Raw genomic sequence first — 144179 nt, 5'->3', positions numbered from 1 at the left:
GGGAATACTTCCAAATTCATTTTATGAGGCCAGCATTACCTTGATACCAAAAGCATATAAGGACACTTCAAGAAAATTATAGGCCAATAAGCCTGATGAACATAGATGCCAAAAAATACTCAACAAAATATTATCAAACCAAAATCAGCAATACATTAACAGGATTATACACCACAGTCTAGTGGTATTTATTCCATGGATGTAAGGATGGTTTGACATCCACAAATTAATCAATATGATACACCACTTTAACAAAATGAAGGTTAAAAATTTTATGATCATCTCCTTAGATAAAGAAAATGCATTTGATAAAATTCAACATTGATTCATGATAAAAACTCTCAATGAAGTGAGTATAGAAGGAATGTACCTCAACATAATATAGGCCATATATGACAAACCCATAGCTTGTACTCATACTCAATATCATATTCAATGGTGAAAATGGAAAGCTTTTTTTCTAAGATCAGGAACAAGACAAGGATGTCCACTATCACCATTTTTATTTAACATACTACTGGAACTCCTGGCCATAGCAATCAGACAAGAGAAAGAAATGAAAGGCATCCAAATTGGAAAGGAAGAAGTAAAACTGTCTCTATTGAAGAAAACACAAATAAATGGAAAGATATTTAGCAATCACGGATTGGAAAAATTAATATTGCTAAAATGTCCAACTATCCAAAGCAATCTACAGATCCAATGCCATCCCTACAATGGCATTTTTCATGGAAATAGAACAAACAATCCTAACATTTGTATGGAAGAGAATTATATGGAATACAATAGCCAAAGCAATTTTGAGCAAGAAGAACAAACTGGAGGCATTACACTTCCTCATTTCAAACTATATTACAAAACTATAGTCATCAAAACAGTATAGTACTGGCATAAAAACAGGCACATAGATGAGTGGAACAGAATACAGAGCTCTCCAAAAAAACCCACCCATATGTGGTCAATTAATTTATGACACAAGAGCTAAGCATATGCAACAGGAAAAGGACCATTTCTTCAATAAATGGTGTTAGGAAAACAACAGCCACATGCAAAAGAATGAAATTGGACCCCTTTCTTATGCCATACACAAAAATGAACTCAAAATGGACTGAATATTTGTATGTGTGACCTGAAACCATAAAACTCCTAAAAGAAAACATAGGGGGTAAGCTCCTTGACATTAGGGTTAGCAATGATATTTTTATTTGACACCAAAAGCAAAAGCAACGAAAGCAAAAACTAAATAAGTGGGACAACATCAAAGTAAAAAGCTTTGTACAGCAAAGGAAACCATCAACAAAATGAAAAGGCAACCTGCCAAATGGTAGAAAATATTTGCAAATTATATAAATGATTAAGAGGTTACTACCCAAAATAAAGAAGTCATACAATTCAATAGAAAAAAAAAATCTAATTAAAAAATGGGCAGAGAATACAAATAGACATTTTTCCAAAGACATACAAATAGCCAACAGATATATGAAAAGGTATTCAGCATCACTAATCACCAGGGAAATACGAATCAAAACACAATGAAATATCACCTCGCAACTGTTAGAATGGCTATTATCAAAAAGATAAGAAATCAGTATTACTGAAGACATAGAGAAAATGAAACCCATATGTACTGCTGGTGGGAATGTAAATTGGGGCAGCCACTATAGAAAACAATATGGAGGTTTCTCAAAAAATTAAAAATAGTACTACCATGTGATCCAGCAATTTCAAAATACCCATTTCTGGATATTTAACCAAAGGAAATGAAATACATTATACATATATGCACCCCCATGTTCATTGTAGCATTTCCAAAACATGGAAATCACCTGAGGGTCCACTGATGGATGAATAAAGACAATGTGACATATAGATATAGACAATGTGATATATATAGATACACAATGTGATACATATATTTCCAAAATATTTTATATATGATATATATAATACATGGAATATTCCATATATTATTCATATAATATTCCATATAATATATGGAATAATGGAATATTATTAAGCCATAAAAAAGAAGGAAATCTTGCCATTTGGGACAACATGGATGGACCTCAAGGATATGCTAAGTGAAATAAGTCAGAGAAAGATAATATTGTAATGATTGATCTTATATACCAAATCAGAAAGCAAAAACCAAACTCATAGAGAACCAATTGCAGTTACCCAATGGCAAGGGGTAAAGGGGTTGGTGAAATGGGTGAAGGTCATCAAAAACAACAAACTGCCAGTTATAAGATAAATAAGTCCTGGGGATGTAATGAGAACATGGTGACTCCAGGTCACAATACTGTATCATCTATATGAAAGTTGCTGAGAGCGTAGATCTTAAAAATTCTCATCACAAGAAAAAAACTTTTGAAACTATGTGTGGTGATCACAGTCAGATCATTACGTGGCACAGCTAAAAAGAACACAATGTTATGGACCACTTATATCTCAATACAATATATATTATTTAAAAAAAAAAAAAAAAGAGCAACAATGTCTTATGGTCACCACTCACATACAATTCATGGTTCCTTGACCTCAGGTGCCCTGGAGTTGGAACCACTTGGGAAGACATTTCAGAAAATGGACCTTAATGGAAATGTTTGGAAAAACAAAACCTTTTCCCCAAAGGAGAAAAGCAAAAAGGAGCTGAAGTGTCTAATCCTACCGAGAAGTGCCCATCCGCCAATGTGAAGTAATAAGGAGAATGTGGGAAACAGATTGCCTTGGGGAATAGAGGTGTCACTATGAATCCTGCTTTATCCCTCTTTGGAACTATGGACATCCATGAATTTAGCAGTATTTCCAAAACATAAAAAAAAATCCATAAAATAAAATATATAGATTTTAAATTTCAGGTAAACCATACCCAACTTTGCAAACAGAAACCTCTTTCCCAAAGGCCTTACATAGTTCTAAAAAACTATGCTCTCTCTAAGCTAGACAGAAGGTAAAAGCCTTACATATGTTGAGTACCTTTATCACACAACTAATGTCCATATTTTTATATAAGATATTTAATGTTTTCTGTGTTAAATTATTTTGATAAAAATTTCCAAATGTACCCCAAATAGAACAAAAAGCCCAGCTACCAGTTATCCAGCTTCAATAATCATCAACATTTTGCCATACTTTTTTATCAATAATAACTTTTTTTTAAAGCTTGATAGATTAAAGCAAGACCAAGTTTTCAAGTCATTTTGCTTCAGTAGGCATGTAAAAAGAAACGAATATTCTGGCACATAACTGTATGCCATTAGCACACCCAACAAATCAATCATCTGATACTCAATTTCATAAAAGTTCCTCAAATGTCTAAAACAATCTTTTTTTACCATAAATTTGGTTGAAACACTGTATAAGGTATTATGTATCTTAAGTCTCTTTTACATTTCTTTCACACTAAAACATTGCCCTCCCTCTTCCCTTTTTTACCCCATGCCATTGGGTAGTTGAAGAAACTGGATCCGTAGTCTTGAAGAAATTGCCACACTCCGAATTTGGTTGCAAAGCCATTTCTTAAGCTCTGAACACTCTGCTTAGCTGAGATTTCCCAGAGGAATGCCCTTTGGTCTGGTGGGCACTCTGTGTTGCCTCGTTTAGTAAAACTGGCAGGTGTATAACCTGAGTGTCCACTACCCTGTTCGCCTAGATCCAGGTGGAGGGATGAAACTGATCACTGAGAACCCTAAGACACAGCTTTTCCAGAGAGGTCTCTAATAGATTGAGAGCTGGAGGACCACAGTAGTGTCCCCACAATTCAGTTACAAGAAAGAGGAGCCCAGAGCTGTGTAGGAGCTCTGCTGCGAAGGAACAAAAGTTAACTGTTGAAGGGGAAAAAAAAATAGTATTTATTTCCAGAAGAGGAAGCTCATATCACAGACAAATATATAGGACTTGCTAAGGCTTAGAAGTAGGAGCTTAACTTCTCTTGTTGGAAAGGCACGTGGCAAGCAGCAGCCTGGGGTGCTCAGATGTATTTGTTTCTGTCCACCCAGCCCCATTTCTTTCTTTATCTTTGCAGACACAGAGCCCAGGATCTGCAGATTAGAAACAATCAGGATGATGTTTGTACAGCACCTTGTTCCCCTCAGTTCAGAGCACTTGGCGGGCAGCATCTTGCTCAAGCTGCGAGAACTCCCGGGTGGGAGGGATTTATGGGCTGGCCAGGAGGCCTGCTCTGTGCACCCCGCCCAGCAACCCCAGTGGCTTTGTCTTGGCCACCTCCTGCACACCTGCTCTCCAGATGACTCCTTTAGTTCCCACTCAATCTGGACTTCTTTTCAGGGTCCCATTTCCTTACCACAATCCAAGCAAGCCCAAACCAGAGCCCCTGGAGTAATCAGAAATGAAACCTCAAAGAGATACCTTTTGATAAACTTCAAGAACAGCTCAAGTGCCTTTGCCTCAGGTCCAATGAACAAACATTGGCCAGCCGGCCGCTTCATGCCACGCTTAGCACCTAGCCCAGGGGTGTAAAGAGCATGTTCCAGACCTGTCCTCTGGCAGCTGTCACTCTGGGCACAGCTGTGTTCTTCTACCCATCTCTGATCTGTTTCTAAAAAGTACTTCCCTAAAGGATTACAATGTAAATTTTTCTTCTGTAATGTATACTCTTGTTCATAGGGCCTTGTGCTACAAATAGATAAAAAGAAATAATTGGGGATAGTTATTTTGTATCTTTTGCCTAGGACTTTTTTTTTTTTTAAAGATTTTATTTATTTGACAGAGAGAGATACAGCGAGAGCAGGAACACAAGCAGCGGGAGTGGGAGGGAGAGAAGCAGGCTCCCCGCCGAGCAGGGAGCCCGATGCGGGGCTCGATCCCAGGACCCCGGGATCATGACCTGAGCCGAAGGCAGACGCTTAACGACTGAGCCACCCAGGCGCCCTTGCCTAGGACTTTAAAGCATTTCACAAACACTGCCCACAAATAGTAAATTAACTAGCATGTTCCCTCCCTGTTTTACAGATGAATAGTAGCAATAGGGGCATGAAAGTCAACAGATGTCAGAGTAAAAATCTGACTCCACTACTAATTTGCATCATGACCTGAGGCAAGCCACTCCCCCGCCCTGAACCCTGGCGTCCTCCCTGTACACAGCATTGTCACCTGACCCTCTTATGACCCTCTCCTCCTCTCCCCCGGGATTTGGAAATGCTATCACAGTAACTGTGGCAGAGGCGTTATTAATATGTGCTGTTTCTCCTGCACAAGGATGTTTGGCAGAAAAACATTTTCCTGCCCCAAATGCCAATAGCCCCAAATGACCCTGGGTGGTCACTGACGCCCAGGTAAATGACCTCTAACCTCCTTCCCGGTGTGACAGACTGTGTACAGCTGTCTCTGAAAGTTCAGCCCCAAAGGGATTCAGCTCTCCGTTCAAGTAGTCTGTGCCATGCTCAGGGACATTTCAGAGGGCCGATCGGAACCAGAGGTGAGCACAGAGAACCAGCAAGGTGACTACCAACGGCAAGTTTTTCGGGTCCCCCAGATTTTGCTTCGGGAAAGGCCCCACCCACTGTTTCACCCAGATTTGCTTTTAAGTTCCGTGTAGGAATTTAATATTTGTGACCCTTAACTTGTGTTAACACGTTCACCAGCCCTAGATCAACTCTGACAAAAGCAAGCAGGTCCCAGCCATCAAAGGAAGGCTGAGTAACTATCATGTGAAACTGCACTCAGAAGTAAACAGCAGGAGCCAACCAGTGAGAATGGGTTTAATAAGTTCCAGGTGGCTAACCTCCTACTCATCCGCACACTGGCACTTCCAGGTGGTCTTTGAGGCTGATCCCCGACTGTTTACAATGCTGAAGTCCTTTCGTTAGTAAATTATTTCTGTGTGTGCTAAGAGGCCGTTAATTATTTACCATATATCTTGACAACATATTTACTCCTTTACGACCTAGAGAATCCATCACTTTCAGAAATCCCAATTATAATGTTCTTGAAGGGTCAGCTTCAAGAAACACCTCACACTGAGGGATCAAAAATCAAGGCCCAAAAATGGAGTAATTATTTTTCTAAGCTATATGTCCAGCAGTCTGAATGCACTTTAAAAAGTTCTCCTCAAAAGTTTGCAAAATAACACGTAAAGCATAGAGCAAGTCAACTTATTCAGCCAGATATACCTATTAACTTGGGCTTTTTGAGGTAAGTTGAAACAGATTTAGCACTTCTCTTGGTTTCTAAAAGTCTTTTGTCTTCAATTAAAAAATAAAAACTGAAGCTAGGTGATTGGTATTTTGACATCCAACCAAGTGTTATTTCTGGTACAACTATACAGACTAAAATACCGCTCGCGGCAAATCTGGTGCATTTTTATGTGAATGTTTGTTTATACTCATCTCGTCTTGGCTCCGCACCATCATATCTCGTTCCACATCAAGCATGCATATGTCTTGATTTCCCTTCTCGCTGTCTGCAAGTCTATTCCAAGTTTCTGGCAAAGAATCTCGATGGAGACCACAGGGAGGAGCCGGCAGACAAGGACACTGTGCTAACACCCCCCACCATCTCCAGTGGGTGGGCCACTCCAGATCGGGGAGATCCCAATTGGTTTGCTTTGACCTCGGACTGAAAAACCCCCCCCGGTGGCAGTGAGACATTGTGGATAAAGCATGGATTTCAAAGACAGATGACCCAGATCCAAATGTGAACTCCACCGTTTCTTGCAAATCACTTAAATCCTCTGAGCCCCAACTTCTTCATCTAATGCAGCAGGTTGTGGTAAAGAGTAAATGAGAGAATATAAAAAGGGAAACACTTTGAAGACCTACACGTTAAGGCTAATTGTTGAGATGGTGATGGGTGGACCAAGGCTCAGGGGCCAGGACCAGCTGTGGGCTTCCTACCCTCTGAGGGTTTCTGGGATAGGGGCAAGAATGAGGTGGGGAGTGTGAGGCAGTGGACCAGGAAGTGTCCGGAGGCCAAGTTAACATGGTTAGTTATCAAGCCTAAAGGGAAAGAGTGCTGGGTCCTGGGGGAGGAGGAGGAGGAGGCTAGGGGTAAAGTGGGACATTAGCTTGGGAGGTGAAGGACCCAGAGCTGGATGGATGGATGGATGTAGATGCCAGACCAGAGCAAGGGCTCCTTAGAGGGAGGAAGTATGAAATGGGCACGGGGCAGGAGGGACAACCCGAAGCTGACTCAGGCCAAACATTGCCATCTTTGGACCCATACCTTCTCCTTCTCCTTATGTGCTATTGGACACAGAGCCTTCAACTTCCTGCTCAGTTACCCCTGAAAATAATTTTTAAAAACAACACATCTTCTCACACCCTTTGAGGTTAACATCTAAAATATATCTTTATCGGTTTAAATAGTTAGAGAGGATATAACTCCTAGTGAATGGATATACTGGACATTAAAAGAAAAAACGCCTATGACATTCAAAAAATGTTTCCAGTGCAATCTAATACCATAGCAATTTGATATCCACCATAATTCATTTTAAATATACACCAACAAGCAAAAAATTATTTCATCCACTTCCCCCACATAAATGTATGATGTGATATTTTCTGCCTGAAACCCTTTTATTGATCACCCAGAGTTATCTGCAGCAAAAATATGCATATAATTTGAAATTAATCTTGTACATTTTAATTAATTTGAAATTAATGTTTAAAATTTCCTGTGACCATATAGGTCTAGGTATCAAAGAAATATTTCTGGACTGAATTGTCATTATAGGTATTATTAACATACAATTTATGAAAATAAATACAATTTTTATAAATAATTATTCAACGTAAGTCATAAAATTTTATTGGAAAAACTACTCTTCATCAGACTTTTTAGTAAAATAGATGGGGTTTCTTATTAACATTATTCCCATCTTGCAATTACGGTTGTTACAGTTATTGTAAGCACTATGAGGCCATTTTCATAAAAATAAGTTTAGAATGGAAGGGTTTTATCATAGCTATGTCAATTACCGAGCCCCTTCTGATATGGTGATCTATCATCAAAATTATGATGATGATCTAATTCTCTGACAACTCAATTAGGTCTTCCCTCAGTTTGCATGAAAGCAAAGAATTAGAAATCATCTGAGTTGCAAAAAGATGACTCAGTCAATAGACACATTCACTTTTGTGCATTTGTCAGGCACCCCAGGGATTTGCCTACCCTGAGGCAATGCAGCATTGCAAGAAGGGCTGCCAGTGTGCAAGAAGAACAGAAAGGGGGCGCTGCATCCTGCAGGCGTGGCTCCCTGCCATTCAGCTCTCTGAAGAGCCAGTGGAGGAGAGTGTGCCCATGGAAGTGACGGACCTAGAATTTTTTTTTTAAATCCATGCATATTTATGTACTCTTAGCAAGCCTTTGTGTGCCCCCATAATGTAGGTACCCAAATGCGAAGCTCACTGGGCTACGACCTGAGTGTTAGTGGAGCTGGTGACCCTGGGCAGCTGGGGCTTCCCTGACTTCTCCAAACTGGGCATTCTCCAAACTGGGTTTTGTGGAATTTTAGTGCCCTTCAGAATGTTAGAGATTCCCAAGGAAGAGGAATTCCCAGGTCCAAAGAGTTTGGGAAAAGCTTCCTATTATTTCCCCCTCTTAAGAGATTCACAATGAAATCTGAACATTAAAGGCTGAATAAACCTGTTTCACTTTCTTTAATGCAGAATTTCCCAAACGAACTTGATCAAGTCCCATTTGTCCCCCAAAGAATATCTAGTTATATATAAAGGCACCTTAGTAGTCTGCTCTGGTCCTGACAGCTCCGAGCTGAATCTCCTGTGTCTTGCCTACGTGGCCTGACTTACCCATAACAACTACAGATCTCTTTAAAACACTCCAGAGGGACCAAGACCCCAGACTGCTTTGTTCCATGGAACTCCAGTACCTGGTAAGGAAATAATACCTTTTGCTGTAGCTTTCCTATTGAGTTCATCCATTTTTATCTTTTTAATTTTTTTTAAAGATTTACTTATTTATTTATTTATTTATTTATTGCGATCACAGGTGGGAGGGGGAGAGAGAGAGAGAGAGAGAGAATCCTCAAGCAGACTCCCCACTGAGCACAGAGCCTGGCACGGGGCTCAGTCCTGAGACCCTGAGATCATGAACCGAGCTGAAACCAAGAGTCGAACGCTTAACCGACTGAGCCACCCAGGTGCCCCGAGTTCATCTATTTTTAGATAGAGGCCCTGATATAACAGGAAGGTTTCTGTGCTGTTGACTTTGGGTGGCAGCCAATGGGGCCATGAACTTGAAAGTGCTTCCCAAAGAGCCACACGTGGATGGTCAGCTTGGTGCTTTCCCAGCTGTCCTTCTGGGTCCCCTGGTCATTGGCAGTATGGAACAAGCCAAAAGAAGATTATAATTAGATGCAAAGTAAAAACCCAAACATACATAAGTGGGATGTGTGTGTGTGAGTGAGACATTGTGTCTCCGTATAGGACTGTTTTTCATTACATCCACAGCCACGTGGGTTTTAACCATCTAATTTGAATTTTCCATCTTTTCATTGCAAAACATGAAGAGTCGGCTATATAATAATGATGATTATGAGTAAACCAAGTTCATGCATCACAGCTGGAGAGAGCAGCCCAGGAATGAGGGCCAGGTCATCTGACCTGGCTCCTGGTTTGGGACATCTTGGGCATTTGACCTCTGTAAGACATCACTACTGAAGAGAAACAAAACTAAACCCCTGCCACCCTTTCCCTTTATTCACCAGAAAGACTACATACAAGACTACAAGTTAGAAATTACTCAGTATTCTGTACACAGGCCCTGAACATTTTGGTTAGCATGGAGATCCAATTAGACTCTCCATTCTTGACTGGAGCTCAAAACTCAAACAAATCAGTCAGGGACCTGTGGAAAAGGAGGTTGGAGAGTGAGCCTCCAGAGCCCTTTTCTTCTTGGAATATGGGAACCATGAAGCATTTCCGTGTGTCTCCATTCATGCTACACACCTCCTGAGAGCAAGCAAGGTGGACAGAGCCAAAGGTCAACAAAGCTGATTACTGACTCAGCCTCAGCCAGAACCCACTTTGCTCTTTGGAAACCTCTGCCCTCACCTGTGAAGCTGGAAACTAATGCATTTTTATAAGCTTCTGCAAACCAAGGAGAACAAAACTCAAAATAGCTGCAAGAAAAGAGATGAAGAATCAAAACTAGTTTTTGATTGAAACCACTTGAGATTTCTTGGAGAATTATCCCCCAAAATCCCTTTTATGGGAAGACAAAGGCAGCAGAAACCAAATGATTGGCCTGCCATTGAAAAGAAAGTGAGCAGTGGAAATAGGATTGAAATAAGAGCCCTCCACCCTCCAGGTCTCGGGTTCTAGGAGCTAAGGTTCAGAGAAAGCCGCCCCTGAAGGGCCTGGAAATAAACAACAGCAGCAGGACCATCCGCTGGATACTCACTTGAGGGAAAGAATGTTTTCTTTTTTTTTTTTATTTGACAGCGAGATACAGCGAGAGAGGAAACACAAGCAGGGGGAGTGGGAGAGGGAGAGGCAGGCCTCCCGCGGAGCAGGGAGCCCGATGCGGGGCTCGATCCCAGGACCCCGGGATCATGACCTGAGCCGAAGGCAGATGCTTAACGACTGAGCCACCCAGGTGCCATTCCCATCTGTGTGCGGGAAATGTCCAGGCAGTCAGGGGCTGTTACCTTTCCTTTGGCAAGGAAGGGACTCCCACCCTGTTTCGGGACAGCTGAAGGTCCTGATTAGATGTATCCCAGGTGTGGAGAACAGCTGTAGCAGGTTTTCAGCACGCCTTTGCCTATTTCCCAAGAAACGATGTTCACCTCCCCATCAGCCCAGCTCTTCGGGTATTAGCTAAGGGTGGGGGGAAGCATGGAAGAAATGTGTTGCTCAAGGACACTGTCTAGTCCAAACCCACAGCGTTGCATAAATCTGTGATTTTGATTCCACAGGAGGGAGAACCGAAAACCTGAAAGGTAGAAAAGTGAACCAGGGTGTGAGGCGGAGTGGAAGGAAACATTGTGTTATAGCCCCCCAGATGCGCGTGGTGGGGAGGGTCTGTTTTCAGCCCGTGGACTTGGCTGTGGCTGAGCCACCGGCGGGGGCAGCAGGGCTGGGCTGAGCTGCTGAGCCCACTATCTGGAGGAGGGAAGAACCCAGGCATCCTGTGGACTACCAAAAGCTCTAAACGTCGGAATTCCTTTGAATTATTATTCTGACTCTGCTCCAGATGAACCTCAAGTATTTCCAACCAACATAATTTATCTATTTTGATCTCAGCCTGCAAATTAGATTGTTTGCTTAGAGAGGAAAGGGATACTTCTCTTTCAACACTGATTTGACATAACTAATCCCCACTAGGCTGGGTACTGGTGAGAAAAGCCCTGGGGTGTGGCAGAAAGATCCAGACTTTGGTAGCAGACAGGTCCTTTGTGTACAAATCCCAGCTCAGGTATTTCGGTCTCAGCCTCATTTGTGTCATCCCGAAAATGGGAATGACAGCCCTCCCCTTAAAGAGTTGTTGTCAGCATTGGAGATTATCATAAAGCACAGGGCATTGGTGGCATACAGATGGCAGTCGTCACTACTGTTATTGTATTCTTACTATTGTTTCAAAATCAGGGAAACAGTAGGAGGGGCACTAGTCCCTTAAGGACAGAGTGTAGATCTTACCAAGGCAGGGCTGGGGTAGAAGCCTACAGCCGGCTGCTGGAGATGGTGGGCAGGAGGTCCGGAGGTGGTGTGCCTAAAACAGGTAAGGATCGGTGCCACTCCCCAGGGGAAAGGGAGAGTTGGGGAGGGTAGTAGAAAGGTAAAGATAAAGTCACCAGACAGGAGGAAAAGTACTTGACTGGGCAGGAGCAGACTTCAGAACCAAAAGGTCTGCCAGAACAAGATAAGCAGACATGGACCGGAGCCAAGGAATGGGCTGCAGGGGAGGAGACAGGAGGGCCTCACTTCTCTAGGTTCCTCCTGCAGAAGGTGAGCAGCTGCTCATCTGAGGGTAAGGAGAGGACGGCCCCTCCTGCGGGACTTTAGGAGGAACCTGGAACATGCAGACGACTAGGGTGTATGTTCTCCAAACTTTGTTGATTGCTTACCTAGATTGATGAAATCAGGTACCTTCCATATACATATTTTTATTTGCACATTTTTCATCTGCATTGATTATATATTAAGTATGGCTTAGATTAAAAAAACACACAAAGATGGGGCACCTAGGTGGCTTAGTCGGTTGAATGGCCAGCTCTTGATTTCGGCTGCAGTCATTGTCTCAGGGTCCTGGAACTGAGCCCTGAGTCAGGCTCCATGCGGAGCGGGAAGTCTGCTCCAGCAGTCTCTGTCTCCCTCTTCTTCTGCCCCTCCCCCCACTTGCTCATTCTGTACAACACTCTATCATAGCTAACAATACCGTATTGTGCACTTCAAAATTTGTCAAGAGGAGAAATCTCATGTTAACTCTTCTTACATAAATTTTTTTTAAAAAAATGGAAGTTTCAGTGTTGTTTTTTTTTTGTCCTGCCCCTCAGTGGATCTTTTTTTTTTTTTAAGATTTTTTATTTATTTATTTGACAGAGAGACACAACAAGAGAGGGAACACAAGCAAGGGGAGTGGAAGAAGCAGGCTTCCTGCCGAGCAGGGAGCCCCCTGTGGGACTCGATCTCAGGACCCTGGGACTATGACCTGAGCCGAAGGCAGATGCTTAACAACTGAGCCAATCAGGTGCCCTCAGTGGATCTTCTTGCACACCGAATTTTGGATACTCCTCGCCCCCAAAACAGGAGGTGGAGTCAGAGGAAAGGGCATTCACCTCCATTCTCAGAAAGATAACTCATTTTTCTTTCTCCAATACCAGTGGTCTGAAAGTGTAGTTACTTGTTGGCATTTTTGTTTCTGTTTCTGTAGGTTGGAGGGTTAAAATCAGGCAGAGAAAACATTTGACTTGTGTAATAAAGGCACACGGAGCCCATATTAATACTCTTTAGAAAAACACGAGGTGGTAGAAACAGAAAGATCACCACTTTCTACAGGTGAAGGATGTTGACTCATTATTCTTGTGTCACTCACAAACCTGAGGCTGATACTTCATTTGTACACCACTCAGACCAAAACAGGAGCTGCCTTGTTTGCTCCTAGTAAGGTGTACAGGCAGGCTCTAAATCACACAACTCACAATGTCATCTGGCACAGTATGGCGCCCAGCACAGCCAGGTAGCCATGTTAAGAACAAGGGGACTCAGCAAAGATGAGCTTCACCTAGTTTGCTGGCTCTCAGCCCAGCTATGGCAGAGTACTTGCGTTCCTCTTATTTACAGCCCTGATTCACCCCTCCTTGTCTTTGTACTCTCCCCCTGCCTAGAATGCTTTGGTTCCTCCCCTGCAATCCCCTCCAGCTACTCATTAAAACTCCTTGGCTTATAAACTCAGTTTAAGCTTTTAAAAATGGATTGCTTCCACTGTTTTGCCCCCCACTCAATATCAATTCCAATAACTAGTTGTGTGCATTTCTGTCTCTCTCTGCTGTGAGCTCCGGGAGGGCAGGGAGTGGGTCCTCCTGGCCTAACAGACTCAAGTATAGGGGACTTCAGTAATTCATACTCGTGTAACACCCCAATGTGGGTCCAAGTTGGGGAGGGTCCTCAGCTCCATGCAGTCATTCAGGGACCCAGGGTGGTGCCAACACTGCCACCTTCATTCTATGATTTCCAAGGTCATCCTGGGCATTGATACCCAGCTAGAGGAGTGGGGGGAAAGCCCAGGAGACTTTCATCGGCCAAGTCTGGAAATGGGGAAGATCACTTTCTCCCACACGACACTGGCACAGCTCCGTCACTACAACAGAAACTAAGAAATATAGTCAGTCGTGTGCCCAGGAGGTGAGGAAGCAAGCTCAGTGATGAACAGGCAGCCTCTGTCACACCGTCCTGGACCAGCTCACACTCGCTGTGAGCCCTTGAAACCCAGAAGAGGAGGGTGAGTCGGCCTGTGCAATCAAGGCAGGGTTTTGCAGGGAGCTTGAGCGCATTTTTTCTCAGTATCTTCCCAGACTTGTGCACAGTGCCATCTGCTGCTCAGAATTAGAAGCCGGAAGGGAGGTGACACCGGGTTTGGGGATCTAAGGAACCGCGTTAAGAAGAGCTGGAATTTAGTGCTCTGGAACCTTCACTGGCTTGGTAACCAGAGGAGATTAGAGGACATTCATAACACCGTCATTTTCATCTAACAGACACCAGCCAATGACTATGAGGCCAAGGGAGAGGAGTTGCCTGGGTGGTTTTGCTGACTTAATTTTTCTGTGACATTACTAGGAGGTAAACAGGATGAGAATCAAGAGAAATATATGAACATTCTTATGTTTGGAAGGAGCTAAGTCCAATGGAGCAGTTGATTGGAGTCAAAAGACCTAGATTTGAATGCCAAATTTGTCATTAGCAGGCTATAGTTTCCTTAGTTTTAAAATGAGGGAACAAGAAGACTTTTGTAGATCCCTTCCAGCTGGGAGTTCTAATCCAGTCATATAAGACCCCTTTTTTAAAGTTTTTATTTAAATTCCAGTTAGTTAACACACAATGTAATATTAGTTTCAAATGGAAAACATAGTGATTCAATACCTCCATACATCACCCGGTGCTCATCACAACAAGCATGCTCCTTAATCCCCATCACCTGTTTCACCCATACCCCCCCCCCCCCCCCACTTTCCATCTGGTAACTATCCGTTTATTCTTTATAGTTAAGTCTGTTTCTTTGTTTCTCTCTTTTTTCCCCTTTTTTGCTCATTTGTTTTGTTTCTTAAATTCCACATATGTGTGAATTTATATGGTATTTCTCTTTCTCTGACTTATTTCACTTAGTATTATAATCCCTAGCTCCATGTTGTTGCAAATGGCAAGATTTCATTTTTTGTGTGTGTGTGGCTGAATAAATATTCCATTGTGTATATATACCACTTTTTCTTTATCCATTCATCAATGGATGGACACTTGAGCTGTTTCCATAATTTGGCTATTATAGATAATGCTGCTGTAAACATAGGGGTACATCTATCCTTTTGAATTTGTATTTTTGTATTCTTTGGCTAAATACCTGGTGGAGTGGTTGATAGGTCATAGGGTAGTTCTATGTTTAACTTTTTGAGAACTGCCATATTGTTTTCTACAGTGGCTGCCCCAGTTTGCATTCCCACCAACAGTGCACAAGGGTTCCCCTTTTTCCACATCCTCGCCAACACTTGTTGTTTCTTGTGTTATTAATTTTAGCCATTCTGACAGGCATGAAGTGATATCTCATTGTAGTTTTGATTTGCATTTCCCTGATGATAAGTGATGTTGAGTGTCTTTTCATGTGTCTGATAGCCATTTGGATGTCTTCTTTGGAAAAAGATCTATTCATGTCTTCTGCCCACTTTTTAATTGGATTATTTGTTTTTGGGGTGTTGAGTTTGATAAGTTCTTTACATAGTTTGTATACTAACCCTTTATCAGATATGCCATTTGCAAATATCTTCTCCCATTCTATAGGTGGCCTTTAAGTTTTGTTTTTTCCTTTGCTGTGCAGAAGCTTTTTATCTTGATGAAGTCCCAATAGTTTATTTTTGCTTTTGTTTCCCTTGTCTCAGGAGACATATCTAGGAAAAAATTGCTATGGTCAATGTCAAGGAATCTGTGTTCTCTTCTAGGATTTTTATGGTTTCAGGTCTCAGATTTAAGTCTTTATTCCATTTTGAATTTATTTTTGAGTATGGTATAAGAAAGTGGTCCAGTTCTCCCAATACCATTTGTTGAAGAGACTGTCTTTTTCCCATTGGATATCCTTTCCTGCTTTGTCGATGATTAGTTGACCATATAATTGTGGGTTCATTTCTGGGTTTTCTATTCTGTTCATTGATCTATGCATCTACTTTTGTGCCAGTGCCATCCTGTCTTGATTACCATAGCTTTGTAATAGAACTTGAAGTTTGAACTGTGATGCCTCCAGCTTTGCTTCTCTTTTTCAGGATTGGTTTGGCTATTCGGGGTCTTCTGGGCATTTTAGGATTGTTGTGCTAGCTCTTTGAAAAATGCTGTTGGTATTTCAATAGCGATTATAGTAAAAGTGTAGATTGCTTTGGATAATATAAACATTTTAACAATATTTGTTCTTCCAATCCATGAGCATGGAAGGTCTTTCCATTTCTTTGCGTTATCTTCAATTTCTTTCATTAGTGTTTTGTAGTTTTCAGAGTACAGGTCTTTCACCTCTTTGGTTAAGGTTTATTCCTAGGTTTCTTATGGATTTTGGTGCAATCATAAATGGGATCGATTCCTTAATTTCTCTTTCTGCTGCCTCATTATTGGTGTATAGAAGTGCAACAGATTTATGCATATTGATTTTGTATCCTGTGACTTTACTGATTTCGTGTACCAGTTCTAGCAGTTTTTTGGTGGAGTTTTTTGGGTTTTCTATATGTAGTATCATGTTATCTGCAAATAGTTAAAGTTTTACTTCTTCCTTGCTAATTGGATGCCTTTGATTTCTTTTTGTTGTCTGATTGCTGAGACTAGGCCAGTAATTATGTTGAATAAAAGTGGTGAGAGTGGACATCCCTGTCTTGTTTCTAAGCTCTCAGTTTTTCCCCATTTAGAATGATATTAGCTGTGGGTTTCTCATATATGGGCTTTAAAATCTTGAGGTATGTTCCCTTTAAACCTACTTTGTTAAGGGTTTTTATCACAAATGGATGTTGTACTTTGTGAAATGCTTTTTTTGCATCTATTGAAATAATCATATGGTTCTTATCCTTTCTTTTATTAATGTGATGTATTGCATTGATTGATTTGCAAATATTGAACCACCTTTGCAAGCCAGGAATGAACCCCACTAGATTGTGGTGAATGATTTTTTTTTATTATGTTATGTTAGTCACCATACAGCACATCATTAGTCTTTGATGTAGTGTTCCATGATTCATTGTTTGCGTATAACACCCAGTTCTCCATGCACTATGTGCCCTCCTTAATACCCATCACCAGGCTAAGCCATCTCCCTACGCCCACCCTTCTAAAACTCTCAGTTCGATTTCTGGAGTCCAGAGTCTCTCATGGTTCATCTCTCCCTCCGATTCCCGCCCCCGCTTCATTTTCCCCTTCCTTCTCCTAATGTCCTCCATGGTATTCCTTATGTTCCACAAGTAAGTGAAACCATATGATAATTGTCTTTCTCTGCTTGACTTATTTCACTTAGCCTAATCTCCTCCAGTTCCATCCATGTTGATGTAAATGTTGGGTATTCATCCTTCCTGATGGCTGAGTAATATTCCAGTGTATATATGGACCACATCTTCTTTATCCATTCATCTGTTGAAGGGCATCTTGGCTCTTTTCACAGTTTGGTTATTGCGGACATTGCTGCTATGAACATTGGGGTGCATATGGCCCTTCTTTTCACCACATCTGTATCTTTGGGGTAAATACCCAGTAGTACAATTGCTGGGTCATAGGGTAGCTCTATTTTTAACTTTTTTGAGACCTCCACACTGTTTTCCAAAGTGGCTGTACCAACTTGCATTCCCACCAACAGTGTAAAAGGATTCCCCTTTCTCCACAATCTCTCCAACATTTGTTGTTTCTTGCCTTGTCAATTTTTGCCATTCTAACTGGTGTAAGGTGGTATCTCAATGTGGTTTTGATTTGAATTTCCCTGATGGCTAATGATGATGAACATCGTTTCATGTGTCTGTTAGCCATTTGTATGTCTTCTTTGGAGAAGTGTCTGTTCATGTCTTCTGCCCATTTTTTGACTTGCTTATTTGTTTTTTGGGTGTTGAGTTTGAGAAGTTCTTTATAGATCTTGGATACCAGCCCTTTATCTGTAGTGTCATTTGCAAATACCTTCTCCCTTTCCGTGGGTTGCCTCATTGTTGGATTCAGTTTGCTAGTATTTTGTTGAGAATTTTTGCATCTATGTTCATCAGGGATATTGACCTCTAGTTCTCTTTTTGAGTGGTGTCTTTCTCTGGTTTTGGTATCAGGGTAATGCTGGCCTCACATAGAATGAATTTGGAAGTTTTCCTTCATTTTTTGAAATAGTTTGAGAAGAATAGATATTAACTCTTCTTTAAATGTTTGGTAGAATTTGCTTGTGAAACCATGTGATCCTGGACTTTCGTTTGTTGGGAGTTTTTTGATTACTGATTCTATTTCTTTGCTGGTTATCAGTCTGTTCAAATTTTCTATTTCTTCCTGCTTCACTTTTGGTAGTTTATGTTTCTAGGAATTTATGTATTTCTTCCAGATTGTCCAGTTTGTTGGCTTATAATTTTTCATAATATTTGTATAACTGTTTGTATTTCTGTGGTGTTGGTTGTTATTTCTCCTCATTTGTAACTTTATTTCTTCAGGTCTTTTTTCTTTTGAATTAGGTCTGGCTAGAGGTTTATCAATTTTACTGATTTTTTCAAAGAACCAACTCCTGGTTTCATTGATCTGTTCTACTGATTTTTAGTTTCTATATCATTTATTTCTGCTCTAATCATTATTATTTCCTTCCTTCTGCTGGCCTGACGCTCCATTTGTTGTTCTTCTAGCTCCTTTAGGTATAAGGTTCAGTTGTTTATTTGTGATTGTTCTTGCTTCTTGAGGTACATCTGTATTGTTATAAACTTCCCTCTTAGCACAGCTTTTGCTGCATCCCTAAGGTTTTGGACTGTTTTCATTTTCATTTGTTTCCATGTATTTTTTAAATTTCTTCTTTTATTTCCTGGCTGACCCATTCATTGTTTAGTAGCATGTTATATAACCTCCATGTATTTGTGCTATCTCAAGATTTTTTGTTTCAAGTTTCATAGCACTGTGGTCAGAAAAGGTACATGGTATGGCTTCAATCTTCTTGAATTTGCTGAGGGCTGTTTTGTGGCCTAATATGTGATCCAGTCTGGAGAATGTTCCGTATACACCTGAAAAGAATGTTTTAGGATGAAATGTTCTGAATATATCTGTTAAGTCCATCTGGCATATAGGACCCATTTTAAAGATGACAGTTGAAGGCATATAAATACATTGGATCCCCCAGGGAGTGTGGCTTTTGTTTCCTTTTTAAAAAAAGGTATCCAAATCCATGTTTTGATTTTCATACCACAAACATCTGTTTCTTTCATTTAAAGACACATAAATATGTATTTTTTTTAACTAGGTAAGTAGGACTCACTGACTGATTGGCAGTTGTTAATGAGGTTAAGAGAGTTTCTAGGTTGGGATAACAGGGCAGGTGATGAAGTCCTGCAACTAACTAATAACAATAATAGTTAACCTACTCATGAACATCAATGGTAAGTCAGGCACATTCTAATTGCTCTACACAGGTTTTCTCACTTTTCACAACAACCCCTGCACAATTGTTGGCCCTTTTTACAAAAGAGAAAATTGAGACTCAGAATCGGGGTGCCTGGGTGGCTCAGTCATTAAGCGTCTGCCTTCGGCTCAGGTCATGATCCCAGGGAGCCCCGCATCGAGCCCCGCATCAGGCTCCCTGCTCAGCGGGAAGCCTGCTTCTCCCTCTCCCACTCCCCCTGCTTGTGTTTCCTCTCTCGCTGTGTCTCTCTCTCTCAGATAAATAAAATCTTAAAAAAAAAAAAAAAGAGACTCAGAAAATACTGGTGGAAGAACAAATTAGGAACGGGAAGGGAAGAGAATGACAGATGGCGACCTCTCCATGGAAATGCGGTGCCATGCTCCCTCGTATGGTGCAGACTTACTGCTGGGATGGCAACTCTTCCCCTGGCATCTAGGTGGTCCAGTGAGGTGGGAATGGAAGTGGTGTGATGCTAACACATAGACGTGCCCTTGCCATGTTCTCCTCTGCCCCCTCTCCTGACTGCACGTTGACACCAAGGCAACCTTGGAAGCTACCTATGGAAGATCTTAGAACCTTCTTGAGTCTGGATCCCTGAATGACCTTGTAGAGTGGGCCTCCTGTGTCACATTGCTCCCTCCACCTCCTGGCCTACCTTGCAATGTGACACAAATGAGAAATACATTTTTATTGTTTAAGCCACTGAAATTTGGGAGTATCTTTATAACAGCAATAATAGAGAGTGGTTATCTTGCTATAGCCCAGTAAAACTGAGGGGAAGTAAAGATGAGAAATAGTGGGCATGTTAAGTTTGAAATCTTGTGGGAAAACCAAATGAAAATGTCCAGGGGAAAGACAGCAGAGACTCAGGGAGTCATGGTTAATGCACGCAAATTCACCTGTGTGCTTGGTCTTAAATAAATAACAGAGGACAAGAATTTTCTCTTTTTTCCATTTCATCCCATAGCGGTAGGCTCTAAGCAGGCAGTGAAATGGGGGGTATGAACCTGCTCCTCCTCCAAATGGTCTCACTTCCCTCATATGTCCTCACGATATGAACACCTCACCCTTCCAAGTATAATTCCAGTCTGTAACAAAAGTTTTTTTCTACATAATGGCTCCAAATTTGAGCCAGCTGTTTCATCTTACTCAACTGAAAAAAAAACAACGAACAAATCTCATGTTGAAGAAATGTTGTTTTTCCTCAGACCCTGATCTTAGAACTCAACCTCATACAGGATGTGACTCTACTCTGTAAGTTTGGGAATTACTGTTTTCAGGACAGCAGCTGATTTGTGTGAGAGGATTGGCTCTGTTGGGGAGTATGAAGAGAGGGCCAAAGATGGGACCCTGGGGACCCCAACATTTAGGAGGCAGGTGAAGGAGCTGCTCATAAGGGCTAATGAGCAGAAGTGGTAGGGAAAGTAGGAGGAGGACCCGAAGTATTTAGTGCTCCCCAAACCAAAGGAGAACAGAATGCCACAGAGTGAATAACTGATTGTTTCAAATTAAAAAAAAAAAAAGGCAAGTTGAGGAAACGGTCACTGGATTTGATAATAAAATAGGATTTGTGACTTTTGCCAGAGCAATTTCAATGGGGCTGCAGACATAACAGTCAGATGTTGATGGATAAAAGAGTGACTGAGCAGTGAGATGGAGGGAGCATAGCTCAGAGGCGTCTTGTACTGGGTCATGGCCAAAGGTCCAGGTGAGGTCTGGGAGCCAGCCCCTCAATCCTCCCCCACCATTTTCTCACTGTCCAAGGACTTTTGGACTCAGTTTCTTTATCTGTAAAATGGGTTTAATGATCCCTGTCTCGGAGATTTCTGAGGATTAAATGAGAAAACAGTTGTGATTGGCTTTTAAGAAACCAAACTACTTGGAATGAGAGAGAAGTTCTGGGCATCCCAGGCATTGTAAAATCTTCCTCTCGATGAGGCAAGATGGCCAGGCAGCCAAGCACGTGTCCACAGGTGCCACAAATCCATCTCCTCCTAGAACTGTGTTGCTGAAGTGCCCTGGGGTGATGGTTTGAGGAAGGTTATCAGAGCAGCCTCGTGAAACCCTGGAGTTCCATTGCTGAAAAGATGCTGAAGATGTTTTGTATTGTATTACAAATTCTCAGCCTAAGCTGAGCTGGTGAGTTATCCCTCGGGCCACAACAGTGCAAGTAATTGTGTAAGTAATTGTGTTTCTCCTGAACAACTCATGTCTTTTTATCTTGCAACTGATCATGTTCCCCTTTTCTGCAGTGATTACCAGAAAGCTTAGAGACAAATGTGCGGTCCCCCCATTGCGTGTACATAAGACACCACATATGCGTTTTTGTACTAGACTCCTCTCCACTACTTTTATGTCCCTATTTTTGTTATTCTCGTATTTAAAATGTGTGTTATATGATTTTATATAATGCATTCTTAAAGTCTAAATGGTTTCTTTTACAAGAGAAGATACAATGTTCTTGGGGGGCTTGAATAATTTTTAGCCCCATATTATAGCTGATTTTCAAAATATAATACCTCTCCAGTCTACCTATATATCCTATGAAACTTATCCTTCTGTATCTTCCTTCATACCAGAACTCATGACAATAGCTGACAATGAGCCCTTGCTATGGGCTGTTCAAAGTGCTTTTATATGTATGGATTCATTAATCATCATAAGAACCCTATTTATGTCTGCTTTACAGATAAGGAAACTGAGGCCCATAAAAGTTAAATAACTTCACCAAAGCTAGGATACTGGCAAAACGGGCTGGGGCAGGGGAACAAAGTAGCTGGATTAAAATTTCTTTCATGTAATGAAATAGGCAAAATACAGCTAAGAAAAATACCAAGTCTAAACATTAGTGTTAGGAATGCAGATCTCTTTGTTAAATAAGTGATGTTTGATTTAACTAATCTCCCTCCCCTGGCTTCGAACAGTCCTAATCCTCTTCTTAGGTGCTAATTGCCCATACCTGTCATGTGTCTTATAATTTTAACTTTTTGAAGGCAGCTGGATGAAACAAATATCGGTCTATGAGAAAAACAGGTTATACATAATAAGCATGTCACGTCCAGTGTTTCTACTCTTTATCAACTTAGTAGAGAATGGTCCAACTGACATCAGAATATTGAAAAAACAAGGAGACGATGCTGCTGATTCAGGAACTTTTGGCTTCTCATCCTTTATTTTTCCTCTGAAGGCAGTTAATGAGATTATACTTTTAATCCCTGGCCGTGCTTTGCCACTCTGCTATCTTTATACTAAAGATAGGTTTATGGATGATAATAATATTCTTGCTTAATAAATAGGATATTTGAGACGTTCCTGCAACTCAAATATCCTACTCACTTCTCATCATTCAGGCCCCAGGCAATGGCCCACCCCTTCCACAGAGGGGTTCTTCCTTTCCTGAGCACGCTAGCTCACATAGATAGACAAGACTTCCTTCTCAATCCCTCAGATACTCTTGACACCTACATCATTTCTACAAATGCAATACTTAACACCTGGCATTGTCATTCATATACATATGAATATCTGTAACAGGCATTAGATAGAAGTTCCTTCAAGCAGGAACTGAATCTCCTTGTATTAACTATGTCCCACAGCACCAAGTTCAAAGATAGGGCTGTGTCTCTCTCTCTCAAATAAATAAAATCTTTAAAAACAAAAAAAGAGGGCGCCTGGGTGGCTCAGTCGTTAAGCGTCTGCCTTCGGCTCAGGTCATGATCCCAGGGTCCTGGGATCGAGTCCCACATCGGACTTCCCGCTCTGCGGGAAGCCTGCTTCTCCCTCTCCCACTCCCCCTGCTTGTGTTCCTGCTCTTGCTATGTCTCTCTCTGTTAAATAAATAAAATCTTTAAAAAAAGAGTTTTTTAACTTCCATAATCCCCGAGAGAAGCCATATTCCCCTGGGCAAACTGTGGTAGGGTCAGTGTGGTCCTCAGTGGTCGTCTGTGTAAGATCATTGGAATATCTCACGGATGCTCTCTTTGTGTCTTCCCTTTTGAAATGTCTCCAGGTAGAGGCCCCAGGACACAGACAGAGAACCCTTTTCCAAACTAGGGTCCTGCTCTGGAAGCAGCTTCTAACCTAAGCAGCAGATGCCCCAACAATAGCAGGAATAAACCCCTTCTTCATATCCTCCACCTTATCCAATGCAGACTTTTTATTTCAATGGGAGATTTTTTTTTAATTTAAGTTATTTATTTCAGAGATAGAAAGAGAGAGAGAGGCACAGGGGGAGGAGCAGAGGGAGAGGGACAAGCAGACTCTGCACTGAGCCCAGAGTCCAACACGGGGCTCAATCCCAAGACCCTGAGATCATGACCTGAGCCAAAATCAAGAGTTGAATGCCCAACCAACTGAGCCACCCAGGTGCCCATTAAATGGGAGATTTTTAAAGCCTACAGAGAAAGTGAACCCAATAGGTCTACCATGACCATTCAACTCTGCTTTTTGTTGTTTTCCTTTTCTGCAGTAGAGAATGTCCTCTTTCAGAACCCAAAGCTTTGACTTCCCCTTCCCTAACAGGCACTGTGTGTGGTTTGGGTCCTTCCTAGTCTCTGAGAGCGCAGGAAGAGTCCCTTGAAATGAATCTCATTAAATTGGTTCTAGACGATTAGGTGTCTTTTTTCCTAATCCTCTACTTACATGATAGTCCTTGAAATCCGAGTCACCTGTTAGGACTGCAAGGAATAGAGGAATAAGACCCTTTCGTCTGGACTTTCCGTATTAATACTTTCAAAACGAAGTTCCCTACTATGCTCACTTGAGGACACTCTCATCTTCTCCAGCTTTTTGTTCTCCTTATAGGCTTTAATACTTTCTAATCACCTCTTTTTTGAGGTATTTTTCATCACAAGTACACATACACACACACACACACGTGTCCACTCCATATTTGGATGCCACTTTACCAGGTTATCTCTTATGTTTCACCTACCTTTCCATTATTCCACAGTATTACCACATTCCAGGACAGGTAACCATTTTCTTGCCCACCTCTTATCTTGATCCACAGGTCACACTGAAAGAGAGCAAAGGGGTGCCTGCCTGGCTCAGTGGGTAGCGCATAGGACTCTTGATCTCTGGGTTGTAAGTTTGAGCCCCATGTTGGGTGTGTAGAGATTACTTAAAAATAAAATATTAAAAAAAAAAAGACAAAGAAAGGGTCTGAGACAGACAATTTGAGCGCCCAAAGATGCTGGCTTTATCAAAATACATTTCATGTTTTCCAGAGGGGCCTGTGGTTCCCAGCTATAACCAGTCGTTTGGGGCCATCTGCTGGACACAAACAGTCACAGGTTGGGGAAAATCAGATCCCGGCTTAAAGAGCATCAGGTGCCCACTTCATACCGGGAGCTGTTCCTGCTGGAACGAGGCTCTCCATTCCTTTATGACAAATCTCTCCAACTTTTAATAAATATATCAGAAGCTAAGGGTCTTTCCTACTACTTCCTATTTCATCTGCAGTTTCATAAAGCCCCTCTGTTTTATTTAGTTGGGCAAGTCCTAAGAACTAAGGAGACCCATGACAACCAACAACAATTAGAGAGTGGAAGTCACATTTCCTTTGTCACTGTATCCCCAGGATCCAGCCTAGCAACTGGCACATGGTAGCAGCTTGGAGCCTTGATTTTGTTTTTGTTTTTGTGGCTTTCTGAATGCAACAGTAAGCAAGTATTATCTGAGGTGGGTGAAAATGACACACGGAGGTCTTTATTTGAAGAGAGTTTTCTAGACTTCTCTGCCTGGGTGGGTCCTCAAAAGCTCCTAACCAGGAACCCTCTTCCCATCTCTTATGTACTGAATCTTTATTAAGGGAAGAAACACCAAAAATTTTTTAAAAATCAGTAACATACTCCTGGGTGGGGAGGAGGAGGGACTAGGATTTTACATTCTAGGTACTCAATGAGACCTAGCCTAAAACTGGAGAAATATTAAACGCTCAACATATTTTTTTAAACTGGTAATTAAAATATTTGCTCAATATGATAATTTTGTGTGTCAACTTGGCTAGGCCTTCAGTTCCAATTGTTTGATCAAATACCAGTCTAGATGATTCTGTGAAATTATATTTTGGTTGTCATTAATATTTAAATCAGTAACTTTGAGTAAAGCTGATTACCCTCCATAATGTGGGTGGGCCTCGTCCAATCAGTTGAGGGCCTTAAGAGCAAAGACTAAAGTTCCCCAAAGTGGGAAAGGCTTCCGGCCAAGGCTGCAGCATAGAAACCCTTCCTGAATTTCCAGCCTGTTGGCCCACCCTGTGGATCCTAGACTTCTTTCATCTCGCTCTTTCTCTCCATATATATAAAAAAATTTTTTTTTCATCTGGAGAACCCTAATACACCCATATACTTCAATGTATATTCTACATCACTGGTTCTCAAACTGATAGGCATCAGGATACATACCATTTGGATCACTGTCTCTGGGAGTCCAGCCCAGGCGCCTATATATGTAGTAAGTTCTACAGTTGGTACACTAAGTTTAGCAATGTGTATTACACCAGATTTGATTGACCTTTTTGATGCACATTATGTGCTTATTCTTTATAGCCCACGTATGTTCTTTATGTGCTTAAAGGATATATTCCTTATAACCTGTATAGCTTATTCTTTTATTCATTATAGGAATGGTAACTACCATTATGTACGTACTATGTGCCAGGTCCTGGACTAGGCTCTTCTCCATGTATTATCTCAAATCTCACCCAATTCTCTTGTTACAGAGTAGACCGAGTTATCTCAAGGTTAGTAACCTGCTCAGGACACACATTCGTCAGATAATTGCTGAGCAGCTGCTATGGGTCAGGCACTTTGCATGGCCCTGGGGCTAGAAAGGTGAACGAGAGCCATGGTCACCTCATGGAGCTCATTTTCTAGAAAGGATAACCAATAACAGTCAAATGAACAAGAAAGGAGTACTGCCATAGGGCGTGTGGACCATGCTACAGGGGAAGTGAGTAGAGGGGAGGTGAGAGTTAAGTTAGTCACAGATGGTGAACTTCAAGCTCACAGAGATGTGGAGGAGGCCACATGAAGAACGCAGGTGGGGGGGCTGGATTGGGGGTCGCATCCCGGGCATGCTGGATAGGATGAAATCAGAACTGCTTCCGTCCAGTTATTCTGGAGCTGCGTGTGTGGCTCCTCAGTGGGGGCATCTCCTGGAGGCAGGTGGACAGACCATCGTGGAATGCAAAGAAGAGGTCTGACAGGGGGATATAAACTTGGGAGTCACCACGGAGAGATGGGATTTAAGGACATGGCAATGATGAGGTCCCCTGGAAAGAGCTCACACACAGAGGATAGAGCCCAGGAGCAAGACCTGAGGATTTCAGCCATCAGACATCAACGGGAGGAGTACCTCCAAACAGACACAGGAGAACCAGGAGAGAGGAGTGTCACAGAAGTCCACCTAGTGCACAACAGGGTCCAGAATTCAGATCTGAGGTCTGCGTCCATTGCCCTTGCTCTGCTCACTGCATTCACCTGGTGCATTTGGAGATTGGAGCATTGCATGTGTATCCCGCTCTGGCGTATATCAGCACAGCTGATCCTTACAGCTTTAGAAGGCAAGCAAGGCAGGTGTTACCGTTTACAGATGAGGACACTGATGTTCAGAGAGGTAACTATTGAATGGTGGAGCCAGGCTCTAGCCTGAGTCTTCAGATGGCTGGCCGAGCATCTTGCCTGCTTAGTTCACAACCTCGAAGAACATTTTTATGGCTTCTTTATCATCGTCAAAAAGCTTGCCTTTTTAAGAAAGTATCTGTTGCATGAAATAGGGTGCAAAAAGTATTCAATTGTTGTAAATTGCTGGTGAAGAGGTTATCTGTGTCAAATGGAGGGAAGGGGAAAGTACCCATTCCAGGGGCAGAGATCAGGACCTAGAGGGACGCAGAAGGAAAATATGGAATTACGGGTTTTAAAAATAAAAACATGTATTTTTTGGACCTAAAATCTGCCAGTCAGAGCTCCCAGAGCTTTCTCTCAACAACTTGGCTTCCAATGTCACCATTTTAGTGACGTTCGGGAGACAAATGGTTAGCTGCTGAAAGACCCAGGAGAGTTTTCAGCCAGGAACTGAAGGAAAAACATGGAGCTTCTGACCTGAAACTTAGTCCGTCATCAGTGAGAGTGAGAAAAGCACATCTCAAAGCCATCTTGTAGTGTTGGGGACCGTACCCTCCGAACATGGGAATAGGCAGATGGCAGTCATCACGACAGGACAGGTGGGAGCGGGGGCCCAGGAAGACCACTTTCAACCACCTGGAAGAAGTCCAGCCACTGAGGCAGCCATGTGCGGGACGGAGTCCTGAGGACCCCCGACCGTTTGAGTCGTCCCAGACATGGAGGTAAAGACGTCTTTGAGAGGTTCCCGCTCCAGCTCCATCCGACCGCAGCTGCATCTGCAGAAGGAACCAGGGCCAGGGCTGCCCCGCAGACCCCACTAAACCCTGGGTCCCTGAGCAAAACAACTGCTACTGTTTTAAGCCACAATTGAGGGAGGGGCAGTTGTTATACAGCAACAGGTAAATAGACGATTGTTACACTCCCACCTCATCCCCAATACACACACACGCACACACGCACGCATGCATACGCATGCACGTGCAGAACTTTGATAATCTTACTTCAGTAATTAAGAAGTGTTCATTGATTAACTTCAGGGGCACCTGGATGTCTCAGTTGGTTCAGCATCTGCCTTCCACTCAGGTCATGACCCCAGGGTCCTAGGATCCAACGGAGCCCCGAGTCGAGTCGGGCTCCCTGCTCAGCAGGAAGTCTGCTTCTCCCACTCCCACTGCCCCCCCACCTCATACTCTCTCATGCGCATGCACTCTCTCTCTCATATATAAATAAATTTTTTTAAAGAAAAATTCCTTATTTTTTAAAAGTGTTTATTGATCAATTTCAATGAGAAAGCCACTGTTCCATATATACAAAGCTAGGGGGAAAAAACACATGATTTCTCCTTCAAGAAGCTTATAGACTCATAAGAAAGAAAGACCACAAACAAAACCCCACAAATACAAGGTTGTAAGTGCCGTAATCAAAGCCTGCTGAGATGGGGCAGCTGACCCAACCCGAAAAATGGTGGGAGGGGGTTTCAGCTGACCCGAGCCTCAAAGAAAAAAAAAAGATAGGAGCCAAGAAATGACACTGGAGAGGCAGACAGGGTTGTGTGTCCAAGAGCTCGGTGCACTGGTCAGTGGGGTGGATTGAATCACCCAAGAAGCCATCAGCATCGTTTCTGCAGGGGCGCTGGCATGGTCAGAACTGAGTGTAGACGCTGGATACAGAATGGCTTAAGGGGAGAGGAGTTTGAAGAGGGACAGGCTGAGAAGCACCAAGGAGAGTTGGGGCCAATGTGCACTGGACCTGGCTTGTACCATCTTGCAAAACCCAATGCAGTTTCTAGAAATTTGGAGGAGACACTGTTAAACCTTGGATGGCTTGAATCAGCTATGGTGGGAGTATTTATGCCATGGATCGGGCAAATACTACAAAGCAAGGCTCCCCCTCAGAGCTGTTTGTTAATCACTTACCAACACACCACTGATGGGAGCAGAGATGCTAATAGATTCCAGAAAAGCTTAAGTTTTTTTTTTTTGAGGGTCAGGTCTTGATGACTAACTCAATGTGGGGGGAAGAGTCAGAGGTGCCCCTAAATTTCTAACTCATTCAATTGTCTGAACATCATGACATGAATCGAGATGGAGAGTAGAGTGAGAAAGCCAATTTGGCCAAGATTATGAATTCGGGATTGTAACATGTTGATTTTGAGATGCTTCAAGGGTTGCAGGGAGTGATTGGTTACAGAAGGTCTGATGATTGGAGGAGAGCAGGTGCAGGACCAGAAGAGGGAGAGAGACTTTCCAGGGCGAGGAGGGAGAGAATTGAGCATTAAGCATTGAGGCGCGCTGAGGAGGAATATCAGGAAAACATTTCAGCGGTGAGGGAGGCCAGACGGAGCACTCAGGGCAGCGTGAAGAGAACCCAGGAGCTACGTGTATGATCAGGTGTTAAATGCAGCGGAGGCATCAATAAAATAACACAAGGGAAGGAGCTAGAAATCATGCATCCATCGCACCATCCTGAGGTACAAAAAGCGGCATTTCTTTGATATTCAAACCACAAGGACAGTAAGCTCCCAGCTGTAAGTGCCAACAGCCTATTCTAACATTCCCATGAAAGCTATCCATCCCAAGAAGTGTCACTTTACCGAGAAGGGGCAGGAGATGTGGCCAGTCCAGTGGTGTCTCTGCTAAAAGCCACCAGGTCTACGTCAGAGACTTGAAGCCAAGGATTTGAGGCTGCTGCCAGCCCAACGATGTGGGACACGATTGCCTGTGTCCTCAGTATTACCTTGAGCCAAGGTACCACTCCATGTAACACACACACCACGCAGCCATTTTCCCCAAGAACCCTATGATTCTGGTGTGTTTGGGAACAGAAGCAGTGACCGCATCAGTTACCCGCTGTGCATGGAAATCCCCGCCCCCCCAGTCAGGTACCCCAGGATACCTTCCCACCAGCTGACTTTGTTTTAGTTCTCTCTGTTCCATTAGTCATGCTAATACATGTCAAGGGGACACGTCTTCCCTATTCCAGGGGTTTCCTCCAGGAAGGGAGGTAGGAAGGAGCTCACTGGGGCCACCCTTCTGGATCTTTCTGCCCATTTATTTACTTCAACCCAGGGGAGGCAAAGTGACTTATCTGAGTGGTAAATTTGGGAGGAATCACCATGCATATTTATTCCTTCCCCTTCAGAGGGAGTTGCCCACAAGAACATGAGTTCTGCTTTGCTTCTCCAGGGCCCCCAGGGTGTGGTAGCTGGGGCTGGCCTGGGTGGATGTGTCTGTAAAAACTTAGCAAGCCAAGTTCCCCAGTAGATAAGCCATGCCCTCCAGCCAAGCCTTAATTAGTTGTAAAGGAAAATGTTAATTTTCCCATCTGCCCTTCTCTCTTATGTCTCAATTCAGAAGCCAGGCAAGGAGGAAGATCTTAGACACCCCAAAAGGGTTCTCAGTCAAAAGCATTCAGGAGGGACACATGCACCCCGATGTTCATAGCAGCAACGTCCACAATAGCCAAACTGGAAGGAGCCGAGATGCCCTTCAACAGATGAATGGATAAAGAAGATGTGGTTCATATGTACAATGGGATATTACTCAGCCATCAGAAAGGATGAATACCCACCATTTGCATCGACATGGATGGAACTGGAGGAGATTATGCTAAGTGAAATAAGTCAAGCAGAGAAAGACAATTATCATATGGTTTCACTCATATATGGAACATAAGGAATAGCACAGAGGATATTAGGGGAAGGAGGGGAAAACTGAAGGGGGGGAAATCAGAGGGGGAGATGAACCATGAGAGACTATGGACTCCAGGAAACAATCTGAGGGTTTCAGAGGGGAGGGGGTGGGGAGATGGGGTAGCCCGGTGATGGGTATTAAGGAGGGCACGTGTTGTAAGGAGCACTGGGTGTTATATGCAATTAATGAATCATTGAACACTACATCAAAAATTAATGATGTACCCTGACAAAACAACAAAGAGAAAAGTTTCTAGTGTCAGCAGCCTTCCCCCTGAAAGCTCTTTCCCCCTGAAACCTTTAGCTATGGTCAAGGCGTGGGGTCTACCTCAAGCCAGGGACCCAGCCCCTGCCTAAGGAAAAATTAAGTAAGCATGCTAGTGTACACTCCCCCTGAAAACGTTGCAGCTCAGGAACTAAAAGGGGCAACTCCCATGACTCTTTCCAGAACAAAGAAGGTCTGCTCCAAGATGACCCGGGTGTCCCAAGCCAGAAATAGAAAGGGCTGACCATTTTGAAATGTCACCTTCTGTTAAAAACAATTCTTCATCCCGTTACACATCCATTGAATTTAGCGACTGGAGGTCTTCGGTGATCTTGGATGGAGCAAAAGGGCTCTCAGTCAGGAGCATTAAGGAAATACTGAATTCTGTGTGAATAACGCATGCCACCATATTAAAGGCCATTGAAAGAAGAGTGTCCTAAATTTTGCTTAACAGAGGCTTTTTGACCCACAATCTCCCCTTTCAGGCCATAAACCTTATGAATATCCCCAAAAAACAATGGAAATTCAGGGAGTCCCATATCACTTAAGACATCTGGGTACAGAAAATTAATTAGAAAGGATAAAGAGAAAAGGCCTTACTTATTTAGTGATGAAGTTATTTGGGGAATGGGAGGGATTGCCATAGGTTGCTAGGCCAAGAGAAGAAGGCCCAAGAAAGGGAAAGATGGCAAATAGGATAAACAGAATAATCTCGATCCCTCGAGGAGTTTATAATTAGGTAGATTTTACTTGGTAAATATGTTCCATGCCAATGATAAATGAAAGGAAGCCCCAAACTTATAAGTTGTAAATGCAAAACACACAGGTTATTATCCTTTTCAGATATTTCCAAAGATGTTGGCCCCACTGTTTCAAGTCACTCTTTTTTTTTAAAATTCAATTAGCCAACATATAGCACATCATTAGTTTAAGAGGTAGAGTTCAGTGATTCATCAGTTGCATACGACACCCAGGGCTCATCACAACACGTGCCCTCCTTAATGCCCATCACCCGGTTACCCCATCCCCCCACCCACCTCCCCTCCAGCAACCCTGTTTGTTTCCTAGAGTTAAGAATCTCTCATGGTTTGTCTCCCTCTCCGATTTCTTCTCATTCAGTTTTCCCACCCTTCCCCTATGATCCTCTGCACCGCTTCTTATGTTCCACATTTAAGTGAAACCATATGATAATTGTCTTTCTCTAATTGACTTATTTCACCTAGCATAATACCCTCTAGTTCCATCCACGTTGTTGCAAATGGCAAGATTTCATTTTTGTGATGGCTGCATAATATTCCATTGTATATATATATACCACAGCCATTCTTCTGTTGAAGGACATCTGGTCTTTTTCCATAGTTTGGCTATTGTGGACATTGCTGCTATAAACATTGGGGTGCAGGTGCCCCTTCAGATCACTACATTTGTATCTTTGGGGTAAATACCTAGTAGTGGAATTGCTGGGTCATAGGGCAGCTCTATTTTTAACTTCTTGAGGAACCTGTTTTACAGATTGGCTGCACCAGCTTGCATTCCCACCAACAGTGTAGGAGGGTTCCCCTTTCTCCACATCCTTGCCAACATTTGTCATTTCCTGACTTGTAAATTTTAGCCATTCTGACTGGTGTGAGTGGTATCTCACTGAGGTTTTGATTTGGATTTCCCTGATACCAAGTGATGTGGAGCATGTTTTCTTGTGCCTGTTGGCCATTTATATGTCTTCTTTGGAGAAATGTCTGTTCATGTCTTCTGCCCATTTCTTGACTGGATTATTTATTTTTTGGGTGCTGAGTTTGATAAGTTCTTTATAGATCTTGGATACTAGCCCTTTATCCGATATGTCATTTGCAAAGTCACTCTTACCGATATTTAAAATGTAAGGCAGTTGTTCTTAATATTTGGGAGTTATGGATAAAACTCTAATTCCCTACAAAGTCTCCTACAATGAGCATTAGGGGTTCACCCCTCATTTCCAGGTTTGTCCCCAGAGCTGTGAGTCAGGAAGTTGCAGCTGCCCCCCCAGAGGTCAGCAAAATGCAGAAAACTACTGTCAGTGGTCACCGATGTCCACAACCTGGGGACTGAGAACCATCAAAGGAATGTGGAAGGGACTGCAAATCCATCTGTTGAAGCCCCTGCATTTGGTGCAGCCACAACTTTCCCAGCCCGACACAGATGCACCTTCTAAGCCCCCTCCTGAAGCCTCGTGACAAGGGAGTCTCAGAAATAGAGTTCCCAGACCTCTAGCCTCTCTGACACAGGGGAGAGCGTAAGAGACAATTGGGACACTGCTGCCCCCATCCCTTCTCTGTGCTCACCCCTGCTCCTCTCCCCGTGAGGAATCAACAAGAGGGCACACAGTGACAAGACCAGATGGAATCCCTGCAAACCAACACGAGGGGAGTCAGAACCCTGGAAGTGGGGTAGGTGAGAGAAAAGGACAGAAGGGTTATGGGTGACGGAAGGAGAAAATAGGAGGTCTGACGGAGAAGGAGCTTTCCTCCTGACCATAAGACGTTGGCCATATTGGAGCAAGTATGGTCTGGCACCAGGGGAGAATGGGAGCAGGGTGCTAATTGCATAGCAGAGTCGCCGTGGTTGCACACGCCCTGTGAACTCTATAATGGCTGGAATGTATAGCTGGAAACTGAAGGCAAGATTTATTTATTCTTCCAGACTTTCTGTGTGTGCTCGCATGAAGACAAGGTCTGTACTACTCCCTCCGCTTTGATGATAGTATCATAGGCTGAGAAGTTATAGAAAATGATCAAGTTCAATCCAGGACTTCACTAATCAATGCGGGTCCTTTGTGTAAATTAGAAAAAGGAATTGCTTCCCCGGGGAGACGCATGCCTTGGAGCTTATGGTACCAGCTGCCCAGCAGCCTGCATTCATCCCCGCCGCCAAGTGCCACTGTGCCATGAGTAGCCTGCACAATCATGCAGAGCAGCTTCAATCAAATCCTAGCAAGACTAAACCACAGTAGATTCATGTTAGCAAATTTATATACAGAAAGTGTGGGCAGGCTTACTCACCATTTAGTCTTTTATTTAAAGATTGATTGATTGATTGATTTCAGAGAGAGAGCTGTGGGGGAAGAGCAGAGGGAGAGGGAGAGAGAAACTCAAGCAGACTCCACGCTGAGTGCAGAGCCTGACGTGGGGCTGGATCTCAAGACCCATGAGATCATGCCCTGAGCCAAAACCAAAAGTCGGGCACTTACCCGACAGAACCACCCAGGCGCCCCACCATTTAGTCATATTTTATTGGCATTTTTTAATTGGTTCTTAGTTATCATAAAAAGATTCGACAGTTTAGAAATAGTGTTGAGAAGGATCAAAAGGATTTACATGCCATTCCAAAGAGAGAAGGATTCTAGTTCCATAGCAGAGATATAAATCTGGGAATAAATGAAGGGGAAATATGAAATGAGCAAACCAGTGTTTACAAATATAAGAAAGGAACATGATGAGAAGACATCCCTTAAAATGCAATGAAGTCAATATCGACTATAATTAGCACAAGCCACTAAGTAGGATGAATCATGTTGAAAAATAAGTTTTTGATCCTGAAAGGTAACATGAGCACCAGGGATGGAAGCTAAGCTGCAGATCTCCCATGGATGACATTCTAGAAATAACCAAAGCCACCAAGCAAATACAATAAGACAGGTTGTCTCCCACCTGCCTGATCTTGTCTCCAAAAAATTAGGCAAAAGAAGTAAATGAGGCATTAAGCAACATCAAGGAGACAGGATGAGAAGGAGGAAAGCATTTTTTTATTAACTGAATATTGAGATACATGTAGAATTAGCTTTAGAATAAATTTTCTCCTCAAATTCTCTAGGGTCTAAGATCCAAGAAATACATAGCCAACCACATAAACTATATCTTGCAGCTTACATATAATGGCCAAATCTGTAGGGAGTCATTTTTACATAATGAGTATTATTTAGCATGTATGAGCATATTTAATCAAATAAAGAACACAACCAGTTTAGAATTATTGCTTTATTCTTTTGAACTCAATGGGAATTGATTGACTAAAGTCTCCAAGTTCCAAACTTACTTCTCTGCTCCCATCCTTCTGATGGCTCTACAGCTTTTGACACTAATCTCTCTCCTGAGGTTCAATTTCCCAGATGGTTGTGGACATCACTCACCTGTCCCACAGGTACTTCACACACCTGTCTACAGGTACTTCACTTACCTGTCCCGCAGGTTCTTCAGATTCCACAGACAGGACTAATCAACTTCCCACTAATGCTGCTGCCCATCTATCTGGTCACCCAGGGCAGAAATTCTTAATTGTCTTCAACTGCTCTCTTCTCACCCATCACATCTCATCACCCTGAAATTCTGTCCACTCCACCTGTATAAAAACTTCCAAATGTACCCCCCTTTTAGTGACAGAGTCAAATATGTGACGTTTTTGTAGCTGAGATGGAGATGGAGGTCCCCAGTATGTCCAATTTCAAGCTTACTGGGAAGGGCCCAACCCTAAAAAAAAAATCTCCCCTCCCCCCACTGGTGGATCTCTGGAACTCCTCTAAGAGACAAAGTTTTTATCACAATGTTAGAAATGATCTTAAATGCAAAAGGCTCTAGAAAGGTAGCAACCTGCATTGAAAGCACACCCAGCTGTCACTGCTATTTCACACAGCCTTCCAGGGGGAAAGGGTGATGGCACGAACAGAGAGTGAGGGTGGGAAATCAGAGGGTGGGAGACAAGAGCAGGAAGAAAGTGTGCTCGGGGCAGAGAGGAGTCACTGAGTGACATTTCATGAACACGTAGACAAACAAGGTACGCTTGAGCCAACCAAGCCAGAATCAACTAAAATATACTTTTGCACTGAAGGTGAATACAAAAAATTCATAAGGATGTGAGCCAAGGTAGACAGGAAATTGTTTTATAAAAAGATCCACAGAGACTCTTCCCTTTTTTCTAGAATAAACAGAATGAAGCAGTTTCCCAGAATTTCAATAAGACCCAGTGAATGGGAAAGCTCTACATTTTTGTAAGATCTCTGAAATCATGGCAATGGGAAATAATACCTTAGCACTTCCAAGCTCACAAATAGACCTTCCTCTTAGAGTTTTCACAGCCAGCTTTGCAAAGCTTGGCCACCACTGCCATATTATTCCATGAATATCCAATTGTCTCTGCAAGAAGTGTATTTTGGCTAGGACTTTCTCCTGCCTCCCTGGGGTTGGATCACATTAACTTGGGGAGAATGGTTTATGTGAATTGCTTGATGTGACTTCCACATTGGAACGACTCCTGTGTAATCCAAGTCATTTTTTCCCTTAGTTTCCAATGGAACCAGAAAGAGGAAGGGATGAGGGCTGGAATATCAATGGAGTAATTGTTTGCAAAATTTAAAGGTCTATTAGCTGGAGAATCGACCCGTGGAGCTTAGGAAAGAAATGTGCTCCTGGCATCCAGTTTGAAGATCTGAGGAGACCAACCCCAGAAAAAGCTGATTTCCTGTTCAGCAGGCTATCATGTCTATGAATTTAATAACTGTCTATTGACCTATGACAAGGGGAACAGGACCTCTGTCCACAAAACCAGAAAGGGGTTAATGTAGTCTGCTGAGGGGGAACAGTGAGGTTTTATGGGTACAAAAGGTCATGGGCAAACCAGGTAAGATTTTGTGTCCAGGTTTATCATAGTCTATTTGGAATCCATGCATGAATACATTTTCTCAGGGGACTTATGACTTTTCAAATTGCAGCATCATTTATGATCATTTAACTAACCAAGCACTGAGCCAGTCTCTATAGAAATATGACAGTTAATTTTATGTGTCAACCTGACTGGGCAGTGGGGTACCCAGATATTTGGAAAAACACTATTCTGGATATTTCCATAAGGGAATTTGGGAATGAGTTTAGCATTTAGATGGATAAGACAGAATAAAGCAGATAGCTCTCCCCAGTGTGGGTGGGTCTCATCCAATCAGTTGAAGGCCTGAATAGACCTGGATGCTGACACTCCCCCAAATAAGAAGGAATTCTTCCTGCTTGACTGCCTTGAGCTGAGACATCAGTTTTTTCCTGCCTTCAGGCTCTAACTGAAACGACAACTTCATGGGTCTCAAGCCTGCCAGCCTTTGGATTAGAATTATACCAACAGTTCTCCTGGGCCTCAGCTTGCCGAACGCAGATCTAGAAACCTGTCAGCTTCTATTGGCATGAGCCAATTCCTTATAATAAACGTTTTATCATATATATACAGTTCAAATTGCAAAATCAAAATAAAATTATATAGACACATACACACATATATCCTATTGGTTGTTTCTCTAGAGAACAGCGATTAACATAGGAAAAAAGAAGTCTGAACTGAAATTAGGTTAATTTGGCATGTTAAAACAGGATACCAAATATAATGAACCAAAAGGAATGCCGCTTTCTAAGAGTTGGAGGGAAGCTACGAGATCACCTGTCCCGGCCTCTCTACCTCACTGACACAGAGGCCAAGGTCCGAGGAACTCTGCCCCTTCGTGTGTTCTCAGGTCAGACCCAAGTAGCCTGATACCCAGGACTGTGTTCCCAATGCCACCCTGCACTCTGAGAAGTGAGAAATTTCATTCTGGGAAAGAATAAGCGAGATGGAAAAAAGACAAATCACATGGGCTTCAACAGTGACAGATGAATTATTTAATCAGAAGCAAGGAACGAGACACCCAGGCCATTTCCCACTCGCCAGGCATACAAGGAAGACAATGGCAGTGCTTTTCAGACCATGACGGAGAACTGTGGTGTTTTGGAGTAATTAAGCTCCCGAATCACTGGCTCTGACTCATAAGTACTTCAATAGAACATTTTGCTCCAGGAATTTTGAACAGTTCTATAACAAAACAAGGAAAGAATTTAACGTGTAAATCTACGCTCTGCTTTGATTCGTGCAGGAGTCTAGGACAGCTTCTGTGTGTACGTAATGGACAGGAGCAGGAAGTAATTGATAAGCCGTCGTATTACTAGGCTGTTCTTTTTTAATATTCACAGAGGACTGATGATCACCTAAAAGATAAACACTGAGTCCTCCCCAACAAGTTTACTGTTTCAAGATTTACAGACGTGAGGCAAAGGAGAGGAATTACACACAGAGCACACACACAGTGCTCTGGCTTTTCATAAAGCAGGGTCATTGTTCCTGGCACTCAAGATACTTGGCATGCAAACTGGTGGCAGGTTAGACTCTCATCCCAGAGCCTCATTCTGATGGAAGCCGCGACTACACACCCCACTCCTCCTACGGGCAGATGCTACAGTGCCAGATATCGCTAAGAGGAAATACACTCGTTTGAGTCCCTGTTTTTAATCCATTGGGGTGTATGCCTAGGAGAGGAATTGCAGGGTCATGGGGTAATGCCGTTGAACTTTTCTGAGGAACCCTTCATCAGATGTTCCCTTCATCAGACCTCATGATTATTGACGTCAGTCTCCAGGGTGCTTTTTGGTGTTGTTTTTGCAACTCTATTGAGGTATCATTAACACCCTATATATTTCACCCATTGTAAGCTTGATGATTCTAATTATGCCAATAAGAGTTTACAATGATCATGACAACCCCGTTTTAGAATATTTTCATCACCCGCCCCCGCCATAATTCCCTTGAACTCGCTTGCAGTCAAAGCCACTCCCAACCCCAGGTAACCACAGGTCTGCTGTCTCTCTGTTTCCCTTTTCCAGACATCTCATATATATGGAATCATACTACAGATAGATTTATTATATAATTTTTTTCATAGACTTTTCTTTATTGTTAAGCTGCAACATACATGGTTTAATACAACAAAAAAGCATTTAATCAAGTAAAAAATAATAAACTGAACAATAAACAAATAAACACTCAAAACAAAATATTTTCCACTGGAAACATATTAAGATTGTACAGGGTTTTGGGACCACCTTACCGCAATTTTCTTATGGGTTACTAGTCTACATACTCCCTTGTTTTCCACAATCATGCAGACGTGAATGGAAGTGTGAATGATTAAATAAATAAAAAGTTTGTTTACTGCAGAGAATCATTTCACAAGGAAGCCAAAGTCGGTTTAAGGAACAAAATTATTTAAGAAATTCTTCGTGTAGTTAGGTTCACTTTAGAATCCATGAACTTTAAGCTGTTCCTCCTTGTCAATACCAACCTCCAAGAGACACTGACAAATGTTTTTTCTTTGGTCACCGTGACGCTCAATCACAGTATCATTATAGGCAAAGGGGCTGAGGCCCAACTCTTTGACGCTCATGAGACCACCAACCTCTACCCCTCTCCCACTTTGTAGGTGTCACGCTTCCTTCCCTCCTACTGCTGTGAAAGCCCTCCACCTAATAAAATGTCAACTTTTAATGCTGTGGGCTCTGCTCCGGGGATCTCAGGAAAGCTATTATTTTTAACTTTTACCAAGGTCAGAATGATTTAACCAAACTTCAGAGCATGGGCACTATTTCTGCCATGAGCACACTTTTTACATCTGCTTCATTAGCAAATACCCCAAAAGAAACATTCCTAGAGATAAGAGTAAGAATCTCCCTAAGCTCCCATACCTCTGAAGCCCGCAACCTTGTACATACTAAAACCTAAGATAAAGTTTGTAATTTTCTTTTCTTTTTTTTTTTTAAAGACTTATATTTATTTATTTGACAGAGAGAGAGACACAGCGAGAGAGGGAACACAAGCAGAGGGAGTGGGAGAGGGAGAAGCAGGCTCCTGCTGAGCAGGGAGCCCGATGGAGGGCTTGATCCCAGGACCCTGAGATCATGACCTGAGCCGAAGGCAGACACTTAACGACTGAGCCACCCAGGCGCCCCAAGTTTGTAATTTTCTGAAATGTCTTATGTCATGGTGAACTGTAACCTTTGATGTAAAAACAAAAAACAAAAAACAAAAAAACATATATAACCCTGTATCAAACCTTCTTTCTCCAGAGCGCTCTCCTCTTTGTGAAGATTGTGTATCCAGGGAAGTCGTCCTCATTTGGACTCGAATAAAACTTTCTTCCTTTTTTTTTTTTTTTTTAAGAAACTAAAAGTCTTGTTCATTTTGCTTTGACACACACCCCCTGGCCTCTCTCCCCTTCCCTCCAGGACACCTGGGGTAGATTGCCTTTAGAAAGGTTGTTTGTCCAAGACTCCTGGGCAAATGCCCTTGAGGTAGGAACCACAAAGGGATGAACTGCCTTCTCCACGCAGAGGGGGTGAGGGGAGTAGGGAGGAGCACAGGAAGCATGAAATAAATGACTATCTCACTGAATATGCTGCCACGCTGCTTTGCAGTCACCTACCACAAAACCGCATCAGTGAACAGCTAAAAGCACGTTATAATTTTAGTCTTTTTATCTACACGTAGATTCCATCTACTTACGGAAGTATGAGAGGAAAAGGCACCACCCCACCAGTCAGGCTAAGAAGCAGAGCGACAACAATGACACAGTGCCCCCGGGTTACTTTTACTAATCTTAGCCCTGCATCCTCACAATGGCCTTAGGCAGTAGGGGCTGAAGAGCCAGATCCCTTATTTAAAGCCTGTGGAGCAAGCTCCCGTTTCAGAATTCAGAATTTTTTTGGATTTTAGAAAGGTGAGACAGTAATGTATTACAAAGTATGTAATTTATATAACATAACTCCCCAAGAGTGTCCGAAGCGGATCTCATATAAACTAAGTAATGTGTCTTCAATGAAATAAATAATCCCATGAAGTGGTCTAAAGAGTGTCCATACCTCTTCATCAGCTGAGGTCGGGTTTTGCCGCCAGCTGAACTAAGAAAGGCTTTTGGTTCTCAGAACGTTTTGGATTTTGCAGGTAAAGAGAACGAGGCAAGGCAAGACCAGGTAAGTCGCCCAAGGTCTCGGAGCTAAGAAGTGGCAGGGTTGCGCAATGCTTCAGGGCCCCTCCCAAGAGGGCTGAGAAAACTCCCTCCACCACTTTCTCTACCAGAAGCTCACCTCCAACCTTACTACTCCCAGGCTGAGAGCAGCTTCCGTACGACCTTCTTCCCGCACCTCCCCGCCCCAAATCCTCTTATACTCATTTTATCTTACCTTAATATGGTTTAAAATAGAAGGAAACCCAGTGGGAGTGGGACTCTACCTAGGCACCCCGGACAGGCTCAGGAGGGACCCTCGGGAGTTGGGTGTGGGGCCAGGGACTGACTTGCTACCCCTCTGCCCAATTTTAGAGATTAATTCAACGGTGGTGTAAAAGACCAGGCAGGGGGAACCTGACTGGAGCAGGCGGTCTTGAAAGTGAAACTAAATCCTTCCGAGATGCCAGGAGAGGGCGCCTTCGCCTTTTCCCATTTAGATTTCGGATTTTTTTTTTCCCCCTTGCCTTCCAACCACTGGGCAGTTTGGACGCACAACCACGTGCTGCGTATTCCTGCTGAGCAGCGTCAGCGTCTTCATTACTAAATCAAGTTCTTCCCGCGCATGAAGTCCTTTTTCTTTTTTTCCCCCTTGGTTAGGGGTTAGAGTTTGGGTATTTTGCAGTTCAGAGACTCCAGAGAGTAAAACCCCAGATTTCTGCTGGGTTTGGGGTTAGGGATTAGGGTCAGGGTTAGGGTATATGCCTGGTATTGAAAGTCCTTTTTGATCTTTGGCACAAACTTACTCTCAGACCCTATCCTTTTTCAACTCTCCCCTCCGCCCCCTCTCCGTCTCCCATTTCTGTTTTCTTGTCTTGCATTGGGTCCTGGTGCCAGGCACAGGCTGCACCACCTTGGTCGAGACCCTGCCCAGATCTTGACCTCACTATCAGTTCCCTTCTGTGTCCTATGTCTGCGTCCTTGCTCAACCCTTCTCGCTGTGCTTAGGACGCAAATTATTGTGCTTCTTCGTCGTCTTGTTTCCTCCCTTTTAATTCTATCTAATCCGGAAGCATCTTCCCTCCTCCGGTTACAAGTAGATCAGTACTTCTGCTTCCCAAAACAATCCAAATCAATCCAGTAATCCCACGGGCCTGGGGCACTTGAACTATCCAGGCGTCCACCATTGGCCTCTTCCGTGGAAACAAAGAGCCCAAGAAGCATCCTGCAGGCTTTATGTTTTTAATTAAAGGTCTATTTTAAGGGCAAAGTCGGATGGAAAGCCAGGCATGCTCAGTTAACCATATCTAGATGTAAGACTTAACAGAGATCGAGGGCGCAGCGAGCCCCTGCGACTCCGGCCTTCTAAAGAGACCCCCGCAGAGGAGACCGACTCCGCACACTCCTTTAATTAAGAATGTATTTAAGTGAGCGCCGCGAGTCACGGCCGTTCACAGACCCACGTAGCCCTCATTTTCCAGGCTGGGGCCTCTGCGGGCACTAGCTACGCGGTGGGACTGCGGGCTGGAGGCGCGCGCCCGGGGGAGGGGGCGGGGCCTGTGGGGGCGCGGCTGCGGGGCGGGGCCTCGGGGGCGGGGCCCGGGAAATTCCCGGCGGGGGCGGGGAGGACGGCGCAGCGGTCAGCTGAGCGGCGCTGGGCGGGGTCGCGAGGCCGCAAGTCAGCCAGAGGCTCCCCGAGCCCGCGCCGCTGCCCCCGGCTGGTCCCCTGGTCGGCGCCCGCATCCGGGTCCGGAGCCCTCCCCCAGCGGGCACGATGCGGAGGAAGCAGTGATCCCGAGAGCGGCCGGAGCGCGGGCGCGGGGTAAGGGGGGGCAGGGGGTGGGCAGGGGCTCGGCGAGGCGGCGGCTCCCTTTCCGCCTTGGAAGCTGTTCCCGCGGCCGCCTTCCCTGCGACCCGGAGCCTGTCGCGGTGTGGGTGGCGAGGGATGGGGCGTCCTCTCCTCCGGGAGGGTTTCCAGGCCTGGGCAGAGCCTGACCTGGTGGGAAAGGGGAGCGGGGCGGCCATCCCAAAGCGACCTCCCCCCTTTTTTTTACCGGCCCGGCTGGCCGCAGGTGACTTCCCCTGTAGGTCACGGAGGTGGTTTGAGGGTGACATCTTCCTGCAGGTTGGGAATGATTATACAGCCAGTTCCTCATTATATGGGAAGTGGTTACAGGTATACCTTTGAGAAACAAAAACTACTCCATCTTTATGAGGTGGCCCAGGAACACTGAGGAACAGGTGACCTCTCTCTAAGGCGCTGGGACTCCTGAACAGCTGAAAGGAATCCTCATAAACCGTTGGGTCCGGGAAAGCATGTGTGTATGTGTTTGTGTGTATATACATATATAGATCGTGAATACTCGATGAGGCTGAGAACCCCAGAGGAGTTGTTTTTACTGTCGGAAATGTGGAAGCTGGATGCAGAGTCAGCATCTCTAAGAGAAAACGAAACCCAGATTCTGGTCTAGCCTCCTCCTCCAGGTAAACTGTTGTATGGAAATGTATGCCCCAGAACTGTTGAAGGATGAAATGGAAAACAGAACCCGTAGACCAGTAAGGTGGTGGTAGGACCTCAAAAGCCTCAGATCTGATTAAGCAGAGCAGCACTATTAACACAAGAACCAGCCCCTCCCCCTGCTCTTTGCCTGGGGAGAAAAGAGCTAGGGAACCCTGGCTACCTCCCAGGATGTGCCCAATTTGTACTGGGCTGGAGAGATCCTGGAACAGAGGGTAAGGCCAGGATCTGCCCTGGAATGGACAAGGTAAGTGAAATTTAAATGTGGCCTGGAGAGAGAGGACAGGGACTGGAATCTTCCAAGGGACTGAAATCTTCCCAGGGACTGATCTGTTTTTCTACTGGGCCACTTCTAGTGGTTCTTTGTATATTGTGTACAATGTTATAAAAATAGTGTCTTTTTTTTGTAACTGAGCTCAGGTTGCATATTATGCTATGGAATCCAACTAAACCCTCCAAAAAACAAAAACTTTATTCTTGAAAGGAATTGGCCATGGTATTACCTTCCTACAGAACCCTCTCCCGCTCTCCCTTACATGAGGTTGTACAGGCATTTTCTTCTCCAAGCCCTGCTTTTTCTGAATTTTATAGAGACTTGGACTATTTGATATGTTCTTTGGAATCAGTGGGATTAGTAAATCCAAATGAAAAGGAAGAAATTAAACTCTGTTCTTGAGAAGTAAAGTCTGTTTCATTCAGAGGAAAGTATTGTTTTGAAAGTTTTCATTTTGACATGTATATGAGGATGAAATAATAGAATGTGTGTTATGAAATGACACCCAGATACCTTTGGGGATCATAAAAGAAATGGTACTAATTTTCAAAACAAGTTTTAAAAGTTGAGCTCAAGAATCTGGGAATGAGTGCGATAGAGCTGTAGAAAAACTCATAATACTAGCATGCTGGGTTTGTCACTACAGAGCAGAAAGTGTTTTACAAGTGCTAGACCTTAAAATACCTTGTTACACTGTATTTTCATTTCATTTCAGTGAACATTTACTGCGAGCCTGCTGTGTGCCGCTTACAAGAATAAAATAGAGACCTTCACTGACGTTTGACGGAAGATAGACTGGAATGGGATGATTATAGGACTTTGCAGAGAGAGCCTAGTGCTACTGGGTACTGAGAGGAAAGAACAGTTTGTTTTACACAGGCCATCTATCTCAGCCGGACGTGGAACTGTCTGGTGGGTATTTGCCAGGGCAAACGTGGGGCCAGACATTTTGTGCAGAGGGGAGAACAGAGATAAGAGCAGAGAAGCAGAAGAAGGTGGGGAACTGTGAGCTCTTTGATGTGCCTTGCGAGCGAGTGGCGTGGCGAGAGGAGGTGATACGGGTGGGTAAGTGGGGGCCAGACTGTGAAAGGCCACGTTTTTCTCATTTGGGAGCTGGAATTCTGCCTTGTATGGGAAGGGTTTTCAGCAGGAGGGTGACCTCATGCCAGGAAAGAAACTGTAGTGGTAGGGGGACTGCAGTAGAAAGAGGCGAGCCAGACCGCGTAGGAGACTATTCAGCAAGCATTCTCGGTGCCGGGGACACAGTGGTGCACAGAATAGACAAAAATCCTGTACTCTGTGGAGTGCATCACTGTTGTAATTGAGACAAGACAAGGAGGGTCTGACCTAAGCTGGCAGGGATGGGGAGGAGGTAGAAGTACCAGCCACTTAGTGACTTTTCAGACTCAATAGAGAGAATCCAAACACTCCCAGGCTCTTGCCTTCCATTTTCTGTAGGTTAGCAAATTACAAAATCAGAATACCATTTCTGGCATAAAAAGCAAAGCTTCTTTTTCCCCCTTCATAGGATACAGACTGAGTTCTTTTTCTAGGATGATGATGGTTTTAGTTGATGTAATCTTGGATTCATACTCAACCCCCCATCGTGATCCCAAACCAGAATTTGCCAATAGCCACACCTATGGGCTCTGATCAAGAAATAGGTTTTTACTGTTTAAAATTAATTTATTCATGTGGGGATTGAACCTGTGAATGCTTATTAAGCCAGTTTGGAACATACCAGGACAAGGGCCTGGACTTACTCTGCCTGATGCTCATTGGTCCAATGTCCAGTGGGTGGAAGTCAGTATAAGGCAAATTTCTGTTCCATACAGAATAACTTTCTAATGATGGGACTGGCCCCAGAACAGAATGGGCTGTGTTGCCTGCTAAAGTTAATTGCTCATATTTTCTGTCATTGAAGCCTTTCAAGCTTGGTGGGGATGACCATCTTCCATGGAAACCAGATAAGATATTCTTGCATTGAATAAGAAGTTGGACTGGATCATTTGTAAGGCCAATTCAGGAATGAGATTTAAGCTCATGCCCACACCCACAAAGTCAAGTCATTGCTATAATTACTTGACCTCTGGAATTAAAAATGATAATATATTTAAGAATTCAAATAGATCTGGGAATAAAATCGAGGAGATTCTTCCAGGTAGTTTGCCTTCTTCCTCACTGGTGAAATCTTGATAAATCCTGTGCTAAATTAATTCACCCTCTGTAGTTAAATATCACCTTTGCTTAGAAGTGACATGTTTCAAGGGTGCCTGGCTGGCTCAGTTGGTAGAGTATGTGACTCTTGATCTTGGGGCGATGAGTTCAAGCCCCATGTTGGACATAGAGCTTACATTAAAAAAAAAAAAAGAAAAAAAATGACATGTTTCAGATCCAGGTTATGAGAAATTCTGTTATTAAAAAAAAAAAAGGAAAAAAGAAATTATGTTACCAGATAGAACCTTGGAATAAATGGCTTAGTTCCAATTTCTATAACCTTTGAAGATGTGTGCAAGAATTTATAATGCATCTCTGTATTTGTTCAATTGAAAGTAGCTTAAGGTGATGTTAAAGATTTAGAAAATTCAGCTTTCCCTAATGGGTACTCTACCAATAGACATTTTACATAAGCACTGTACTCATTACTCCTACTGATGCCCCCAAAATACCTAAAATCATAGGGTGCTCTTTGGGTCACCAAAAATCAATTAAATTGCTTTTGGTAAAAATTGGTAATAAGTATTTACATTACATTACATTATGTTTGGCATATACACTAACTTCTTATTTCCTATGACATTTGAATTACCAAATAATTTTTCCTAACAATGCTAGATAATGAAGTGTTTGCTATGATTAGGACAAGCATATAATACATATGGTGGTATGGCCATGATGGTGCTGGGCTGTATGTGTTGGATGGTGGGGTTGGATCTTCCTACAAACTCAAGAATACTTTTCATGGGTTTTTGAGCCGAAAGCAAATGTAATGATCATCATTTGCTAGACAAGTCAGTAAATTATCATAAGAGTCACACATCTGGTTAAGGCACCCAATGTTTTGTCTACTGTCCCCCTTAGCATAACCTTGCTTTTCCCCCTCATGTCCTCCTAAAATCTGGGCAACCCGAAAAAGTTAGAAGCTCTGATATAACAGCTAGAAGCAGTTTTAACTTTAGTGTGGCTGTGTCTAAAGGAGGTGTAAAGGAAAGTTGAAGAGGAAAAATACCTGAGTAATTTTCAAGAGAAAATGTTTCTTTTCTCCCCTTCCCCCCCTTCTCCTTGCCTGCCCTCCCCTGCCCTTTCCCCTTCTCTCCCCTTTCCTCTCTCTTGGAAAAACCAGTAAGGAGAAATGTGTATATAATAAAATGAAACTAAGCACATCTCTAGAGAACTGCTTGGGAACTTTTTTAAAAAAACATCTGTTGAATGTTTCCATTTACTTTTGCAAAGTGTATTATAATCATTGAATACCTAAGCAAATTGAACGTTGACAAGTAAATGATACATATTGCAAGGATTTTTTAAATTTTTTATTTAAATTCAATTTAGTTAACATATAGTGTATTATTAGTTTCAGGGATAGAATTTAGTGATTCATCAGTTGCATAGAACACCCAGTGCTGGGGCGCCTGGGTGGCTCAGTCGTTAAGCGTCTGCCTTCGGCTCAGGTCATGCTCTCAGGGTCCTGGGATCGAGCCCCATGTCGGACTCCCTGCTCAGCGGGGAGCCTGCTTCTCCTTTTGCCTCTGCCCCTCCACTTGTGCTCTATCTCAAATAAATAAAATTTTTTAAAAAGAACACCCAGTGCTCATTCTATCAAGTGCCCTCCTTGATGCCCATCACCCAGTTACCCTATCCCCCCACCCACCTCCCCTCCAGTAACCCTCAGTTTGTTCCCTAGAGTTAAGAGTCTCTTATGGTTTGCCTCCCTTTCTGTTTTGATTTTATTTTTTCTTCCCTTCCCCTATGTTCTTCTGTTTTGTTTCTTAAATTCCATGTATGAGTGAAATCATGTGTATTTGTCTTTCTGTGACTGATTTGTTTCGCTTAGCTTAATACCCTCTAGTTATATCCACATCATTGCAAATGGCAAGATTTCTCTTTTTTCATGGCTGAGTAATATTCCATCGCATATAAACCACATCTTCTTTACCTATTCATCTGTCGATGGACATCTGGGCTCTTTCCATATTTTGGTTATTGTGGACATTGCTGCTATAAACTTTGGGGCACATTGCAAGGATTTTATCTTTGGGTCTCTTTAGTATTCCTGTTATTTGGTAAAAACCCATTTTTATGAAATGTTAACTCCAACGTCATACTGTGTGAAAATGAGTGTTATGGAAAACCAGAACCTGGATTTCTCCAAATTGTTCTTGTCTAAATTATTTTATCCAGATTATTTTATTGGGGAAAGCAAAAGCAGTCTCTTCTAGTCACCGAATACTAAGAGCATTATACCTCTTTTCTAAATGCATTAGGATATGTAAAACATAGATACCTTCCAAAGGCTCCCAGTTGGATGGTATGCCTCGTCAGTGTTTTTCACTTCATAAATTGCCATCCTCATTAAAGCGTTCCATGAGACTGTCTCTACTTGAGGTGGCTGCTCAGGGGAGAAGCCGGAGCCTGCTGTCCTGTCGTGGTACTATCTCTTGTGGCCTCCAGGTTCCTTGAGACCAAAAGCAGGTCACCAGGCTCTTGGGTCCAGGGGACCTCCACAGAACCCCCAAGCTTTGCTTCCAGTTGGGGGTGGGGAAGAAGCATTGCACCACACCCTGTGTGTTTGGTCGCATTTTAATATATGGTCACCAAGAGCACTCCTAGGTGTTAATGATACAGTGATGTATAAGAGAGAGTGCACTTATCCTTCTTCATCTTCCATGACAAGGCTTGTCATCATCTTCACGAAGCACAAAAAAGAAAATGTTTGCCTGTAGCATGTTGCCAGTTGTTACAAGAGATTCCTGTGTTTGCCCAGGTGGTAGGGCATATATAAATGGATTTGGGATACACTTGTCTATCTTACTTATGTCCACATTGACCCCTCTACAAAATAAAGTGGTGGTATGCTTAAAATATTCTCAGAATATGCAAAAAGTGAGCAAGATCTCTTGGTCTTTTTAGGATGCCTTACAGAATTATTGGATATTGAAGCCTAAATATTCGGTAGCATCTTTATTGTATTACAGGGCTGGGTTTTGGTGTTGTTAATACTCGGTTGCACCTCTTATGAAGTGACCTTGGCCGAGCTGTAACACTGCTGTGAACTCAGCTCCGTCTCCTGTAAAGTAGCCATCCATTTGGGTTTTAGCGAGGATTAGAAACTGACATTCTGGTGCGGTGATTCAGCACGTAGTAAGCATCCAAAATATGTTCGTTCTCCCTTTCCTCTTAGCCAAAAATTCAAGAGATAAAATATGGAGATTTTTTTAACAGCTTTATGTGCAATTCACCCAAAACAAAAAGATTTGAGCTTGAAAGATTTGCATAGGAAAACCAATTTAATGATACTTTACCCATGTCTACAAATATATTTTTGGAAACCTTGAATTCCTGTTAGGATTCCCGATTCTCATGATCTCATACTCTTCTCTTCCTCCTCCATTCCGCAGGTCCTCACCGCACCCACATACACAGACGCACGTGCACACACATACACACTGAAGCTAGCATATACCTCTTTTGTTTAAAGGGAAGAACCAAAAATGTCCAAAATAGAATTGGAGAGGAAGGAGGCAACTTTTGGAATACTCACTAGCAGTTGCCCATGGATTTGCGCGACTCACGGGGACCCATTGCCACGGGAAGACCTCTCTCTCTTCAGTTTGTGATGTTTCCCTAGGTCCTGCTGCCATGTCCCACCAACCTCTTAGCTGCCTGACTGAAAAGGGGGACAGCCCCAACGAAACCACAGGAAATGGACCCCCCAACCTGGCTCACCCAAACCTGGACACATTCACTCCAGAGGAGCTGCTGCAGCAGATGAAGGAGCTCCTGATTGAGAACCATCAGCTCAAAGGTGAGCAGCCCCTAGCCACCATGTTTCTTCATTCACGCTGGACCTTCATGAACGGCATCTCTTTGTCAAAAGGCTTGTTGGTGAATTCCCTTCTCTCTGTTTCACTAGCATGAGAAAGAGCACAGAGTTTAGCTTTTGGTAAGGCTAACATTGTTTCCATTGTTTACTTTGGGGATACAGATAAGAATAAAAGGTACTTACATACCCCAGGGAAATGGCATAATGACATGTGGTCTTTTTAGAAAGAAACAGGAAGAATTACGGAGTTAGTCCTCACTATGACCTTGTTCACGGAAAGCATTCTGGGGTATCAGGCCATGGCTTCTGGCAGGACTGGTGTTTGAATCAGTCCTCTAGCTTGTGTGCCTTAGTGGAGGGACCCAAACTAGTTTTATTTTCTGGAGTCTTTGGAGGACTAGAAATGACATTAGGCCCCCGAGTCCTGTCTGAAAGCAAAAACCACTCACCTTGCTACATTTCCTGCCAACCCTGGGGCCCAGGCCAAGCATGGCTTCTTTGGATTTGGAGCCACGTGGTGAGGGTGGTCTTGGAGGTCGGATTCATCAGATCGAGTCTGATGTGTGACACTCTCACTCTGAACCCCGTACAGAAGCCATGAAGCTAAATAATCAGGCGATGAAAGGGCGATTTGAAGAGCTTTCAGCCTGGACAGAGAAACAGAAGGAAGAACGCCTTTTTTTTGAGATACAGAGCAAAGAAGCCAAGGAGCGCCTCATGGCTTTGAGTCATGAAAATGAAAAATTGAAGGAAGAACTTGAAAAACTAAAAGGGAAGACAGAAAAGTCCCTTGAGGTGAGCAGAATGATCAGCTGCGATTTTATTTTATTAATGTTTAGAGTGGAATCTTCCTTGTCTAGACTTCTAGGTCAAAACCTTTCACGGTTCTGGCTAGATGAGTGTTTTGCATCATTTTGAAAGAACTGTTCTTGCTGAGGAGATTGGTTGCAATTTCAAGGGTCATGTAGAGTCTTTGTTGGGGGAAGGAAATTTGTACAGTTTTGACCATATTGATTATAGTCAAAAGAAGGTTGCAGTTATAAATCTGTATTTTGTATTATAGATGGTGCAGGAGAACCTCTGCCTAGAACCATCCAAGTGTTAGTTTTTAGTTTATGTCTTTGATATAAAATTACATTTAAAAATCTAGTACTGGGGCACCTGGGTGGCTCAGTTGTTGAGCGTCTGCCTTTGGCTCAGGTCGTGATCCTGGGGTCCTGGGATCGAATCCCGCATCGGACTCCCTGCTCGGCGGGGAGTCTGCTTCTCCCTCTCCCACTCCCCCTGCTTGTGTTCCCTCTCTCGCTGTGTCTCTCTCTGTCAAATAAATAAAATCTTTAAAAAAAAAAAAAATCTATTACTCCAAAGTTTTACTTACTGACCTAGTCTTTTCCTAAGTCTAAAATAGAGATTCCTCGGGGCGCCTGGGTGGCTCAGTCGGTTAGGCAACTGCCTTCGGCTCGGGTCATGATCCTGGAGTCCCGGGATCGAGTCCCGCATCGGGCTCCCTGCTCGGCAGGGAGCCTGCTTCTCCCTCTGACCCTCCCCCCTCTCATGTGCTCTCTCTCTCTCATTCTCTCTGTCTCAAATAAATAAATAAAATCTTTAAAAAAAAATAAAATAAAATAAAATAGAGATTCCTCACTTTACATTTTATATCTACTTTCGAAAAATGGCACAATACATGTCGTGTTGTGATAGGAGGCTGTCAGGTTGCCACATTTTCATTGACCCAAAGAACCTGAGAAATGTACTCATGGCCAAGAGTGGGTGCCAAAGATGTTAGTGAGAAAATATGTATCAGAACACATTTGAAGCATCCGTCCATATTCTGAGGCTCACTGGATATTGTTCGTTAGGATGGACATCTGCTGTTCATTGTCTTCCCAACCTGGAACTTAGCAGCCCCGTGAAGGGTGGGGCACTGGTTTGATTCAGGGAGGATGGAATCCCAGACATCAGAGATGTTTCTTGAGATACCTTGAACCCTGTTGATCTCTGATTTCTTGGGTAAAGTATGCAAACAAAGAAAGATAAGGGAAAGAAAATAACAAAAAGGGGACGATATGGAATAACCTAAAGAATGAAAATTTGTTTAGAGAACTGTATTGTGGTTTATGTCAGTGCTTTACTCATCAATCCCTGCTCATGGGACAGTGTGAACATTCTGCTTTAATAAACTTACATTTGTGTGGGAAATGATTCGTTGTTGATTAGATTTATCACATCTGATGCTTCAATTTGTCTTACAGTTCAAAGAACATTAAGTCACTTCTTTGAGGGAAATCTCTCAGCATCTAAATATTTGCAGGGTAGAATACTCTGAAGAAATTATCACCTAGGATATATGAATAATTTTCTACACTCTGTAAGAAAATGTCTTTTTATTTATCTGAGAGAGAGAGTGTACAAGCTGGGGGGAGGGGCAGAGGGACAAGCAGACTCCCCACTGAGCACAGAGCCCAACATGGGGCTCGATCCCAGAACCCCAAGATCATGACCGGAGCCGAAGTCAGATGCTTAACTGACTGGGCCACCCAGGTGCCCCAGAAAATATCTCACACTGTTTTCCTCCTGTGGCTTTTGGGATGTGAGCTGACAGTTGGCATCAGCCTGTTGGGGCCTATCACATTGAAGCCCAGAAAGACGCTTCCAGAAGCAGTTTGTCTGCTTAAAATAGTTTATGTATGGGTTTTCCTAAAAAGTAGTAGAAGAAATTGAGAACAGAAGCTGGAGCTCTGGACAGCTTCTTTCAATGCAGAAACAAGCTATAAGCAGGACTCAGAAGAGAGTCCTTGGGACAGAGAACATGGGTACTTGGACAAAGAGACATTTATGGCTCTTTAAAACCCTTGGTCATCAGCTTTCTCCCCCAAAAATGTGCCTCCTAGGCCTCCCTATTGCCTCCCTGCCTCTTTCATTTTTATTTCGTGGACCGGTTGAGGTGATTTGTAAAATTTAGGCTGTCATCTTCCTGACTTAAAGCTCTCACAGCTTCTGACTTTTCTCACTCTTGCTGACCCATCCTTGCTGCGGTCTCTCCCGAGAATCCCTCCAGCCACCAGGGCCTCTCACGTGTTCTGTGCCACACAACGAAAGAGAATAGGGAATTTCTTTTGGAGATCTGCCTTCTGATCTTCAGGGTGAGGCTGAGGCGTTCACGGCTCTGTCCAATTTCACAGAATTATACATTATTATCATCTGTAGAGAGAACTTTTTAACTTTTAATGGTACAGATTGCTAGGCAGAGATCATTAGCTGGATGTTTCTTCTAGGATTATAAAATGCATGGTAGTCTGGGCGGATTTCCGGGACAGCAAGATGGAGACATACGGGTACACAAGGAGAGCTGTTGTGTTGCATGAAGGTCAATGGCGGGCCCTTGAAAGTGATGAAAGACAGTAACAAATCACGGAGTTGAGGTTGATCATAAATAAAAGGTGTGAGTTCTAGTCCAAGAAGGGAATGGAAAGAGTCGGTAGTAAAATGAAGAGATACTTAAAATATTATCTTGTGAGGTGTTTTATGGCCAAATAAATAGATTTGGAATTTCCCAAGGATAGTGAAGAGATCCTCACCCTTGTAAAAAAGAAAATTAACCTGACAAGTCTGAGATTCTAGGATCATGGCCTTATATCCCTCGTCCTCAGACACTTGCTTAAAACTCTGTTTCCTGCTCTTACGCCAAGGTGGTTTTACAAAAATCCATTCTGGGGTGCCCGAGTGGTCAGTCAGTTGGGCATCTGACTCTTGATTTCCGCTCAGGTCATGATCTCGAGGTCGTGAGATCGAGCCCCACATCGGCTCTGCAGTGGGTGTGGAGCCTACTTAGGATTCTCTCTCTCCCTCCCTCCGCCCCTCCCCATCCCCACTAACATGCTCACTCTCTCTTTAAAAAAAACCCAAAAACCAGCAATTCTATAAAATGTCCTCAGAGGGGTCCAGCAGGAAAATGTGAAGATTCCTAATAGAGCATGGCCTTGCCCTTACCTGCTTGCTTCCTAGTTCCAGGCTAAGCAGTGCCTCTCCTTTGACTGTTTCCACCCCTTTCACAGTACATTTCTTTGGGATGAGTCATTACCAAGAGAGGATGCCCAGGCTGATAACCTTTCCTTGCACACCTAACTCTTCAGCTTCACAATGAGTTCTTTTCTCTCAGGCCTGTGGTCGTTTTCTGGCAAGGGAACGCTCCCAGTGAAGGAAGAGCATAATCTCAGTGGTGTGAGAGACGCTCCCATGCTGCATGTTAATACCTTTCCCTCCAGGTTTTAATATTTCATGGACCAGCTGGTTTATGCATGTCCTTTCTGATGCTTTTTGGTTCTACTAACAGCCTTTGGGTCTGTTTCTGGTTCCTTAGGAAATCTGTCACGGAGATGGGTGTGCATATGTGCATGTTTGTGTGTTTGTGTGTGTGTGTGTGAGAGAGAGAGAGAGAAAGAGAGAGAGAGAGGGAATTATGTTGTAATTCTCTGATAATCTCAAGTATATATTTCTGGTGGCACCAGGCCCGTAAAAGCAATGAAGGTTTCCTGAGGAGGAAATTGAAGAGGCCTCGTAGGTCACAGCTGGAAGGGACCACAGAGACCACAAGGGACCACATTTCCCTTTCTAACCTGAGAAAATGGAGGCCAAGACATTAAGCAAATCCGCTCAGGGCGTCGTAACCAGGGATTAGCAGGGTGTGGACTGGAATCTGTTTTCTCTGCTCCCAAATGAAAACACTGCATCTAAACAGGCCCTTTCTCCTACGACTTTGTCATGTGCAGTGATTGTAACAAGAGGAACGCAACACGTACTTGGTGTTAGTGAAATAGAAATATTTGTTCTTCATGTTTATATAGGCTGAAATTTAATTTTTTTTTTACTTTTAGTAGCAGCCTCTGAATTTTCAGTTTTCTTATTTCTCCCCGGGCTTACTTTTAGCAAACCTAAAAACACCAACATACAGTATAACAGCCACCAGCCTGCATGCCTGAGAGAATTTTGGACTTTCCATTGTCCTTTGCCATTCACGTATCAAGTAATGAAATGTCTTGGTGCTTTGGCTTCAAACAGTACATGACAAATATGGGGAAAGTAAGGGTAGGTCTGCCTTTGTGGGAGGGAAAAAAAAGGCGAGCTTTTTGTCCCTATTTTCTGAGGTTTTGGACGACAGTTTACCAGTCTACCACTGTCAAAGTCTGATTGGTTATTTTCATATCAGATTATCCCATGTGCTGAGGAAGACTTTCTTTCTTGTCATGAGGTTATTTTAAGTTTCTGTTGTTTGAATATAATAATGTAAAGTCTTCCATTTGAAGTGTTACATCAAAATATATCCCCAAGAGAAGGCTAGAATTTTCCTACCATAAAGCATAGCTGCCTTGCCAGTGGGTGTGGGGACACTTGGGTTTGATGACCAGGTGTCAGTTTGATTCACTGATTCACCTTGTTTCTCGTCATTTCCAGGACCCCACTGGGGATTCCAGAGTCCCCAGGGCAGAAGCAGACCAGGAACTGGAACAGCTGAAGACCCAGGTGGCCTATCTCCAAGCTGAAAAGGCAGATCTGCTGGGGATTGTGTCAGAACTCCAGCTCAAGCTGAACTCGGGCGGCCCCCCTGAAGACTCCTTTGTTGAAATCAGGATAGCTGTGAGTGTCCTGGTTTTGATTTAGTTTTAAGCAAATTACAAAACCTCACCTAGACACCTAGATTACCACTATGTCTTTTCAACACACGGAAGCCAAACTGGGGCTGGGGGGAGGAGGGGAGTTTCAGCATCAATATCACCAAGATAAATTGGCTCTTGTTTTTAAGTATGACATAATCCTAGGGGCGCTTGAGTGGCTCAGCCAGTTAAGTGTCTGACTCTTGATTTCAGCTCAGGTCACGATCTCAGGGTCGTGAGATCCTGCTTGGAGCATGGAGCCTGCTTGGGATTCTCTCTCTCCCTCTGCTCCTACCCCTGCTCACACACATGCTCTCTCTCTGTCTCGCTCTCTAAAAAAAAAAAAAATATATATATACATATATATATATATATAATACTCATGAGGGTTATCATGGCTGAAATGGAAGACTATTGATTACCTTTTATGACAAAAGAGATAGGGCTTTTTTCCCCCCCTTCCCATAGGTACTGACACATCAGACATTTTGTGATCTAAAAAACCCAAACAGAAACATAAACTTTTTTTTTAAAAGATTTTATTTAACAGGGAGAGACAGCGAGAGAGGGAACACAAGCGGGGGGAGTGGGAGAGGGAGAGGCAGGCTTCCCGCTGAGCAAGGACCCCGATGTGGGGCTCGATCCCAGGACCCTGGGATCATGCCCTGAGCCGAAGGCAGACGCTTAACTGACTGAGCCACCCAGGTGCCCGAAACATAAACTTTTTCAGGCCAGGTCCTTAGCTGTATCCAGCACTGCACTTAGGTGAGCAGACTCATGAGCAGATGCGGTAAACTGATGGCTTTAAAACACTTTTTAATAATAGAACCCTCTTTTCAAACAAGCCTTACAAGGAACCTTGGTTGGGCAGTGAAGAAAAGAAAGGGCAGAGACGCTGGGGTTGTGGTTGAGGGTTGACCTTGGCTTTGCCCCCACGTCTAACAGCAGCTGCCTGGGCACCTCCAGGAGCTGAGTGTGAAGGCCCCCGGTGTCTGACACGTTTATGTGGAACTGAAAATGAAGTGAGCTCGGTGAAGTAGCGTGTGCCGGCCCGTTCCTGAGCACATGAGGAGCATCTGTTGGGGCCATATCTGGGTGTGCGGGCGGTCCTGCTCAAGAGCAGGGCAGGTAGATGAGCACAGAGGGGCCTCTCCTTCGTCGCTGCTCAAAGACACTGAATAGTGAGGGAGAAAAACACACAAGGATAAGATCCTCTGTGATACACACTGGCATTTTAGCTTGGTCAGACCATACATATGACACAGGAAAAGAGATGGTGTCTCTGAGAGAGGAAAGTGGACCTTGTAGACAATGCGTGGGGAGCTTATAAAAAGCTGAACTCCTGGGCATGTTGGAATTATTCGCATGTGACTTTCCAGTACGTTTGCTGCACTGAAGAGTAGTAGGATGGGGAAATGGCAAAGTAGGAACTTTGCCACCCATGCTCCCTAATAAATCTTTGGGTGCATTCATAGCAGCCGAAATCAGGAGAATTAAAATACCAAATGGAAAGCACACTTTGCCAGAGTACCCTCTCTGCAGATGACCAAAGATTGTGAAACGCAGGTTTGATCAAACAGCTTTCACCTTCTGCAAATACCTGGCAAAATTCAGGAAGGCCAAGGAGCGTATGAGAAGTTTCCAAAAGAGGCTTCTTCCTTTGAGGTGAATGGTTAACATAATCTGCTCCTTCACTGATCCGATGAGTGACAGTTATTTTTAGTGTAAACATGCTTTTCTTGCCTTGCTTCTGTGAACTGGAAAACACTGCCCAAGATTCAGGAAAAATGTACATGATCAGAATTATCTAGAACCATCTTTGTCCATGCATTTTTGGAAGATTTTCCCGCTAGCTCATTGGAATATTAATGTCTTTCATATCATTTAACTGGTCTTGGACTTCTTGTTCCCTTAAGTGGCCCACGATGTATACACATTTCTGCTAGGAGCTAACTTTGTGCTTTGTGAGCTCTGCCTACAGAAAGCAGCCTCTTTTTCAACATTGCTTCAGCAAGTTCGACGTTTTGCATTTTAAAGGCCTGTGCAGGGAAGGTGTGTGGGAGGCGGCACTAGCTGCATGTGACCTTCACTTGGGAGAGAAGGGAATGAGCTGCCAAGGAGAAGGAGGAGATAAGTTTTCATATGTTTGGGGTCAGGTTGGCTGTTCTGGATGAGAGACCAATCTTCACGCCTTGGCCTAGATATTTATAATCCTGACAGGGTGCGCAGGGTGAGGGAAGGCTAAATTCCCATTCCATTTCAGTGACCTCATTGAAACATCTCCCATTTAAATGTCGGTAGCTTCCTTGGGTTGCAGGTCATCCAGATCCTCGATCTTACTGTCTTTTTCTCTCTCTCTTTTTTTTTAAGATTTTATTTATTTATTTGACAGAGAGAGACACAGCGAGAGAGGGAACACATGCAGGGGGCGTGGGAGAGGGAGAAGCAGGCTTCCCGCAGAGCAGGGAGCCCGATGCGGGGCTCGATCCCAGGACCCTGGGACCATGACCTGAGCCGAAGGCAGACGCTTAACGACTGAGCCACCCAGGCACCCCCTTTTTCTCTTTTGATAAAGAATTTGTCTTGCGGACATTATCATGGTAAAGCCCTTTCATTTCTGCCTTTATAGGAAGGAGAAGCAGATGTGGCGGTGAGAGAAATCAAGACGAGTCCTGGGCCCGCAAGAACTGATTCCATTGACACGTATGTGAAGACGGGCTAGGGCCGGCGGAGACACCTGTCGGGCAGTCTTGTCACTTGCAGCTCGCCACGGGGAGGTCAAACGTCCTGGGCTGCAAAAGTCGATTCTTGCTAACTTAAGCCAGCACCTTTTTTTTTTCTTTTTTAAAGATTTTATTTATTTATTTGACAGAGAGAGAGAGCAGGAACACAAGCAGGGGGAGTGGGAAACGGAGAAGCAGGCTTCCCGAGAAGCAGGGAGCCCGACGCGGGGCCCGATCCCACGACGCTGGGATCATGACCTGAGCCGAAGGCAGGCGCTTAACGACTGAGCCACCCAGGCGCCCCATGCCAGCACCTTTTAAGACCGTCCGGTTTGAATGGGATTTAGTGTTGTAGCCCAGGCTAGCAGAGAATAAAAACAGCGTGTGGCGCCTCTGTAGACAAACTCAACCCTCCCCACTCTGTTTAGAGGTGTTTCATCTCCCATAAGATGAGAAGTGAAGACAAACTTGTTCTTAATCAAAAGACTCAGGCTTGCTAATTTGTTTACCGGTAGAGTTTGACCTGGCCTGGGCTGTCAAGCCCGATAAGTGGGATGTTATCATTTTGTCTTTCCTGCTCATTCCCGAGGATAAGCCCAGGTGACTGATCCTGGGTAATCTCCTCTAGTGAGGACTGGGAGTGCTCTGAGTCACTGTCTTACCCAGTGGCCAGAAGTCTTACCTGTGGAGTCTCAAGTTGACCTGTTCCAAGTAGACATTAGGAAGCAGACATCTTAAATGGAGGTGTGTGGGGCAGGGGGACGAGGGGCTTGGCAGAAGAGATGGCAGAGGAGCTGGGCATTCGAGACTCTCACCCGGAACCCTGTACACAGGTTACTACTGGGTCAGTCTATTTGAAAGAGACTGTTATTACCGGAAAATTTCTCTAGGAATCTCTTCTGTCGTAGGCTTTAAATACCTTTTTTTCTGTAACATGACGAATGTACTTATAAAACATGAAAATGGGCAGTTTCCTTTTTTCCCAATTATGCTCCCAAGCCCTTGCATCAGGGAGAAAATAAGTGTTAGATAATATTCTTTCATCAAACAGGGCAGTTGGCATAAGTGAAAGTTGCACTTTGCTTAGTTAGCAGTCCCTCGGCTTTCCCCCCAACTGTTTTTATTAATATCGAAAGACTTTTCTGGAAGTGGTGGGAAGGAAGAAGGCCCTGTTTGAAATTTCCAAGCCACTTCCTCCTCATTTATATCCACCTGCTAAAACCGCTTCCTCTTTTAAGCCACAGGTTGGTTGGTTGGTGTTTTTTTTAAGATTTTATTTTTAAGTAATCTCTACACCCGACATGGGGCTCAAACTCATGACCCCGAGATGAAGAGACACACACTCCTCTGACTGAGCCAGGCAAGAGCCCCAAGCCACAGTTAATGTTTTAATAACAGCTTTCTTACCTCGTTTGAAGGTGTATTAAGGAGTCAGAGATTGATTTGTGGGTGCAGAGGTCGGAGTCGGGAACTGGGATTTAATCCCAGCTGTTTATGAGACGTGTGACCTTGGACATGAGCATCAGTGCGGTCACCCGGGAAGTGTAGCTGCCGTACCAGTGGTCCTGGTTTTGTTTGCCATCCCACCCCTTCTCGGTATAATCAGATTTCAAAATCAGGGAAAATATTTCACATACCAGCGGTGCCTACATTTCTCTGCTGTAATGATTTGAAATCAAAAACAAAAAGTGCTTTCTTCTCTTGACTTGAGAATATCAAGTTGAAGAAAGGCTGGCGGTCCGCATGTTGCCAGGCAGCACATGTGTTCATGTACTTTGTATGACTGGTCCTCTTTGAGACTAGTTCTCTGGGGAGGCCGGGCACTGGAAACCAGGGCCACCTCTGTTCCCGGGGGTCCTGGGGTCTGATGTTGTGGGCACACTGGCTGTTTGGAGGAAGCAAGCATGTACAGTGCAAGGTGAGCCTACTGGAGAGCCCCCGCCCCTCTCCCCAGAGAGCGTGGAGGAGTGTGAGCCTGATGGTCGCATGACCAGCTGCGTTTGGCCTGTAAATGAGAATTATTTGGAGAGTGTTCTGGGAAGCAGTTCCTTTATGTTGGTGCCAGTTACATTCGTAGACCCTTTGACATTTGTGTTCCGTGATGAAAATCTTTTAATCTTTATTCTGTTCTCGATGTAGGAACAAATCTACAGAAAGCTCCAGGAATTATTTGGAATTTGAGAAATTAACTGTGAGCCAGCTCCTTCTTTGTCTAAGGGAAGAAAGCCAGAAGGCGGAGAAGCTTGAAACTGCACTCAAGGAAGCCAACAAAAGGTACGGAATTGGTAACTTGAAATACGCATTCATTGCTTTTTTTTTTTAACAGCTTTATTGAGATAAAACTAAGACACCCGGTAATCCATCCATTTAAGGTATACATTTCAGTACTGTTTAGAATATTCACAGTCATGTAGCCATTACCACATTATAACTTGGGAACATTGTTTTCACCAGATAAGAAACCCAGTTCCTGTCAACACTGATTCCTCATTCCTCCCAGCAGTCTGTCTTCTGTCTCCACAGATTTGCCTATTCTGGACATTTCATATAAATGGGACCATATAATATGTGGCCTTTTGTGGTTGACTAATTTTATGTAGCGTCATGTTTTCGGAGTTCATCCGTGTTGTGGCACATACCAGTCCTTCACTTCCTTTTTGTTGCCAAATAATAGTCCATTGTGTGACTAGTCAGCATTTTACTTATATTCATCAGGTGGGGAACATTTTGGTTCCCACTTTTTGCCTGTTGTGAATAATGTTTGCTGTAAACATTCTTGCACAACTCCTTCTGTGGACATACTTTTTTAAATTTTCTGGGGGTATATACCCAGGAGTAGGATTGCTGGGTCATTGGCTCTGTGTGTTTAATAGTTTGAGGAACTACCAAACTGTTTTCTGCAGTGGCTGCGCCATTTTACGTTTCTACCAGCAATGTATGAGGGTTCTACTTTTTTCCACATCCTCCTTCACACCTGTAATTGTCTGTCTTCTTGATTATAGCCATCCTCATGGGTCTAAAGTGGTGTCTCATTGTGATTTTGATTTCATTTTCCTAATGACTGATAATGTTGAGCATCTTTTCATGTTGATCATCTGTATATCTTCTTTGAAGAAATATCTATTGAAATCCTTTACCCATTTAAAAAAATTGGATTGCCTTTTTGTTACTGAGTTATAAGAGTTCATTATATATTCCAGATGCAAATCCTTTATAAGGTATATGACTTGCAAATATTTTCTCCCATTCTTTTTTTTTTTTTTTTTTTAATTTGAGAGAGAGCACATGAGAGGGGGGAGGGTCAGAGGGAGAAGCAGACCCCCCGCCGAGCAGGGAGCCCGATGCGGGACTCGATCCCGGGACTCCAGGATCATGACCTGAGCCGAAGGCAGCCGCTTAACCAACTGAGCCACCCAGGCGCCCATATTTTCTCCCATTCTGTGAATCACCTCTTTACCTCCTGGGCGCTATCATTGACAGCACAAAATTTTATTTTGATGTAGTCCACTTTATCTATTTTTCTTTTGTCACTTGTGCTTTTGGTGTTGTATCTAATGAACCGTTGACTTATCCAGGGTCACAACGATTCACTATGTTTTCTTCTAAAAGCTTTATAGTTTTAGCCCTTACATTTAGGTCTCTAAATGTATTTAAAGTTCATATGTCTGTATGGTGTGAGGTTGAGGTCCAACTTCATTCTTTTGTGTGTGGATATCCAGTCATCCTAACACCATTTGTTGAAAAGACCATTCTTTCCCTCAGTGAACTGCCTTGGCACCCTTGGTGTAAATCAGTTGGTCATGCATGTAAAGATTAATTTCTAAACCTTCAATTTTATTCCTTTGATCTATATGTTTATCCTTTGCTAATGCTACACTGTCTTGATTAGTACAGTTTTGTAGTAAATTTTGAAATCAGGAAGTCTGGGTTCTCCAACTTTGAAAGATTGTTTTGGCTATCCTGGGTTTCTTGTTTTTCTGTGTAAATCTTAGGATAAGTTTGTTAATTTCTGGAAAAAAAAAAAAAAAGCCAGCTGGGATTTTGTTAGGGATTACATTGAATCCGGAGTTCAGTTAATATTGTTCTTAACTATATTAAATCTTCTGATCCATGAAGGATAACCCATAGATTTAGTTAGGTCATCTGTAATGTATTTCAATGATGTTTTGTCATTTTTAATATACAGGTCTTAAACTACTTTTCGAAATTTGTTAGCACTGTTATACATGAAGTTGTTTTCTTAATTTCATGGTTGGAGTATTCTTTGCTAGTGTATAGAAATACTGCTGACTTTTTTGTATATTGTACATTGATCTTGTAGCCTGAAACCTTGCTAGAACTCATGTATTAGCACTAATAGTTTTTTAGTGGATTGCTTAGGATTTTCTTTATACAAGATCATGTCATCTGCAAAGGGGTAGTGTTACTTCTTCCTTACCAACAAGGGTACCCTGTATTTTTTTTTCTTGCACAATTTCCCTGGCTAGAATCTCTAGCACAATGTTAAGTACAAGTGGAGAAAGTAGACATGCTTGTCTTACTTAGGCGGGAGAGCCTTCAGCCTTTTACCATCAAGTATGATGTTAGCTGCAAGTTTTCATAGATGCTTTTATCAGGTTGAAAAGCTCCCTTCTATTTCTAGTTTGTTGTACTTTTTATCGTGAAGCGTTTTGGATTTTGTGAAATGCTTTTTCCATGTCTATGGGGATGATTAATGGTTTTTTAAACTTCTGTTAATATGATGTATTATAGTCATTGATTTTCAAGTGTTAAACCAACCTTTCATTCCTGGGTAAATCCCACTTGGTCATGATGTGTAATCCTTTCTATATGTGCTAGTTTAGATTACTAAACTAATTTTGTTTGGATTTTTTTAAGGATTTAAAATTTTTTTTTGTTAAGGATTTTTTGCATCTTTATTCATAAGGGGTATCAGCCCATAGTTTTCTTTCCTTGTAATGTCTTTGTCTGGTTTTGGTGTAAGGGAAATACTGGCCTCATAGAATATGGTATACATGTAAACACACACACTTTGGGGTAAAATTCACCTATATTATAGAGTTGTGAAGTCAATGAATTTGTGTGCAAATGCACTTTTTAGAAATGCAAAATCCACGGGCGCCTGGGTGGCTCAGTTGGTTGAGCAACTGCCTTCGGCTCAGGTCATGATCCTGGAGTCCTGGGATCGAGTCCTACATTGGGCTCCCTGCTCAGCGGGGAGTCTGCTTCTCCCTCTGACCCTCTCCTCTCTCATGCTCTCTCTCTCTCATTCTCTCTCTCAAATAAATAAATAAAATCTTTAAAAAAAAAAAAAAGAAATGCGAAGTCCTAAACCATATAGGAAATGAGAGAGGTTATGCATTAGTTTTAGGGCTCCAGCGATTGCAACATTTAATCATAAGTATACTATGACATAATTAATTCTCTCAGACACTGTAAATGGCTTATTAATCTTAAATTATAGCACTGTGAGAAATACTTTCTAACTGAAGCAGTTTAAATTTTAAGATTTATTCATTTTAGGGGCACCTGGGTGGCTCAGTCATTAAGCGTTTGCCTTCGGCTCAGGTCATGATCCCAGGGTCCAGGGATCGAGTCCCGCATCAGGCTCCCTGTGCAGCAGGAAGCCGGCTTTTCCTTCTCCCGCTCCGCCTGCTTGTGTTGCCTCTCTCACTGTCTCTCTCTGTCAAATAAATACATAAAATCTTAAAAAAAAAAAAAAAATTATTTATTTTAGTGAGGGAGGGGGAGAGGGGCTAAGGGAGAGTGAGAGGAAGAGTCTCAAGCAGACTCCACCCTGAGCAGGGAGCCCAGTGCGGGGCTCGATCTCACAATCCTGAGATCAGGATCTGAGCTGAAACCAAGAGTAGGACGTGTAATCAACTGCACCACCCAGGCGCCCCTGAAACAGTTTAAATTTTTAATTACAGAAAGATCTTTTTGTAAAATATGAAACATAAGTTATTTATTCAGATGAGGTTAACCTGGAAGACACATCGGCATTGGTCCAATGACTTATTTCATAGTCAGCTCATTTCAAAAGGTGCTGGCTCTGACTCCTAGGTGTTTACACACCATAGCCTACTGTTGTCCCTTAGAAAATTTCAAAGGTTGACTTCTGGGAGACTAGTACCAAGTATTCTAATGGACAAAATATTTGTCCTATCTTTCAGACAAATCCTAAAACATAGTAACAATGCATAGATAGATAGATAAAAACATTCTTTTTATACCTTAATTACCACAGCTGGTTTTTAAAGGGAAGATGTTACTCTTTGAAGGAGACCTTTACTAGCCATGAATAATCACTGTGTGTTTATATTTTGTAGGCACCTTTACCCCTCCTCTGTTCTGTACTCCATTCTCAGAAGTCGAGTTCAGCCAGTAATTCACCCATACTTGGACAACATGATTAGCTTTCATGATGAAAGTGTCAGCTTAGGAATTTGCTAATTGTACCTCCTCATCGTTCATATGATATATATAATTCCTGCTTTCAGAATAATTATAGCCTTCTGCCTGCAGCTATAGCTCTTCGAATGGCACTAGGAAGTCAGTGTTTAGTCTCCCACCGTGAGCACCTGTAAAGAGTCCCTTTCTCAATAGCATCAAATCTCCACCCTGTGAGTCAGCCTTCTCTCAGTATTTAACAACTGGCAAGTTAACAGTAGTTGCCAAGACTCAATGTTCTCTGGGTGGGTATCAGGATGATGATTTCCCCCTCACTATGGCAGAACCAAAACCAAGAAATAAAATCCCTAATACCTGGACAGCCTGGCTTGGTTTACATGCTGTATAGGATAATGAAAACACATCCCAAGACCTAACGTATCTCTTTCTCAAACAAGTGAGTCTTCAACTATTTTCATTAATCATGACAAATAGGGGCATAGACAGTGTGAAATTTATTCTGAAAACTTCTAGGAGATTTGTGGGGAAAGGGGATCATAGGTTTGTCTCTTTTTTTTTCTCATTGTTTTCCAGGACTTGTATTTCATGTAATTTGGGTTTTCTAAACAAACTTAAACTGACAACAAGAGGGGTAAGTGTGTAGGAAGTGTGGCTCAAGAGAATGGAGAAGTAGGAGGGAAAGTCGGTCCAAGATGAAAATTTGCCCTAGAGAAGTAAGATAAGTGATTATTCAAATGTAGATCAGAACCCTGGGTCCGGGCGCCTGGGTGGCTCAGTCGGTTAAGCGTCTGCCTTCGGCTCAGGTCATGATCCCAGGGTCCTGGGATCGAGTCCCACATCAGGCTCCCTGCTCTGCGGGGAGCCTGCTTCTCCCTTTCCCACTCCCCCTGCTTGTGTTCCCTCTCTTGCTGTATCTCTCTCTGTTAAATAAATAAATAAAATCTTTAAAAAAAGAACCCTGGGTCATACATGAGTGGCGTGAAAAAGGCCCATCCATCAACCCCGCACCAGCTGGCTCTTAACCCATTTATCTGGTTTAGCCCGAAATGGTGCCTGTGTACCAGTTAGGTTTGGCAGTTTGCAATGGTTGTGACCGTTGTGATATTTCCCTCCATGCACCAGGCTTAAATTGCTACCGAGTTGTCCCCCCTATTGTGAACGCATTCTGTTGACCTCCCACTGCACACACACATGCTTCTGGACCCAGCTTACCTGCTCCACCTCCGAAATTGGCTATACTGAAATTTAGTTAGGTAACTACTCAGTGTTTACGTTATTAGGCACACACAGGGAGTACTCAGTTGAGCTCTGCTCTGTGCCTTGAACACTCTTCCTTTTTTTATACTTTTTTTTTTTTTTACTTCTGTGCATAATTACATCTTTAAAATTTGCTTAGTTTCCCCATACTCTTCCCCAATGAGGAAATCTCTCAGATACATTCAGACATGTTAGTAGTCTACTGGTATTCTCTCTGGAGTCTGCCCTACTTGCTTTCTAGGTCCTGCCTCATGGCACTCATCTTGGCATCTCACTTTGCCTTCACCCTGAGGAACTCCTTCAACTTTCCTGTTTTCCATCACCTATTTCCTGAATCCAATGCCTTTCCTACTCTTTTTAAATGTTGTTGTTTTGTTTTGTTTTGTTTTTTTCAAACAGAGCTCACCACATTGCCACTAACTTACTGAAAAACAATATGTGGGCAGTATATTTTCTGAGACCTGCATATCTGAAAATCTCTCCTTCTGCCTTTATACTTCTTGGATAGTTTGGCTAGATATAGAATTCTGTAATCGGATATAATTTTCCCTCCACGTTTCAAAAACATTGCTTCATTATGTCCTAGCTTCTTGTGTTAATGCTGAAAGACCCACCGCCATTCTGGTCCTTCATCTTTGGGCATGAGACTTCTCACGTGCTTTGGTGTGAGCCTGTTTTTCATCTCTTTGTTCTGGACACTCTTGGGCTCTTTCATTCTGCAAACTGATGTCCTTCAGTTCTTGAAAGATGATCTTGAATTAATTTAGCGATAGTCTCTTACCCTCAGTTTTCTTTGTTCGCTCTTTCTAGCATTACTATTATTTTGAATTGGAGCTCCTCTAGTTTTCTTAACTCCTTGTTCCCTTTTTCTGTCTCTCCCTTTTTCTCCTTTCTGATAAATTTGATCAACTTTCATCTTCCCTTTTTTGTGGGGGAGAACCTTTGAATGTTCCTTTTTTATTGTGTTCCATTTTTTTGTGGTTGTAATGTTTCCTCATATCTCTAAGGATATTAATGATATTTTTGACCTTTTTTTTTCCCCGATGGCATATTCTATTTTCAGTAAGTTACTTTTTTCTGCTTCATATTAAGATTTTCCTTAAATGTCTAGCAATCTTGGCTGTTTGATCAGATTTAGCAGGATTACAGGGTGTTAGAAGCTGATTGATGCTCTGGGTGCACCTGTAGGGAGATCTGGCTGGGAGGTTTCCTTGGGGAAGCCCCATGTCAGAAACTTTAAATCTTTTCCCTTATCCTGGTTACATACTCCAGAGGAGACTCTTCCAGCCTCCTGCCTGGAGGGTGTTTTTCAAACACCGAAGTTCTTAAGATGAGGAGAGAAAGGTGGCTAAGGGTCTTAATGTTCTTTTTGTAAGTTCTCCTTACAGAAGAACCCACGTCTCATCTCTGACTAACATCTGAACCCAGAAACCCTTTATTTTGTGATATTCTAGACCCTCTTTTTTTTTTTTTTTTTTTTAAGTAGGCTCCACACCTGACGTGGAGCCCAACGTGGGGCCCAAACTCACGACCCTGAGATCAAGAGTCAGACGCCCAACTAAGTGAGCCATCCAGGCACCACTTCTAGTCCCTCTTAAGCAGGCCTCACCTTTGTCCCCGCATCCAGTGGTACCTGGTGTCACTGACTCCTGAGCCTTCTGCTTTCCACAGTGTCAATCAGGTTACAGCTTGGCTTTCCCTACTGTTGGCTTCAGACCCAGCCTTATTGGACTGCCAAGTCAGTTCCCACTCATAGCTGTGCCCCCCAAATCTTCTTGCTGTTATTTCCTCTCCCTTTCTCTTTGTTCTTGTATGTATATGGCTTTTTAAAAGTCATTTTGGTGGGGTACAGGGTGGGAGAAAATTTACCTGCATATATTCAGTTCGACATCTTTAACCAGAAATCTCTTCTTGTTTCATTAGCCTTAGGCTGGCTTTTGTGTGGTTATGATTCAGTGAGAATATCGGTAAATTTGTTTGTTTTTAAGGGACTTGTGAACTTAGATGGGTCCAAAAAGACTCCCTTTCTCTGCTGAATCCTTATAAAGGGACACACACTCATGTAACACACATGCATATATGTACATACACACACACAGATTTTAAAAAATATTTCTGTGTTTTACTGTTACGTGAAAAGAGGCAGTGTTTTTCAGTATTTGGGATGATTTATGCCCACCTTTTACCTCTGCATGAATTCATATCTTAAATCACATCTAGCCAATTTTAGGATGAGAGCTAAACCCAAAAAGGTTAATGTATAATATAGCAAATACAGAGAGATTTTGAAACCCCCGATCCTTTATCCAAATTTTGGACAGTGTTCTTTTTAGTGCTTCTGCAATTGTTATTCCTCTTGAACCCAAAGAGAAAGTAACTTTTCCATATTCTGTATTTTTCAGAGTTTCCTATTTTGAAAAGAAAGCCAGTGATCGTTCTGAGGTTGAGACCCAGACAGAGGGGAGCACAGAAAAAGAGAAAGAAGAGGAAAAAGGCCCAGAAACTGTGGGTACTCAGGTTCTAAGGCTGCTATCACACCCCCAGTGGACCTAAGAGTCATATCTGAAGTCAAGTCTTGTGCTGTGTTATTAGCTTTAGAAATAGAAATAATTTTAATGTTGCATATATTCTGTTTCTCTCATATTTCCTTGTCCTGATTTGAATTTCACCTATAGTAAATTGTAGTAGCGAGATGTGTTCCTATCCCAGTGATTCTAAGGAATCACACTTCTATCTCTTCTTTTTTTTTTTTTTTTTAAGATTTATTTATTTTAGAGAGCAAGAGGGTACATGAGTGGGGGGAGGGACAGAGGGAGAGGGAGAAAGAGAATCCCAAGCCAACTGCCTGTGGAGGGCGGAGCCCAGGGCTCCATCTCACAACCCTGAGATCAGGACCCCAGCTGAAATCAAGAGTCAGATGCCCAACCCACTGAGCCACCCAGGCGCCCCTACCTCTATCTTTCTTGACTGATTTTCTCTCCTAACTTTGTGAGTGAACAGGCCATCTAGTGGAGAAAGGAATTTTGCCCACTTTATAATGAGATGTTTTAAGACTATGACCCAAAAACTTGAGACAGAATTGAAAGATCTCAATTCTCCCCTACTACTGGTTTGAATGAAATAGTTTGATTGCAGAGTTTCATGTTTCTATAGCCAGTGTTCTGTGGCACCTCAGAGCTGTGCCTTGGAGCCCATCACTCAGTCTTAAGCTCAGGGAAGGTGGATGAAGGCAGGAAGTTGTAAGAGCTGCAGTTGTCCATGTGAAAGACACTTTTTGTCAGATGCTCACTTTAGCCAATTCATTTATTCAACAAATACATGTAGAATGCTTACTGTTTGCCATGTGCTGGGCTGAGTCTCCTACTTGAAAAGACTGGAGAACATTTAGAACACAGATGAAGAGAAGACCTGGGAGTCATAGTGCATTGTTGACTGAAGCCAATCTGAAAACCAGTAATAGAGAAGTACTGAGATTTCCAAGGCACCAAAAAGCTCACTGACAGCCATTCTGGAGCTGCCAGGGAAAACGCAGTTCAGTAAAAAGAGTGGAATTAACTCGAAACATAAATCAGCCAAGGACTATGGGCATAAGCTGCTCTCTGGGTAAATTAGATTGTGCTTTGACACCGCTGTGCTCTGTGATCCCCTGAGCCATGATCAGGATTAACTGAGGTGATGATAAAGGGTGAGCAGAAACTAGCAAAACCTGAAACCTTAACATCTGGGAATGTTTGTGTGAATTTTGGCCCCTATAAGTCTTAAGAGGGGATGTTCTTGGGTTGCCAGAATCAAAAAGGAGACAGTTCTTCTTCCCTTTAAATAACCTCCACACATGTCTACAGGAAAAAAAAATTATGACAAAGTCATTATTACAGTGCATCCAAATTGATCAGTTATGTAAGAAAAACAGTTTTATATATAAATATTGCCATATGGGGCACCTGGGTGGCTCAGTTGGTTAGGCGACTGCCTTCGGCTCAGGTCATGATCCTGGAGTCCAGGGATCGAGTCCCGCATCGGGCTCCCTGCTCAGCGGGGAGTCTGCTTCTCCCTCTCCCTCTCCTCCCTCTTGTGCTCTCTCTCTCTCTCACTCTCTCTCTCAAATAAATAAATAAAATCTTTAAAAATATATATATATTGCCATATGAATTAGTGATTATACATATAAATTACATATCATGGAATATAAAATGTTATATATAATTAGTAAATATAGACATACAAGGAAACAGTTGTATCTAAAACATTTCTTTTCAAAGAAGATATTTACGGCATTAATTGTCAAAAGTTTAATCAACTCACCAGTCTTAGTGGGACACTGATGGTTCACACTGTTTCTCACAAAGAAGTTCATTTAATCTCTGGTCCGAATCACATGTGCGTGTTTGGGATTTCCTGAATGACAGGTTGGAAGTGAAGTGGAGACGTTGAACCTTCAGGTGACAACTCTGTTTAAGGAGCTTCAAGAGGCTCATACAAAACTCAATGAGGCTGAGCTGATGAAGAAGAGACTTCAAGAGAAGTAAGAATGAGAAATGAATTCTATTTTCCTTTAGAAAATGGACATTTTTAAGAAATATATTACTATGTAAAAACAGTTTTGTTATGTTACTAGAAGAAAAATAGAAACCTAATTAAAGTATGAATTCTGCAAACACTAATGTCGAGATTAATGTACCTGTTCATTTATAAATATAATATACTTGTAATATGGGGGCATGGGGCCCAGGAACATCTGATTCTGCTGTTCAGGGATGTTTGTTACACGTACTATGGCCTATGTGAGGACCTGTAAAAAAAGCAGTAAGCCAGATTTCCTGGGACTTAACCTGGGCTGACAGTATGGATGTAAGCAAACATAAATGAAAGCTGCAAGGAGAAAGAACTTGAGTGAGCTTTATTGAGAAAAAAAATTCATTTTCAATCAATTATGAAGGCTAATATTTAAATTGAGAACTTCGCATTTGCTTGTTTTTCTTGGTGTAGCAAGTTACCCGAAATTTAAAAATGTTATTCTTTTGGATTAGTTGGCAAACATGTATCCAGCACAATACATGAGTGTATGTTGCCTTAGAGTTCACACTTACCAAATCTGGCACAGCACAGCAGCTAAAGCTAAGGACTTTGGACAAACAGACTTAGTTGAACTATGGATCTGAATTTATTCGTGGTATTGCCTTGGGCAAGTTATTTATTTAACCTCTCTGAGCCCTACTTTTATCATTTGTACAATGTGTGTCATTATCCCTACTTCATAATGTTGTATTGAGATGTTTACCATGCTTGGTGTTAATGCCTTGCGTATAGCAACCATTGGTTCATATTTGCTATTATTATATTGAAATTCTCTTTTTGATATTTAAGAAAACTTAGGACACTTACTTTTCCCTTATAAATCTTTGTCAGAAGTCATATTCTTTATGCTTAACAGAACCCAAACTTTTTAAAGTATTGAAGATATCCATGGATCGCTATATGAAAAGCACCTTTAGCCAATTACTATTTTGGTCTGTGTCTGAAGAACAAAAATATACTTGCATGACTGCTTAAGACAGTTATTCCATAGCTTGTGTGGTCTTAGATCTGTAGTTTTTTTTATATTAGGCATAAGGGTTCAGAAATATGTAAATTTCTTTTACAAAAAAAAGATCTGTATTTTTTTAGTGTTTAGTCATGAGGGTTTAGAAATATTACTTGCTTCTAGTAAAGAAGCAAGAAGGATAAAATATTTTATTTTACATTATTAAATCCTTGAAAAATGCAATCCAGAATTTCTTTGTATTTGCTACATAATCTTGGGATTGGTTTAAAAGCCACTGAGAAATGAAGGAACGTTGTTTATCCTCATGAAATTTTGATCTTTCCTAGATGTCAGGCCCTTGAAAGGAAAAATTCTGCAACCCCATCAGAGCTGAATGAAAAGCAAGAGCTTGTTTATAACAACAAAAAGTTGGAGCTACAAGTGGAAAGCATGCGATCAGAAATCAAAATGGAGCAAGCCAAAACCGAAGAGGAAAAGTGAGTATGCCACAACTGAATGACCACTTGCTAGAAGAAGGTAGAAGAGCACTTTTATAAGATTGGAATTAGGATTTAAGAATAAATTTAGAATTTTTCTCTTTTATGTATTTGAAGGAGTACCAAGAGACTTCTCCGAGGAGATAAAATTTGTTCTATTATAACAAAATGATTAAAGTTACTTGTAATCTATCTTGATTTTTTTTTTTTTTTTGGAAAGATTGTTTTCTTTGAGAGTAAGAAAATGCTAGCAGGTGGTGAGCTGGTAAAGGTAGGAGAGAAGATTTTGCTAGTCAAGTGTTCAGAAGAAGGTGGGAAGGCAAGACTAAGTTTTTATATTTTCCCCCAAGATTCCATTTCTTAATTTCTTTTTAAATAGGTCCAAGTTAGCCACTCTCCAGTTGACACATAACAAGCTTCTTCAAGAATACAATAATTCATTGAAATCACTCGAGGAACTGAAAAGGAAAGAGGTACTCATAGAAAAAAAATGACTTTCGTAGCCTTGTAGTGAACAGAAACTATAAACATTTTTTATATGTAAAGTAGTTGTGTTAATCCATAACTAAGTATGGTTTCAGAGGTTGTTCTTAAGTTTATAAATGATTTCTTGTGTCTAAGTGGGTAAAACTTTTGATGTTCTACCTGTGTATAATGTGCCTTGTGTGCAGAGATGGTGCTAATGTTCTATGGGTTGGGGAGTAAGCTTTTAGCATTTCTTTTTTTTGTTTTTTTTTTTTAAGATTTATTATTTGAGAGAGAAAGAGGGCAGGGTGGGGCGGGGCAGAGGGAGAGGGAGAGAGAGAATCTCAAGCAGACTCCCTGATGAGCACGGAGCCTGTTAGGGGCTCAATCCTACGACCCTGAGATCATGACCTGAGCCGAAACCAAGAGTCAGACGCTTAACTGACTGAGCCACCGGGGCACCCCAGCTTTTAGCATTTCTAACAGCGAGTGGGTTTATAGGAGAGCTCCCAGCATGGGCTCCCACGTGAGCAGGGCACAGCGAGACTGTGGGTGGCCACTGGTGGGGTTGTCTCCAGGGAGCTGTTACAGGGCTAGTTGGCTCCTGTCAGTGACCTTGAGACCCTGGACTCCCGGACTGCAGCTTACATTAATATAACACCAGCATGGTGTGGCAGTTTAAAAATGGGTAGATGTGTGAGGTGATAGGCGTGTTCATTAACCTGGTGGGGGGAGCCCTCTCCCGCTGTGTACGCATATCAAATTGTCACATTGTTCACTTTAAATAGCTCACAATTTAACTGGTCAGTTTCACTTGGCTAAAGCTGGGGTAAGTAAGTAAAGATCATGGAAGCTTTGAATTAGAAGGGGTCTTTGAGTTTATATGCTTATAAATGTACTCTTTGGGTTTTTTTTTAAGTTTTATTTATTTTGAGAGAGAGAGAAGGTGCACACAAGCAGGGGGAGGGTCAGAGGAAGAGAATCTTTCAAGCAGACTCCCCGCTGAGCGTGGAGCCTGAGGACACGGCTTGCTCCCACAACCATGAGATCATTCACTGAGCCGAAACCAAGAGTCAGACGCTTAACCGACTGAGCCACCCAGACACCCCTGTTTTTCTTTCTTTCTTTTTTTTTTTAATAGAATATTGTTCTTCTCTAGGACTTGTAAATTTTTTTCATTATTTATTTACTTATTTATTTTTAATTGAAGTAGAGCTGACATACAGTGTCATATTAGTTTTCAGTGTCCAACATAGTGATCCGATATTTATATACATTATGAAACGCTCATAACTGTAGTTACTATCTGTCACCATACAAAGTCATTACAATAGTATTGACTGTACAGTTGACCCTTGAACAAAAAGGGTTTGCACGGGTCCACTTAATATTGCAGATTTTTTAAAATACAGAACTATATGTGTTTTTTCTTCCTTATGATTTTCTTAATAACATATTTTTTCTAGCTTACTTAATTGTAAGAGTACAGTATATAATACATATAACATACAAAATATGTGTTAATCCACTAAATTATTGGTAAGGCTTCCAGTCAACCATAGGCTGTTACTAGTTAAGTTTCTGGGGAGTCAAAAGTTACATGTGGATTTGCGACTCTGCAGGGGCTCAGTGCCTCTGACCCCTGCATTGTTCGAGGGTCAGCTGTATTCCCTGTGCTGTACTGTACATCCCTTGACTTGTTTATACCTCTTGATCCACTTCATCCCCCTATGTCCCTCTCCTCTGGCAACCACCGGTTCATTCTCTGCATTTATAAGCTTGTTTCTGTTTGTTCATTTGTTTTGTTTTTTAGATTCCACATAAGTGAAATCATATGGTATTTGTCTGTTTCTCTGATTTATTTCACTTAGCATAATACCTTCTAGGTCCATGCGTATTGTCACAAATGGCAAGATTTCAGTCTTTTATGGCTGAGTAATATTCTTGTCTGTGTGTGTGTGTGTGTGTGTGTGTGTTTGTACAAATATAGACCACGTCTTCTTTATCCATTCAGCTATTTGATGGACATTTAGGTTGCTTCCTAAATAGGTAGCTATTGTAAATACTGCTGTAATAAATGTAGGAGTGGAGATATCTTTTTGAATTAGTATTTTCATTTTCTCTGGATAAATACTGGGAAGTGGGATTTGCCGGATCATAGGGTAGTTCTATTTTTAACTTTTTGAGGAAGCTCCATACTGTTTTCCAGAGTGGCTGCCCCAGTTTGCATTCCCACCAACAGTGCAGAAGGGTTCCTTTTTCTCGTGCACCAGGGTTCCTTTTTCTTGTGCACGTCCTCGCCAACACTTGTTGTTGTCTTTTTGATACTAGTCATCTGACAGGTGTGATCTGATCAGTTTTTAATTTAAACACGTTTTTTCTTTTCCACTGACTTCACCATATAAGAGTAATATCAGTGGGAAAAATAACAGTATCAGCAAGTTACAACCTCACTGAGATCAGGGTTTGTCATTATTTCCCTTATTTTAGTGTTTTTTTTGTTTTGTTTTAAATTAAGAAATTATAATTTACAAACTATAAGTTAAATGAATAAAACTTTCTGAGTTTAAGTTATCATTGCTAATTAACAGAACAGTTTAGAGCCAGGCATTTAAAAAAATAAAACTTCGTTTAATGTTTTACTAAAATAGGTTGAATTAGGGGCGCCGGGGGGGCATCGTCGGTTAGGCCTGCTTGAGACTCTCCCTCTCCCTCCGCCCCTCCCCACCCCTGCTCATGCACGCTCTCTCACTTAAATAAATCTTAAAAAAAAATAATAAATTAGGTTGAGTTATTTCACAGCCATTTCTAGAATGATCTTGTGTCTTTCAGTCAGAAAAAGTGGATAAGGTGGTACTACAAGAACTAAGTGAAAAGCTGGAACTGGCAGAGAAGGCCCTGGCTTCCAAGCAGCTTCAGATGGATGAGATGAAGCAGACCATCGCCAAGCAGGAGGAGGACCTGGAAACCATGACTATTCTTCGGGCTCAGGTAAGCTACGTTCTGAAACATGAACTGGGTGAGGCCAACCCTGATTATGTTCTCCTGTGGGAAAGTGATGGTGTTCAAAATATATTTTGGGGGATTTTTTATAATTTCCACCAATATATTTTAAAACATTTTTTATTGAAGCATATCACATGTGGAAAGTGCACCAAACTTTTAAGGGTAGGGCTCAATGAATGTATCCATTCTATGGTTGATAGGTAGTTGGATTATTTTCAGTTTGGGGCATTATGATTGAGGTTGTTCTGACATTCTTGTGGATGTCTGTCTTTGTTGGCCTGTGCGTTCCTTTCTGTTGGGTGCATACCCAGTTAGCAGTGGAATTGCTGGTTCCTAGAGTATGCGTGTTACTCAGTGTTAGTGGATGTTGCCAACACTTTTCCAAAGTGGTTGTACCAGTTTTCACTCCCATCAACAGAGTCCCTGTTGCTCGACATCCTTACCCATCCTTGTATTATCAGTATTTTTACTTTCGTTTGTAAGCATTCTGGTGGGCATATAATGGTGTCTCATTTAATGTGCTTTCCCTGATGACTAATGAGACTGAGTACTTTCTCAAGTGTTAACTAGTCTTCTTGGTGCTCCCTTTTGTGAAGTGCCTGAAGACGTCTTTGCCCATTTTTCTTCTGGTTTGCTGTCTTGATTTTATGAGTTTTTTATACACTCCAGACACAAGCCCTTGACAGTTATATTTGTTGCAGATTTCTTGGCTCCGTGATTTGTCTTTTCACGCCCATAAAAGTGTCTTTTTTTTTTTTTTTTTAAAGATTTTATTTATTTATTCATGAGAGACAGAGAGAGAGAGAGAGGCAGAGGGAGAAGCAGGCTCCCAAGGAGCAGGGAGCCCGATGCGGGACTCGATCCCAGGACCCTGGGATCATGACCTGAGCCGAAGGCAGACGCTTAACCATCTGAGCCACCCAGGCGCCCTAAAAGTGTCTTTTGATGAACAGAAGTTCTTTATTTTAATGTAGTCTACATTGTCAGTCTTTACACTTACAATTAGTACTTTTTGTGTCCTGTTAAAAAACTTTCACTACCTCAAGGCCATGAAGATACTCTCCCATGTTGTCTTCTAAAAATTTTACTGTTTTGCCTTTTACATTAATATCTAGAAACCGTCTGGAATTAGTTTTTCTTTATAGAGTGAGGTAAGAGTGAAGACTTACTTTTTATCATGTTGCCTTGGCACCATTTATGTTAAGTGTCATCTTAAGTAATGTGCTGCCTTCTTTGTCGTATCTTGTGTTCAGGTGTCCATGGGTCTATTTCTGGACTCTCTACTGTTCCATTGAGCTATTTTTGTATCCTTGCTCTGGTACCGTACTGTCTTGACTTACTATGAAGCACAAAAAATTTGATACCTGGTAGAGTAAGTTTTCCTACCTCATTGATACTTGTCAAGAGGACCTTAGATTTTCTTTCCCTTTTTCATTGTCATTTTAATTTTAGCATCCACTTGGTATTTTACACACACACACACACACATGCACACACACACACACACAGAAAAACCTCCTGGAGCTTTGACTTGAATTATATTAAATAGATAAAAATCAATTTGGAGGTAACCGACATCTTTACAACAGTGACTCTTCCAATGCATGAACATGGCGTATCTTCTTTAATTCTTCTAAGTAGTATTTTTAATCTTCTTAGTAAGGATTTTGCTCGTCTTTTAATAGGTTATTCATAGATACTCTCTATTTTTATGATACTGTTATAAATAGCACCTTTTTTAAATCTTCATTTTTTAACAGCTGCTATTATATAGAAATACAATTGATTTTTATATATTGATTTTGTATGCAGTAGACTTGCTCAATTCACATTTTAATTTTAATAATATCTCTGAATATTCTTTTGACCTCTTTACATTCATAATCATATCATTTAAATAATGACAGTTTTGGGTTTTTTCCTTTCTGGTTCTTCCTATGTTTTATTTCTTTTTCTTGCCTTATTACACTGACTGGGTCCCTCAAACAGTGTTGTGTAACAGTGCAGATGGCAGACAGCCTTGCCTTTGTCTCAGAGGCAGTGATTTTAACATTTTACTGCTAGGTGTATGGTGTTTGCTATAGGCTTTGTAGATATCACTTATCAAATCAAGGAAATTCCCTTTTCTTCCTTGTGTGCCAAAATTTCGAGTGGATGTTGAATTTTATTTAGGGAAAGCTTTTTTCTTCCAGTAATGATATAATTGGATAAATACATTCCTTTTCCCTTTAATTTGTTAAAGTGGTGAATCACATTGATTTTTAAATATTAAACACACTTTACATTTCTTGAATTACCCTTCGTACATATTGCTGGATTTGGTTTGTTCATATTTTACTTAGGACTTTTGTGTCTATATTCTTGAATAAGATTGGCCTAGAATTTTCCTTTTGCTAATGTCGTTGTGAGGTTTTGAGATCAAGGTTTTACTGGCCTCATGAAAACAAGTTGAGGCACATTCCTTCTTTTACTCTGGAAGAATTTGGGTACCGTGGCTTATTGTTACTGGTTGGCCCCACTCTTGCTCCTGGTGGGTGGAGGACTTGCAGAAAGTTTATCAGTGGGAATGCATCCTGCCTGAGATGTAAAACCACAGAAAAAGGGGGGAAAACCTTTGTCTCTTGTTATTTTGTTTGTTTGCTTAATTAAAAGTGGGATTGCAGTACACCTTTTATACTACAACTTTTCAGTCATGATGTATCTTGGACTTCTCTCCGTGTTAGTACTCATAGCCATTTGTTATTTTTTGAACGGTGGTATGGTATTCCAAAGTGTGCATTACCATGATAGATTTAAGCAGCCCTCTATTAATGGATGTATAGGTTGTACCAGTATTTTTGCTATTATCAGCAGTGCTGAACTGAACATTCTTGTATGTATGTCTCTGTGCACTTGTGGAATCTATAGTGAGATGTAGACATGGAATGGTTGGGTTATTGGGTGTGCCTGTCTTTAAGTTAAATAAATATTAACAAGTTGTCTTCCAAGAATGCATAACCAAAATTTTCCTCTCACCGGGCGCCTGGGTGGCTCAGTTGGTTGAGCGACTGCCTTCGGCTCAGGTCATGATCCTGGAGTCCCGGGATCGAGTCCCGCATCGGGCTCCCTGCTCGGCAGGGAGTCTGCTTCTCCCTCTGACCCTCCCCCCTCTCATGCTCTCTGTCTCTCATTCTCTCTGTCTCAAATAAATAAATAAAATCTTTAAAAAAAAAAAAAATTACCCTCTCACCGAAGGAGAACGTCTATTTCCCCACCTCCATGTAGCATTCTTTTAAATGTTTGCCAGTCTGATAAAGATAAATTATTTTTAACATAACAAAGTCAACAGTTTATTATTTCTCAGTGACCACATACATACTCATTACTCAAATATGAACTCCAGAGGTGGTTGACTGGACTTAGAGTCTTGAGTTTTATTTCTATAGGAAGAGAATTTCAACCCAAGCTCTTTATAGCGTTCGTTTGTTCGGGTACCTCATGATACTGTTGTCATGTCCTTTGTCCTTCTGTACGTGGACATTTGTTGAGTTTTGATAAATACTCTGGTTTATTCATTCAGCCACTTCTTTTTGAGCCTGAAACGTGAGCCACTGATGTCACAGGGCATGTAGGAATGGACAGAACGACCCAGGTCTGACTGGCTCAAAGCTGATCAGTGATAGAAGTAAGACTGTAACTCAAATTGGGATCTGACTCAAAAATTCCCATGATGCATCAGTGGTCACATAAAATGTTCACAAATGGCAGGAAGTCCCTTAAAATGGCCTTTTTATCACAGAGTTGTATGATTTGTTTGTTTTTTGGGGGGTAACTAAAACTGTGATAGAATATTTTTTTATTTAATTTTACTTTCAAAAGTAAGAAAGATAAATATTTGTATCCTAGAACCATGAAATTTAGGGGGAAAACCCTAATTTTAAGTATAGAAAGTTAAAAACTGGTCTTCGAGTAATGTTCATTTCACTATTAAGGAGTTCATCCTTACTTTAGAATTTTGTAACAGTGAAGAAATCACTATCACGGCATAATATTTATATATTTCTAGGTAAGAAATTATCCTCCATTTTAGCAGCTGCAGCAACAAGTATTTGTCATCTTCGGGTTTCTGTGGGTCAGGCATTCAGGAGCAGCTTAGCAGGGTGCTTCTGGCTCAGGGCCCCTCGTGAGGCTGCGCCCAAGATGGACCGGAAGATCCACTTCCAAGCCAGCTCACTCACAGGGCTGTGGGCAGGAGGCCTGAGTTCCTCACCCTGTGGGGCTCCCCACACAGCATCTTGCATACCCTCATGACATGGCAGCGAGCTTCCCCCACAGCACGTGACCCAGGAGAGAACAAGGCAGAAGCCATACACCATCATTTCTGCAATATCCTAGTGGTTCCACGGGGTTGGCTCTGTTCGTTGTGGAAGGGGACCACATGAGGGTTTGAATACGAAAAGGTGAGCATCCCTGGAGCTGTCTTGGAGGCTGGCTACCACTGTGAGGACTGGCATAGAATATGGGCTTCAGTCTTGGTTCAAGTGCTGGTTTGACCACTTACCTAAATTACCCCGGACTGAGAGCTGTTACACTTATGAATGTAAAATGAGCATAGCAATTCTACATTCGCAGGATTTATTTTTTATTATGTTAGTCACCATACATTACATCATTAGTTTTTGATGTAGTGTTCCATGATTCATTGTTTGCATGTAACACCCAGTGCTCATTACAACACGTGCAATAAGGTAGGAATATAGGCATCCGACGTAGGACCTTGTATATGTTTGGAATTCAATGAATAGCATCTATTTATTATTATTATTTAAAATTTAATTTAAGGCCAGCCTTCGTAAATATACCTGACAGTAAATAAACCATTTACTATATTAAGCTAATCCTGAATATGATTTTTTTAAAAAGACCACAGAATTTTACTGAACGAATGTTATGTGCAGTGTTTAAACCACCTATATCAATGTCATTGTCAGGTTCTGATTGTCTAAAGTGTGAGTGTGTGCGCGTGTGCGCACACACACACACACACACACACACAACTTGTCTTCTGTCTGAAGGTGGTTGGAAGTCACGGTCGCCACTGGTTTCCAGCAGCACTGTGCGCCCCTGTTCCTTACGAGGGAATCACAGGAGGGAGCACTCCCCCTGCACCCTGTCACCCGTTGGGCCGTAGAGAATCCACGTACGTCTGTGTAGTAACTTCTGTCTCTTCCCTTCTACCAGATGGAGGTTTACTGTTCGGACTTCCATGCTGAAAGAGCAGCAAGAGAGAAGATACACGAAGAAAAGGAGCAACTGGCCCTGCAGCTGGCAATCCTGCTGAAAGAGAATAATGCTTTTGAAGATGGAGGCAGGTGAGGCTTGGGAAGGCTCGGGAAGGCTCGGAGCACACACCTGGAGCCCTGGGCGCAGGCCGAGCACAGGGGGCCTGTCAGAGGTGCTCCCTAAGTTGAGCTGTAGGAATCACGCTGAGCACACTTCGCTTGATTGTGTCCCTGACACTCAGCGTGACTTACCACGAGGCTTGGCCACATCTTGTGGGAACGTGATGAGTTCTTTGCTCTTGGACATGCTGTAAAAACTTTGACCTTGTGTGTTGCGAAGTCCTGTCTGCTGTTGTCAGGGGTATATAGTCTTAAACACTTTAAACAATTCTGTAATATGTTTTAAAAGAAAATATGGCTAAAATTACTTCTGTCTTTTAAATTTCCATTTTGAGAAAAAATTGAAACATAGAGAAATAGAAAAATACAGGGAATAAAATAGCACATACCACGATGTACTCCGCACAGAATTGACAGTGACATACATTTATTTGCATCATGGATATTTTATCAAAAGGAAAAAGGGCGAAGTTGGAGCCTCCTCTGTTCCCCACCCCTCATCATGTTTCTCTCTCTCTCTTTGCCCCGTACTGCTGGAGTTTGGAGGGGGTAACGTCCCCATCTGTTCTATACTTTTACACAGTATCAATATAATATCTATGTCATATCTTGAAACAGCATAATATTAATTTCTCTGTGTGTAAGTTACGAAATGGTCACTAGGTATTGTTCTGCAGCTTATTTTATCTAACACTGTGATTTTGAATTCTGGAGGGGTGTGTATATATATATATGCAGTTTTATTTCATTCTCTTTAATTACCCTGTACTGTCTTGTTCTAGAAATACGCCACTTTTTTCTAATCCCTTCCCTTATCAGTTGACAGTGTGGTTCTTTACTGATTGATTTTTTTTATCCTAATTGTTAGTTTCTTTCACTACTCTGTGTCCTAGTGCCCATAATATTTAAAATTCAAGTTAATCCTTAAGTTCTGGCTTTTATGAACCTTGCATTTTTTTGCAGCTCTTTTTTCCCCATCCTGCTGTTGAATGTCTGCTAAATGTTGTCGTAGAACATCACTATCGTGTTGCTTTTCATCCCAGCAGGCAGTCCTTGATGGAGATGCAGAGCCGTCATGGGGCGAGAACCAGTGACCCCGACCAGCAGGCCTACCTCGTTCAGAGAGGTGAGTCCCGTGTGATTGTAGGTGTTCAGGGTTCCAAGGAATAACTATCCTGTGAAGAAAATGCTTGAAGACAAATTGCACTACATTCTACACAATGAATTCCAGATCAAACTGCGAAAAATATAGCACCCTTCAGTCTTATTTCCAGTGTACCCTGTTCTTCATCCATTACCGACTGAATCCAGACACCAGACTCTCTTCATGCTGACAATGAAGCCTGGCGTAGCTGAACTTTTAAGCTTTCCCCCTCTAATTCTCTACAGCTGTTAGCCAGCTGAATCACTCCCTGTTTCTTGAACTTCTCCTAGGCCTGTATACCTGCATGTACTTGCTTATGAGTCATCCTTCCCTCACCTCCCTGCCTCCCTTCCGTCTCTTTCCAGTGAACTCCTACCCCATCTGTAAAACCCATTTCAAATACCATCTCCATGATTCCAGCAGAATGTGACCTCTTCCTCCTGAATTTCTGAAGTACTCTCTTACTGTTGTACCTGCTATTTTATTTCATAATTACTGCTATTTTATTTTATAATAATAAGTAATTTTTATAATTATTTATGTGTTCTAAATGTGCATCTAAGTACCATATTAATGAAGCTGTCCATTACCTGGTGTTACGCACATAATAATGTTAGCATTTACTGAGTTTACTGTGGACTGACATGAACATTGGCCTCAGTGTCACAGGGTAAAGCTGTGTTCTTCCCCAAAAGCTGTGTCTACCCACTTGAACACCACCAGACATTTTCTCTAATCTGATTTTAAGTATCCCAGAAACACCCATTTACCTCTGTTATCAAAAGTGCCTGCAACAGTGTTTTGGGTCCAAAAGGACAATCTCTTGCACCTGAATTTCTCTTTTTTTTTTAAGATCTTATTTATTTATTTTACAGAGAGAGAGAGAGCGAGAGCAGGAACACAAGCAGGGGGAGTGGGAGAGGGAGAAGCAGGCTTCCCGCCGAGCAGGGAGCCTGATGCAGGGCTCGATCCCAGGACCCTGAGATCATGACCTGAGCCGAAGGCAGACGCTTAATGACTGAGCCACCCAGGCGCCCCTGCACCTGAATTTCTTAGAGGAAGATTTTCTTTTGTCATAATTAAAGAAGGCAAATGCCTATTTATGTTTAAAAAAAAAAAAAAACAGTCACATACTCTTCTACTTATATTTATAATCCAAAAATCATCACAAAGTACACATTTATTCATGATTATCCTGATAAGCTTTTTGTCTTGTAAATAGCAGTATTCCAAACAGAGACTGTCTTAAGATTCTTATTTTATTTTATTTTTACTATTATAATTTTTTTAGCTTCATAACAAAGCTGCCTTAAACAGTATCTCCTCTTGACTGTATTTCATCATTATGGTCACTTGTGGCCATCAATGCACCTGCCCTGGTCCCCTACACTCAGCTGAGCACAAGGCATGGTCAGGTCTGTGGTGGTGTGTGGCCTGGTTGGAGAGACAGGAGGGGCATGTAAAAAGATGGGTTCATAAAACAAGATAATATTTAAGTAATAGAAATAATGGTGCTGAAGGTCAGAGGACAGGTTGATCACTGAGGGCCAGGGGAGTTGAGAAAGGCCTTGAAAAGGTGTGACTTTAAGCTTGACCTTGAAGCTAGGATTTACATAAGTATGGTATGAGAATAAAGGGTCCAGGGCGGAGAGGAGTGTGATGTGTTAACAATGAAAACTGACTAAGCTTATTTTATAGCAGAGAGCCGGGAGGTAGAGGGAACCTGTTAACTGACTAATAGAACAGCCTAAGTCTCGAAACCTAGACCAGGACAAAAAAAAAAAGGGCACAGATGGATGCAAGAAAGTCTCAAATGAAGAATCAGCAGTCCCTGGTAGTGCCCGGTTGTCATCTAGAGCAGAAAAAGCTGACTGACTCCTGATCTAGGACCATGGGACCATTAGAAAGTCCCCCACTTTCAGAACTCATACCCTGTCAGTATTTCTGTTCAAGGGTGCTTCTGGAGTTTGCTGAACACAAACTATCTGCAATAGTCTCACATATTATTCAATTCAAATAATATGCTCAGAAGCCAAAAGCCATGTTAAAGGTTGCCTCCACGTGGAGTCAGCCTCCAAAAACAAACATTCCGGAGGCTGACAGAAAGTCTTGAGATCAAAATGATTTGCATTGATCCAGAAAGGTCAGACCAAGGCGATGTCCCGGGAGCCAGAAGTCATTTCCAGCATTGATCACAGTTTGCACATGTGGGACCTACTTAGAGTCAAGGCTTATTTCGAGCATTCTTTAATTTAGACTTGACCCTCGGTGCAGTTCCAAAATTGGACGAAATGACATGACCCATTCTTCCATTCTTTCTCATCCCTTACTTTGCCTGGGCAGCCCTTACCTGTGCCTAAAACTCCTCTCAAGTGCAGTGGGTCTCATCAGGGCGCCCTTCTTTGTCCTCCCACTAACCTGCCTTGTGCATGACACAGGATAGCCCGTCCCTCATGCATTCCTGATGTTGCTTTTCTCGCCTGAAGTCCCCACCATCTCTGTACCCCTCTCGTCCACCTCCCGGGTGCTCGGACACATGGGCCAAGTGAATGTAGTTATTGGCTCTGCTTCTAAGAAGGTTCACACTGTTCTTAGGATATCTCTCCATTGCTGCTCACTGTTTTCTCCACCTTCTCATCCTCTGTAGCTCATATCTTCATCTGTCTGGTTCCTTCTCTCAAATATTCTTGTTTTTATTAGAGCACGTGTTGTCCTGTACCTAGAACTGAAACCACTCTATTTTCACATACCTACAACCCAGACTAGAGCCCAAATCCCAAAGTAATAGGAAAGCAGGTACCATTTTGGGAGGTTTTCTCTGTGTGTGTAGATTTCTTAAGTTAAAGACCCCCTCCCTCCCAAACAAACCCTGTATTCACTCCCCTTTAGGTATCTGTTGCAAAGTTGAGCAGGTGTTAATATTAATCGTTTGTTATTTAAAATCAAACGAAGCCACTCGCAACATGGAAGAAATGGAATAGCGTTTCATTTAATGCTTATTCCCAGGAGCTGAGGACAGAAACTGGCGGCAGCAGCAACAGCGGAATATTCCAATTCATTCCTGCCCCAAATGTGGAGAAGTTCTGCCCGACATAGACACACTCCAGATCCATGTTATGGACTGCATCATTTAAGTGTTCACATCTCACTTCCCCCCAAACTGTTGGTAAATATCAGATTTTTTTCCTCCAAGAGTTGTGCTTTTGTGTTGTTTGTTTTCATGCAAACATTTGCCTCATTATGTTTATTTTAGGAGAAAGAAAATATGTTCTAAGTGGGACATTTTCTGTGGATTTCCTTAGAATCCTGAACATACCGCTTTTCTGATAATAGATTCTTTTTTTTTCCTTTTTTTTTTTTTAATGTTCCATGTATGTGGGCTGAACTGTTCATGCAGTTAATGAGCATGTGACATCATGGGACAGAGTAAATATAACCGAAGGAAGAGGCCTCACAGATCAACTCTGAGAATCTTTTAAGGAGGCAGGAAAAATGAAGTGGTCACAGATTTAATCAAGAAAAGTATCTTTGGAGTTTTTTTTTAAATAAATTATATTGTTATTTTTCTTCATCCATTTAAGACACGTCTATATGAGGTTGTGTGTATGTTATAGTTTTATTGCTGCTGCAGTAATTGTACCAAAGTTGTGATGGGCCTGTTTTCATACGAGTGCTGTGGGCTTTTACTTAATCATTGGGACAAGTGAAAACATACTGGCGTACACGAGGAACATACATTAGGTTCACTGGTTTCATTGTAGCCCCAGGTATATGGGTTTGTACAGTAGATAGTTTATTAATTTCTAAAAAAGAACAGCCGTCTATTAATTTCCCTGGATGAGGCCATATATTCATAATCACAAAAATAGGTGTATTGCAAAATAAAATTTTTCTTTGGAGTTGTTCACATTGTTCATATATGGTTGGCCACGTTCATGGGATGTTTCCCATATTCAGCTTCATATAAGCTTAATACTTATTCAAATCTGTTTTGCAAATTCTATGAATATAAGCATCCCCCTTACTAAAGACTAGTATGTGTTGTTTGAATTAGAAATTAATCTTGCTAAGGAAGTGAAAAGATAGGGATTTGCTATATTTTATAAACCCACAGTTCACTGAGATTAGCTAATACTGGGCCAGTCATAAAAGTAAACAGTGTCTTTGTGTGTCTATATCCTAAAACATTTAGAAGAAAATTAAAAGATATACTCTGTTTGGGTTTGTCATAATAATCTCTCTTAGGCAACTTGATTTAATACACACACACGTATGTGTATCCATATATGTTTTTTAAAACCAGGAATCAAGACAGTTAATTCTGTCTTCATGCCAAGAGAACACACTGCACAGATTCACCAATAACTTAGATTCTCCCACCTCACTCCAGGGAGAATGCTTATTAAAGACATGTCTAAAATAACCATGAAATTTTCATTTTAACTTCTTGTTTATAGTTTCTAGTTTAAATTTTTTTTCCTTACTATATTGTATTCGAGGAAATAGATTTCTCTAGTGTCTTAAATAGAAAAGCAACCCAAATGGTTTCACATTTAAATGTTAAGGGACGATCCTTTTATGCTGTTCAAGTAAAAATATTAAGCTGATCCCAACTCTGAAGTAACAATGTGAGTGGGCTTATTAGAGCTGTGATCAAATTGTTGGCTGGATAATTCAAAGGATTGCAAATGAAGGCAAGTTCATATAGTCAGTTTAAATTAAAGCCATTGTACTGAGGGAAGCAAACATTTTGGTAAACAGCTTGTAAACTCTATGCATGTCTTCTCTAACTAATTTAGTCTCTTCGGAGACCTAGCTCCCATGTTACCAGGTAATGGCACTTCACTGGAATGTCAGCCTCTCTTCTGGAACCCACCGCTCTCCTGTGTTCTCAAAGTGTGGCTAAATGGGAGCAATAGAGAGATGAGAACTGGGAAGAAATAGGAATGAACCAATGAAAATTTTACAGCTAAATAAGATTATAATAAGTCTTCAAGTGTCGTATTTTAAAATGGTTTTGATCTAGCTTGGCATGTAAGGAGCTTGAAAGTCATCACTCCCATCCTCCTAACAAGGAAAAGGCTGAACAGACTCAGAATCACCAACTCTTTTTAAATCCCTCAGAAAACTGAAGTCACAGGGCAAACCACTGCCCACAAGTTGGAGAGACAGCCAGACAGGTACAGAGAGTCGCAGATTACCAGATCAGGGTCTCAGGAGCAGAAACCACAGTAGGAGCCAATACCGGAGTAGGAGAACTTAAACTATAATTGAAGATTGGCCAAAGGCTCAGTGTGGACAAACTTGAGAATTAAAAACTCTAATAGGAGCCCATTCTTAAGAGGACCCCACACTTGTGTGATTTACCTCCAGGAGCCCTAGAAGAACCTCACAGTGAAGATTTCTAAAAATTCTCCCATACTTTTAGCAGGGGGAGGGGGAAGTAGCCATTTTGAAATACACCGGCGCACTCTGTTCTTCCTAGGAATGCCATCCCTCAAGGGAAATTGTTTTACCAGACCCTAAACTGCTGGATTATTATCAGAGCCTGACTGACCAGGGGGAAAGCAAATACCCAACTCCAGCCCCCCCAGCTTTACTCCTCTCACCTGAGGAGAAAAAAGTGTGAGAAGGTCACAGTGCAGAGGGAGAAACTCAGTAAAAGACCAAGACCTTATCATAGGACTGTGGAACTCTTCTCCCCCACACCTACTTTACCACCACATCAACAAGGTGCCCATATAATAGTGGGCTTACAACTGGAAGAAATGCTCATCTTTGGGTTTATTAAGGAAGAGGTTATATAGGGAATCCCAAAGACAACAAGGGGAGACAAAACAAGGACACCAGAGGAGATTTTAGCCTGTGACACCTACAGCTGCAGCAGACAGTAAACATAGTCCAACTCGTAGCCAGGTAAACATAAAACCTCACACTATTTACCTCAGTTCCTTTTACCTACTACATCATTTCCATTTTTCAACAAGAAATTATACTGCATATTAAAAAAAAACACAGTTTGAAAAGAGAGCAGGCATCAGGTGTGATAAATATAAGACTGGAAATTTAAAACAACTATGGTTAGTATCCTAAGGGCTCTAATGGGAAAAGTGACAACATGCAGGAAACGGGGGGTAATATAAGCAGACAGATGGAAACTCTAAGAAAAAAATCAAAAGGAAATACTAGAAATCAGAGACAGTGTAACAGAAATGAAGAATGCCTTTCATGGGCTCATGAAAAGACTGAACATGGCCAAGGAAAGAATCTCTGTGCTTGAAGCAATGTCAGTAGGAACTCCTAAAACTGAAATGCAGAGAGAAAAAAGAATGAAAACAGAATATCCAAGAACTGGAACAATTTTTTTAAATGTAATATACGTGCAATGAGAATATCAGCATGAAAAGAAAGAGATTGTGTTAAGTAATTATGGCTGAAAATTTTAAAAAATTAACGACAGACACCAAACTACGGATCAGGAAGGTCAGAGATCACCAAGCAGATTAAATATCAAAAAATCTTCCCTAGGTATATTGTATTCAAACTGCAGAAAATCAAGGGCAAAGAGAAAATCTTGAAAGAAGCCAGAAAGAAAAAAATCTTACGTGTAGAGGAGCAACGATAAGAAATATATCAGACCTCTCGGGGCGCCTGGGTGGCTCAGTTGGTTAAGCAACTGCCTTCGGCTCAGGTCATGATCCTGGAGTCCCAGGATCGAGTCCCGCATCGGGCTCCCTGCTTGGCAGGGAGTCTGCTTCTCCCTCTGACCCTCCTCCCTCTCATGCTCTCTGTCTCTCATTCTCTCTCTCTCTCAAATAAATAAATAAAATCTTAAAAAAAAAAAAAAAAGAAATATATCAGACCTCTCTTCAGAAATCATGCAAGCAGGAAGAAGGGAGTAAAATATTTAAAAACCTATATGCAGTCTATAAGAAACCCACTTTAAATATAAAGAGATGGAGAAAGAAACAGCAAGCTAACACTAATTAAAAGAAAGCTAGAGTAACCAAATTGATTTAAAGAAGACTTCAAAGCAAGAATTGTCAGGGATAAAAAGGGACATTACAGAATGATGAAAGGGTCAATTATCCAAGAAAGATAATGGTCCTAAATGCATATGCACCTAACAAGAGAGCATCAACATGCATACGGCAAAAACCGATAGAATTGCAGGAAAAATAGATGAATTCACTAATACAGGTAGAAAATTCAAAATTTATCAGTAATTAACAGACCCAGTAGTCAAAAAAATTAGTAAGGACATAGTTGAACTGTATAACACTATCAATAAGATCTAATTGATATCTATAGAATACTTCATATTCTAAATATAGCAGAGTACACATTTTTCTCAAGTTCATGGAGAACATTCACCATGATAGAACACATTCTGAGCCATAAAAAAAACCTTTAAAAAATTTTTAAAAAGATAAGCCATACACAGTATGCTCTTATACCACAATGGAATTGAACTAGAAATCAAAAACAGAAAGATACCTGGAAACCCTCAAAAAAACATTTGGAGATTTAACACACTTGTAAATAATACATGGGCTAAAGAATTCTCAAGAGAGATTTAAATAAATTTTAAACTAAATGAAATGAAAATATAACACAAAGTTTGTGGGCTGAAGTGGAAGCCATGCTTTAGCAAGAAGTGTATAGCATTGAATGAAAGATGTAAAATCGGTAATTGAAGCTTCCACTTTAAGAAACTAGAAAAGGAATGGCAAATAAAACACAAAATAAGCAGAAGAAAATAAATAATAAAAATTAGAACACAAATCAATGAAATTCAAATCAGGAAATCAATAGAGAAAATAAATGAAACTGAAAGCTGGTTCTTTGAAATGATCAACAAAATTGATAAACCTCTAGCTAGGTTAAGGAAATAGAAGACACAAATTACCAATATCAGTATACCAGCAATGAATGGTTAAACTTTAAAAACACAATAACACATTAGTACCAAAAAATTAAATACTTAGGTATGAATCTAATAAAACATAAGATCTGATGAAAGAAATCATAGAACTAAATATAAATAAATGAAGTGATATTTCATGTTCATATATAGGGAGACTCAGTATTGTCAAGATTTTGGTTTTTCCCAACTTGATCTACAGAGTCAATACAATCCCAAGAAGTTATTTTGTGGTTATTGACAAAGTGACTCTAACAGTTTATATGGAGACACAAAAGACCCAGAATAGCCAACATAATATTGAAGGAGAAGAACAAAGTTGGAGGACAGACACTACCTGCCTACAAGACTTACTCTCAAGCTACGGGAATCAAGATTGTGGTATTGGTGAAAGAATGGACAAATAGACAAATAAATCAGTGGAGCAGAACAGAGAGCCCAGAAATAGACCCAGGTAGTCAACTGGTCTTTGATAAAGGAGAAAAGGCAATTCAATGGAGAAAGGATAGTATTTTTAATAAGTGATGCTGGAACAAACAGTGGATATCCACATGTAAAAAAATGAATCTAGACACAGGCCTTATACCTTTCACGAAAATAAAACTCAAGCCACAGAGTGGGAGTAAATCTTTACAAAACCCATTATCTAATGAAGGAAGGACTGGTCTCAAAATATACAAAGAATTCTTAAAACTCAGTAACAAGAAAGCAACTCACTTTAAAAATGGACAAAAGATAATAGATACCTCACCAAAGAAGATGTACACTTGGTAAATAAACACATTTTAAAAGATGCTCAACAACATGTTATTAGGGAATTGCAAATTTAAACAATGAGATATCACCACACACTTATTAAAATGGCTAAAATCCAAAACACTGACAGCACCAAAGCTGAGGAGGATGTGAGATACTAGAAACTTTCATTCATTGCTGGTGGAAATGCAGAATGGTAGTTTGGAAGACAGTCCAGTGGTTTCTTGCAAAATTAAGTGTGCAATCCTTTGTATCTACCCAAATGAATTGAAAACTATGTCCGCAAAAAACCTGTGCATGAATGTTTACAGTAGCTTTATTCATAATTGCCCAAACTTGGAAGCAACCAAGATGTCCATCAATAGGCAAATGCATAAACCAACTGTGGTACATCCATACAATGGAATATGATTCAGCGCTAAAAGGAAATAAGCTATCAAACTGCAAAAAGACATGGAGGAACTTTTAATGCATATTGCTAAGTGAAAGAAGCCCCTCTGAAAAGCCTACATGCTGTATGATTTGAACTGTATGACACTCTGGAAAAGTCAGTATATGGAGACAAGATCATTGATTGCCAGGGGTTAGGTGGAGGGAGGGATGAATAGGTGAGAGCAGAGAGGATTTTTAGGGCAGTGAAACTGTTCTGCATGATACTGTGGTGGTGGCTACATTTGTCAAAATCCATTGAATATAAAACATAAGAGTGAATCCTAATGTAAACTGTGGACTTCAGTTAAAAATAATGTATCAAAAAATGTATCAATATTGGCTCATCCATTATAACAAATGTCCCATACTAGTGCAAGTTGTTAATAATAGAAGAAACTGTGTGTGGAAGGAGCTTTATGGGAACTTTATTCTTTGCACTCAATTTTTCTGTAATCCTAAAACTGTTCTAAAAAATAAAGTTTGGGGCACCTGGGTGGCTCAGTTGGTTAAGCATCTGCCTTTGGCTCAGGTCATGATCCCAGGGTCCTAGGACTGAGCCCTGCATCGGGCTCTCCGCTCAGCAGTGAGTCTGCTTTCTCCCTCTGTGATCTCTCTCTCGCTTTTGCTCTCTCTCAAATAAATAAATAAAATCTTTTTTAAAAACAATAAAAAAGTTAAAAAATGAAGTCCATTATTTTCTTAAAAATGAAAAAAAATTGAACCACAAGATTATTTAATATGAACATAAAATGTGTTGTGTGTGTCATAAAATCACAATTCTTGTGAAGATTGGCTAACACTTCCATTTGACCCATAATGAAAGAAAGGGCTAACTTAGAATTGCTTTAATGAAATTAATTTATTATGCCATCATTAATTCAATGGAGGAAAGTTGATACAAGAGCTAGTTGCAGCTTTTCAGTATAACAGGAATCAAGTCTATGAACCAACATTCAAATGTCTTAGTGGAACAATGAAAGGTACCAAAACTGCTTTGCTCTGAGAAGCAAATAAAAAGTAGAAATAATTTTACAGTCTTTCGAATCCTTCGATTTACAGATTTCATCATTTTAAAAATTACTAAAATAACATTATGTACTCTTGTTGCAAAAAATGTTAGTCATCAGTGAGTAATTTGTTATTTTTTCTAGCTAAGTACTTGCAAAGATGGGAAATATACAAAAAGTATTCATTCAGAAACTCTCATAAGTTGATAGATTTGTGTAGCAGTTTTGGTTTTTAAATACAGAGAGCCATAATTATGGGTAAAATTTATTTTACATATATGTGTATTATATTTTATTATTATTTGCTGGGCTATAAACCCAGCAAAACCAAGGAAGAAATGTGTTGAACAATCTTACGAATTAATTAAAACCAGCAAGGCTGGTGGTTTTATTGGCTTCCCTTTGGAAAACATCAGTTGAGGTAAGTAGATGGAGGAACATACCCCATTGTTTAAAGTAACTTCTAGGTTGATTGAAAAGCAATAGACTTATTTGCACAACAGAGACAATATTCTGTTAGCAAAATCAAGGAGGTGGGATTTCCCTCTTTTTCTAGGTAGAGGGTTGCCTCTGAGCAAGGATAACATTTTTCTCAGTGCAGGATCTTTGTCCAGTCAGACAAACTCAAGTTTGGGATAAGACCTGAGAGAGTTCTGCACATTGAGCAAGGAAGATACGAATGCAGATGTAAACAGACATCTACAGGGAGGAGATGGTGGTGGAGGAGCTTTGGAAACTGGTCTGATTTTCTGACTTTGAATAGCATTGCCTGTCAGGCCCAAAGATGCAGGAAGTGATGTAATCATCTGGTGCATTAACCAGGTAGACATACTGAAGAGTATTCTGCTTCTATAGTCTCTGCTTTGGAGAATGCAAGTACACTCACTAAACCTCCCCGCAGACCTGCACGTGAAGGCCTGCCACATCCCCCTGGCTTTGGTCACGTAGCTAAAAGTACCTGCTGAAATCCGCACCTTTGCCTCAGACTGAACTTGCCATCTCCCCCCTGTCCACAGCAAGCTCCTCCTGGACACTCCAGTCCATTTCTGCACTTCTGCCAGGCGCCCAGGTGTGGCCAGCCTGGCCCTCGTCCTCTCCTTTTCCTGCCAGAAGTTACTTTCTTCAGCCAGTGACCAAAGCAGACAAGGTTTCCTTCATAATGCCTTTCACGGGTTCCTTCCCTTGAACTCTGGCAGTCTGAAACTGTCACGATCTTTAACTGGGCTTCTGTGCCTCCAGTTTCTGGTATGTTCAGTTCCAGGGCACCTGTCTTCGTTAGCTCACAGTCCCTAAGCAACACTTTACAAAAGTAGCAAGAATAGAAGTTAATACACACTTACCCTGACCTGTGCTGGGCACACTGCGTATTTTCAAGTTTTTCTCATTGATCCTCACAATGCCCTATGAAATAACTATCACTAGCCCTGTCTTGCAGATGAGTGAGTGGAGGCACTGAGAGGTTAAGTACTTGACCCAAGGTTGCACAGTTAGTATGTGGCCGGCAGTCAACAACCACACAGTCTTAATTAATTTGAGTCTAAGCACTTAGCCGCTCCTTTCCTCTTCACATCGATCTTCCTCCCCAATCTGCTCAAACCCTTTCACTGCTTACAGAATATAATTCTTGGCCTGGTGTTCATCTTCCGTACGGTCTTTCAATGTTCTACCGCATCTGTCTGTTCCCTCCTCCCCAGCAAGATTGGTGCCCATTGGTTGTCACCTTATGTTATTTATATTTTATGTATATGTCCCATCTCCCAAATTGGACTGTAAGTTCCTAGAATATGGACCACATCTTTGTCCAACCCCGTGTGCACCTGAGGCAGGAAGAGATTATGGCTGATAACTGGTGTGTGAAAATGTCCTGGAAATTCTCCTTTGAGCCCTTCTAAAATAGCCTCTAATCCACATCCTGCTGATATCAGCACTTTCCAGAGGAAGAAAACTGAGCCCCCAGATGCTAAAGGACTTGCTAAGGAGCAAGTACTCTATTCGGGTTTTTTTTCTTTCTGGAACATTTATTGTGTGCCAGCCACCAGTAGCAGGAGGGAAGACATAGAAGAGATAGATGAACAAGAGTAGTTCCCTCGCCTCCAGATGAGGACACCACAGTGAGAAGCAGAAGACACCCACGATCAGGATGCAGTGTGAAAGTTCTGTGTGCCCTCCCAGTCTCAAGTTCTGCGAAGCACCATACTTGGTGAACTGCTTAGTCCGAAGGGTCAGAGGGGCTTCACAAAGGAGGTGATGCCTCCACTGAGGGTGGGTGGATGAGTAGGAGGTGATCCAGTGGTTGAGGCTCTTTAAGCAGAGGGGTCTGCATGTGCAAAGGCTCTGAGGCATGCCAGAGCCCGGAATATTTCGGAAGAGGAAAATCCCAGCTCAGCTGTGACTGGCAGAAAGGCTGATTCCATGGGGAAAGAGAAGAGCTGAGGTTCGTGGAAAAGTAGGCAGGACTCAAATCTGTAAGTCAAGTTCTTGAGTGGCAAGAAGTTTGGGATTACAGGAACAGAGGAGCCATTGACAAATTTTGTTCAGGGAAAATCCAGGCCAAGATTTTGTCATAATCGGGAGCAATAAGAGAAATGGATTGGAGTAAGTGAGATCAGATATAGATCAATTAGAAGTAAAAAGGATAGAGGTGCCCAGAGGTCAAGGAGGGTCACAAAAGTGAGGATGTAGTGAAGGGGGTGAGCTCAGGAGATGCAAGAGATCTGTAAGATTGTGGGGGGGGCAGTGGACGCGGACGTGGAGAATGAGCACCTCTAGCAGGGGTGATGAGGGAGGTACTGAGCCCTAGGGCCCAGTGGCATTTGGGGGAAGGAGGCTGGAGCCCACTCACTTCTCCCTTTCTTGTTTTGTGATCTGTTTTAGAGGCCCTCCCGTGACTCTGGTGCCCTCTAAAGTTTTAGAACCACTGCTGTAGAAAGATGCAGCGATCACAAGGCTGAACACGGAATGTTGGCTCCCAACCTCAGTTTCTGATTCAGCAGGTCTGGTGTGGGGTGTGAGCATTTGGTTTCTCACAAGTTCCCAGGGGCTGCTGCACCTGCTGCCCCAGCGACCAGACTTGGAGAAGCCCTGCTATATCACATTGACATTTGCCATTTCCTTCTTAACACTCTCCTTCCTTGGCATCCTAGGCCATCTCTTTCCTGCAGGCCCACCCCTTATACCGGAAAACTCTGGGGCCAGAATACAAACAAAGATCCTATGTGTAAAGTTTTAAAGTTTAGAGATAAAGCTCATCGTCTCCTTGGAGTTTCACACAGAAACATGGCTCCAGCCCTGCAAACCCTCCTTCTCCTCTCACCTGGACTCAGTTCTGTGTAGCACTTGGCAGCCTTTCTCCAAGTGTGGGGACACCGCTGCCTGCTATTCAAGCTCCCTTTAACTCCCATTCTACCCGCAACCCACCCACCACCAAATAGCCACCTCTTTGGCAGAGGGATCTGCCCTCGAAGGACAACCAAGGGAAGAGGACTTGCGAGGCCTCAAAGCAGACCCAGAGCCAAAAGGTAAAAAAAAGCCCCAGGACGAGAGCTTTGGCTACAAGGCATCGCCCAGGATTTGGATGAGTGCATCCCTTAACTCCGGGACACCTCACCCTGCGGTGAGGGACACAGCTAGATGAAGACCAGCATAAGGCCATGTGAAGGTCAGGCCCAGACCTAGGGCTAAGCGTGGGACTGCTTTCCTAACCACTCCGGCTTCTCCTGTTAGCTTCTGTCGCTGGCTCACATGCCTCGGGTTCTGGCCTTCTACACCAGAGGCTCTTAATTTGAAGAGTGTCTTTGGGAAAATATGTGAATCCCCTCAGAAGGTATACAAAATCTTGAGTGTATGAGGGTACATTTTTCTTGGGGGAGAAAAACCCATTTTCGTTCTGTTCTCAAAGGGATCAGTGATCACTCCGCGGCAAAAAGATCAGAATCACTGCAATGCAGACCTCTCCTCTGAATCTCAGATCTGGAGATGAAGCTTTTCTAAATCCTAAGTATCTCATTCTGAAAGCTGAAACCAAGTCTGTCTTCTACCCTAAACATATTCTGTGTTTCCTGACGTCGGTGCATTGCCTCAAAAAACACCCTAAACTCCTTTCTGTGTTTCCTACCTCCCTCCCTTCCATCGGTGGGTCCTGAATCTACTCTCCTAATTCTTTCTCAAAATCACCACTGTACTCATTCTAACAATAATTTCTCGATCGCTCACTGGAGGAAAGTTTGAGAGCTTACATCAGTACAGTTTTCTACTTCTTGCATGGATTTGGGTGCCAAGTGGACCTGGAAAGTCAAGTTGACGAAAAGAACCTTGGAAAACAAATCAGATTGGTCCAGGAATGTCTACATAGCCAATAAGTCTTTGATGAACCTTTATAATTAGATGTAGTGACGCATTTAATTTTCTTCAATTTGATTACAATAGTTCCTCCATTACTGTGAATTTTTCAACACTAGCAGTTCTCAAAAGGGGTATTATTCCCATACCGGGGTCAATATAATAATTTCAGATAATAAGGAGCATTAATACTCCATTAGGACACAGAAAAAAAAAATCAATGTAGATGGTATCCAGACTGTTTATTTTCATCAACATGAAGCTGATTTTAGTTTTTCTGAAAATGAAGGCAAACACAATGGATAGAGATACAATCTTACATGAAATAATTAGCGGGGGGGATGCAGGGCCTGAATAGAGCCTGTGAGAGAGGGATAAAAAAAGACTTAAAATGGTTATTTGAAAGTCAGAGAAAGACAAATACTATATGATCTCATTGATATGTGGAATTTAAGAAAGAAGACAGATGAACATAAGGGAAGGGGGAAAAGAAAAAAAAGGAGAGGGAGAAACAAACCTAAGAGACTCTTAAGGACAGAGAACAAATGAGGGTTGATGGAGGGAGGTGGTTGGGGGATGGGCTAGATGGGGGATGGGCATTAAGGAGGGCACTTGTTATGATGAGCACTGGGTGTTGTATGTAAGAGATGAATCACTGAGTTTTACTCCAGAAACCAATATTGCACTGTATGTTAACTGACTAAAATTTTAATTTAAAAAGTTAATTAAAAAATCATCACTTGCTCCACCAAAAATCCTTTGAATTCTTTTAAATTCTGTAGAAGCTAAATATAATCCTGCACTTAGGGCAGTTCTCAGAATTATGTACAAGCACCCTTTTTAGCATGTAAATACCTAAAAAAAAGTCTTAATTTTACTAAAAAAATATCCTGTGAAAAATATGGCTCCCTAACAAGTTTAGTCTGACACCAGTTCAAGTCTGTACACCACAAATTCCTCTGTAAAGAAATGGTTTCTACTGCGTCAAAGAATGTCGTCTAGACTTCAAGGCTCATTTTACAGATGGGGATGCAGAACCCCAAGGGCATAAGTTAGTTCCCCAAGGTCATACAGAATTAAAGGTGAACCAGATTTTCGTTTTTGAGTCCAGTCATCTCAGTTGAACACAAGAGGTTGTGAAATAATCAACCAGCTGATTTAGACCTCTCAAGGATCAATCCAACCACAGGACATTTGTGAGGGCAGGAGAAACGTCTGGAATGTGCTCCCTGTTTAAGTGTGTATGCGCAGGCTTCTTGGCCTCAGGCGTTACCCTTCCACCTCATAGAAAGAAAATGAGGCTCAGAAGGATTGGATGACGCAGTCCCAGAGTGTCAGGAATTCCGACCTTCTGTAAAAATACCCTACAGGACGACCTAAACTTCCCCACGCTGGGAGGCGCCAGAACACTTTACTTTGTCTAGAGGAGCCCAAGGCTTCACCGACCGGAAGTTTCCTTGCCCCCAACAGAGAGGGCGCCCCGTTACGTGGGCCAATCAGATTGCTCTACGCAAGGTCGGCCTTTCGCGACGTAGCCAATCAGCGCGGCCTTAAGCCGGCGTGCGTCTGGCGTCAGAGGGGGGGGTGGAATCAAGTTGGAATTTTGGCGGGTCTGGCTGTAGGACGGGAACGAGTTCGGAGTAGGGTAAGAAGCCGGGGTATGGGTATGTGGGTGGCCTTCCGGCGGCAGGGGAGAGGGGCTGCCACGAAGGTCTGCGGGAGAGTTTGGAGAGCTCCGAGAGCGAGAGGCGCGGAGCCCGTGGAAGTCAGGCGGGCGAGACAGGGCGAGCGCGGTGTCCGAGCGGCCAGGTGGGCGCCGGGTGAGGAGCGGCCGAAAGGTAGGGGCGCCTCTCAGATGCACCGGGGAGGTGCCAGGCGTCGGGCGGTCCTCTCAACTTAAGGGGCCGGGTTTGGTTTTTTCCCTAAAGGAGCCTTTTAAGATGCCCGCGTGCCGTGTAGACTTTTATTTGTTCGTTCATTTTTTTTTTAAGTTCATGATTTGCTAATCATTGAATGTGTGCCATGTGCGGGCCTCCAAACCTAAATTATTTATGAATTATTTGTGCCCTCGTGAAGAGTAGACTCTAAAGAGAGTAACGTAACAAACAAGGACAGCACAGTGGAAAGTGCAGTAAAGTCGCGAAAAGGATGAGGTGTGAGAGGGATCCAACGGGGCCACTCAGATAGGGTGGTCTGGAAGGCTCAGAAAAATCGATGCCTACGAGGAGCCCGAAGGGTGAGAAGGAGCTAGGGGAGCGCTTTCTAAAGAGCCTGAGGCCTGAGAGCACTCGGTTCGTTCAGGAAGTTGAAGGCAGGCTAGTCTGACTGAGGAGAAGTAGGCAAGGGAGACAGTACCCATTTCCTCAGAGACTTTTAAATTTAGCTCAAGCAATGAAAAATCACTAAAGAGGGTTTTTTTTTTAAAGATTTTATTTATTTATTTGAGAGATTGAGAGCGGGAGAGGGAAAAGCAGACTCCCCACTGAGCAGGGAGCCCCACATGGGGCTCCATCCCAGGACCCCGAGATCATGACCTGAGCCAAGGCAGACGCTTCACCGACTGAGCCACCCAGGTGTCCCCATTAAAGACTTTTTATTAAGGGAATACCACGATCTGATTTACATTCCTAGAAGATTATTAAGGAAAGAAAAGATTACAGTGGCTGCTGTATAACGAAGACATCAAAGAGACCAATACCAGAAGCTCATGCAGTCGTTCAGGCAAAAGATTGAGCAATATTTTGGAGACAGACCCAGTAGCAATTGTTGGGTGACACTGAATGTGAGAGTGAGGTAGAGTACACAGCTTTGGGGCAGGGAAAGGTGGTTGGTTATAGAGATGAATACAACAGTTGCCTAACCCTCAGGAAGCTTACAATCCAGCAGGTTACCCAGGAGACAACACAGTGTGGTGCACATGGTAGTTCCATGAAAATATTTGTTGAATAAATAAAAAGAAAGCATCATAATTGATACTTGACAGACATACCAAGGTTAGCTATAAAGCTCATATTTGTTAAATAATAGTGTAGAAAAATTTATACTTTTTTCTTGCAGTTATTAAAATCAATTAAATGGGGGCACCTGGGTCGCTCAGTCGGTTAAGCATCTGCCTTGGGCTCAGGTCATTGATCTCAGGGTCCTGGGATGGAGCCTTTTTTTGGAGACCACTCAGCGGGGATCGTGCTTCTCCTTCTCCCTCTGCCAGTCCCCTCCCCCTGGCTTATGCGCACTCTCTCTCAAATAAATAAAATCTTTTTAAAGAAATCAATTAAATGAAAAAAGGAAAGTGCATGGAATAATACGAATTTACCCTACTTAGTTCTGCCAACTCTTGAGTTTTGCTGAGTAGTATTGAATCAAAATACTGATGTGACTAAGGCTGCAACTGAGTAGAACCACACACTAGACTGCTATGAATAAGGAAGCCAGCACATGTCTCACAGTAAATAAAATGGGATAATAGCCCTAATATTTAGGCCATCCTCAATAATACTTGTTCACAGTCTCTCCCATCCATGTAATCTATACCTCAACCGAGTTTCTATAACCATAGTTTGGAGTCAAGATAAAGGGAGATGGTGTTGGTAAGTGGGGATGAGAAGTGGTCAGATTCTGGATGAATTCTGAGCTTCAAGCCCATAGGATTTGTGTGATCCTAGATTTGTTACATATGCGATGTGAGAGAGGGAACAATCAAGGGTGACTTTTCCCATGTTCATTTCATAGCGTAGCCAAGATTCGACATCACTGCCATCTCCTGGGCACCTGATTCTTGGAAGTTCTTGATCACAACTGTTCCCTTGACAGCATGGATGGTAAGTTCTCTTTGTTTCATGCAAAACCACCCTTGTGTCCATTTATTCTACTTGCAAAATAGTGAAAATAGGTATTACCCCTCCCTCAAGTATTGTCTGAGTGGTTCAGAGACGATCTCACTTCAGTCAGTGAATGTTACTTGTTTTAATCAGGTGGAATTGTACCTCCTGGCAGCAGTGATTGTCTTTCATAATAATGATAGTTGGCATGTACTTACAATGTGCCAAGTACTGTTCTAAGGTCCCTACTTATATTAACTGCCTTAGTCCTCTGAGCAACTGTATTTTTTAGAGTGGAAGACAGATGTTTAGTAATTTGTCACAGGTGAGACTTCAGAGCAGGGATTTGAACCCCTGAAGTTTGACTTCAGAGTTCACGATTAATATTGAAGTCTGTTGAAATGGTTTTAGTCTAGCTCTGGGTTAAACTCTTATAGTCCTTTCTAATTTTATACCCTGCCCTTTTCAAAAAAGTAGAACCAAATGTTGAAACTCTTCACACTATAATAACATGTGACATTGATTGTACCTTTGGTAAATTAATAGTGTCCTGTTTCCGAAAATCATCAAATTACCTTCAGGGCGATTAATGTAATATAAAGTATAAATATTTGCTAGGAGACAGTTATGAAAGTAAGTGGTGAATGGTATGTGTTCTCTAAGATATTGTATCTAATAAACATTCATTTGATTGGCACGGTGTTAACAATTTGGTCCAGTATAGACGGAATCAGAGCATTTACTGGTGCTAGGGATACATGGTTGAACAATATTCCTGCTTCAGTTCTAGTACAGAGAGCAAGATAATAACAAGTAGGAAAATATTAGGTAGTTGGTACGTTGGAAGACACTAGAATGAATTTGTATGCTGAGAGAAATGCTCCAGAAGACAGGGAATATAATGAGTGATGTGGGGAAGAGAGCTGGTGCTTACAGACTTAAGTCCTTGAGGAGCTGAGAGGAAGAAGATCCAGTGTATAAATGGAGTGATGAAGCAGGGAGATTGGGTCGGCATAACATGGAGAAGACAGGATTTTCAGTGGTGACTGAGTTAAACCAGGATGGGAGGTATCACGGGATTAGACCTGGTGCTCTCATGAAAGAAACTGGGTTCAAGGAAGGGATGGAGCCACTTGGCCACATTTGTCCCCTGGGGCTCCCAGTGGTGTGAGCCAAGGCCTCTTCTTGGGGTGTGCTCTCTTCCACAGCTGGGAATAAGACAGGGGAGGGCCTCTTGGCTCTCTTGAGGGAACGTGGCAGTCTCACCCAGAGCACAGGGAGCCAGATTGCCTCTTCTCTCTTGCTGCGTCCTGCAGTTTTGTAGTGTTTGTTGACTAAGCAATTCAGACAAATTATTATGCAACCTCTGACTTTAAGATTTAGACCCTTTTATCAGATTCTAGGCCATGAGTTTGGCTACTGGCTGTTTTCCATCTGCTAAGAGTGCAGAGTGGTGGAAAGAATATTGGATCTAGAGATCTCCATCCTAAGCCAGACTCCCTCGCTGACCTCTTTCACCATATGGTCCTGAACAGGCCTTTGACCTCTCTGGACTTCAGCCCTTATCTTTGAGTTGAAGGGGGTACATGAAATATCCTTAATGTCTTTGCTTTAAAATGGCGCAGATTTATAAAGGATTATGCCCAAATAGAAAAAAATGGGCACAGAAAATAAACAAATCAAGAAAGAAGAAATCCAAAGGGCCAATAAACATAAACAATTCTTTGCCTTATGAGAATGCTGGAAATGCAAATCAGAACAATGAGATGCCTTTTAAAATTATCCATCAGACTAGCAAGAAATTTGAAGCAACATATCAGATATTGGTGAGGAGTAAGAAGAAATGGTACTTGCGTGCAATGCAAGTGAGGGTATAACCACTTTGGGAGCAGTTTGGCAGTATCTGGGAAAGTTGGAAAATGTGCATACCCAACAGTCCAGCAATTCCACTTCTGATAGGTATTTCCAGGAAACACATATTGCAAGACGCATTCGTGGTTGCTGCATAGTTTGTGGTGGGAAAGAATTGGATATAGCCCATATGTCCTTTATTGGATTAAAAATATGGGTTAATAAAATGTGATAGTCTTACTATGGAATGCCTTCTAGCAACTGAAAGAAGTAAACTAGAACTATATGTTTTGATTTAGGTCAATCATACATGCAATGTTGAATGAAAAAGTATGAAAAATAGACTAGAATGATATACCAAAATTATGATACTTATTGCAATGGGGCATGGAGGCAGTGGAAGGAATTGAGCTAAGATTTGGCACAATGAACTTAATAAACTTTTTTTTAAGTTATCTAACATAAAGGCAAGAAGCAAACATGATAAATGGCTAATTCTGGGTGATGAAATATAAGTACATTTTATGTAATTCTTTGTACCTTTTCTACACTTGAAATTTTTTTCCCTCAAACAATTAAAAAGAGCCTAAATGTATGTTTAGAGTGTTTTTGGATTATTCCCTTTATGGGTTGGGTTTCTTGGAAGTCAGCATACAGGCAGTTGCTCATCAGCTGAAGTAGTAAAAAGATGCAGCCCCATGCATGGCCCACTAGGTTCACTAAGCAGATACTAGCCCCTTCCTCCTTAGCCCAGTGCACTCTAAGCACCTGGAAAGAGGAAAGAGGGACCAAGAACAACAGTTTTACCAGGCAAAATGGTGAATTAGCAGAGTCGTTTCAATTGCCTTATTAATGGTGAATGTTTTAATTCACTCTGCTTGTCATTGTTGGTTTTTCTCAGGTAGGTTTACTTTCTTTTTTTTTTATTTTTTATTTTTTATTTTTTATTTTTTTTTTAAAGATTTTATTTATTTATTTGTGAGAGAGAGAATGAGAGACAGAGAGCACGAGAGGGAGGAGGGTCAGAGGGAGAAGCAGACTCCCCGCTGAGCAGGGAGCCTGATGTGGGACTCGATCCCGGGACTCCAGGATCATGACCTGAGCTGAAGGCAGTCACTTAACCAACTGAGCCACCCAGGCGCCCTCGTAGGTTTACTTTCTATCCTTCTTCTTTCTTCCCAGGGGAGGAAGATGATTTGTCTCTGCTGACTGCACTGCTGGAGGAGAATGAGTCCGCCTTGGATTGTAGTCCAGAAGAGAGTCACCCCTTGACCCAGGAGGATGGTGAACCTGACGCATATGACGAACTCTTTGATGCAGATGGTGACGGTGAATCTTATTCAGAGGAGGCTGCTGATGGAGAACTGGGAGAGACTGAAGACCGAAAGGAAAATTTGGCCACTCTTTTTGGAGATATGGGGGACTTAACAGATGAAGAAGAAGTTCCCATGCAGCAATCACCTAAAAATAGAGTCCTCCCCGCGCCTGGTCCCAATCAGGGGAAAACTGATCAAGAGTTGCAAGGTGCCCTAACTACTTGCTTTTCTAATTTCTTCAAGATAGAATGGATGGATCTGACAGTTTTCATCAAAATAGTTGCTGAGTCAGGATGGAGATAAATGACTTGGCCAAAAAAAAGGGTGGGAATTAGTAGATGAGACATTTAGGGCCAGCATTTCAGCATGCAGAGGCCCCCTGTCCCAGTGTCAGCCAGCTGTAATTGGTCCTTCCCAGAATGGCTCCACCATCTTTTGTGCCTGTTACAGAAAAATCTTACTTAGAGATTTATATGCATTTGGAGCCAGGGGCAGCACTGTAGCCTTCTCATTCTGTTTGGGCAGGAGACCATTTCTGAACAGAAGCTTTGAGGAGTGCCCTTTTATTTGTGACATTGCCTTACATATTTTGAAATTCTAATCAAATTCAGTGGTTGGCTGTTTCTTCTAATAGAGGAGTCAGCATTTATTGTATTAATTATGGTATTCAGTTTATGAGATAATAATCATTCCCTGACACCTAAAAACTTGTTAACTGGGGATATATATCTGATATTTGTCAGTAGTACCAGTTCATAACTAGTTTAGGTATTAGAGGCTTGATTACTGAAAATACAAAGTTTATTTCTCTGAGGGACCTCTTTGAAGTGCAAAAGTTAATGGTAGCTCTCAGTATGTGATTATATTGTGGGTCTCAGGGTTTCAGGGTGGGGTGTGGACACCAAAAATAATTCCAGCATTTTTATCATGTATAATATTTCTTCTGCTGTGGATCTTAAATCAATATATTTTTCTTTCCTAGATGAATTAAAGAAGTTGCAAGAGCAGATGAAATCCTTACAAGAGCAGCTAAAAATGGCAACAATTAAGCAGCCTACAAGTCCATCCCTTCTGCCTAAATCTGGTAATCAGACTGTAATTCTAGCAATAGTATGCAGTTCCATTATTAAGAAATTATAGCATTATTTCTGCATCCAGCTGCTGGTAAAATTATCTTTGAGCCCCTTTCTAAATTTTGTTTATTTCTTTTTCTTTTAATAGAGAAGTCTCCACGCCCCCCTCTTAAAGAGAAGAAAGTTCAGAGAATTCAGGAGTCGACATGCTTTTTTGCAGAGCTTGATATCCCTATTCCACCAAAAACCAAGCGGGTGGCTCGGACACCAAAGGTTTCACCTGCAGGTGTAGTACTCAAGGCCTCCCTGGTTTTTCACTACTCTTGTTCTATTTAAAATTCAGTTTGGCACTATCATATCTGTCTGCTGGGGAGGGCCAGGGGTTCATCTTATCTGCCCTTTGAGAAAAGTAAGTTTGTTGGGAATGAGAGCCATATGCTATATTTTGTAATCTTTCTCTACATCTCAGAGTGCCTTGAAAATCCTTAGATACAGAGTAGCTGTATTTACTAAAACAATGAATTGAATTTTTTTAAGCTCTATAGTCTTATAGTTGACTTGAATTGTAGTAAGTGTAAAGTAACCACTGGATTGAGTTCTCATGCAATCCAGAGATTACAGCTGGGCCTCTGGGTTCAAGGCACAGATTCCTTTTAAAGTGGCCAAGTTTTATTTGAAGCCAGGTTGTATTAAAGCAGAGGGTCCATTCTTTAGAAAAGACTTCTTTGCCCGGAGTAGAGATGTATATACTCAAATATAGTTCTAGTTCAGCCCACATGTAAGCACACAGTTAAAATGAAAAAAATATATGAGCCATACATATTGATTTTGTTGCACTGCCTCAGTTTGCACATGATAATAATTCTTTGGAATATCTAAGACAAAATGGTTTGGTTACTCAGAGTAAGCAGCATATTATTGACCACTGATGTTCAAAAAGGCCCATTTGAATAACAGTGGCATACAACACAATAGCAAAGAATAACAGCCTCTCCATGTTTACATTTGACATAAATTATATATTCCACGTATCCACTTATGAATGGCATCCTTCCCTTTAGGATCTTTGACATTACTAAGGTATTTCATTAGGTAGTGTTCAAAGTTTAGTTTTTTGTTTTTTGGGTTTTTTTAAAGATTTTATTTATTTGACAGAGAGAGACACAGCGAGAGAGGGAACACATGCAGGGGGAGTGGGAGAGGGAGAAGCAGGCCTCCCGCGGAGCAGGGAGCCCGATGTAGGGCTCGATCCCAGGGCCCTGGGATCATGACCTGAGCTGAAGGCAGACGCTTAACGACTGAGCCACCCAGGTGCCCCCAAAGTTTAGTTTTGAAGGGTGAGGCATGGGCAGGCTTTCTAGAGATTCTAAAGTTCTAGGTTTGTCCTAACCCCTAGCTTGGGAGCCACTAGTGACCCAAAGTCTCTTTGAGGGTAAACAGCGCAATGTTATTTCAGAGAAAGTGATCTATATTAAGGAAAATATCCAAGTTTTCTGACCTTCAGGAACATTATCAAATACTTCGAAAGTAAGAAAACTAACCACATTGAGGATATTTAATGCAAGCCAGATGGTAGAATACCCTGGTCCCCCTAGTCCCTACCACCACCACCACAAATAAAATGAAATGGAGTGGAATGGGATGAGATGAAACCAGAAACAAACAAAGAAAGGGGAGTTAACTTTGGGTTTTCTTCAGGTAGAAGTTGATCTGCACACAAATCACTAATCATTGATCCCTGAAGGAGGGCTCTTACTCCCTTGTGGAGTCGACCACAGCGCTCTGTGTATGGGGAATACTCAGTAAATGTCATTGCACATGGGAACTGTGTTTGAGAGCAGCACTGTAATACAGCTGCCACCTGCTACATGTGGCTTTTTAAGTTTAAATTAGATTAAATAAAATTAGACATTCATTCCTTTGGAAACACTAATCCATTTTAAGTGCTCAGTGGCCAAATGTGGCTGGTGGCCACCATATCAGACAACATCGGCGTGTAACCTTTCCGTTGTCACAGGAAGTTCTTTCGGGCTACACCGAAAAGGTTTGGAGGGTAGTACAGAAGTGGTCTTGTGGGCTTCCTTCGTTCTCAAGATTTGGTTATTGCATATGTTGATTTAAAAAGAAACAATTCTATAAAAACAAATTTTGTAAGGATCAGTGTGATTTTTTTCCTTTCACTTAACTTTTGTGTTAATTTTCTAGAGCCCAAAAGCTCATCTTTGAGGATGACAAATACACCTTCCCAACCACTCCGAACTACTCCTGGAAACAAACCTAGTGGGTTGACCAGAGATCAGAGCGCAGGGACCCCCAGGAGTTCTGCGGAACCGGCTCAGACAGTGGTTTCCGTGGAAGCCTTCTCGGGCCTGAGGCTCAGGTCAGTAAGTGTAAAGGTCTCTCACTCTGTTCTCATGGCCCACCTGTCCTCCTTCTCAAGGATTGAGCCTTCTAGAAATAATGTGTTTGTACAGCAAATCCACTTAACACCACCAGCTCTTGAATTTGGCAGTAAGACGAGCCGTAGCATTCAGTACAGTTTGCATGTGAAATGTTTAAAGAAGCCTTTTTCTTGTTTACTAAAACATAATTTAAAAAAAGGAAATGGACAAATAAATAATAGTATTTTTTTTTTTTTTTTAAGATTTTATGTATTTGACAGTGAGAGATACAGCGAGAGAGGGAACACAAGCAGGGGGAGTGGGAGAGGGAGAAGCAGGCTTCCCGCAGAGCAGGGAGCCCGATGCGGTGCTCGATCCCAGGACCCTGGGACCATGACCTGAGCTGAAGGCAGACGCTCAACGACTGAGCCACCCAGGCGCCCCTAAATAATAGTATATTTAATCAGAAACAGTGATAGAGACTATTTCTAAATCCATGAAGGTATATGCAGTTTAACCAGGATAGTAGTATCTTCTTATAACTAATGTTTTGTTTTGTTTTGTTTTTAAAGATTTATTTATTTGAGAGAGTGAGAATGAGAGAGAGAAAGAGTACATAAGAGGGGGGAGGGTTAGAGGGAGAAGCAGGCTCCTCGCCAAGCAGGGAGCCCAATGCGGGACTCTATCCAGGGACTCCAGGATCATGACCTGAGCCGAAGGCAGTTGCTTAACCAACTGAGCCACCCAGGTGCCCCCTTCTTATAACTAATGTTAAGAAAAGTACCTGTGCTCTTTTTCCTCCTCAGAACTTTTAAGGCAAATTTATGTCCTTTGCTTCAGTTACAACTGTGGGGAAATTAAGATACTCGGTTAAAGTAGGCATACCTCCTAGGATCAGTTCAGTTAAAAGCCTTCTAAATCTTCTGTGCTCCATACCACTACTCCATTGTATCTCTCTTATTCTGTCAAAGCCCCAGTCAGAGCAGGGATCCTTACTCTGAGACCACGTTGCTTTTCGTACAGTCCCTCTGAGTAGCTAAGTGCAGTCCCTTTAGAACATCTAACCCTTGTCAATCTAAACTAAAACTGCTAAGGTCTTAGATTATATATTGAGCAGGGGGAGAACGTAGCTGTCAAAGTGTATTGTAAAGACTCTGTACTCTCCAAAATCGGAAGAAAGTACCCAGTTACATCTGAGGCAGCCTGTGGGGTGGGATGCAGTAAAAGCTGTGGTTCCCACTGAGGGCACCGCAGGGGTTTTTTTTCAAGGTAAACACCCCCCTACCAAGATGATACTGCCTGCCCCAATGAGTTCTCAGTTGAAATTCCCCACAGAGAAAGATGGTGCTAATGGGAGTGCACTGCACACGTGGATTGACTGGAGGTAGACAAAGTCAAAACTCAGCCAGAGTTGCTGAGCAGCCTACAGATTTAGGGGACTGCACAATTGTTTGAGTCTGTAATTGTTATACCTGCACCTCAGGCCCTGAAGATACTCCAAAGGGCAGTAACATGAGAGTAACCGACTCACAGAAATCAGGCCACGAGAAGGATTTCTCCACCTGCATCAGTGTTTTTCTCCTGAATATTCTTTTTTTTTTTTATATTTTTTAAAGATTTTTATTTATTTATTTGAGAGAGAGAGAGATAGCGAGAGCAGGAACACAAGCAGGGGGAGTGGGAGAGGGAGAAGCAGGCTTCCCGCCGAGCAGGGAGCCCGATGTGGGACTCGATCCCAGGACCCTGGGATCATGACCTGAGCCGAAGGCAGACGCTTAACGACTGAGCCACCCAGGCACCCTCTCCTGAATATTCTTAATTGCTTCAGAGTTAGCTCTATGACTTTCTATTCCTAAAGACTTTTGAAATAGTCAAAAGGCATGGTTTTTTTTTGTTTGTTTTCTTTTGTCCTTGAATATATAATATGATCAAGTACAGAATAGGTATTAATATTCTCCTAGAGAAAAACAACTTTTTTTTTTTTTTTAAAGATTTTATTTATTTATTTGAGACAGAGAGAATGAGAGAGAGAGAGAGAGCACACATGAGAGGGGGGAGGGTCAGAGAGAGAGGCAGACTCCCCGCCGAGCAGGGAGCCCGATGCGGGACTCGATCCCGGGACTCCAGGATCATGACCTGAGCCGAAGGCAGTCGCTTAACCAACTGAGCCACCCAGGCGCCCCGAGAAAAACAACTTTTACAAATCCACAAGTGTTTGGCCAGTCATGAGGAGTAAGAATATATTAACTGAAGCTAGATTCCATGCCTCTATTGTTATATGAAAATGTTGGGTTTAAAAAATCCAGTTAGAAATTAGAGACCCTGTGAAATTCTTGCAGAACTGATGAAATTTAACTCTTATTTTTAGTATCAATTCATGATTTTGTATTAAAGTCAAAAGAGATTACTTTTAAAAGACAATTGTAGCATACATTATAATTTATAAGAACTTAAAGAGTGTGCAGTCTTTCTTGTTTTCTGTATAAGCTCCAGTTCTCTATCCGAGGAATCATAAACTAGCTTTAAAAATTATCTTATTTTTATTTATCTGCCATAAAAATCTTTGCCTTGTCCATACTACATAACCAAACCTCCCTGAGAACAGGTACTTCAGAGATTTCTGCCCAAAACGTCTCTTCTAACCAACCTGCTACAGTGCCAGGTAATCTCTTATTAGAATAATAAGAGATTAGAATAATAATCTAATCATTGCTGGTTTCTTGACTCAGGCGACCTCGAGTGTCCTCCACAGAGATGAACAAGAAAATGGTCGGCCGAAAACTGATCAGACTGTCTCAGCTCAAGGAAAAGATGGCAAGTGAGAAGCTAGAAGAAGTAGACTGGGTGACTTTTGGGGTTATATTGAAGAAAATCACTCCACAGAGTTGTAAGAGTGTAAGCTATCTTATTGATTTCTTAGCTGCTCCATCACAAGCTGACTGTGGGTGCTCGTGTTCTTGATTTCTCTACCTTAAGCCCATCAGTATTTTATTTTGAGAAAGCTGCTAGTAAATTCGCAGATTGCCTCGCCATCATTGGATTGCTATCTGAAGGTTAAATTTGTAAAGAATGCCCTACTTACAGAAGACCTGGTTGTAAGAGTCCTTGGGCTTTTCACTGTATTATTCCTGCTGCATTTCACTTGTCATTGTTTTGGGGGTACATGTGGTGGTCCCTGTGACACTACCATCCCGACTGTGTGGGAGAGGCCGAGTTCCCAGATCCTCGGGAGAGCTTGCCTAGAAGGAAGAGGTCGTCAATCTCAGAAATTCTGAAATTGCAGAGCTGTCCAGCACAGTGGATCTTACAAAAGATGTAATAGGTTTTAAAATCGCACTTGACCGAGGTAACAGGAAGATGACTTGGTGGCCTGGCAAGTCAGAAAACCTGGGTCCTGAGCCTCATTCTCCTTAGCTATGTGAGCTTAGGTTGACCTTTAATCTTTAAGGACTTCCATTTCCTTCTTTGAAAAGGGAAGAAATTGGCTTTTGGTTATATCAGAATTCTTTCCCAGTAAATACAATGCTTAAGCATGCTCAATCCTGATTTCTTTCTCTAATTGAGATCTTGGTCAACCTGAGATTGTTCTGTGGGTCCTGATCTAGCCCTCTGACAGTCAAGGTGAACATGAACATGTCTGGTTCATTTGATTAAGTTCTTAACTGTGTCACAAGGGGCTATAATGACATTGAAATAATATGTGTGAAATTTTATCTGAACCCTTCCAAGAAAGGCTTTGTACAAATGCATGGAAGTGTAGTTATAACACTTGAATCCAGTCAATAATTCACCATAACCTATAACCACACCTGTCCTGGGATGCCTGTGTGAAATAGCTTGATTCAATATTCAAATTATTTTGTTTAAAGAAAAAAAGAAACTGTGAAAGTGGAAGTTTTTATATAAATGGTTAACATTTTGAGTTGCATTTTGTCAGATATATAATACTTCTGAAATTTTACAGTTAAACATAACCTGTTGTCTTTAAATGATGCTTTTGTTTTTCTTCTAAGCTAGGCAAAGATTGAATAGCACAGAGCTGACACCTTTTTATTAATATTAATATAATTAATTAGTGATAAATAATAGATCCACTAAATTTATATCAGTAAATTATTAAATGGTAGTGCCACAACTTCCACTGATCCTTTTAATATTCTGTGTGTGTGTGTGTGTAGTTACAAAGGCCATGCTATCCCATTGACTATTAGACCTGAGAATTAGAGACTTCACTAACGTTTTTGCTACTGGTTTGCCTTACTTCACCTTCATTTCTAAAATAAGAAAGGTAATAAATACTAAAGCCTAGAGAGAGAATTAATTTATAATGAGCAGACCACATTCTCAAGATTATATAGTCAAGGTGGTTTATATATGTTTCCGCAGTAGAGCACTTGAACCATAAATGGAGATAGTATAGCCCATTGTGCAAAATTTATTAAAAATAAGAATAAATATTTGTTCCAGGGAAAAACATTTAGTATCTGGCAACTGAATGATCTCCGTGACCTGACACGGTATGTGTCATTGTTCTTGTTTGGAGAAGTTCACAAAGAACTCTGGAAGACTGAACAGGGTACTGTCATAGGGCTGCTCAACGCTAACCCCATGAAGCCCAAGGATGGTTCAGAGGAGGTAAGAATCTGTTTCCATGGTTGGTTGGTTGGTTTCTTTCTTTCCTTCTTTTCCGTCTTCCTTTATTTCCTTCTTTCTTTCCTTCCTTCCTTCCATCCGTCTTTCTGTCCTTTCCTTCTTTCTTTCCTTCTTTCCTTCTGTCTTTCTTTCCTCCTCCCTCCCTTCCTCCTTTCCTTCCTTTCTTATCTTCACAGCTTGGCCAAGTTCTATCAAAAACTGGTCTACCTCCAGATACTGAATCATGTTTTTATGTATCTCCACTAATCTGATTTTTTGTTTGTTTCTCACCCACCAATATTCTGAATTTCCACCTACTCTTAAATGTTTCATAACAACTTCTTTCATTAAATCTTTCCACATTAGTTCCAAGTTTCCTGGAGTGTTTTGAACTATTCTGCTCAGGTTTCCTTAAATCTCTTTCATCGGTCTCCATTGGCGGCATCAAGCAGGCAGGATTTTCTGGTTGACGGGACTTTGCTCTGTTAGTTGTACAGCGATAGCTGCAACTTAGAATCAGAGTGATTTCATCTTCTCAAGCAGCAGTCGAGTTTTCCCTGCTGTTGCAGACTGAGATCTGTGAGAGGCAAAGTTATTTCTTTTTTTCTTTCACCAGAGAATGGCAGCAAATCTTCATCAGTTGGTTCAAATGTGTTTGGCTACAAGTAACAGAAAAACTTCTCTACAGGTTGTTTTTTGTTTTGTTTTGTTTTGTTTTAAGATTTATTTATTTATTTTAAAGAGAGAGAGAGAGGGCACTAGCAGGAGGGGCAGAGGGAGAGGGAGAGAGAATCTTAACTGGAGATGGATGTGGGGCTCAAGCTCATGACCCTGAGATCACAACCTGAGCTGAAACCAAGAGTCGGGTGCTTAACCGACTGCACCACGCAGGTGCCCCACACTACAGTTTGTTTTAATGGTAAACATTGGGGTTTGTTTTTCTTACATAATAAGTAATCCCAACATAGGCAGTGTAGTGATGTCAGGGCCAGTGTCTGTGAGCCTCTCAGCCTTCTCCTCTTCGTCACTGGATGGCTTTGAAGCTCTTGCCCTCACATCACCATTCAAGGCAGGAGTGAGCCAGCCCCACCCTGTCTGCTTTTGTTGGGAACTCCTGTGTCAGTTTCCTTGGCCAGAACACAGTCCCATGACCATTGCTAGCTTTAAGGGATGCTGGAAAAATGAACAGGATTCGTCACCTGAGGCTGAGTGTTGGCCAGCCCGAATGAAACTCAGATTCTATAGCAGAGACGCAGGAGACAATGGATACTGGGTGGAGAGTTGAACATGTCTTCTATGCCTCCCATTCCTAAAGCTGTTTCGTAGGGTCCTGGCTTCTAATTCCTGTAGACTGCTAAAGCCTTGCTAACTCCCACCAACCAAACTCTTACTCATTCTTGCTGATGAAAGGCCACACCTTTGTCAGCTTTTAACTCCCACACTGTGTCTTCTCTGCAGGTATGTTTGTCTATTGATCATCCTCAGAAGATTTTAATCATGGGTGAAGCTCTTGACCTGGGAACCTGTAAAGCAAAGAAGAAGAATGGACAGCTGTGTACACAGACTGTTAATTTGGTTGGTTTCTGTTCTTATGGGATGGTTTCTGCCGAGGACGGGATCTAATGGGAATAGATTGTAGATAGCTTAGCAGTAACAATCAATTTGGAACAGTTTCCTACATAACAGGAAGCACCAAAGTAAGAAAATCTAGTGTGTGGTTAGTAACTTCCAGTTTGAAAAACTGAGGACAAGGGAATGATTTAACCTCTCAGGAAGGTAATCTTTTATTACCAACTGACTAGGAGGTATAAGGAAGATGGAATTTTAGTTGCCCTCAATTCTGAGCAGTGCCAGAGATCAAACACTATGATGAAATGCACTGAAAACCTTATTTTAGTCTCTGAACTCCAACATGTATTTTCTTAGAGCTTTTTAAAAAATAATAGTCATGATAACTTGAGCTATAATGCACATACCATACACTTCACCCTTTTAAAGTGTACAGTTCAGTAGTTTTAATACTGAGGTGTGCAACCATCAATGATTACGTAATTTCAGACTCCCCCCACCCCAAAAAACCCCATACTCACTAGCAGTCACCCCCCATTACCCTCTCCTCTCAGCCCCTGGTAAGGACTACTCTGCTATTTGCCTGTATGGATTTGCCTCTGGACATTTCATATAATGGAAATTGTGTCTGGTTTTCACTTAGCATGATGTTTTCGAGATTCATTCACGTTGTGTGCATCAGTACTTCATTCCTTTTTGTGGTTGAATAATATTCCATTGTATGGATAGACCTGTTTTGTTCATTCATTAGTCAGTGGGCATATTATGAATACTGCTGCTACAAGCATTCTTGTACAGGTTATTATGTGGATGGATGAATGTTTCCAGTTTCCTTGGGTATATAACCTGGAATTTCTGGGTTGCACGGTAACCCCATGTTTCAGCTTTTGAGGAGCAAGCAGACTGGCTTCCAAAGTGTCTTTTACATTCTCACCAGCAAAGAGGAGGGTTCCATTTTCCACATCTCGGCCAGCACTTGCTTTTGTCTCTTGCCGATGACAGCCATCCTAGTGGATGTGAAGTGGAGCTACTTAGAGCTCTTTGAACAGATTAAATGGCAAGTTTCGGTTTCATCTCCTTTTAGTTCCCTCATTCCTGCCTAACAGATGAGCTAGTGAGCAGGAAATAGCAGGAGGGAAATAGCTGGGAAAAGAGGTCTCAGCAGGAAGTGCCTGACAGATCTCCACATAGCAATGCTGTCATTAAAACCCCATTGTTGCTGCATCTAAGGGAATTTCAGGGTAGTCACTGCATAGCTGCACTTGAGGAATGGCCTTGGAGCTCAATAGGAGGGGCTCTGTACTCAATAGCACCCCTGAAGCTGGGAGAAAGGAACAGTGTTTATTGACATTGTCGCCCTAGTCCTGATGCAGCTGCTCTTTTGCAGAATGACTGTGAGTACTGTCAGTACCACATCCAGGCCCAGTACAAGAAGCTCAGCGCCAGGCGATCCGACTTGCAGTCCACCTTCTCCGGAGGACGAATTCCAAAGAGGTTTACCCGCAAAGGCACCAGCCTAAGAGAACGGCTGTGTCAGGATGATTTTTACTATGGAGGGGTTTCTTCTGCATCCTATGCAGCCTCAATGTAAGACATTCTCCGGGGCTTCTTTTGGGACAGGGATCTTGCTTATCTCCTTATGAGAATAAACCCATTGGTTGTACTTTTCTGTGATGGTCCTAAAGGACTTGTACAGGTTTTATCTTTCGTAAACTCACAGTCTGAAACAAGGTAAACAAGGACCTCCTTTATTCCCAGGTAGAGAGGAAAACACAGGAGGGGGAAACATTAAGTTGTGTCATGATGGTCTTTAACATAGAGCCCACACTTCTTCTTTGGCTTCTATGTAAATAGTGCAACTTTGTCAGGGGTGATTGTATGGCCGTTAAAAGTATGTTAATCCCAGTGTTGTCATCCTTTAAGTCATTTTCCTCATGACTTACAGTGAGGTGGCAGACCTCTTGGACCCCACATTTCTTTTTTTTTTTTTTTTAAAGATTTTATTTATTTATTCATGAGAGACAGAGAGAGAGAGAGAGGCAGAGGGAGAAGCAGGCTCCCAAGGAGCAGGGAGCCCGATGCGGGACTCGATCCCAGGACGCTGGGATCATGACCTGAGCCGAAGGCAGACACTTAACCGTCTGAGCCACCCAGGCGCCCTCTTGGAACCCACATTTAACTCAGTGAATTAATAGCAGTGAAGCCTTAAATAGGAGTGGGATGCTGCTGAGGCAGACATTCATGGCCTCCCTTCTGGGGATCTCAGGCCCTCTATAGAGTCCCCGAAGTAGGTGATCAATGCCCTTGTCACCGGAGGGAAGAAAGTACATCTGAGGACATGGCTGGTTCAGGACCTGTTACAAAGGAGCTACCACTGGTCCAAGAACAAAACATTTCTTTCCCAGGCTAACAAATTGGGCAAGAGGACTTTCACCTCCTGCCTAACTTGTCATATTGAGCACATTTTTAAGATTTAAAATAATGCCTGTATTTTTCCAGACTGCAAAAAGCAATGCTCCTGCATTATAAAAACATATCTGTATATATACAGTTCAGTCAAAAGGAGACTGTAAAAACTAGGTGTAATCCCACTACCAAGTAATCGTTAGTTCCTTGCTATCTCTTGAACACACGTGCACACACATGCACACGAACACACACACGCACACGAACACACACACACAGCTGTATATGCTTTTAGATGTTTTTTTCCCATATGTATAAATTTCCAGTAAGATAAAATGAGATCATACTAGATCTATACTTTGCAACTCCCCCCTCCCCATAAAATAATTAATGCTTTCCTTATCGAATATGCACTTACGGCATTATTTTTAGTGGCCACATAGTCTTTTTTTACATGGTTCTGTGATAAAACCATTCCCTATGGTATTTCTAACTTATAACATTGCAAGCAATATTTTAGCCCATTAATATTCTAAGTTTTTGCCTAGTCCTTAATTTCTTTAAGATAAATTCCTAGACTACTTGATCAAAGTGGGGTATATTTTTTATTTCTTTTGCCATATTGCTTTTCCAGAATGGCTTCCACCAAATTGGCAGGTTGCCTGACATAATGCATTCACCAGCTATGCTATAGGATCGTGGTATTAAAGTTTCCTTATACAGTGCCTTGAGAAACTTTGACAGATTGTAATAAATGAATACTTCTGTGCCTTTACCTCATCAGAGCATTGAATTTTAGTGACTTTCCTTTTGGGGGGTGACTCTTGTCATTTCAGTGCAGCCGCTGTTGCTCCTAAAAAGAAGATTCAAACCACTCTGACTAATCTGGTTGTTAAGGGGACAGACTTGATCATTCAGGAAACCCAACAAAAGCTTGGTAACTTTGTTTTTCGATACCGTATTTCTTTCTGCAGCTTAAATATGTAGTCTTTAGGATTGAAAATGGTCACAGTTGTTCATGCCCTAAGTTGTAACTATCCACTCTTCACTATAGTTAGTGAGTGATGTGGCCTAAGCACATCAGCCTGCTTGGCAGCATCTTAAGGAAAAACAGCATATTAATCATGGCTGAGTCTTTGCGTCAATACTTTGTAAATTTTCTTGATGTATCTGCTCTAATTCTTAATGTCCAGCATGAGAATCGGTAGTATCAAGTTCCTGGTCAAACCCATGAGTTACCTTCTCGTTAAAACAGGTCTAAGTCAAAGAATGGCACCTCTGCCCTTCTCACTTGGGGCTTTGTCCATAACAGTGGTGAGGGCCTAGCACAGACCCTACCCATAGCAAACACTCCAGACAGTGTAGGAAATGACCCTACAGACACTGGTGTTCTAATCATCACTTGAAACAAGATCTTTGTCATGCCTTTGCAGTCCTACTAATCTACTAGAGGCTAAGGATTCTTATTTTTCTCTTGGCATTCCATCTACTTCATTTACAAATGACTAAGTTGTGAATGCAGAGTTTTAAAAGTGATGCCACATAATCTCAAACTGCCAGAACTTTGAATCCTCTAAAGCTGATGTTTGTATATTCCAGGAATACCCCAGAAGAGCTTGTCTTGCTCTGAGGAATTTAGGGAACTGATGGATTTGCCTACGTTTGGAGCCAGAAACTTAAAACAACATTTAGCCAAAGCCAGGTTATCAGGTAGAGTCAGCCTTCCCCTGCTCTAGCCCCTTGTCTGTGTTCCCGTGGCCCCTTGGAGCCCCTCAGTCTGTGGTTTGTGTTTCAGGGGTGACGGGGAGCCTGAAACCTACTTTCCAGTCTATCTCAGCATCAGCCCTCTTGAAGCAGCAGAAGCAGCATGTGCTGGAGATGAGGAAGAAGAGGTCAGAAGAAATGCAGAAACGGTAAGAATAACGGTTTGATATACCCTATTTAGATAGCTCATCTCAGGGATCCTCCTGTCTTAATGGATTTAAGGGATCAGAATGTCTTAATGGATTTCCAAAATGTGCCTTTAGTATTTGGATGGTTGGCTACCTTTTTAACTTTGAAAGTTCAAAAGTGATTTTAACATAACCTAGGAAGATAGCCTTTCTAGTTCTGTATTTCTGACACATGATAGTGAATCTGAGACTAGGTGGGACAGGTTACAGTAATTAGCACTCCGAGGAAGAAGAGAAAGAAGGAACACTTGAAGAGGGAATTGTGAAAGGGGAAAGCGCGTGTTGACCTGTTTCCTCTCATTTCTTATTTCTACCACAATTTGTTTTTTAATTACTGGCTAGGCCAGTGAGTAGATTTTGCAGTTTTTCAGGTAAATGGTAAAAATGAGGCAGTGAAAGTGGAGTCATTGTAGAGGCAAAAACAAGTGGAAAATGGTGCAGAAGGTAGATGAATCAAAGATTCATAACTCAAGTTATCAGAATAGTGGTAAGAGTAACAGTTTATAGATGCTTAACATGTACAGAGCATGCTATGCACCGCATACATACATCTCATTTGGGCCTTACCATTATCTGTGAGGTGCTGTTATCCTTGTTGTATGAGTCACGTAACTGAGCGCCAGAGAGCTGGTTGGTGATGGGGCCCAGGTTTGGACTCATACCTGTTCTGCCCCCGTTAAAACAGTTAACGCTGTCCCAAATCTGGGCCACTGAAAGGTAGATGGTTCAATAAACAGGAAAGTCAACTTTAAGCCACCAGGAAATTCTCTGGAAAAATCCAGAGCATAGATTTGGCCTCAGGCAGGTGGATTTGAGGTGCTGCTGATGGAATATCTCTGGAGGCATTCTTCATGTGGCTACAGATGATATAAATAGATAGATGGAGTTCTGGCCTTGTGTGAAATAGAGGGCACCTGCCCATTGAAAGGTATTACAGTTGGAAGTTTTTCATAATTTTGCTGGCCAAATAAAACATCTCTGGGCAGTTCTCACAGGCAGGTTGCAGGAGTGGGCATGTGGTAGTGAAAAGAATCCTGGCCTGGGGTTACCTGGTACTAATCCTCAGCCTGTCACTTACGAGCAGTAGAGTGCCTTGGGTTCAATTTCTTCACCTATAAGATGAAAGTTCTGGACTAAATAGTTTGTGGCGACTGTTGTTTTTCAATAGCCCTTAAGACTATTTACAAAATGAATCACCATGTGGATTATAGTGTCTTTCTGTGAAGGACTTTCAAACGTGTCCTGTGTGTTATTGCTCCCCAGTAAACTAAAATACAGAGAAATTCCGTGAGTTCCTGAAGGTCCTAGCTAACCAGAGAGCTAGGAATACAGCGCACATCTCCCCTTCAGGGCTGTGTTCTATAGAGAGGCACCGCTAGAAACCAGTTGGCAAAAATAGTAATCATGTTCTAAATTGGTAAAATAGTGAGAGCTTATCAATGAATAATCAGTTAACCGGAGTTAGCAAAGCCAGCATGTTCTCAGTGTGTGCTAATCTGAATTCTTGACCAAGGAGGGGCAACTACTTTACTAACCACTACTTATCAGCTGGTGGCCTTGCCTGCAGTGTCCCAGTCTGCATGTTTTGTGACTGCATATGTCTTTAAAGATTTCTCCAAAGCTCAAATGGGGTTGAGAGCCCAGCTGTGCCACCCTCTTCTCAACGGGCCCCTTCTCAGTCTCTGCAAATGGGGGCTGCGTTGCCCGGCCTAGAAGGAACGCCAGCCACACAGATACCCAAGCTTGGGCGAGGCATCTCAGAAGGAGATGATGTTCTCTTTTTTGATGAGTCGCCACCACCAAGACCAAAACTGAGTGCTTTAGCAGAAGCCAAAAAGGTAAGTGGTATCTATTTTCAACATTTGAATTTGCATTCTGTAGGACATACCTGGAGTTGCAAACTTTATATGTCTATGATCAGGAAAGACCGTAATAACTATTTATTGATCATGATAATTAGAGTCAAAGCAATTTCAAGTGATGATGGTATCAACGTAATGCCATTGATTTAATCCAAGAACGTTACCCATTCTCAACACTGTTCCTTGTGAGGCTGAGGGAGATGGCCTAAACGCTGGCCGGCCTGAGGGAAACAAATTCTGGGAATTGTTAAGGCAAGACTGTAAAATGGTGGTTGAAAGAATCCTTCTTTAAAAGAAATCTTACACAGGAGCTAAGTTGCTCTGATTGACGTAGGAGTTGGGAGTGCTCAGAACCCCACCCCACCCCTTCCTGAGTCACCCTGAGCCCTGACGAGAGCCTGTCTTCTCTTTGTTCTCATTAGCCGCTATCACCGCATGAAGGGCAAAGGCTAGTCATAAGGCAAAGCTGCACCTGCAGTAATGATAGTGACAACAGTTGCACATGTGATCTCGGGATCATGAGTTCGAGCCCCATGTCGGGTGTAGAGATTACTGAAAAAATAAACTGTAAAACAAAACAATTGCACATGTACCTGTGATATATACACACATGTTGTTTACTCCATATAGGTTTGTGCTTTGCACGCATTCTCTCTTTGCGTCCGCACAACCTAGTAAACGGTATCATCTCCATTTTATAAATATAGAACCTGAAGCTGAAAAATTAAGTAATTTGTGTAAGGTTACACTAGTAAGTGGCAGAGCTAGAATCCTATCCTCATTCTGTCTGACTGTAAAACAAACTTCCACAATGTTTATGTGGTTCCTCTGTGGGTCCTTAAAGCCCACAGTGTAACTGAACTGTTGAACTTGGTATTTAAATAAGCTGAAACTTTATTAGCTTATAGACCTGTCTCCATGCTTTAAAATTTTAATAACTGGGTTAATAATGCTATGCAAAGAGAAGATATGTTTTGCTGATTTATATTTGAGAACAGAATTCATGGTTAAAAACTAGAAAAGGGACATAGGGCTACAGGTAACTGTCTCATCTTTGACTGTTATCTCCTCTTTTTCTAGTTAGCTGCCATAACCAAATTAAGGGCAAAAGGCCAGATTCTTACAAAAACAGACCCAAACAGCATTAAAAAGAAGCAAAAGGACCCCCAGGATGTCCTGGAAGTGAAGGAACGCGTAGAGAACAACACCTTTTCTCCTCAAGGTACTGTGGATTTCAGAGTTAGCAGTGGGAAGTCCGCCGACTGTGAGGAGATGTTCTAAACTATAACCACCATCCCTGATGCCAGAAATCATTGTCTTACTTAAACTGGCCTCTCTGTACAATACCTAAATAGAATCTCTACAACTGGAACTGACCGTTTTCTATAAGCACATTAAATTGAAATGAAATTATGCACAATCTAAAAACTTCAAAGATTACTCATGGATCTTTGTACAGGTACATTAGTATAAAGATTTACTTTGAAAGAAGTAGAATTTCTTTGTTTGCAAATTACCGTTTTTACTTTGAAAACTCTGAAGTTGGCAGTGACATTTTACCATCAATTTATAAAAAGGATTTTTGTTGATGTTACCTATCATCATAGTCCGCTCCTGTCTTAAGGTGGAAGAGATTCTCATCCAGTGGTCAAATCTGCCATCCCCCGTATTGTAGGCCCTACTTCTCCGCTCACTCCTGAGGAGTTTTCCTCTGTTGGTACCTAGTGGGGTAAATGAAATTTGAAGGGCCTGGTGGGCAGAGACGGAAAAAACTGGAGGAAGCTGAGTCCCTGAGGCTCCCTGGCTTCCTGAAATTCCTCTGTGACAGCTGCTGTGTTTCCTTTCTGCTCTAGCTGAAGATGAATTGGAGCCTGCCAGGAAAAGAAGGAGAGAACAACTTGCCTACCTGGAATCTGAGGAATTTCAGAAAATTCTAAAAGCAAAATCAAAGCACACAGGGATACTCAAAGAGGTAAGAGCTCAAAAGGTCAGAAATGATAGAGATGCCCTCCAGACACGAGGTACTTTGTCATGGGACTAAGAATCTATTTCTTCGGCCTCAACCAAGATGTACTTATATGTCTGAGTTGACTTTGAAGAACAGGAATATTTCTGATAGAATTTAGCTTTGCCTCTGTCCTGGAATTGAAGAATATAATTTATCATTATTTTAATGGACCTCAGTGTTACAATAATGTTGCTGCGTAGTTATGGCTTTGAATTGATGTTTAAGTGGTTCATCGCTATAGCTCTCTTTTCTGTCCTGCTATATGGGAAGGGATATTTTTTTTCCATTCAAGTATTTTTTTTTATTTTTTATTGTTATGTTAATCACCATACGTTACATCATTAGTTTTAGATGTAGTGTTCCATGATTCATTGTTTGTGCATAACACCCAGGGCTCCATGCAGAACGTGCCCTCCCTAATACCCATCACCAGGCTAACCCATCCCCCCACCCCCCTCCCCTCTAGAACCCTCAGTTTGTTTTTCAGAGTCCATCATCTCTCATGGATCGTCTCCCCCTCCGATTTCCCCCCCTGCTACCTTCTTCTTTTTTTTTTTTTCTTAACATATATTGCATTATTTGTTTTAGAGGTACAGATCTGAGATTCATCAGTCTTGCACAATTCACAGTGCTTACCAGAGCACATACCCTCCCCAGTGTCCATCACCCAGTCACCCCATCCCTCCCATCCCACCCCCCACTCCACCAACCCTCAGTTTGTTTCCTGAGATTAAGAATTCCTCATATCAGTGAGGTCATATGATACATGTCTTTCTCTGTTTGACTTATTTCACTCAGCATAATACCCTCCAGTTCTATCCACGTCGTTGCAAATGGCAAGATCTCATTCCTTTTGATGGCTGCATAATATTCCATTGTGTGTGTGTGTGTGTGTGTGTGTGTGTGTGTGTGTGTGTGTATACACCACATCTTCTTTATCCATTCATCTGTCGATGGACATCTTGGCTCTTTCCACAGTTTGGCTATTGTGGACATTGCTGCTATGAACATCGGGGTGCATGTACCCCTTCGGATCCCTACATTTGTATCTTTGGGGTAAATACCCAGTAGTGCAGTTACTGGATCGTAGGGTAGCTCTATTTTCAACTTTTTGAGGAACCTCCATACTGTTTTCCAGAGTGGCTGCACCAGCTTGCATTCCCACCAACAGTGTAGGAGGGTTCCCCTTTCTCCGCATCCCCGCCAACATCCATTCAAGTATTTTTATATTGGTATTTCAAATACTGTAAATCAGTAGTTACCAACCCATTGGGGGTAGTTGCTCCCAATGCCGTGTATTTTGGATTGTTCCCTTATTATCCTGAAATAAAATTCTTGGATAATATAAATTACCTAACTACAAATTTCAAGAATATCAATATAATATTCTACGTGTAATGTAAAGAAGAAAAAAGGAAAATGTTTATATTAAAAATATATATTTGATTATGTAAATATGTAGGTACAACTATCCCAGAAGAAATAATGAAGTTGTCAGAGGGTTGGATTAGAAACATAAATGAGGCAAGTAGAAATGAAGGCTCCTTAGGTGTGTTTGATTGGTGACTTAAGTACCATGGGTCTGTTTCTTTGATGGTATGATTTTTTTTTTTTTTTTTTTTTAAAACAATGAATAATCCTGGGGTGCCTGGGTGGCTCAGTTGTTAAGCGGCTGCCTTCGGCTCAGGTCATGGGATCGAGACCCGCATCGGGCTCCCTGCTCCGCAGGAAGCCTGCTTCTCCCTCTCCCACTGCCCCCGTTTGTGTTCTCTCTTTCTCTGTCAAATAAATAAAAATTAAAAAATCTTTAAACCGTGAATAATCCAGGAACGACCGAAGACACCAAACTACAGTTGTCCCTCTATATACACAGGAGTTGCCTGGTTGTACTCTTGGTATATTCAATGTATATTTGAACTGTACACAAATACTGTAGGGTTGTATATAAAGCCAGTTAGGTTTGAGGATTATAATTGGGTTTTTCATCCACATGGGTGCCTTCTAGAACAGTCAGAAGAATCCTTTCATATGAAGGGACTGTTCCATGCATTGTGGGTGCAGCCTACCCGGTCCCTGCGAGTAGCAGGGGTAGCAATCTTTGGGATGACCAAAAAAAGTGCTCCCACCGGTTTTCACAATGTCTCCATGGGGGCAGTGCTCTGAGTGCTCTGCTCTTTTGATAAACTACTGACTAATGAGACAGTTGTATATCCCACCATTCTACCAGACCTGAAACTTGGCCGGGAGAGAAGCTGGGGCCAACCCTAAGAGGCTGTAGAGCTGAGCTCCTGGCTCTGTGGCCACCAGAGGCCCCGGGCCTTGTGCAGCTGCAATAACTCCCCAGCCGTGACCACCTTCTGCTCTCAATCTCTCTCTGCCCTCACACCTACTCCCTGTTCAAGACAACCAGGGATTGCTCCTGCCAAGTGCTTGGTCTGGCAAATAGACTGGGCTGTCATGAGTGGGGTGCCACTGAATGCCTTCCATAGCCTGAGTCTGTATTGGCACAGGAGAAATAATTCCCTTCTGTTGCACACACTTGACGCGATGACGCTGTTAATAATGTTAGTATTTTCAGTTTGTATTTGGTGTTTTAAAATTTAAATCACCAGATGCTTTCATCCTAGTTTTTGGAAAAATAAGAGCTTATGTCTACTTCTGATCATCTTTTGGTTTACAGTTCCTTGAGCTCTTATCAGGTGTCCTCATAACAGCTTGTCTCTTCGGTTGTTTTTATTATTATTAAATCAGTGCCTGAATACGTGTTGGATTTGGTGCAAGGTCTCTTGTATGCCTTGTCATTCCAGGCTGAGGCTGAGCTGCAGGAACGTTATTTTGAGCCACTGGTGAAAAAGGAACAAATGGAAGAAAAGATGAGAAGCATCAGAGAAGTGAAATGTCAAGTAGTGACATGCAAGACGGTGAGTATAGGAGATGCTTCTAACCCTGGGCCCAGTTTGGAGCTGTTGTGACCTTTTGTGACTCAGTGGGACATGGAGATATATGGGATATGGGGCCATGTCTTGTGATTGGAGTCCTGCACAGGTCATTTAAGTAGGCTGGAAAGCAAGCTGCTCACAACAGCCAAGGACCTGGCTGCCTGCCCACTTGGCCTCCGAGCTCTGGTGGCAGAGCGTTGATGGTGAGATTCTCCTCTCATTTGACCACAGCTCCTGGTTCTGCAGGCAACCCTTGTCCATTGGACCCAAGTTATTCTTACCTGTCCTTCTCAAGTTTCTAGCACACCCTCAGTCCGTGGTTCACAGTCCTGGGACATAGGTTGAATGATTTCCTTTGGCGTCACATGTTAGGACCAACTACTATTGTCCCTTTCTACTCAGGGCTTAACCTGCTAAATTGAATCTCAAGGCAAAGTATAAATTACATTATTTTTTATATTTGCAGAATTTTTACACTAAGTCTATTAGAAAATGATAAACCCCCTGTCCATCAACATTGATAAAATAGGACCAAAAAATAGTTCTTGCAGAACCGTATCCTTCCATTACCACTCATTTTATCCTCCCTCGCTAATCCCCCTCATAAGCACGTGTAAGAGGAGGAAGAGGCTTAGCTTACCAAGTACAATTTTCTCTGTCTTTATTCCTTTTCAAACCTTACCACTCCTTTACGTTTAGGGGACGGCCCTAAATCAGCTGTCACCAGAAGGCAGGGGCTTCCTTGAGAAAGTTGAGAATAAGTAAAGGTTTTACCTCAGACAACAGCTTTTACTCTGACAGAACAGCAAACCTAAGGACGTAGCTGGTGTGTTAGTTTCCCATTGCTGTTCAGATAACCACCACCTTGACAGTTTAAAGGACACAACTTTATTATCTTGCATTTCTGTAGGCCGGAAGTCTCCGTGGGTCTCACAGGGCTAAAATGCAGGTCTGGCAGGACTGCGTTCCTTCTGGAGGCTCTAGGGAAGAATCCGTTTCCTTGCCTTTCCTGGCTTCTTGAGCCCACCCGTATTCTTTGGCTTGCAACTCCTTCCTCCATCTTCAGAGCCAGCCATGGCAGGCCAAGTCCTCTTCTCACATCCTCCGGCCTCCTCCCTAAGGAGTCCCACTTCCACTTTTAAGGGCCCTTATGATTCCATTGGGCCTACCCGATAATCCAGGATCATTTCCCAATTTTAAGATCAACTAACAACCCTGGTCCCCCTTTGCCATGTAACCTAATGTGCTCATGGGTTCTAGGGAGTAGGGTGTGTGTGTCTTGGCAGGGGGTGGCTGTTCTGCCTACCACAGCTGGCGTACCATTCTGCTCTGTATTTCTGAGGCTGCCAAAACCAAAAGTTACTTCTCTGGCTTAGACTCTGATTACCGGAAACCACGGTGCTCTGTCCCAGCAGCTATTTCAATGTTCACCCATCATTTCCTTCTTTCTTTCTCTTTCTCTTCTCTTTCTCTTTCTCTTTCTTTCTTTCTTTCTTTTTCTTCCTTCCTTCCTTCCTTCCTTTTTTTTTTTCTTTCTTTCTCCCCTCCCTTCCCCCCCTTTTTTTTTAATGTGTCATACAATTACATTCATGCAAAATTCAAAACCAGGCAAATGAATCTCTGCTGCTAGAAAGCAGGGTGGTAATTACCCTTGCGGTGCACGGGGAGCAGTGCCTGGAAGGGGGCGGGGCGCAGGGAGTGCTTCAGGAGTGCTGGGGAGGTTCTCTTTCTTAGTCTGGATGCTGCTAAGTGTTTACTATTCTATTCAGTCCTTGTGAGGATCGAAATTACAAGTGAATTATTAATGTCTCTGCTTGATTTTGCTGCTTATGAAATAAGAGTAGTAATAAGCTTACTTCCTTTTCTGAGGCTTTTTAAGAGGAAATAAAAGGGCTACTGAATAGGCCCCAAGTGTCAGTGTCCTATCACCAAGCAATGGCAGTAAATTTAGGACAGACCTGATGAAGCTATTGGGAGGTTTCCAGTGTTTCTGTCTTGATGTTACAGAAGGTTGTTGTGTACTTCATGCCTGACCAACAATTGTGGCAAACACAAGAAAAAATCAGTCCGCGGGACTCAAGAAATCAGCGCAGCTAGTAGATAAGGTGGTTGCTCTGCTCTCAGCTACCTGGGTGGTGGTGAGAAAACAAAAGTTCTCATGGAACAGATTGCCCTCTTAGCAGATAGCCAGTTTCTCTTTCAAAGCTCTTGAGAGATGTGTGCCCTCCTGTTGGTTTTATGCAGTGTGCCTACACCCACTTCAAGCCTTTGGAGACCTGCATCAGTGAGCAGCATGACTACCACTGGCATGACGGCCTAAAGAGGTTTTTCAAGTGTCCCTGTGGAAACAGAAGCATCTCCCTGCATAGGCTCCCCAAAAAGCACTGCAGGTAGGAGAATTACCTGACGTTCTTAAACCCTCTTTTCAATTCCCATGTGATGCCGTTCTACTAGAACATTGGACAATTCATTTTGAGGGTCAGGCCTTATTTCCATGCCTCTTAGAGCTTCGGGCCATCCCTAAAAGCTCACAGAGGGAAGGGACCCTGCCCTTTTCACTGCTTTACCCCTAGTACTTAGTATAGTGCCCCCATAGTGGGTCCTCACAAATGTTTGTTGAATGAAAGACAGAAGTCATTTCTCTGAAGGTCCTGAAGTTGCTGGGACAAGAATTAGGGAACCAGAACCAGGGTAGACCTTAGAGCGATGAGCTAACTTCTGTGGCCATTTTTGCCCTGGGAGCATTGGCAGACTCTAGGCCAGGCGGGAAGCTGAGAGTCTGGGTCTGGTCCTGGAGGAGGACACCCACAGAACTGTTGATGGAGATTGGGATTCTCCTACAGTGGTTGATACTCCCTTTAGGATATTTATTTCATTCAGGTTTTCTCGATGTTCTCAGAGCACTAGTTTAAGGACCATCCCACTCAGAAGTAGAATTAGGGGGCGCCTGGGTGGCTCAGTTGTTGGGCGTCTGCCTTCGGCTCGGGTCATGATCCCAGAGTCCTGGGATCGAGTCCCACATCAGGCTCCCTGCTTGGCGGGAAGCCTGCTTCTCCCTCTCCCACTCCCCCTGCTTGTGTTCCTGCTCTCGCTATTCTGTCAAATAAATAAATAAAATCTTTAAAAAAAAAAAAAAAAAAGAAGTAGAATTAGGATCACATTAAATGAATAAACCAATTTTGTGGGAACTAATGTCTTTTATATATGAAATCATCTTTTTTAAGATCATGGAGTATCTTCCCATTTATTCATTCCATCCTCTATGGCTTTTATTAATTTTTAAAATTATCTCCACTGAAATGTTGAGTATTCTTAATTAATTCTTAGATGTGTCATTGTTTTTGTTGATACTTTGAACGGCAACTTACTTTCTAGTATATTTTTTAGTTGCTTATTGTTGGTGTAGAGAAATGTTATTAATTTTTTTATATGGTGATCTTGCCTCTGGCAAGCTTATTAGGCTCTTATGCCAGTAACTTGTTGATTTCTCTATGTAGTTGATCATCCGCAAATAAAGAAAATTTTACCTGTTTTGTTCCCATCCTTACACCCTCTATTTCTTTGTCTTTCCTGATAGGGTTGGCCAGACCTCCAATACTATATTAAATAATAGTGATGATAGTGGGCTTCCATTTCTTGATCTTTATCTTAAAGTGAATGTATCCTTCACAAATTTCTCCTCCAAGTATAACCTTTACCAACTTAAGGAAAGTTCCTTTTTATTTCCAGTTTACTATGATTGTGAGTAGATATCTTTTCTTCATTGTACGATCTTACCATTTAGCTTATCCATGGGTTGTTTTTAAGTTGACTGACTTCTTTATATATTTTGGATATTAACCCCTTGTCTGATAGATGGCTGGCAAACATTTTCTCCTGCTCTGTAGGTTTTCATTTTGTTACTTGTTAATTTTGACGTGCAGAAGCTTTAGAGTTGATGTGGTCCCATTTGTTGATTTTTGCTTTTGTTGCCTGAGCTTTTGGCATCGTGTTCAAAAAGTCAGTGCCAAGACCAGTATCAATCAACTTTTTCCCTACATTTCCTTCTAGGAGTTTTATGGTTTCAGGTCTTACGTTTAAGTGTTTCACCCATTTCAAGTTAATTTTTGTGAGGGATGTGAGATAATGGTCCACTTTCTTTTTCTGCGTGTGTTTCTCCAGTTTTCCCAGCACTGTTTGTTGAAGAGACTGTCCTTTCCCCATTGGGTATTCTTGACTATATATCCTGGGATTTAAATCTAGGCCTTCTATTCTGTTTTACTGGTCGATGTATCTATTTTTGCGCCAGGATCATCCTGCTTTTATTACTATGGCTTTGTAGTATAGTTTGAAACCTGGAAGCATGATGCCTCCAGCTTTATTCTTTTTTCTCAGCATTGCTCTGGCTATTCACAGTCTTCTTTGGGTCCACACAAATTTTAGGGTTGTTCTTTCTTTCTTTCTTTTTCTTTTTTGAAGAATGCCTTTGGTATTTTAATGGAGATTGCATTGAATCTCTGCAGATTGCTTTGGGTAGTTTGGCCATTATAACAATATTAATTTTTTCAGATGCATGAACTGGGGTGTCTTTCCATTCATTTGTATCTTCAATTTCTTTCAGGAAAGTCTTGTAGATTTCCATTCACTTCCTTGGTTAAATTTATTACTAAGCATTTTATTGTTATTGAGTGCATCCTGAGTGTAAAGGAACGTAATTGATTTCTGTTTGTTGATTTTATATCCTGCTGCTCTACTGAAATTGTTGATTACTGCAATGGTTTTTTGACTGACTCTCTGGGATTTTCTATGTATAAGATAATGTCATCAGCAAATAGCAACAATTTTACTTCTTCCTTTCCAATTTGGATGCTTTTTATTTCTTTGTCTTGCCTAATTGCTCTAGCTAAGACTTCCAGTACTATACTGAATAGGAGTGGTGAGAGTGGGCATCCTTGTCTTGCTCCTAATTTTAATGGAAATGCTTTCATTTTATCTCTTTTGAGTATAATGTTAGCTGTGAATTTGTCATATGTGACTTTTATTATGTTGAGGTATGTTCCTTCTATACCCAATCTATTAAGGGTTTTTATCATGAAAAGGTGTTGTATTTTGTGAAGTTCTTTGTCTGTATCTATTGAGATGATCATGTGATTTTTATTTGATGTGATGTCTTAAATTTATTGATTTGTGTATGTTGAACCATCCTCATATCCCACGGGTAAATCCCACTTGGTCATGGTGTATAATCCTTTTAATGTGTTCTTGAATTTGATTCACTAATGTTTTGTTGAGAATTTTTGCATCTATATTCATCAGAGATATTGTCTACCTTTTTATTTTTTTGTGGTATCCTTCTCTGGTTTTGGCATCAAAGTGATGCTGGTTTATTCATTATTGGTCTGTTCAAATTTTTGGTTTCTTTTTGATTCAGTCTTAGGTTGTAGGTTTCTAGAAATGTATCCATTTCTTGTAGGTTATGAAATTTGTTGGCATATAATCTTTCACAGTCATCTCTTATGATTCTGTGTATTTCTGTAGTATCATTTGTCTCCTCTTTGATTTCTAATTTTGTGTCTTCTTTTTTTTCTTAGTCTAAAGGTTTGTCAATTTTTTTTTTATCTTTTCAAAGAATCAGCTCTTAGTCTTGATCTTTTCTGTTGTTTTTCTGGTCTCTATTTTTTTCTGATCTTTATTATTTCCTCCTTTCTGCTAAATTTGGGCTTAGTTCTTTTTTTTCTAGTTCCTTGAGGTATAAAATTAGATTGAAATGTGTCCAATTTATTAACATATATTCCATCCCTTCACTTTGAGCCTGTGTGTGTTGTTAGAGCTGAGACGTGACCCCTGTAGGCAGCATATGGTTGAGTCTTTTTCTGTCCATCCAGCCACTCTGTGCCTTTTGACTGATGGATTCAATCCATTTAAATTTAGGGTGATTATTGATGGGTAAGGATTTACTACTGCCATTTTATCTTTTGTCTTCTGGTTGTTTGGTCTCCACATTGTTTGTTTTTCCTTGTTTCTGCCTACTTTTTAAGTTGGTGGTTTTCCATGGTGATTTGCTCAGTCTCCCCACCTTTTTTTTTTTTTTTTAATTTTATTATGTTATGTTAGTCACCATACAATACATCATTAGTTTTTGATGTAGTGATCCACGATCCATTGTTTTCATATAACACCCAGTGCTCCATGCAGTACGTGCCCTCCTTAATACCCATCACCGGGCTAACCAATCCACCCTCCCCCCTCCCCTCTAAAACCCTGTTTGTTTCTCAGAGTCCATAGTCTCTCATGGTTCATCTCTCCCTCTGATTCCCCCCTTCATTTTTCCCTTCCTTCTCCTAAAGTCCTCCATGTTATTCCTTATGTTCCACAAATAAGTGAAACCCTATGATAATTGACTTTCTCTGCTTGACTTATTTCACTTAGCATAATCTCCTCCAGTCCCATCCATGTTGATGTAAAAGTTGGGTATTCATCCTTTCTGATGGCTGAGTAATATTCCATTGTATATATGGACCACATCCTCTTTATCCATTCATCTGTTGAAGGGCATCTCGGCTTTTTCCAGAGCTTGGCTATTGTGGACATGGCTGTTATGAACATTGGGGTGCATATGGCCCTTCTTTTCACTACATCTGTGTCTAGGGGTAAATACCCAGCAGTGCAATTGCTGGGTCATAGGGTAGCTCTATTTTTAATCTTTTGAGGCACCTCCACACGGTTTTCCAAAGTGGCTGTACCAACTTGCATTCCCACCAACAGTGTAAGAGGGTTCCCCTTTCTCCACAACCTCTCCAACATTTGTTGTTTCTTTCCCTGTCCATTTTTGCCATTCTAACTGGTGTAAGGTGGTATCTCAGTGTGGTTTTGATTTGGATTTCCCTGATGGCTAATGATGATGAACATTTTTTCATGTGTCTGTTAGCCATTTGTATGTCTTCTTCAGAGAAGTGTCTGTTCATCTCTTCTGCCCACTTTTTGACTTGATTATTTGTTTTTTGGGTGTTGAGTTTGAGAAGTTCTTTATAGATTTTGGATACCAGCCCATTATCTGTAGTGTCATTTGCAAATATCTTCTCCCATTCTGTGGGTTGCCTCTTTGTTTTGTTGACTGTTTCCTTTGCTGTGCAGAAGCTTTTTATCTTGATGAAGTCCCAAAAGTTCATTTTTGCTTTTGTTTCACTAGCTTTTGGAGATGTATCTTGAAAGAAGTTGCTGTGGCTGATGTCAAAGAGGTTACTGCCTTTGTTCTCCTCTAGGATTTTGATGGATTCCTGTCTCACATTGAGGTCTTTCATCCACTTTGAGTTTATCTTTGTGAATGGTGTTAGAGAATGGTCGAGTTTCATTCTTCTGCATGTGGCTGTCCAATTTTCCCAGCACCATTTATTGAAGAGACTGTCTTTTTTCTATTGCATGTTTTTTCCTGCTTTGTCAAAGATTATTTGACCATAGAGTTGAGGGTCCATATCTGGGTTCTCTATTCTGTTCCATTGGTCTGTATGTCTGTTTTTGTGCCAGTACCATGCTGTCTTGGTGATCACTGCTTTGTAATATAGCTTGAAATTGGGCAACATGATGCCCCCAGCTTTGTTTTTCTTTTTCAACATCTCCTTGGCGATTCGGGGTCTTTTCTGAGTCCATACAAATTTTAGGATTGTTTGTTCCAGCACTTTGAAAAATGTCATTGGAATTTTGATCGGGATGGCATTGAAGGTATAGATTGCTCTGGGTAGCATAGACATTTTAACAATGTTTATTCTTCCGATCCATGAGCATGGAATATTTTTCCATCTTTTTGTGTCGTCTTCAATTTCTTTCATGAGTGTTTTGTAGTTCCTAGAGTATAGATCCTATACTTCTTTGGTTAGGTTTATTCCAAGGTATCTTATGGTTTTTGGTGCTATTGTAAATGGAATCGTTTCTTTAATTTCTCTTTCAACAGTTGCGTTGTTAGTGTATAAGAAAGCAACTGATTTCTGTGCATTGATTTTGTATCCTGCCACATTACTGAATTGCTGGATGAGTTCTAGTAATTTGGGGGTGGAGTCTTTTGGGTTTTCCACATAAAGTATCGTGTCGTCTGCGAAAAGAGAGAGTTTGACTTCTTCTTTGCCAATTTGAATACCTTTTATTTCTTTTTGTTGTCTGATTGCTGTTGCTAGGACTTCTAGTACACTGTTGAACAACAGTGGTGCCCAACAAGTGGGCACCCTTGACGTGTTCCTGATCTTAAGGGAAAGGCTCTCAGCTTTTCCCCATTGAGGATGATATTCGCTGTGGGTTTTTCATAGATGGATTTTATGAGCGTGAGGAATGTTCCCTCTATCCCTATACTCTGGAGAGTTTTAATCAGGAAAGGATGTTGTATTTTGTCAAATGCTTTTTCTGCATCAATTGAGAGGACCATATGGTTCTTCTCCCTCCTCTTATTAATGTGTTCTATCACATTGATTGATTTGCGAATGTTGAACCACCCTTGCATCCCGGGGATAAATCCCACTTGGTCGTGGTGGATGATCCTTTTAATGTATTGTTGGATCCTATTAGCTAGGATTTTATTGAGGATTTTGGAATCCATATTCATCAGGGATATCGGTCTGAAATTCTCCTTTTTGATGGGGTCTTTGCCTGGTTTGGGGATTAAGGTAATGCTGGCCTCATAGAACGAGTTTAGAAGTTTTCCTTCTGTTTCTATTTTTTGAAACAGCTTCAGTAGAATAGGTATTATTTCTTCTTTGAATGTTTGGTAGAATTCCCCAGGGAACCCATCAGGCCCTGGACTCTTGTTTTTTGGGAGGTTTTTGATCACTGCTTCAATCTCGTTACCGGTTATTGGCCTATTCAGGTTGTCAGTTTCTTCCTGTTTCAGTCTTGGCAGCTTATAGGTTTCCAGGAAGGCCTCCATTTCATCCAGATTGCTCAGTTTATTGGCATATAGTTGTTGATAATAATTTCTAATAATTGTTTCTATTTCCTTGGTGTTGGTCGTGATCTCTCCCCTTTCATTCATAATTTTATTAATTTGGGTCCTTTCTCTCTTCTTTTGGATAAGTCTGGCCAGTGGTTTATCGATCTTATTAATTCTTTCAAAGAACCAACTTCTAGTTTCATTATTCTGATCTACTGTGTTTCTGGTTTCTAATTCATTGATTTCTGCTCTAATTTTAATTATTTCTCTTCTAATGCATGGCTTAGGCATCGTTTGTTGCTTTTTCTCTAGTTCTTTAAGGTGTAGAGTTAGTTGGTGAATTCGGGATTTTTCTATTTTTTTGAGTGAGGCTTGGATGGCTATGTATTCCCCCTTAGGACCGCCTTTGCAGTATCCCATAGGTTTTGGACCGATGTGTTTTCGTTCTCATTGATTTCCATGAATTGTTTAAGTTCTTCTTTGATTTCTTGGTTGACCCAAACTTTCTTGAGCAGAGTGGTCTTTAGCTTCCAAGTGTTTGAATTTCTGCCAAATTTTTTCTTGTGATTGAGTTCCAGTTTTAGAGCATTGCGGTCTGAGAATATGCAGGGAATAATCTCAATCTTTTGGTATCGGTTGAGACCTGATTTGTGACCCAGTATATGGTCTATTCTGGAGAAAGTTCCATGTGCACTTGAGAAGAATGAGTATTCTGTTGTTTTAGGGTGGAATGTTCTGTAAATATCTATGAGGTCCATCTGGTCCAATGTATCATTCAAAGCTCTTGTTTCCTTGTTGATTTTCTGCTTAGATGATCTGTCCATTGCTGAGAGTGGAGAATTGAGGTCTCCTACAATTAACGTATTATTATCAATATGACTCTTTATTTTGGTTAACAGTTGGCTTATGTAGATGGCTGCTCCCATGTTGGGGGCATAGATATTTACAATTGTTAGATCTTCTTGTTGGATAGACCCTTTAAGAATGACATAGTGTCCTTCTGTGTCTCTTATTACAGACTTTAGTTTAAAATCTAATTTGTCTGATATAAGAATTGCTACCCCAGCTTTCTTTTGAGGTCCGCTGACATGGAAGATAGATCTCCATCCCTTCACTTTCAGTCTGGATGTATCTTTAGGTTCAAAATGAGTCTCTTGTAGACAGCATATGGATGGGTCCTGTCTTTTTATCCAATCTGCAACCCTGTGCCGTTTTATGGGAGCATTTAGGCCATTCACATTGAGAGTGATTATTGAAAGATATGAATTAATTGTCATCATGTTGCCTGTGAAGACGTTGTTTTTATAGATTGTCCCTGTAAATTTCTGTTGTAGATCACTCTTGGGGTCTTTCTCCTTTTATAGAACCCCCCTTAATATTTCTTGCAGGGCCGGCGTAGTGGTCACATATTCTTTCAACTTCTGCCGGTCGTGGAAGCTCTGCATCTCTCCATCCATTCTAAATGAAAGCCTTGCCGGATAAAGTATTCTTGGCTGCGTGTTCTTCTCATTTAGTACCCTGAATATGTCTTGCCAGGCCTTTCTGGCTTGCCAGGTCTCTGTGGATAGGTCTGACGTTATTCTGATGTTCCTCCCTCTGTACGTAAGGAATCTCTTCCCCCTAACTGCCCTTAAGATGGTTTCCTTGGTTCTAAGATTTGCAAGTTTTACTATTACATGCTGGGGTGTTGGCCTGTTTTCCTTGATCTTAGGAGGGGTCCTCTCTGCCTCTAGGACTCGAATGTTTGTTTCATTCCTCAGATTAGGGAAGTTCTCAGCTACGATTTGCTCAAATACATCTTCTAGCCCTCTCTCTCTCTCCACTCCCTCCGGGATTCCAATGATTCTGACATTGGAACGCCTCATGGTGTCACTTATTTCTCTGATTCTATTTTCATGGATTCGGAGTTGTTTTTCCCTGGCCTCCTCTTTTCCCTTTTTATCTATTATACTGTCTTCCAGATCGCTTATTCTCTCTTCTGTCTCAGTTACCCTAGCTGTTAGATTATCTAGATTGGATTGGATCTCATTGATAGCATTTTTAAGTTCTGCCAATTCCCCTTTTATTTCTGCCCTTAGAGACTCTATGTTGCCATTAATTGATTTCTCCATTCTAGCCATTGTCTTCACAAATGCTAGCCTGAATTCCATCTCCGACATCTTGGTTATATCTGCATCCATTTGTAAATCTGCAGCATAAGTCATAATCTCTGAGTCTTTTCTGTTTTGGGGGCTCCTCCTCCTAGTCATTCTGTTGATGGGTGTTTGAGGGAATGTAGAGAGTCCAAATTATTGACCAGAACCCAAGCAAGATGCACCTGTTTTCTAGGCACCTTAGGGTTGTTGGCCTCTTGTTTTCGCAGCCTGTCTTCTGTGGGAGGAGCCTGCTGCACTGTTACTCAGGCAACCCTGTTTGGGCGGAGTTGCCTTGCGCCCCTGTGGCGGGGCATGGGCTCAGTGGGAATCAGTTTTTGGGGCTTTGGTTCTCTGGCGCCTTTTCCTGGGGGCTTTCCGCATCTCTTCCACGAGTCAGAGCAGAAGAGACCGTTTCCAACCCTCTGCCTCAGAGCAGAGAGAACTCAGTCTGTTCTTCAGTGAGCTCTCCAGGCCACACCGTCTCCGTTTCTGTCCCTGCTGCTATAAACTGCAGCGTTCTGGGTTGTGCGCCCCTCCGCAGCACTCCCAGTCCTGCCTCCAGGTCCGGGCACGTCTCTGCCCTTTGTGCTTCTAAAACCGCCAGCCGCTCCCAATTCCTGCGCGCGTGACTCCACCGCTTGGGGTCCCGTCCTGGGGACTGCAGTTCGCGTGTGTGCGACTCCGCTGCTCGGGGTTTTGCACCCCGGAGGTTGCAGCTCACCGGCGGGACCCCCATGCACCAGGTTTCCGTCTCGGAGGCTGCAGTCGCGTGTGCGCGACCCTCACTCCGGGTTTCTGTCCCGGCGGCTGAGGTTCGCGTGCGTGCGACCCGCCGGTCTCGTCCTCCACCCCGGGGGCTGCCCTAAAGTCCTTTCCCGAGCTACCGATCTGCGAGTCTGTGCCAAGTCTGTGCGCGTCCGCAGCACGCGAGGCTGTCACTCACCGGTGGTGTAGGATCCCCACGTCCAGGCACCCTCCCGCTGCCGTTCCTCCGATATCTGCCCGCAGAATCACGGCTCTCCGCTTCCTACCTCAAAACCAACCGCCTGCAATATTCTGTTTGTAGAGATCCAGATCTTCTTACATCTCAGGCTGGTTTCGTGGGTGCTCAGAGTGCTCTGGTAGATATCCAGCTCAATTCCGGGGACCAGTTGAAATAGGGTCCCGTACTCCTCCGCCATCTTTCCCCCCTCCCAGTCTCCCCACCTTTTATGTTTAGTGTCTCTGCTCTAGATCTTTGACTTGTGGTGACCATGAGGTTTGCAAAAAACATCTCTTTGGTAAAATAATCCTTTCTCTGCTATCAGCAATTTATCTTCACCTATAAAGGGTCCATCTTTTTTCTCTTCCCTTTTTATATTTTAGGTCACAAATTATTTTCTTTGTGCTGCGATGTCATCACCAAGTAGTAACCATAGTTCTAATGCTCTTTTCCTTGAACTTTTATACTATTTTTTTTATCTTATTTTTTTAAAGAGTTTATTTATTTGACAGAGAGAGCACAAGCAGGGGGAGTGGCAGGCAGAGGGAGAGGGAGAAGCAGGGTCCCTGCAGAGCAGCGGGGAGCACGATGCAGGGCTCCATCCCAGGACCCCGGGATCATGACCTGACCTGAAGGCAATCGCTTAACCAACTGAGCCACCCAGGCGCCCAAACCTTTATACTATAATTAAGAGTTTAATATACTATTCTAGAAAAGAGTTAACAATTTTCTAATTCTGACTGTTTATCACCTTAATTGGAGTTTTGTGTATTTCTGTCTTTTTGTTTCAGCTCTAAGAGCTTTCAGCATTTTTTTTTTTTTTTTTTTAAGATTTTATTTATTTGACAGAGACATAGCGAGAGCAGGAACACAAGCATGGGGAGTGGGAGAGGGAGAAGTAGGCTTCCCACCGAGCAGGGAGTCTGATGCGGGGCTCCATCCCAGGGCCCTGGGATCATGACCTGAGCCGAAGGCAGATGCTAACGACTGAGCCACCCAGGCACTCCATCATTTCTTATTATAAGCAGATCTATGGTAAACGCCTCAGCTTTTGTTTGTCTGGGAAAGTCTTTATTTCCCCTTCCCATCTAAAGGATAACTTTGCAGAATATTGGCTGGCAGCTTTTAATCTTCAAATATTTTTCATATGCCTTTCTACTCTCTCCTGGCCTATAGAGTTTCTGCTGAGAAATCTGATTGCCTGATCCTTTGTAGGTTGCTATCCGCCCCCCACCCCGGTTGCCTTTCACATTTTTTCTTTTTCATTGACTTTTGACAGCTTTGATATAATTGTGTCTTGGAGAGGTCTTCTTGCATCGAGATAAGAAGGTATTCTACTAGCTTCATAGACTTGTGTATCCAGTTCCTTCCCCAGGTTTGGGAAGTTCTCAGCTATTACATTTTTTTTTTAATTTAATTTTATTATGTTATGTTAATCACCATACATTACATCATTAGTTTTTGATGTAGTGTTCCATGATTCATTGTTTGCGTATAACACCCAGTGCTCCATGCAGAATGTGCCCCCTTTAATACTCATCACCAGGCTAACCCATCCCCCCACCCCCTCCCCTCTAGAACCCTCAGTTTGTTTCTCAGAGTCCATAGTCTCTCATGGTTCGTCTCCCCGTCCGATTTTCCCCCTTTCATTTTTCCCTTCCTACTATCTTCTTCTTTTTTTATTTTATTTTATTTTTTAACATATAATGTATTATTTGTTTCAGAGGTACAGGTCTGTGATTCATCAGTCTTACACAATTCACAGCGCTATTACTTCTTTAAATAAACGCTCTGTTCTTGTCCTCTTGTCTTCCCCTTCTGGAATACCCATCTTTCTTACACTGGCTTTTCCAATGGAATCTGTTTCTATGTGGAATCTCAGAGGACTTCTTTTCTTTTTTAAAATCTTCATTCTCTCACTTCTTCCACTTGAATCATTTTTAGATTCCTGTCTTCCATCTTGATTTGCTGTATTTCCAGTGCATTCTGTCATCTCATTTAGTGAGTTCCTCTGCTCCAGAATTTGTTTTGCTTTTTTTAAAATTTCTTCTGTGGGGATGCCTGGTGGCTCAGTCGTTAAGCGTCTGCCTTCAGTTCAGGTCATGATCCCAGGGCCCTGGGATCGAGTCCTGTATCGGGCTCCTTGCTCAGTGGGGAGCCTGCTTCTCCCTCTGCCTGCCACTCCCCCTGCTTGTGCTTTCTCTGTCTCTCTGACAAATAAAATCTTAAAAAAAAAAAAAAATTTCTTCTGTGAAGTTCTTCTGTTTATTAATCCTGAGGCCATTGCGTTGCCTTTCTAAGTTTTCTTGTAGCTCGCTGAATTTCTTCATAAAAGCTGTTTTAAAATCTTTATCAGTTAGATCGCAATATTCTTTGGGCTCCTTTGCTGGAAAATTGTCAGGTTGTTTTTGTTTTTATTTTTAATGCTGTATTACCGTGATTTTTCATGGTGTGTGATAAAAGTGTCTCTGCCATCGCATTTGAAGTAATGAAAACCTTTCTTAACTTAGGCAAGGTTTTGTTCACTTTGATTCTGATAGTTCAACCTTTAATTAATTAGGAGCCTTTCTTTTGTTTTCCAGAAGGTGGCACTATAGCACATGTTTTTGATTTCTCTGGGCAGAGTGCACTTTAAAAAGGGGGCGGTGGTGGCCAACTCAGGGGAGGTGTGTACTTAGCATTTGTGGCTTTGGGTGAGCCTGGAAGTCCGTGGGCCGAATCCCTGGGCAGGTAGGAGGAGGCACTTTCCTGCGGTCCCTCCAGCTGTAGAAGCTGCAGAATGGGTGGCCGACCCTCACTCGACACCTTCACCCTCCACCTCCTGCCAGAAGGGTGTTGCTGACCTGCTGTTTCCATGACCGCTCCCCTCCTTCGTTGCCCTCCCTGCTCTCCCATCCACCCTTGGTGACTTGGATGCTGTGCACAGGTGCTTTTGTTTGTTTATTTGTTTTTTGGTTATAGATGTCCAATTACTTATAAATCAAAAGAGAGAGGAAAAAGGAACGGCTCACCTTGTGATGGTGACATCACTCTCAGAAGTTTCCTTTCATTCTTTGAGTAGACCCTACTTGTGTTTTTTTTTTTTTTTTTTTAAATCTGAAATCCCCTTTATCCATTCCACTCATCTCCCCACCAACTTCCCCTCTGGCAACCACCAGTTCTCTGTATTTAAGAGTCTGGTAAATGTCTCTTTTTTTCTTTCTCCATTTGTTTTGTTTCTTAAATTCTGCATATGGTATTTGCCTTTCTCCGACTGACTTATTTCACTTATCATTATACCCTCTAGATCCATCCATGTTGTTGCAAATGGCAGTCTTACTCCTTTTTTATGGCTGAGTAATATTCCAGTGTGTGTGTGTGTGTGTGTGTGTGTGTGTGTGTGTGTCGTGCACGCACGCTTCCATAATTTTGTTATTGTAAATAAATGGTGCAGTAAACAGGGGTGCATATATCTTTTCAAATTAGTGATTTCATTTTCTTTGGGTAAATACTCAGTAGTGGGATTACTACATTTTAGGATAGTTCTATTTTTTGTTTTTTTGAGGAACCTCCATACTATTTTCCACAGTGGCTGCACCAATTTGCATTCCCACCAACTGCACGAGGGTTCTTCTTTCTCCACATCCTTGCCAACACTTGTTATTTCTAGTCTTTTTGATTTTAGCCATTCTGGGAGGTGTGAGGTGATATCTCATTGTGGTTTTGACTTATATTACCCTGATGATCAGTGATGTAGAGCATCTTTTCATGTATCTGTTGGCCATCTGTGTATCATTGGAAAAGTGTCTATTCATGTCTTTTTTAATTGGATTATTAGTGGTTTTGATGTTGTGTCCAGGATTTATTTTAGTATACAGTTACATTGAATTAGCTAATATTTTATATAGGATTTTTTTTTAAGATTTTTATTTATTTTTTGACAGAGAGACAGCGAGAGAGGGAACACAAGCAGGGGGAGTGGGAGAGGGAGAAGCAGGCTTCCCGTGGAGCAAGGAGCCCAGTGCAGGGCTCAATCCCAGGACCCTGGGATTGTGACCTGAGCCAAAGGCGGACACCCAATGACTGAGCCACCCAGGCGCACCTTTATATAGGATTTTTGTATCTATAGTTGACCCTTCAACTGCACAGCTCCACTTCTATGCAAATTTTTTTCGATAAACACAGTACAGTACCTAAATGTATTTTCTCTTTCTCATGATTTTCTTAATAATATTTTCTTTTCTCTAGTTTACTTTATTGTAGGAATACAATATGTAATACATATACAAAATATGTGTTAATTGACTGTTATCAATAAGGCTTTGGTCAGCAGTAGGCTATTAGTAGTTAAGTTATGGGGGAGTCAAAAATTAAATGCGGATTTTCAAGTGCAGAGGGGGCGACACCCCTACCCCCATCTTGTTCAAGGGTCCACTGTATATTCATAAGTGAATTAGACCTGTTTGTTTGTTTGTTTGTTTTTTAGCCTTACCTGGTTTTAGAACAAAGATTATATGAGCCTCATAAAATGAACTGAGCAGCTTCTGGAAATAATTTATGTTAAATAGCAATTAATTATTTCTTAAGCTTCTAATAAATCTGAACTGTAAAATTATTTAGGCCCAGGTTTTAAGGCCCGAAGTGGCTTGATAACCATTTCAATTTCATGGTCTCTTCTGCCAATTTCAGCTTTTTTTTTTTCTTTTAATTCACTTCATTTAAGTTTTTAAGTATATTGACATATGGTTGTTCCTAATAAACTTTTGTTTTTAGTCTGTTACTTGCTATTTTTTATTAGTAGACATTTACTGTATTTTGTGCTGTTATTTTTCTTCTCTTTTCAGAAAACCATCTTTTAGCTTTCTTAATATTTATTGATTTTCTTTCTGTTTTACTGATTTCTGTCCTTATCTTTCTGCCCTTCTGGTTTCTTTGGGTTTGCTGTGTATCCTTTTGCCAATGTCAGTTAATTGCTTACACTCAGCTTACTCGTTTTTAAATTTTCCTGTTCCCACATCAATGTGTTTAAGCTACATGTTTCCCTCTAAGCAGTCTTGCTTTAGTGTCTCCCACAACATTTGGCCTGTAGCTAAAAGTATTTCTTGGGGGCGCCTGGGTGGCTCAGTCGTTAAGCATCTGCCTTCGGCTCAGGTCATGATCCCAGGGTCCTGGGATCGAGCCCCGCATCGGGCTCTCTGCTCAGCCGGGAGCCTGCTCCTCCCTCTCCCACTCCCCCTGCTTGCGTTCCCTCTCTAGCTGTCTCTCTCTCTGTGTCAAATAAATAAAGAAAATCTTTAAAAAAAAAAAAAAAGTATTTCTTGGGGTGCCTGGCTGGCTCAGTCGGAGGGGCATGCAACCTCGGGGTTGTGAATTCGGGCCCCACATTGGGTATAGAGATTACTTAAATAAATAAATCTTTTTTAAAAGAAGGATTTGATTTCCTAATGCCTTTGATGACTTCCTGTTTGACCCAAGGGTTAGTAATGTTTGATTTTCAAATATATGGGATTGATTTTTACCCTTTTTTTTTTTTTTTAAATTTCTGACTTTATTGACTTAAAGGACAAAATTTGTATGATGATAAGTCTTCGGAATTTGAGGCACTTTCAAGATCTCCTTCAGTCTTCCCAAGAATGTCTCACCAGGATAGTCTCTCCACCTGTTTGCTTACTTTTTGTTTTTTGGGTTTTGTTTACTTCCTGGAACCCATACTTCACTCCAAGTTTCTCCAGCGTTGATTGGGGTTGGGGAGGGGACGCGGACTCCATGCTAGTTCATTACCTAGTCGGGAGCTGGTTTGTGAAATTCTATGATCTGGATTATAATTTTTTAAAGTATCTATCTGTATATTGATACTTGACTTCTCCAAAATATTTTAACAGCAAGAGCATATGTAAAACATTTGAGTATCAGAAAAATTCCATTAATAAGCAATAAGTACAACTCACAAATGAAAGAGCAAGATGCTTTTTCATCCTCCAGGTGCTGTTACTTTTGTTAACAACTGCTTTTCTAGACTTTTTCTTGTCAATTTTTTTTTTTTAATATTTTATTTATTTATTTGACAGAGAGAGACACAGCGAGAGCAGGAACACAAGCAGGGGAAGTGGGAGAGGGAGAAGCAGGCCTCCCGCTGAGCAAGGAGCCCGATATGGGGCTCGATCCCAGGACACCGGGATCATGACCCAAGCTGAAGGCAGATGCCTAATGACTGAGCCACCCAGGCACCCCTTTTTCTTGTCAATTCTTGATCTAGAGCAGAACGGGGCAAACTTTTTCTGTCAAAGCCCAGATAGTAAATATATTATGCTTCATGAACCAGGTGGTCTGTTTCATAACTACTCTGCTTTGGTGTTATAGCTCAAAAGCAGCCATAGGTAATACAGAAACAAGTGGACGGCTGTGTTTAAATGAAACTTTATTTACAAAAGCAGGTGGCAGGCTGGATTTGGCTCATGGGTAATAATTTGTTGACCCCTGACTAGAAGTTTTGTTATATATAATTTCATCATTGATCTACTAGTAGTCTAGAAAATTTCTCTCAAGAGATACTCAGTCTCTAGACAGGGAAGGTGGTGAAGAGGCTTAGGGCCAAGGCCACTGGTATGCTGATTCTCAGGGCAGGAGTAGTCTAGACTTTGAGGAAGAAGGATGAGGCAGGTAGGGCAATCCCCTGTGCCCTAGAGCCTCTCAAATCCAAGAGTGCCGGCAGCCATATTTCCATGAGTTGATTGTGTTTCTTTTGTTTTGGCAGAGTGAACTTTGTGGAAAATAAGCTTTCTCTGTAGTAGTCACATCTCTGCTCAGGGTTGGACTCACATACCATGTTAAAAAATGAGAATAAGAGTCTCTATGCCCTTTGAACAATAAGAGAGTAAACATCTTTGGGTTTGAAGAGGGAAGGATTGGGCAGACCAGGAGGAAGACTAATCCTATCTCATCACAAGCTTTTAGTTCCAGAAAAGGGAAAAGGAGAAAGCCATCGACTGCATGGCATCAGAGGGTTAGCTTCCTCTTCTGAGTCTCTTCTCAATGCCTAGCAGTAGAAACCAAGCTTGTGTTCATCACCTGCCGTTGGCATACCCTGTTATACTATCATTGGGTATTTCATCTCTGAAGTATCTAGCTTTTTACAAATTTGAAGACCATTTCTCAAATCACTGGAGTGTGTATTTTCAGTAGCATTAGAGCATAGCCTGTAATATGAGTGTTACCTTGATCATCTTCTGTTTGAATGGCGGATACTCTTCCTGCGAGTGCAGTGAACCCAGTTGACTTACTGTGTGTCACCCATACCTCACCACTGAGTAAAGCCCCTCTTTTCTGTTTCAGTAACTGTGGCCTCTTCAAATGGGAACGAGATGGAATGCTAAAGGTAGGTCATTTGCAAAGTGACCAATTTTAGTGATCCATGCAAATAATGTTGACCCATCTCTCACTAAACTATTTTCATTTTTCTAGGAAAAAACAGGCCCAAAGATAGGAGGAGAAACCCTGTTACCACGAGGAGAAGAACATGCCAAATTTCTGAATAGCCTTAAATAGCCCTGACTTCAAACAGGTACCCACGACCTACATTGCTTCTTATGGCTCTGGAAAAGCAAAGGTGTTGCTCTGTTTGCTCATGTTCCTGATTGATACAGTCCAAACAGACACTTATTAAGCCTGCAGATTTTACCTACTTATTTTCTGTTGTGTTGGTTTGATACCAAATTTAACACTGACCTTTAAGTGGTAAATCAAAATACCATCGTCCTCCGTGTTCTTGCTACTGATGGCTGCATTCATGCGGATTTTTTGCTCAGAAACGGGAAGGTAAATTGAGAGCTGTGTTTCTGTATGTTTTGGGTAATAGAGTGTGCAGTGTTGCTTCTTGATCAGAGTAAAGTTCTGGTATTTATATGGGCACACAGAGGCAAAAGAATTAATTTAGCTCACCCTGGCTAGATTGCATAACTTCTGGGCTTCAGTTTTCTTACCTAGAAAATGAGGAGGCTAGGAGTAAATGATGTTGAAGTGTATCTTTCAGCACTCAAATTCTACAAATAATACAACTTCTCCCATATAAATAATTAGGCTCATCAGCCTTGACACAATCTTGATATATTGATATCAAAGCCAGTTTCCTTCTTTCATTTCTATTCTTATCTCTCTTTTGTTTTGCAAATTGATTAATGCACTGACTCACGTGGCATTTAATTCATATCTATATGGTTTCTGTGTCCTTAAAATATTGTGGAGCTCTTTAATAGAAACACTAAAATCTCATCATTTTAAAATATGGCTTTGTTTAAATATGGCTTAAAGAAACTTCGAAATCTTTAAAACAAATACAGAGTTTAAGAAGCTATGAACAATG

At 41.9% G+C, this 144179-nt stretch overlaps 2 protein-coding genes across 7 annotated transcripts; both read left to right on the top strand.

The window, feature by feature from the left end:
- The first annotated feature begins 42299 nt into the window (after positions 1 to 42299).
- Positions 42300 to 85312, top strand: OPTN (optineurin). 6 transcript variants are annotated; one of them, XM_021696710.2, is made up of 16 exons: positions 42300 to 42498; positions 43029 to 43160; positions 44184 to 44380; positions 49317 to 49493; positions 50104 to 50306; positions 54963 to 55145; positions 57792 to 57865; positions 60025 to 60159; positions 67956 to 68058; positions 69960 to 70075; positions 71422 to 71571; positions 71951 to 72044; positions 74869 to 75027; positions 80263 to 80393; positions 81467 to 81549; positions 84574 to 85312. In XM_021696710.2, exons 4-16 carry the CDS (start codon positions 49328 to 49330, stop codon positions 84699 to 84701), a joined length of 1725 nt encoding a protein of 574 aa, XP_021552385.1. In that variant the 5' UTR covers positions 42300 to 42498; positions 43029 to 43160; positions 44184 to 44380; positions 49317 to 49327; the 3' UTR covers positions 84702 to 85312. The 6 variants fall into 6 exon arrangements, with proteins under 6 accessions (XP_021552385.1, XP_021552388.1, XP_021552386.1 ...); XM_021696713.1 differs by lacking the exons at positions 43029 to 43160; positions 44184 to 44380 and having other exon boundaries at positions 84574 to 84733; positions 84965 to 85312; XM_021696711.2 differs by lacking the exons at positions 43029 to 43160; positions 44184 to 44380 and having other exon boundaries at positions 84574 to 84733; positions 84821 to 85312.
- A 14523-nt stretch (positions 85313 to 99835) lies between these two features.
- On the top strand, positions 99836 to 143383 carry MCM10 (minichromosome maintenance 10 replication initiation factor). The gene is made up of 19 exons (XM_021696738.2): positions 99836 to 99842; positions 102876 to 103217; positions 103992 to 104093; positions 104231 to 104368; positions 106288 to 106462; positions 109193 to 109358; positions 110931 to 111098; positions 112554 to 112670; positions 114052 to 114251; positions 115907 to 116007; positions 116670 to 116780; positions 116866 to 116983; positions 118632 to 118860; positions 119965 to 120106; positions 120738 to 120856; positions 123700 to 123813; positions 126076 to 126221; positions 143153 to 143195; positions 143282 to 143383. Exons 1-19 carry the CDS (start codon positions 99836 to 99838, stop codon positions 143363 to 143365), a joined length of 2622 nt encoding a protein of 873 aa, XP_021552413.1. The 3' UTR covers positions 143366 to 143383.
- The last annotated feature ends 796 nt before the right edge of the window (positions 143384 to 144179 follow it).

Source organism: Neomonachus schauinslandi, chromosome 5, assembly GCF_002201575.2.
Source record: "Neomonachus schauinslandi chromosome 5, ASM220157v2, whole genome shotgun sequence".
In the NCBI taxonomy this organism is placed as follows: domain Eukaryota; kingdom Metazoa; phylum Chordata; class Mammalia; order Carnivora; family Phocidae; genus Neomonachus; species Neomonachus schauinslandi.
This window is presented reverse-complemented; position numbering and strand designations above follow the sequence as displayed.

Bases quoted from the DNA above. Each gene is read 5' to 3' on its own strand.
- OPTN (XM_021696713.1), top strand. From the start codon at position 49,328: ATGTCCCACCAACCTCTTAGCTGCCTGACTGAAAAGGGGGACAGCCCC. The intron at 50,307-54,962 runs GTGAGCAGAATG...CGTCATTTCCAG, and splicing joins AGACAGAAAAGTCCCTTGAG to GACCCCACTGGGGATTCCAG. The intron at 60,160-67,955 runs GTACGGAATTGG...TGTATTTTTCAG, and splicing joins CTCAAGGAAGCCAACAAAAG to AGTTTCCTATTTTGAAAAGA.
- MCM10 (XM_021696738.2), top strand. The intron at 104,094-104,230 runs GTAATCAGACTG...TTCTTTTAATAG, and splicing joins ATCCCTTCTGCCTAAATCTG to AGAAGTCTCCACGCCCCCCT. The intron at 106,463-109,192 runs GTCAGTAAGTGT...TTCTTGACTCAG, and splicing joins TTCTCGGGCCTGAGGCTCAG to GCGACCTCGAGTGTCCTCCA.